Below are 112,952 nucleotides of genomic sequence, written 5' to 3'. Positions count from 1 at the left end.
GCCAAGTGATCACGGATTGGTAATGGGTCACATGGTACCTGGGCCAATAGGGGATTGCCTCTTACAGTCAGTAACCACCTGTTACTGACTCCACCCACTGCGCCCCAGGCTTTTACCACGTGGCACCTGGATCCACATTTCTTCTACACAGGCTCCTACCACCGGCACCTGTTACCGCTTGCTGCTCTGTATACATAGACAAGCTGATGCCACACCTCCTGGTTGGCATTGACTGGTTCCCCACACAGAGAGTATAACTCTCTTCTCAATCAGAAGAGTTCTCTCTCTCTCTCTCTCTCTCTCTCTCTCTCTCTCTCTCTAGGGCTCACAAGCACCAGTTTTTATCCCGTTCTTACACATAGCACAACGTGGGGGGGTGTTTCTGCCCTGTGGTCTTTTTAAACAATCAGGCTATCTCACAAAATATAAATAAATAGGATAACATTTCAAAACCGTTAAATAACTGGATAAAGCAATTTCCTGCTCTCTTTCATATATAAACCAAACCAGTTGCTTTCCCAAGCACAATCTGATTAACATATTCCCGTCTTTTTCACAAATGTAAATATAACTCAAATTTCAATTGCATCCTCACTTACAAATATCTAGACTAAGGGGAGCATCCAGTTAGCCGTGATATCACGATAAATGATCATAAATGCGATAATTCAGTATCTTATTAGCGGCGATAAGTTATCAGCAATAAGTTATCGCCGATACAGTAAGTCTCCATAGTTTATTGCAGATTTCTCTTCACCATAAGCTAAAACTGTTGGGATTTGGCTCAGAAGAATGACAACGTCACTTTTGGGGTCAAAAAATGCAAAGTGATGGAAATTGGGGTACAAGGTATGGGACAGGTATTTTGGGGTGCTTTATGAGTGGGACAAGTGTTTTTAGGCTTGCATGTGGGAGTAATCAGTCTGTTTCCACTATTTTTTTTAAAAGTCCCCTAAAATGACCAAAATATATACTTACACCTATTTTATATACCCCATATTTAATGAGAGCACTTATTTTGCAGAACAAAGTAGCTTTCTATCATTTGTCAGCATTTGTAAAAAAAAAAAAAAGGATATATTAGCCATTTGACACAATTTAGTGACACCAATAAGTTATATTATGGCCACTAATATACTTCTATAATGTATTCCGGTATTAGTTTAGCATTTTTGGAGGTACAGGCACATTTCCCGACTTTTCCTATGTTTTTGCCAGCCAGAATTATCGCGCGATTGGTGTTATCACCGATTTAGAAAAGGATAGGTGCAATAAACGGGAGCGCGCAGTCTGCGATAACCTTCAGGGAAGAAGGTGCGATAACATTAGCCGCGATCGCTAATTGGATACCCCCCTATAACCAGTTCGGCTTAATCAGAATCTTCACACCTTCTTAGGAACAACATGAAATTCTGAAACCCAACAATACTATCTTTTCACCTGTTTGTCTGTTTTACACAGAGACGCACAAGAATACTCCGCTGGACAGTATCTCAAAGAAACTGCTTGTCCAGAGATCCCTTGCAGGTGTCAGAGTCTTTAACATATCAAGTCCTATGTGAGAATGTCCCCAGAGCAATTAGTTTCCAAATGCCAAAGCCTTTTGGGAACAGTGGGGCATGTGTATTGAGCCTGGAGAAAGGGATAAAGAAGTGATAACGCACCAGCCGATCATTACGAATTTTAAAAATGACAGCTAGTAGCTGACTGGTTGGTGCGTTATCACCTTTATCCCTTGTTTATTCCTTCTCCAGGATTACTACATCTGCCCCAATATACCTTATACATTTCATATAAGTGCATGATCTATACATTTTAAACTACAACTGTGCCTAGAGCACTAAATACAACATGTTAAAACACATTGGGGTCGATTCAATTCAGCAACAGATGAATAGCGCCGGGAATTAGCTCCCGACGCTATTTAATTCAGCTAAAGTTAAGTCGGCGAATGGCCGTTCTCGCCGACTTAAAACAGGTAGTTTTGTCGGGAGAACGGTCATTCACCGACTTAACTACCCGGGCGATGCTGGTTCCCGACAGACTCAGCCTAGCGCCGGCTGCGCGGCAGCACTTTAGCACTTTTGTCGGTTTTCTTCTCTCACCCCCCCCCGGGGGTGAGAGAAGAATTCCCCGACAATTGCGGGTAACTAGTAGCTGAATTGAATAGCGTCGGGAGCTAATTCCCGGCGCTATTCATCTGTTGCCGAATTGAATCGACCCCATTGTTACCTATACATTTACAGTACATGCCACCTAGCGCCGATTCGTCCATTTAGATAATGGCGAATGCGCCACGAGTTTATCATGTGGGACGGGTCCCCGGCCACACCTAGGAATTGAGATTTTGCAGATTAGGGTTTGCTACAAAATGCGCTCCCAGCATCCATGACTTGGGTGCTACTGGCCAGGATTACACCAGATTAAAGGAAAAGGGATACAAATGACAAGAGATTAAACATAACGCCTCTGTGCCTTGAACAGGGCAGTATAAAATGGTCAGCTCTTCGTTTGGATTGAGTCCCAAGAGCTGACAATCATCCATAACATGGAGGAGGTTCGTTGAAAGGGACAGTGTTTATGCTAACATGGGGAGGAAAGCCTCGGGTGTGAATCATAATTCAGGCCCAGATTTATCAAGCCTTGGAGAGTGATAAATTGCACGGTGATAAAGCACCAGCCAATCAGCTCCTAACTGTCATTTTTCCAATACAGCCTGTGACATGGCAGTTAGGAGCTGATTGGCTGGTACTTTATCACCGTGCAATTTATCACTCTCCAAGGCTTGATAAATCTGGGCCTCACTCACAAAGAAGTCTGACATCTTTGAAGGGACATATTTTCCTTAAAAAGTGTACAGGTTTCTCTATATATACATCTAGCCATTACATGAATTCACTGAGCTAAACCTCCTTGCCCATTGGAGGAATGACGTGTGTTGCTAACCATCCTGCCTGGAAACCCTTCATGCAGGATATGGTCGTTAGGTCAACCACTGAAGGTTGACATGCATTAGGTTGATATGGTCAAAAGGTCGACCTGAGTTTTTCACTTTTTTTTCTTCATTTTTTGGATTTTTTCATACTTAACGATCCACGTGGACTACGATTGGAACGGTAACCTGTGCTGAGCGAGGCACCTTGCCTGAAGCGAAGCGAGCCATGCGACGGGACACATTGCACTAATTGGGGTTCCCTGTCACTTTACGAAGAAAACTACGCCAAAAAACAAAAACATGTCGACCTTTTGACCATGTCGACATATTGTCCCTGTCAACCTAATGCATGTCGACCTAAGTAGTTGTGTCTACCCAACGACCCATACCCTGTCTGGAAACCCTTCATGCATATATCCTAGAGCAGGGGTTCTCAAACTCGGTCCTCAGAACCCCACACAGTGCATGTTTTGCAGGTAACCCAGCAGGTGCACAGGTGCAGTCATTACTCACTGCCACATTTTAAAAGGTCCACAGGTGGAGCTAATTATTTCACTTGCGATTCTGTGAGGAGACCTGCAAAACATGACCTGTGTGGGGTCCTGAGGACCGAGTTTGAGAACCTGTGTCCTAGAGGTTAAATCGATTTGAAATCTATACCCCTTTTACACCTGCTTACGTGGGTCACAGCCAGGAGCTACCCGGCTGCAACCCGCGTCAGACCCCTTTCCTGCACCAGTCACCAACCCCAGTATATTGCCGGGTTGATGACGTTGCCTGTGACGCGGCGCTGGGAGATCACATGATCTCCCAGCGCCGCCCTTCCATACACTGTGGACGGGAGCCGGGGCTCATCGACCCGGCTTCTCTTTACACAGCACAGCTTGTCTGGTAGAACCCGTGTTCAACCCTGCAAGCTGCCCGAGTTGGAATACCGGGTCACTCGAGCCGGATTATCCCAACTGGGCCCATTCACACTGCACAGCAACACGGGTTATGCACGCTCCTGTGTAATAACCCATGTTATATGCTGGTTGGTGTAAAAGGGGTATTACAGAGGTGTTTGCTTAACACAGATACGTTAAGCTAATTACCTGGGGGGTAATTCAGATCTGATCGCTGGGCTGCGTTTTTTGCAGTCCTGCGCCGCCTACAGAGGGAGTGTATTTTCTCTATGTAAGTGTGCGATCCTATGTGTTAGCAGAGCTGCTAAAATTCAGTGTGTGCAGTCTCTGCGCATCCCAGCAATTACTCCTCCAGTGCGATTCAATCCTGCTGATCGGGGCCGGAGCTGACGTCAGACACCCTCCCTCAAAACGCTTGGGCACGCTTGCGGTTTTTTGGACACTCCCTGTAAACGGTCAGTGGCCACCCACGAACGGTCTCTTCCTATCAATCACCTTGCGAACGCCTGTGCGAATGGATCCTTCGCACCATCCCGTCACTGACTGGCAATGCCCATTGTAGCTGTCCGACGTGTCTGTGCATTGCGGTGCATACACATGTGCAATTTTGATCTGATTGCCCGCTGCGCGAAAACACACAGCAGCGATCAGGTCTGAATTACCCGCCAGACCCGCATCTCTTGAAATGGTTTACTGAATTTTCTTCCCCCCTGAGGTGTTTCTTGGCCACATTCCAAAAGCCATGGATCTGCTATAGACTTATATTGTGATATTTACTCCGGTTGGGCCTAGGGATGTCCAGTGACCATCGATGTTCAAATTCATCGATGGTATATGGCCAGTGTTGAATACTTTAGCCATTCATGGGGGAGAACCAGATGGTTTCTTGCCTTCGATGGTAAAGACCAAGCAAATTTTTTTTCCCCCTCTACATTGTGTCGGGACACAAAGGATAGCTCTGCCCCTGACACTCACGAAGCCCCGCCCCCAGTCACTAATTGGCTGGCAGCCCACTCCATGGTAAAAAAGGGATGACCATTGATGGATCCCTACCAAATGGTTTCATACCATTGATGTTAGCCATCAATGGTGACCATCAATGGATAACACATCAATGGCATCCCATTATAACAGAATCTGGAGTCACATTTATAAAGCATACTAAGGAGTGGTTCCAAGTCGGATTCTTGCGTCCTTTGCTGCAGACTCAGCTGCAACGTTATGCAAATGCAGATAGAAAGCCCTTCCCTAGTGTACAGCCGCACATCCCTATGTGCAAAGACTGAAACGGTCACAGTGTAGGTGGTGACATACCACTTTATCCCTATGTCAGGTGCAGCTTCTACATCTCACTATGGGCTCCTATGTGAACGGTTCAGTGTCTCTAATGCAACTGCTGCCAGTAACACTCCCATAAGTTGCAACCCTCCATGCATAATTTTATCCCCCACCCGTTACCTACTAGCCACCATCCAGTAACGACCCCGACATCTGATACCGTGCGTCCGTGGGGGGTTTGTGGATGTGAGGGTTCTATGTGCCATATGTAAGGCACAGCGCATATAATGTGGCCGGTATATAGGGTAATTGAAGATTAGATTGTTTCATAAGTCACCATCCAGCTGTCACACCACCCATTACACCAATATTTACCACTAATACTAATACTTAGACCCATTGTACTCACTAGATATAGCTGTCAGTCTCGAATCTATAATGGGTGCAGTGTGTGTTTCAGAAATGACCATCGATGATTCTAAATCATCGATGGTCATTGCAGGATGTGAAATATTTTTGCCATCAACGGGGGAGAACCAAATGGTCTCCCGTCATTGATGATATAGAACCATCCAATGTTTGTTTTTTTTCCTAGCAGTGCAGGGACACAGCATAGCTCCACCCTGACACCTGCAAAGTCCCACCCCCAGGCTGTGATTGGCCTATGGGCCAATCAGTAAAAGACCAGGGATGAGTGTTGGTGGTTAAAACCATTAATGGTCTACCATAGCATAGTTTATTACCATCGATGACCATCCATAGGTTTGTCATCAGTGGTAACCATCGATGGAGAGCACACTGATGGCAATCCTCAGGGGGGACCACACCACACCCTGCACCCATAGATTATACTCACCTCTCTGGAATCCTGCTGCAGATATCACCAGGAAAATGGCACTGTGGCCATATTCCCGGAGACCTATGTGAGTAGACTCTCAGCGAGAGAGATGGGGGCGGCCCGCAGCCCTACAGGCCCTTTCCTTTCTTAAACCGCCCCTGATATATAGAGCAATAGACTGACCTACTGTATATATCTATCTGAAGAAACATCCTGAGCGGAAGCTACTGTAATACATAATTGTGTAATTATATAGGTGACTAGAGGTAACTCTCTGTGCTGGTGCTTTTCTTTATTGCAAAGAAGCACTGTGCATCTTGTTTTTTGGGCCAGCAAGGCCACAGCTGGGAATATTAATAACATTATATTATATTCATCTCTTGTAATAAGGTTTTTTTTACTACCATGTTTGTAGCACCTACCTGTCATAGGTAAATGGTGCTGGTCTGAATTGGTACATAAATAAATTCTATTAGTATATAGAGAACTATTACTAATACTGGGGCTGAAAGGTAGAAGAAGCCCAGCCTTTCGGCTTTTTCGGCAAGGCGCCTAGAACGCAGCATCCGGCAGGCTGTCAGAGAGCGGAGCGCACTGCGCATGCGCAGAGTGGAACGCAGAAGCCGAAGACACAGGGTTGTGGAACGCAGAACCCGGAAAAGCCGTGGAACGCAGACCGGGATGTAAACGACAGAAGGATAACCACTTCCGGTCCAGGCCTGGCTAACACAAAAGGGAGTACAGAACGGCTGATGTGTCCCATTTATCCAGATAGATCTCTGTCATATGCTGGTGAGAGAGGGGGTTAACTCTTATTGCGGGAGTTATTGGTTTATTATGGTATATGATATACATGTTATATTATGGGAGGGTCTGTGCATGACATCAGTGGTATTATTGCAGATTATCTACATATATCACATCATAGGATGCTCTATTACTGTTATTGTACGTTATATACATGGTGCTTGTTAAATCCCATCATAAGAGGGTCTATTCCTGATATTGTTATTGGTGTATATTATATAGTGCATATTACAACACAGTGTGTAGGAGAGTCTATTCTTTATATCATTGTGTATTATATAAATATTGCATATATCACATTATAGGAGGGTCTTTTCCTGATATCATTGCTGCTGTATGTTATATAGTACACAATACATTTGATATCACATTATAGGAGATATATTTCTTAGCTTCGTGTTATTATTGCATATTGTATAAATATTATATTTTGTATCTATTATTATTGGAGGTCTGTGCCTAATATTTATATTCAATACATATATCACATTACAAAAGGGTCTATTCCTCCTATCACTGTTACTCTATATTTATATACATATAACATATTCTATCACATAGTATTATAATAATCTAGAATAATATTAGCAGTCTTCCTATTGTATATTATATTTCTATTATATATTATATTACTGCAAAGCTGATTTCTGTGTATTCTTTTTGTAATGTTCAGAAGTTTGCATGAGATGTATTAATTATAATTATTAACTTCATTATAAAAGTGATCGGTCTATTGTTTATTCCTGTTATGAGTGTAATCATGCTACGTTGTATTGTAAGAAATGGTTATATAGAGAGCAAATGGTGGTGATAGAGGGCCTGAGGGCCCGATTCAGACCTGATCGCAGCTGTTTTTTCGCACAGCGGGCGATCAGGTAATAACTGTGCATGCGTATGCACCGCAAAACGCGTCGGGGAAACAACATCATGCATCGCCGGCCAGCGACAGGCTGGTGCAAAAATTCTAATCTGGAAGAAGCCGTTTGGGGGTGGTAACTGGCCATTTTCTGGGAGTGTCAGGGAAAATGCAGGCGTGGCCCCAAAAGCGCTTTCAGGGAGGGTGTGTTATGTCCGCTCCAGCCCCGATCAGCCCGTTCTCATTGCACTGTAGGAGTAAGTCCTGGGCTGCACACACTGGTAAAAGTCATTCAATGGTGAGTGAGGTGTGAACGGATTTGTAGCTGTCCGCTGAAAATGGCTCTTACCTGATGGAGCTTGAGTGCTGCAAAGAGGAATGGGCGAAACTGTCCAAAAGATAGGTGTGCCAAGCTTGTGGCATCATATTGAAAAAGACTTGAGGCTGCAATTGTGTGTAGAATTTTGAGGTGAAAAAATGTATTTATTCCATTTTGGAGTAAGGCTGTAACATAGCAAATTGTGGAAAAAGTGAAGCCCTGTGATTACTTTCCAGATGCACTGTAATTGAATACCCCCCATAGAATCAATTTCTCCAATTTCAACCAAAGCCGACCTGGGCCAGATTAAGGATTGTGTGGGACCCCTCTGATAAAATGACCCCTTGCCTTGTCCACACCCCCCCTCCCCCCCCCCCCCAATATGTGCACAGTGCTCCACAGCGTACCCCCATGATCATGATCCTGCAGAAGCGCCAGAATGTTTTGTGGTTTTGTGTAGTAAAAGTTCATTTTGGTGCTCCTCTCTGCCTCTGTCATATTTTTTTTTGGGGGGAGCAAGCTGCTCCCACCCCCCCCAGGTCTGACACCTCTGCGCCTTCCCCCCCTTTCCATGCCTTCCCTTACCTCCCGTGCTTGGTGACCGGCCGGCTTGGACAATGGCTGCCGCTGCGCTGTATGCAGCCTGAGCAGCGGCAGGCATTGTCCCAGTTGCCCTGTCAGATCACCCTGCTGTGTGGAGGCCCCTGGATGACCACCCCTGTTGCCCCTCCCTTAATCTGGCTCTGTGGGCGACAGAAGAATTCTCATATGGCGTGACAGGACATACAAAGAGAAAGGAGACATTCATGAGGCAGTGGAGGTAGATGACCCTATCTGTGAATGTTTACCATTTATAAAGAGGGCTAGGAGACATTTAGAGGTGGGACAGTACAACACATCCTAGTGGACGGTTGAGGAAAGTTGCCAGTCTAGGAGGGTATATACTCCACTCAGTCAACAAGGACTAGATTTTACTGAGCCAACAGACAGGAAGGCTATGCTGGTGTGCAGTTGATTTCTCTACTGCAGGGATGGGGAACCTTCAGCCCTCCAGCTGTTGTTGAACTACACATATCAGCATGCCTTGCTACAGTTTTGCTATTTGGCGATGCTAAAACTTTTGCAGGACATGCTGGGATGTGTAGTTAAACAACAGCTGGAGGGCCGAAGGTTCCCCATCCCTGCTCTACTGAATAGCCATATATACAGACCTCTCTTCATTCAAACAGGAGAGCTGGCAACACAGATGACATATTGGTTGCTATCCAGGGACTTAAACGTAATATACAGTAATTTGGGATTCACAAATAATTGATAGACATTTCTTAGATCAGAATACCACCACTGGGTACAAGCAAAAAAATGTGGTGGTCAAAGTAACACCATCCTCCAGATTCAGTAGGATTTACAGGCAGCCGGGATGCCGGTCATCAATACACCAACAGCAGCATACCGGCCGCCAGTGTGGCAGCAGCAGGGTGAGCGGAAAGAGTCCCTTTGCGGGTTCGCTGCGGGCTTGGTGGCTCGCTGCACTCACCACAGGTTCTTTTCTCTTACGTCCTAGAGGATGCTGGGGACTCCGTAAGCACCATGGGGTATAGACGGGCTCCGCAGGAGACATGGGCACTATAAAGAACTTTTAGTATGGGTGTGCACTGGCTCCTCCCTCTATGCACCTCCTCCAGACCTCAGTTAGATTCTGTGCCCAGAGGAGACTGGGTGCATTACAGGGGGGCTCTCCTGAGTTTTATCTGATAAAAGAATTTTGTTAGGTTTTTTATTTTCAGGGAGCACTGCTGGCAACAGGCTCCCTGCATCGTGGGACTGAGGAGAGAGAAGCAGCCCTACTTAAGTGATAGGCTCTGCTTCTTAGGCTACTGGACACCATTAGCTCATGAGGGATCGGAAAGCAGGTCTCCCCCCGCCGTTCGTCCCAGAGCCGCGCCGCCGTCCTCCTAGCAGAGCCGGAAGATAGAAGCCGGGTGAGTATAAGAAGAAAGAAGACTTCAAAGGCGGCAGAAGACTTCAGATCTTCACTGAGGTAAGTGCGTGCCATTGCTCCCACACATTACACACACTGACAGGCACTGATGGGTGCAGGGCGCGGGGGGGGGGGCGCCCTGGGCAGCAATATAAACCTCTGGACTGGCATTTTTAATATATGGGCTGCGGAGGCAGTAGATATATACATACCCGCCATTATTTGTACATTTGAGCGGGACCGAAGCCCGCCGCTGGAGGGGGCGGAGCTTGGTCTCACAGCACTAACCAGCACCATTTTCTCCACAGTGATCTGCAGAGAAGCTGGCTCCCCGGACTCTCCCCTGCTGAACGGCGATACAGGGCTGAAAAAGAGGGGGGGGGGGCACATGTAGGCGCAGTGAGTGTATATCACAGTTAATATATATAAAAGCGCTTTATCTGGGAATTGGTTCCAGTGTCAGTTGGCGCTGGGTGTGTGCTGGCATACTCTCTCTCTGTCTCTCCATAGGGCCTTGTTGGGGAACTGTCCCCTTATAGATATATCCCTGTGTGTGTGTGGGGGTGTCGGTACGCGTGTGTCGGCATGTCTGAAGCGGAAGGCTCATCCAAGGAGGAGGTGGAGCAGATGATTGAGGTGTCTCCGTCGGCAACGCCGACTCATGATTGGTATGATATGTGGAATATTTTAAATGCAAATGTGACCTTATTACATAAGAGAATGGACAAAGCTGAGTCCAGGGAAACAACAGGGAGTCAATCCACGGATTTGACGGGGTCACAGGGCCCGGCAGGGTCTCAAAAGCGTCCCCTATCCCAAATAGCAGACACTGATACCGACACGGATTCTGACTCCAGTGTCGACTATGATGAGGCAAGGTTACACCCAAAGGTGGCCAAAAGTATTCATTATATGATTATGGCAATAAAAGATGTTTTGCATATCACAGATGACCCCTCTGTCCCTGACACGAGGGTGCGCATGTATAAGGAAAAGAAACCGGAGGTAACTTTTCCTCCATCTCATGAACTGAACGAATTATTTGAAAAAGCTTGGGAAACTCCAGACAAAAAACTGCAGATTCCCAAGAGGATCCTTATGGCGTATCCTTTCCCTGCAAAGGACAGGTTACGGTGGGAATCCTCGCCCAGGGTGGACAAGGCTTTAACGCGTCTGTCCAAGAAGGTGGCGCTACCGTCTCCAGACACCGCAACCCTCAAGGATCCTGCGGATCATAGACGGGAAACTACCTTAAAATCTATTTATACACATACGGGTGCTTTGCTCAGGTCGGCAATAGCATCGGCATGGGTTTGTAGCGCAGTTGCAGCGTGGACAGATACCTTATTAGCTGACATTGATACCCTGGACAAGGATACCATTTTACTGACTTTAGGTCACATTAAAGACGCAGTCTTATATATGAGAGACGCTCAAAGAGACGTGGGGCTGCTTGGTTCCAGAGCCAACGCCATGGCAGTTTCGGCGAGACGAGCTCTGTGGACCCGCCAATGGTCGGGTGATGCAGACTCAAAGAAGCATATGGAGGTTTTACCTTACAAGGGTGAAGTTTTGTTTGGGGATGGTCTCGCGGACCTGGTTTCCACAGCTACCGCGGGTAAATCTACGTTTTTGCCTTTTGTTTCCCCACAGCAAAAGAAAACTCCACAATATCAGATGCAGTCCTTTCGGTCGCATAAGTCCAGAAGAGGTCGGGGCTCCTCTTTCCTCACCAGAGGTAAGGGTAGAGGTAAGAGAACACCTGCTTCGGCTAGTTCCCAGGAGCAGAAGTCCTCCCGGGCTTCTGCTAAATCCACCGCATGACGCTGGGGCTCCAGTGAGGGAGTCCGCACCGGTGGGGGCACGTCTTCGACTCTTCAGCCAGGTCTGGGTTCGGTCAGGCGTGGATCCTTGGGCGTTGGAAATTGTATCCCAAGGTTACAAACTGGAGTTCGAAGCGGTGCCCCCTCGCCGATTTTTCAAGTCGGCCTTGCCAGCCTCTTCCTCGGAGAGGGAAGTAGTATTAGATGCAATTCAAAAGCTGGGTCAACAGCGAGTGATTGTCAAGGTTCCCCTGGTCCAACAGGGAAAAGGGTACTATTCAACCCTGTTCGTGGTCCCGAAGCCGGATGGTTCGGTCAGACCCATTTTAAATCTAAAATCCCTAAACCTGTACTTGAAAAAGTTCAAATTCAAGATGGAATGACTCCGGGCTGTGATATCCAGTCTGAAGGGAGGGGATTTTATGGTGTCGCTGGACGTGAAGGATGCCTACCTTCATGTCCCCATATTTCCTCCTCATCAGGAGTACCTGAGGTTCACGGTACAGGACTGTCATTATCAGTTTCAAACGTTGCCGTTTGGTCTTTCCACGGCCCCGAGGATTTTCACCAGAGTGATGGCAGAAATGATGGTGCTCCTGCGCAGGCAGGGAGTCACAATTATCCCGTACTTGGACGATCTTCTGATAAAGGCGAGATCAAGAGATCAATTGCTGAAAAGCGTGTCGCTCTCCCTGAGAGTGTTACAACAACACGGTTGGATTCTCAATCTGCCAAAGTCACAGTTGATTCCAACGACTCGACTATCATTCCTAGGCATGAATCTGGACACGGAACAGAAGAGGGTTTTTCTACCAATGGAAAAAGCCCAGGATCTCCAGAACATGGTCATAGACCTGCTAAAACCAAAAAGAGTGTCTGTTCATCAATGCACTCGAGTTCTGGGAAAAATGGTGGCAGCCTACGAGGCCATCCCCTTCGGCAGGTTCCATGCGAGGACGTTTCAGTGGGACCTTCTGGACAAGTGGTCAGGGTCCCATCTGCAACTACATAAAAAGATAAGCCTATCCCCCAGGGCCAGGTCGTCTCTTCTGTGGTGGCTGCAGAGTGCTCACCTTCTAGAGGGTCGCAGGTTCGGCATTCAAGACTGGATTCTGGTGACCACGGACGCGAGCCTCCGAGGATGGGAAGCAGTCACAAAAGGAAGATATTTTCAGGGACTATGGTCAAGCCAGGAGGCTTGTCTACACATCAACGTGCTGGAATTGAGGGCCATATACAACGGCCTACGACAAGCGGAGTATCTTCTTCGCGACCTACCGGTTCTGATTCAGTCCGACAACGTCACAGCCGTGGCTCATGTAAACCGCCAAGGCGGGACAAGGAGCAGAGTGGCAGTGGCGGAAGCCACCAGAATTCTGCGCTGGGCGGAAAATCACGTAAGCGTTCTGTCAGCGGTCTTCATACCGGGAGTGGACAACTGGGAAGCAGACTTCCTCAGCAGACACGATCTCCATCCAGGAGAGTGGGGACTTCATCAAGAGGTCTTTGCAGAGATAACAAGTCTTTGGTGACTTCCTCAAATAGACATGATGGCATCACGCCTCAACAAAAAGCTTCAGAGGTATTGTGCCAGGTCAAGGGACCCTCAGGCAGTAGCGGTAGACGCCCTAGTGACACCATGGGTGTTTCAGTCGGTCTATGTGTTCCCTCCTCTGCCTCTCATCTCAAAAGTGTTGAGAATCGTAAGACGAAAAAGAGTACAGACAATACTCGTTGTTCCAGATTGGCCTCGAAGGGCCTGGTATTCGGATCTTCAGGAGATGCTCACAGAAGATCCGTGGCCTCTTCCTCTCAAGGAAGACCTGTTGCAGCAGGGGCCTTGCATGTTCCAAGACTTACCGCGGTTGCGTTTGACGGCATGGCGGTTGAACGCCGAATCCTAGCTGAGAAAGGTATTCCGGAGGAAGTTATCCCTACTCTGATAAAGGCTAGGAAGGAGGTAACGGCGAAGCATTATCACCGTATCTGGAGGAAGTATGTATCTTGGTGTGAAACCAAGAATGCTCCTACGGAAGATTTCCATCTGGGCCGTTTTCTCCACTTTCTACAGACAGGAGTGGATATGGGCCTAAAGTTAGGGCCGAAATCTGTACCTTAATGGAGCCTATCTATATTCTTTCAGAAGGAATTGGCTTCTCTCCCAGAAGTCCAGACTTTTGAAAAGGGAGTGCTGCACATCCAGCCTCCTTTTGTGCCACCAGTGGCACCATGGGACCTTAACGTGGTGTTCCAGTTCCTTAAATTGCACTGGTTTGAACCCCTTCAAACGGTTGAATTAAAATTTCTCACCTGGAAGGTGGTCATGTTATTAGCCTTGGCATCTGCAAGGCGGGTGTCAGAGTTGGCGGCCTTGTCTCACAAGAGGCCCTACTTGATTTTTCATGTAGATAGAGCGGAATTGAGGACTCGTCCTCAATTTTTGCCTAAGGTGGTTTCTTTATTTCATATGAACCAACCTTGGATTCCATGTCCCTGTATGTAGTCAGGGCCTTAAAAATTTATGTAGCCAGGATGGCTAGGGTTAGGAAGACAGAGGCTCTGTTTGTCCTGTATGCAGCCAACAAGGTTGGCGCGCCTGCTTCTAAGCAGATTATTGCTCGCTGGATCTGTCACACGATTCAGCAGGCTCATTCTACGGCTGGATTGCCGTTACCAAATTCGGTAAAGGCCCATTCCACTAGGAAGTTGGGCTCTTCTTGGGCGGCTGCCCGAGGCGTCTCGGCATTACAGTTGTGCCGAGCAGCTACTTGGTCGGGTTCAAACACTTTTGCAAAATTCTACAAGTTTGATACCCTGGCTGATGAGGACCTCGCGTTTGCTCAATCAGTGCTGCAGAGTCATCCGCTCTCTCCCGCCCGGTTTGGAGCTTTGGTATAAACCCCATGGTCCTTACGGAGTCCCCAGCATCCTCTAGGACGTAAGAGAAAATAAGATTTTAAACCTACCGGTAAATCTTTTTCTCCTAGTCCGTAGAGGATGCTGGGCGCCCGTCCCAGTCGGACTAAATCTGCAAGACTTGTATATAGTTGTTGCTTACATAAGGGTTATGTTACAGTTGAGATCGGTCATTGACTGATGCTGTTTTTGTTCATACTGTTAACTGGTTGCGCATATTCCAGGTTATACGGTGTGGTTGGTGTGGGCTGGTATGAATCTTGCCCTTAGATTACAAAATCCTTTCCTCATATTGTCCATCTCCTCTGGGCACAGTTTCTCTAACTGAGGTCTGGAGGAGGGGCATAGAGGGAGGAGCCAGTGCACACCCATACTAAAAGTTCTTTATAGTGCCCATGTCTCCTGCGGAGCCCGTCTATACCCCAAGGTCCTTACGGAGTCCCCAGCATCCTCTACGGACTAGAGAAAAAGATTTACCGGTAGGTTTAAAATCTTATTTTCCCACTCTATGGCTGTCGTGGACACCCACTAGTGGGAATAGTCCTGCCGCGCCGGTTTTCCAGCTGTCGGCATTGCCAGCTGTCGGGATTCCGGCGCCCGGGATCCCAACAGGTGGCAAATTAAACGTATACCCATCCACCTACCTGGCTTGAGCCAAGATGCTTTATTAACATGCAGCTCTCAGTTTTGCACTAATATGATGCGTGTATCTTACCTCAGAAATTGGTACCTTAATACACATTTTGCCTTTGTGGTAATTCAGAGTTGATCGCAGCAGCAAATTTGTTAGTAGTTGGGCAAAACCATGGGGGTCATTCCGAGTTGGTCGCTCGTTATTTTTTTTCCGCAACGGAGCGATTAGTCGCTAATGCGCATGCGCAATGTCCGCAGTGCGACTGCGCCAAGTAAATTTGCTATGCAGTTAGGTATTTTACTCACGGCATTACGAGGTTTTTTTCTTCGTTCTGGTGATCGTAATGTGATTGACAGGAAGTGGGTGTTTCTGGGCGGAAACTGGCCGTTTTATGGGTGTGTGTGAAAAAACGCTACAGTTTCTGGGAAAAACGCGGGAGTGGCTGGAGAAGCGGAGGAGTGTCTGGGCGAACGCTGGGTGTGTTTGTGACGTCAAACCAGGAACGAAACTGACTGAACTGATCGCAGATGCCGAGTAAGTGTGAAGCTACTCAGAAACTGCTAAGAAGTGTCTATTCGCAATTCTGCTAATCTTTAGTTCGCAATTTTGATAAGCTAAGATTCACTCCCAGTAGGCGGCGGCTTAGCGTGTGCAAAGCTGGTAAAAGCAGCTTGCGAGCGAACAACTCGGAATGACCCCCCATGTGCACTGCAGGTGGGGCAGATATAACGTGTGCAGAGAGAGTTAGACTTGGGTGTGGTGTGTTCAAACTGAAATCTAAATTGCAGTGTAGAAATAAAGCAACCAGTATTTACCCTACACAGAAACAAAATAACCCACCCAAATCTAACTCTCACTGCAAATGTTATATCTGCCCCCCCTGCAGTGCACATGGTTTTGCCCAACTGCTAACAAATTTGCTGCTGCGATCAACTCTGAATTACCCCCTTTTCTCTATCGTCCTAAGTGGATGCTGGGGTTCCTGAAAGGACCATGGGGAATAGCGGCTCCGCAGGAGACAGGGCACAAAAAAGTAAAGCTTTACTAGGTCAGGTGGTGTGCACTGGCTCCTCCCCCTATGACCCTCCTCCAGACTCCAGTTAGATTTTGTGCCCGAACGAGAAGGGTGCAATCTAGGTGGCTCTCCTAAAGAGCTGCTTAGAGAAAGTTTAGTTTAGGTTTTTTTACTTTACAGTGAGTCCTGCTGGCAACAGGATCACTGCAACGAGGGACTTAGGGGAGAAGTAGTAAACTCACCTGCGTGCAGAGTGGATTTGCTGCTTGGCTACTGGACACCATTAGCTCCAGAGGGATCGAACACAGGCCCAGCCATGGAGTCCGGTCCCGGAGCCGCGCCGCCGACCCCCTTGCAGATGCTGAAGCGTGAAGAGGTCCAGAAACCGGCGGCTGAAGACTCCTCAGTCTTCATAAGGTAGCGCACAGCACTGCAGCTGTGCGCCATTTTCCTCTCAGCACACTTCACACGGCAGTCACTGAGGGTGCAGAGCGCTGGGGGGGGGCGCTCTGAGAGGCAAATAAAAACCTTATAAAAGGCTAAAAATACCTCACATATAGCCCACAGGGGCTATATGGAGATATTTAACCCCTGCCTGACTAAAATAATAGCGGGAGAAGAAACCGCCGAGAAAGGGGCGGGGCCTATCTCCTCAGCACACGGCGCCATTTTCTGTCACAGCTCCGCTGGTCAGGACGGCTCCCAGGTCTCTCCCCTGCACTGCACTACAGAAACAGGGTAAAACAGAGAGGGGGGGCACATTAATGGCTATATATTGTATATATTAAAGCAGCTATAAGGGAGCACTTAATTATAAGGCTATCCCTGTTATATATAGCGCTTTTTGGTGTGTGCTGGCAGACTCTCCCTCTGTCTCCCCAAAAGGGCTAGTGGGTCCTGTCTTCATTAGAGCATTCCCTGTGTGTTTGCTGTGTGTGTCGGTACGTGGTGTCGACATGTATGAGGACGATATTGGTGTGGAGGCGGAGCAATTGCCAAATATGCAGATGTCACCCCCCAGGGGGTCGACACCAGAATGGATGCCTTTATTTGTGGAATTACGTGATAGTTTATCTTCACTTAAACAGTCGGTTGAGGACATGAGGCGGCCGGACAATCAATTAATGCCTGTCCAGGCGCCTCAAACACCGTCAGGGGCTGTAAAACGCCCTTTGCCTCAGTCGGTCGACACAGACCCAGACACAGGCACTGATTCTAGTGACGACGGTGGAAATTCAAACGTATTTTCCAGTAGGGCCACACGTTATATGATTTTGGCAATGAAGGAGACGTTACATTTAGCTGATACTACAGATACCGTAAAACAGGGTATTATGTATGGTGTGAAAAAACTACCAACAGTTTTTCCTGAATCAGAAGAGTTAAATGACGTGTGTGATGAAGCGTGGGTTGCTCCTGATAGAAAGTTGATAATTTCAAAAAAAAAAATTATTGGCATTATACCCTTTCCCGCCAGAGGTTAGGGCGCGCTGGGAAACACCCCCTAAGGTGGACAAGGCGCTCACACGCTTATCTAAACAAGTGGCGTTACCCTCTCCTGAGACGGCCGCACTTAAGGATCCATCAGATAGGAGGATGGAAGTTATTCAAAAGAGTATATACACACATGCAGGTGTTATACTACGACCAGCTATAGCAACTGCCTGGATGTGCAGTGCTGGAGTAGTTTGGTCAGAATCCCTGATTGAAAATATTGATACCCTAGATAGGGACAAGGTTTTGCTGTCGTTAGAACAAATAAAGGATGCATTTATCTATATGCGTGATGCACAGAGAGATATCTGCACACTGGCATCTCGGGTGAGTGCTATGTCCATTTCAGCCAGAAGAGCCTTATGGACACGACAGTGGACAGGTGATGCGGATTCAAAACGTCATATGGAAGTTTTGCCGTATAAAGGGGAGGAGTTATTTGGAGTCGGTCTATCAGACTTGGTGGCCACGGCTACTGCCGGGAAATCCACCTTTTTACCTCAAGTCACTCCCCAACAGAAAAAGGCACCGACCTTTCAACCGCAGCCCTTTCGCTCCTACAAAAATAAGAGAGCAAAGGGCTTGTCGTACCTGCCACGAGGCAGAGGCAGAGGGAAGAGACACCAACAGGCAGCTCCTTCCCAGGAACAGAAGCCCTCCCCGGCTCCTGCAAAAACCTCAGCATGACGCTGGGGCCTCTCAAGCGGACTCGGGGACAGTGGGCGGCCGTCTCAAAAATTACAGCGCGCAGTGGGCTCACTCGCAGGTAGACCCCTGGATCCTGCAGATAATATCTCAGGGGTACAGGTTGGAATTAGAGACGGATCCTCCTCATCGTTTCCTGAAGTCTGCGTTACCAACCGTCTCGTCCGAAAGGGAGATGGTTTTGGACGCCATTCACAAGCTGTACTCTCAGCAGGTGATAGTCAAAGTACCCCTCTTACAACAAGGAAAGGGGTATTATTCCACTCTATTTGTGGTACCGAAGCCGGATGGCTCGGTAAGGCCTATTCTAAATCTAAAGTCCTTGAACATCTACATAAAAAAGTTCAAGTTCAAGATGGAGTCACTCAGAGCAGTGATAGCGAACCTGGAAGAAGGGGACTTTATGGTATCCTTGGACATCAAGGATGCGTATCTCCACGTTCCGATTTACCCCGCACAAGGGGTACCTCAGGTTCGTTGTTCAAAACTGTCACTATCAGTTTCAGACGCTGCCGTTCGGATTGTCCACGGCGCCTCGGGTCTTTACCAAGGTAATGGCCGAGATGATGATTCTTCTTCGAAGAAAAGGCGTATTAGTTATCCCATACTTGGACGATCTCCTGATAAGGGCAAGGTCCAGAGAACAGCTGGAGACAGGATTAGCACTATCTCAAGAGGTGCTAAGACAACACGGGTGGATTCTGAATATTCCAAAATCCCAATTAATCCCGACAACTCGTCTGCTGTTCCTAGGAATGATTCTGGACACGGTCCAGAAAAAGGTTTTCCTTCCCGAGGAAAAAGCCAAGGAGTTATCCGACCTGGTCAGGAACCTCCTAAAACCAGGAAAGGTGTCAGTACATCAATGCACAAGAGTCCTGGGAAAAATGGTGGCTTCTTACGAAGCAATTCCATTCGGCAGATTCCATGCAAGAATATTCCAAAGGGATCTGTTGGACAAATGGTCAGGGTCGCATCTGCAGATGCACCTGCGAATAACCCTGTCACCAAAGACAAGGGTGTCACTTTCTGTGGTGGTTGCAGAAGGCTCACCTATTAGAAGGCCGCAGATTCGGCATTCAGGATTGGATCCTGGTGACCACGGACGCCAGCCTGAGAGGCTGGGGAGCAGTCACACAAGGAAGAAACTTCCAGGGAGTATGGACGAGCCTGGAAAAGTCTCTTCACATAAACATTCTGGAACTAAGAGCAATCTACAATGCTCTAAGCCAGGCGGAACTTCTCCTGCAAGGGAAGCCGGGGTTGATTCAGTCGGACAACATCACGGCGGTCGCCCATGTAAACAGGCAGGGCGGCACAAGAAGCAGGAGTGCAATGGCAGAAGCTGCCAAGATTCTTCGCTGGGCGGAGAATCACGTGATAGCACTGTCAGCAGTGTTCATCCCGGGCGTGGACAACTGGGAAGCAGACTTCCTCAGCAGACACGATCTTCATCCGGGAGAGTGGGGTCTACATCCAGAGGTCTTCAACATGTTAATAGACCGTTGGGAAAGACCAATTGTAGACATGATGGCGTCTCGCCTCAACAAGAAACTGGACAAATATTGCGCCAGGTCAAGAGATCCACAGGCAATAGCTGTGGACGCACTGGTAACTCCTTGGGTGTACCAGTCAGTGTATGTGTTTCCTCCTCTGCCGCTCATACCAAAGGTATTGAAGATCATACGGCAAAGAAGAGTAAGAACAATACTAGTGGTTCCGGATTGGCCGAGAAGAACTTGGTACCCGGAACTTCAAGAGATGCTCACGGACGAACCGTGGCCTCTACCTCTGAGAAGGGACCTGCTACAGCAGGGTCCCTGTCTCTTTCAAGACTTACCGCGGCTGCGTTTGACGGCATGGCGGTTGAACGCCAGATCCTAAAAGGGAAAGGCATTCCAGAAGAAGTCATTCCTACCTTGATTAAGGCACGGAAGGAAGTCACCGTGAAACATTATCACCGCATTTGGCGAAAATATGTTGCGTGGTGCGAGGATCGGAGTGTTCCGACGGAGGAATTTCAACTGGGTCGTTTCCTACATTTCCTACAATCAGGATTGTCTATGGGTCTCAAATTGGGATCCATTAAGGTTCAAATTTCGGCCCTGTCAATATTCTTCCAAAAAGAATTGGCCTCTGTCCCTGAGGTCCAGACTTTTGTCAAAGGAGTACTGCATATACAGCCTCCTGTGGTGCCTCCGGTGGCACCGTGGGATCTAAATGTAGTTTTAGATTTCCTCAAATCCCATTGGTTTGAACCATTGAAAAAGGTGGATTTGAAATATCTCACATGGAAAGTGACTATGTTACTGGCCCTGGCTTCTGCCAGGAGAGTATCTGAATTGGCGGCTTTATCTTATAAAAGCCCTTATCTAATCTTCCATTCGGATAGGGCAGAACTGCGGACTCGTCCGCATTTTCTCCCTAAAGTGGTATCAGCATTTCATCTGAACCAACCTATTGTGGTGCCTGCGGTCACTAGCGACTTGGAGGACTCCAAGTTGTTGGACGTTGTCAGAGCTTTAAAAATATACATTTCAAGGACGGCTGGAGTCAGAAAATCTGACTCGCTGTTTATACTGTATGCACCCAACAAGTTGGGCGCACCTGCTTCTAAGCAGTCGATTGCTCGTTGGATTTGTAACACAATTCAACTTGCACATTCTGTGGCAGGCCTGCCACAGCCTAAAACTGTAAAAGCCCACTCCACAAGGAAGGTGGGCTCATCTTGGGCGGCTGCCCGAGGGGTCTCGGCATTACAACTCTGCCGAGCAGCTACGTGGTCGGGGGAGAACACGTTTGTAAAATTTTACAAATTTGATACCCTGGCAAAGGAGGACCTGGAGTTCTCTCATTCGGTGCTGCAGAGTCATCCGCACTCTCCCGCCCGTTTGGGAGCTTTGGTATAATCCCCATGGTCCTTTCAGGAACCCCAGCATCCACTTAGGACGATAGAGAAAATAAGAATTTACTTACCGATAATTCTATTTCTCGGAGTCCGTAGTGGATGCTGGGCGCCCATCCCAAGTGCGGATTATCTGCAATACTTGTACATAGTTATTGTTAACTAATTCGGGTTATTGTTAAGGAGCCATCTTTAAGAGGTCCTTTCTGTTATCATACTGTTAACTGGGTTTAGATCACAAGTTGTACGGTGTGATTGGTGTGGCTGGTATGAGTCTTACCCGGGATTCAAAATGCCTCCCTTATTGTGTATGCTCGTCCGGGCACAGTACCTAACTGGAGTCTGGAGGAGGGTCATAGGGGGAGGAGCCAGTGCACACCACCTGACCTAGTAAAGCTTTACTTTTTTGTGCCCTGTCTCCTGCGGAGCCGCTATTCCCCATGGTCCTTTCAGGAACCCCAGCATCCACTACGGACTCCGAGAAATAGAATTATCGGTAAGTAAATTCTTATTTATTATAATGTGTACACGGCGTGTTGGTGGTAGAAAGAAATACATTTATACAATACCGTATATACTCGAGTATAAGCCGACTTTTTCAGCACGTTTTTTTGTGCTGAAAAAGCCCCCTCGGCTTATACCCGAGTCAGTCTAAGGAGGGACACGGAGGGCACAGTGCGCGGCTCTCCTGTGTCCCTCCTGCGTCTCCGTCTCCGGCGGCGTGTGTGTTAAATGAACTGCCCGTACGTGAGCTCTGATTGGCTCACGAACCGGCACTTCATTTAACACATACACGCCGCCGGAGATGGAGACGCAGGAGGGACACAGGAGAGCCGTACGCTGTGCCCTCCGTGTCCCTCCTTCAGAAGACAACGCGGGAGCGATGGAGGGTAAGTACCCTTCCTGGCACTGTGGGACATATCAGGCACTGTGGGGCATATCTGACATATCTGGCAGCATGAGGGCACATCTGGCACTGTGGGGCATATCTGGCAGCATGAGGGCACATCTGGCACTGTGGGGCATATGTGACATATCTGGCAGCATGAGGGCACATCTGGCACTGTGGGGCATATCTGGCAGCATGAGGGCACATCTGGCACTGTGGGGTATATCTGACATATCTGGCAGCATGAGGGCACATCTGGCACTGTGGGGCATATCTGTCATATCTGGCAGCATGAGGGCATATCTGGCAGCATGAGGGCATATCTGGCACTGTGGGGCATATCTGGCAGCATGAGGGCACATCTGGCACTGTGGGGCATATCTGGCAGCATGAGGGCATATCTGGCACTGTGGGGCATATCTGGCAGCATGAGGGCACATCTGGCACTGTGGGGCATATCTGACATATCTGGCAACATGAGGGCACATCTGGCACTGTGGGGCATATCTGGCACTGTGGGGCATATCTGGCAGCATGAGGGCACATCTGGCACTGTGGGGCATATCTGACATATCTGGCAGCATGAGGGCACATCTGGCACTGTGGGGCATATCTGGCAGCATGAGGGCATATCTGGCACTGTGGGGCATATCTGGCAGCATGAGGGCACATCTGGCACTGTGGGGCATATCTGGCACTGTGGGGCATATCTGACATATCTGGCAGCATGAGGGCACATCTGGCACTGTGGGGCATATCTGGCAGCATGAGGGCACATCTGGCACTGTGGGGCGTATGTGACATATCTGGCAGCATGAGGGCACATCTGGCACTGTGGGGTATATCTGGCAGCATGAGGGCACATCTGGCACTGTGAGGCATATCTGGCAGCATGAGGGCATATCTGGCACTGTGGGGCATATCTGGCACTGTGGGGCATATCTGGCAGCATGAGGGCATATCTGGCACTGTGGGGCATATCTAGCAGCATGAGGGCATATCTGGCACTGTGGGGCATATCTGGCATTATGAGGGCATATCTGGCAGTATGAGGGCTGTGTACGGCTAGAGCTGCATTTCCCACCCTAGGCTTATACTTGAGTCAATGAGTTTTCCCAGGTTTTTGTGGAAAAATTAGGTGCCTCGGCTTATATTCGGGTCGACTTATACTCGAGTATATACGGTAAGTTATTTCTTCCCATACAGGGAAAGGTGGATCCAGCCACCGGTGTCATTACAGTATAATTCATGATCTGAGCTGTATATGGTATATTCTATGTACAATAGCACGAGAGATGGGTCTATTCCTGGTATCAGTGTAATGTTTATGTTATATACATAATACATATTAGAGTACCGTATAACTGGGATGTGTCTAATCCTTTATCAGTGTTATCACTGTATAATATATGGTCAAAGGTGGGGATTTATATATACTTTAAGTCATTTATGCATTACAAAAATCAGTGATACATCTATGAATGTTGTTAAGGTGACTTTTGTATGTTTTATAAATACATATTGTATGTATCTACATACCAGTATATAGTTTTGGATTGTGGGAGGAAACCCACGCAAGCACTGGGAGAATATACAAACTCCACATAGTTAGGGCCATGGTGGGAATCGAACCTATGACCCGAGTGCTGTGAGGCGGTAGTGCTAACCATTACACCATCCATACTGGCCAATATATATGCATTACATTTTTTTTTTTTTTTTTTTAAAGGCAGTGTCGGTCTGTTCTTGTTTATTTGGGCATTCATAGATGAGGAGTTGTACTAGTAAATCAAAAAGAAATTAAATATAGTTATGTAACTCCACCAACCCAGTAGCATGTTTCCCTTTGCCGTTACATAGTAGAGCCGTCTGAGAACCACACATTTGGGCTCCATGTAGTAGCTTCCAGCGGAAAAAGAATAGAATTCCGCACATAGGGCATATGCAATTACGGTCGAATTGCCGCAAATGTCAAAAAACGGGGCATTTTTGACAAAAAAAACCTGTCGAATTGGATTCGACAATGCAATACAGTACTTTTCGTCAAAAAACCTGCCGTTTCAGATTCGACTTTTTGCAATTCGACATTTTCAAAATTCGACATGTCTGCAATGGTAAAAATGCAGCTTTTCGACAAAAGTATATTCAATTGAAGAATGTTGATTCGACAACAGTGCTTTTCGACAGTCATTTCGTCAGTTTCAGTCCGCCTCATTTTGCTGTCGTGATCTAATAAAATTTTTTAAAAACATGTTTTTTTTTTGTGTTTTTTTGATTGCTAATAGAATATCTATTTGTATTAGAAGGGATTATCTACTTGGTTTGTCTATTTAGGAGCCACAAGTATTATTTAATATATTTTTTAAAATAATATTATTTTTTTTACTGACTAAAATAATATGGAGAGATCAGAGCATGTTTTTCAGTGGGAATGGGTTAAAAATCCTGAAAAAAAATGTGTGGGGTCTCCACTCCTAAGCGTAACCAGCCTCGGGCTCTTTGAGCCGGTCCTGATTGTAAAAATACGGGGGGGGAAATGACAGGGATTCCCCCGTATTTTAACAACCAGCACCGTGATCTGCGTCGGGTCCTGGTGTCAAAAATACGGGGGACAAAAGATGTAGGGGTCCCCCATATTTTTAACACCAGCACCGGGCTCCACTAGCTAGAGAGATAATGCCACAGCCGGGGGACACTTTTATACCGATCCCTGCGGCCGTGGCATTAAATCCCCAACTAGTCACTTCTGGCCGGGGTACCCTGGAGGAGTGGGGACCCCTTAAATCAAGGGGTCCCCCTCCCCTCCAGCCACCCAAGGGCCAGGGGTGAAGCCCGAGGCTGTCCCCCCAATCCAAGGGCGGCGGATGGGAGGCTGATAGCCAGGTGTCAGAAAAAAGAATATTGTTTTTTGTAGCAGAACTACAAGTCCCAGCAAGCCTCCCCTGCAAGCTGGTACTTGGAGAACCACAAGTACCAGCATGTGGGGGGGGAAACGGGTCCGCTGGTACCTGTAGTTCTACTACAAAAAAAATACCCAAATAAAAACAGTACACACACACCGTGACAGTATAACTTTATTACATACATGCACACCGACACACACATACTTACCTATGTTGACACGAGGCTCGGTCCCCTTCTCCACGTAGAATCCACGGGGTACCTTTAAATAAAATTATACTCACAACAATCCTGTGTAGATCGGTCCTCTTCAGAGTTTGTAATCCACGTACTTGGTAAAATAAGAAAATGCAAAACACGGACCACCCACTGAAAGGGGTCCCATGTTTACACATGGGACCCCTTTCCCCGACTGCCGGGACCCCCCGCCATTATTTTGGCTGGAGGGGGGGGGCCCTTGATTTAAGGGATCCCCACACCTCCAGGGTACCCCGGCCAGGGGTGACTAGTTAGGGATTTAATGCCACGGCCGCAGGGACCGGTATAAAAGTGTCCCCCGGCTGTGGCATTGTCTCTAGCTAGTGGAGCCCGGTGCTGGTGTTAAAAATATGGGGGACCCCTACGTCTTTTGTCCCCCGTATTTTTGGCACCAGGACCGGACGCAGAGCCCGGTGATGGTTGTTAAAATACGGGGGATCCCCTGTCATTTTCCCCCCCGTATTTTTACAACCAGGACTGGCTCAAAGAGCCCGAGGATGGTTATGCTTAGGAGGGGGGACCCCACGCAATTTTTTTCAGGGTTTTTTAAACACTTTTGTGCCGTCCATGAAGTCGAATCCAGGACGCACACTATCGTCAATTGGTCCGTTTTTCGACAGGGACTGTCGAATCCGTTTTTTATTGAATATGTTGAATTCAGGTCCCAGCGGGAGGGTGTGTGACTGTCGAATAAAAAAACATAGTCTTCCTAATGTCTGGTCTCACAGCCCTGTGAACACGCTTTCATACAGTGGACGTAGACCTAGTAGTGGAGAGCAGGTTATCGGAGGTCCACCATTGCAAGTGCTGGCCAAGCAGAGCTAAGTAGCAAAGGTACCCAGCTTACTGAGGACTCTTCACAATGACCATTGCAAGTCACAAGGCTGAGGAATACGTTGTTACAGGGATCACTTCATTGACTTTTATCTTTTATTTTCTCTAACGTCCTAAGTGGATGCTGGGGACTCCGTAAGGACCATGGGGAATAGCGGCTCCGCAGGAGACTGGGCACAAAGTAAAAAGCTTTAGGACTACCTGGTGTGCACTGGCTCCTCCCCCTATGACCCTCCTCCAAGCCTCAGTTAAGATTTTGTGCCCGAACGAGAAGAGTGCAATCTAGGTGGCTCTCCTGAGCTGCTTAGAGTAAAAGTTTAAATAGGTTTTTTTATTTTCAGTGAGACCTGCTGGCAACAGGCTCACTTCATCGAGGGACTAAGGGGAGAAGAAGCGAACTCACCTGCGTGCAGAGTGGATTGGGCTTCTTAGGCTACTGGACATTAGCTCCAGAGGGACGATCACAGGCCCAGCCATGGATGGGTCCCGGAGCCGCGCCGCCGTCCCCCTTACAGAGCCAGAAGACTGAAGACGTCCTGTCTTCATTAAGGTAGCGCACAGCACCGCAGCTGTGCGCCATTGCTCTCAGCACACTTCACACTCCGGTCACTGAGGGTGCAGGGCGCTGGGGGGGGCGCCCTGAGACGCAATAGAAATACCTTTTTTTGGCTAAAAATACATCACATATAGCTCCTGGGCTATATGGATGTATTTAACCCCTGCCTAAATTACAATAAAAAAGCGGGAGAAAGGCCGCCGAAAAGGGGGCGGAGCCTATCTCCTCAGCACACTGGCGCCATTTTTTCCTCACAGCTCCGTTGGAGGAAGGCTCCCTGACTCTCCCCTGCAGTCCTGCACTACAGAAACAGGGTAAAACAAGAGAGGGGGGGCATAAAATTGGCATATAAAGATATACAGCAGCTATATTAGGGAAAAACACTTATATAAGGTTATCCCTGTATATATATAGCGCTCTGGTGTGTGCTGGCAAACTCTCCCTCTGTCTCCCCAAAGGGCTAGTGGGGTCCTGTCCTCTATCAGAGCATTCCCTGTGTGTGTGCGGTGTGTCGGTACGTTGTGTCGACATGTATGAGGAGGAAAATGGTGTGGAGGCGGAGCAATTGCCTGTGTTAGTGATGTCACCCTCTAGGGAGTCGACACCTGACTGGATGATCTTATGGAAAGAATTACGTGATAGTGTCAGCACTTTACAAAAGTCTGTTGACGACATGAGACAGCCGGATAATCAGTTAATACAGGCGTCTCAAACACCGTCAGGGGCTCTAAAGCGCCCGTTACATCAGGTCGATACAGACACAGACACGGACACTGACTCCAGTGTCGACGGTGAAGAAACAAACGTATTTTCCAGTAGGGCTACACGTTACATGATCACGGCAATGAAGGAGGTTTTGAACATTTCTGATACTACAAGTACCACAAAAAAGGGTATTATGTGGGGTGTGAAAAAACTACCCGTAGTTTTTCCTGAATCAGATGAATTAAATGAGGTGTGTGATGAAGCGTGGGTTTTCCCCCGATAAAAAACTGCTAATTTCTAAAAAATTATTGGCATTATACCCTTTCCCGCCAGAGGTTAGGGCGCGCTGAGAAACACCTCCTAGGGTGGATAAGGCGCTCACACGCTTATCAAAACAAGTGGCGTTACCGTCTCCTGATACGGCCGCCCTCAAACCAGCTGATAGGAAGCTGGAAAATGTCCTAAAAAGTATATACACACATACTGGTATTATACTGCGACCAGCAATCGCCTCAGCCTGGATGTGCAGTGCTGGGATGGCTTGGTCGGATTCCCTGACTGAAAATATTGATACCCTGGACAGGGACAATATATTATTGACTATAGAGCGTTTAAAAGATGCGTTTCTATATATGCGAGATGCACAGAGGGATATTTGCACTCTGGCATCAAGAGTAAGTGCGATGTCCATTTCTGCCAGAAGAGGATTATGGACGCGACAGTGGTCAGGGGATGCGGATTCCAAACGGCATATGGAAGTATTGCCGTATAAAGGGGAGGAGTTATTTGGGGTCGGTCTATCGGACTTGGTGACCACGGCAACGGCCGGGAAATCCACCTTTCTACCCCAAGTCACCTCGCAGCAGAAAAAGATACCGTCTTTTCAGGCTCAGTCCTTTCGTCCCCATAAGGGCAAGCGGGCAAAAGGCCACTCATATGTGCCCCGGGGCAAAGGAAGGGGAAAAAGACTGCAGCAGACAGCCTCTTCCCACGAACAGAAGCCCTCCCCCGCTTCTGCCAAGTCCTCAGCATGACGCTGGGGCCTTACAAGCGGACTCAGGCACGGTGGGGGCCCGTCTCAAGATTTTCAGCGCGCAGTGGGCTCACTCGCAAGTGGACCCCTGGATCCTGCAGGTAGTATCTCAGGGGTACAAATTGGAATTCGAGACGTCTCCCCCTCGCCGGTTCCTGAAGTCTGCTTTACCAACGTCTCCCCCCGACAGGGAGGCGATATTGGAAGCCATTCACAAGCTGTATTCCCAGCAGGTGATAATCAAGGTACCCCTCCTACAACAGGGAAAGGGGTATTATTCCACGCTGTTTGTGGTACCGAAGCCGGACGGCTCGGTGAGACCCATTTTAAATCTGAAATCCTTGAACACTTACATAAAAAGGTTCAAGTTCAAGATGGAGTCACTCAGAGCAGTGATAGCGAACCTGGAAGAAGGGGACTATATGGTGTCTCTGGACATCAAGGATGCTTACCTCCATGTCCCAATTTGCCCTTCTCACCAAGGGTACCTCAGGTTTGTGGTACAGAACTGTCATTATCAGTTTCAGACGCTGCCGTTTGGATTGTCCACGGCACCCCAGGTCTTTACCAAGGTAATGGCCGAAATGATGATTCTTCTTCGAAGAAAAGACGTCTTAATTATCCCTTACTTAGACGATCTCCTGATAAGGGCAAGGTCCAGAGAACAGTTAGAGGTCGGAGTAGCACTATCTCAAATAGTACTACGACAGCACGGTTGGATTCTAAATATTCCAAAATCGCAGCTGATTCCGACGACACGTCTGCTGTTCCTAGGGATGATTCTGGACACAGTACAGAAAAAGGTGTTTCTCCCGGAGGAGAAAGCCAGGGAGTTATCCGACCTAGTCAGGAACCTCCTAAGACCAGGCCAGGTGTCAGTGCATCAATGCACAAAGGTCCTGGGAAAGATGGTGGCTTCTTACGAAGCGATTCCATTCGGCAGATTCCACGCAAGAACTTTTCAGTGGGATCTGCTGGACAAATGGTCCGGATCGCATCTTCAAATGCATCAGCGGATAACCCTGTCTCCAAGGACAAGGGTGTCTCTCCTGTGGTGGTTACAGAGTGCTCATCTCCTAGAGGGCCACAGATTCGGCATTCAGGATTGGGTCCTGGTGACCACGGATGCCAGCCTGAGAGGCTGGGGAGCAGTCACACAGGGAAGAAATTTCCAGGGCTTGTGGTCAAGCATGGAAACGTCACTTCACATAAATATCCTGGAACTAAGGGCCATTTACAATGCCCTAAGTCAGGCAAGGCCTCTGCTTCAGGGTCAGTCGGTGTTGATCCAGTCGGACAACATCACGGCAGTCGCCCACGTAAACAGACAGGGCGGCACAAGAAGCAGGAGGGCAATGACGGAAGTTGCAAGGATTATTCGCTGGGCGGAAAATCATGTGATAGCACTGTCAGCAGTGTTCATTCCGGGAGTGGACAACTGGGAAGCAGACTTCCTCAGCAGACACGATCTCCACCCGGGGGAGTGGGGACTTCACCCAGAAGTCTTCCACATGATTGTGAACCGTTGGGAAAAACCAAAGGTGGACATGATGGCGTCCCGCCTCAACAAAAAACTGGACAGATATTGCGCCAGGTCAAGGGACCCTCAGGCAATAGCTGTGGACGCTCTGGTAACACCGTGGGTGTACCGATCAGTGTATGTGTTCCCTCCTCTGCCTCTCATACCCAAAGTATTGAGAATCATAAGAAGGAGAGGAGTAAAGACTATACTCGTGGCTCCGGATTGGCCAAGAAGGACTTGGTACCCGGAACTTCAAGAGATGCTCACGGAAGACCCGTGGCCTCTACCTCTAAGAAAGGACCTGCTCCAGCAGGGACCATGTCTGTTTCAAGACTTACCGCGGCTGCGTTTGACGGCATGGCGGTTGAACGCCGGATCCTGAAGGAAAAAGGCATTCCGGATGAAGTCATCCCTACCCTGATCAAAGCCAGGAAGGATGTAACTGTGCAACATTATCACCGTATTTGGCGTAAATATGTTGCGTGGTGTGAGGCCAGGAAGGCCCCTACAGAGGAATTTCAACTGGGTCGTTTCCTGCATTTCCTGCAAACAGGACTGTCTATGGGCCTAAAATTAGGGTCCATTAAGGTTCAAATTTCGGCCCTGTCAATATTCTTCCAAAAAGAACTAGCTTCAGTTCCTGAAGTTCAGACGTTTGTCAAGGGGGTACTGCATATACAGCCTCCTTTTGTGCCTCCAGTGGCACCTTGGGATCTCAATGTAGTTTTGGGATTCCTAAAATCACATTGGTTTGAACCACTCACCACTGTGGACTTAAAATATCTCACATGGAAAGTGGTAATGATGTTAGCCCTGGCTTCAGCCAGGCGTGTATCAGAATTGGCGGCTTTATCCTATAAAAGCCCTTACCTAATTTTTCATACGGATAGGGCAGAATTGAGGACTCGGCCTCAATTTCTTCCTAAGGTGGTTTCAGCATTTCACTTAAACCAGCCTATTGTGGTGCCTGCGGCTACTAGGGACTTGGAGGATTCCAAGTTGCTAGACGTAGTCAGGGCCCTGAAAATATATGTTTCCAGGACGGCTGGAGTCAGAAAATCTGACTCGCTGTTTATCCTGTATGCACCCAACAAGCTGGGTGCTCCTGCTTCTAAGCAGACGATTGCTCGTTGGATTTGTAGTACAATTCAGCTTGCACATTCTGTGGCAGGCCTGCCACAGCCAAAATCTGTAAAAGCCCATTCCACACGGAAAGTGGGCTCATCTTGGGCGGCTGCCCGAGGGGTCTCGGCTTTACAACTTTGCCGAGCAGCTACTTGGTCAGGGGCAAACACGTTTGCTAAATTCTACAAATTTGATACCCTGGCTGAGGAGGAACTGGAGTTCTCTCATTCGGTGCTGCAGAGTCATCCGCACTCTCCCGCCCATTTGGGAGCTTTGGTATAATCCCCATGGTCCTTACGGAGTCCCCAGCATCCACTTAGGACGTTAGAGAAAATAAGAATTTACTTACCGATAATTCTATTTCTCATAGTCCGTAGTGGATGCTGGGCGCCCATCCCAAGTGCGGATTGTCTGCAATACTTGTACATAGTTATTGTTACAAAAATCGGGTTATTATTGTTGTGAGCCATCTTTTCAGAGGCTCCTTTGTTATCATGCTGTTAACTGGGTTCAGATCACAAGTTGTACGGTGTGATTGGTGTGGCTGGTATGAGTCTTACCCGGGATTCAAAATCCTTCCTTATTGTGTACGCTCGTCCGGGCACAGTATCCTAACTGAGGCTTGGAGGAGGGTCATAGGGGGAGGAGCCAGTGCACACCAGGTAGTCCTAAAGCTTTTTACTTTGTGCCCAGTCTCCTGTGGAGCCGCTATTCCCCATGGTCCTTACGGAGTCCCCAGCATCCACTACGGACTATGAGAAATAGAATTATCGGTAAGTAAATTCTTATTATTGCCATTTCTAGGCTTCAGCTAACCCACTACGTCTCCCATAGAGTAGTAGATCCATGCTGGTCTTATACTCTGGTATACCGAGAACCAATGCTTACATTTCTGTATGGCAAATTAATTATGACTGAAATATAAGGCCAAAAATTCATTGTCAGAGTTAAAAAAAAAAAAAAAAAAAAAAGTTTTATTTTTTGGATTGTGTTTCAGTGGGAAGGAATAACATTTCAGAGCTGTAATTTTGTTTGGGAATAGTTATATACGCAAAGATTTGCAAAACAAATTTTGAGTTATCTATCTAGTCTACTCTTTTATTAGAGCACTTTGAAATTGCTTGTTTCCGGGTTTTTTTTCAGGGGGACCTGATAAAAATTTTAAATTCACAGCGGACAAAGTATTCAATGAGGGGTATGACTTTTCTGAGCTGAGATATTGCATTTACCCAATATGTAAGCAACAGTGAAAAATGTCATACGCCATGATACATAAATGGCCGCCATCGTCATATGAAGCTAAATAAAATTAAAGTAATGGTGGTTTCTAACTACTAACTTACAGGGGTCATCACACACAAACAATTAAAATAACAAATAAAATAAAAAAATGGTCAAGCAACCAGGACTGGACCACTCCACATGGATTGACTCTTGTGTATTAGTCTGGTGACTGCTATAATGTATTCTATTTCTGGTTAAACAGTTGTTATGTAGGGGTATATAGGAAGGCGATATTACATTGAATGGGAGGGTAAGGGCAGCAGTATAGAACCAAGAAGTTAGTAGGTAAAGTTGTAGTACCTCTCTTAATGCTAACTGCTGCCTGGCTGTGATCTAGGCAGCATCTGCCCTTACTCATAAAGTCATCATCACCATGATACTTCTTCTGATGACCTTGTCTCCATTATACACCAGGGGGATAAAGGGCCTAGTTTAGGGACACTTGTAAGGCCATTCTGTCCTGTATCTCTGGCTCTATATAGGGCAGCGTTTGTTCCACCTCTGTTAGCGCCATAGACGAGGAGTATGCTATATTACAGTATGTCATCTTTCATTGGGTTGACATGGTTGTTATGTGAACATTGAATGTGTCGACATGCAGTACGTTGACACTGATGTAATGTCAACATTGTTGAAATGTCAGCAATAAGTTTTACTATGCTTTTATCCCTAACGCTAACCCAAGTGACATTTTTATAATTTCGTCATTTGAAATGTCGACATTCTGCCAATGTCGACGTTTTGCTGGTGTTGACACTTTAGTCATGTCAACCTTCTGATTGGTGACTTTGTGCCTACATATCATAGACGAGGAATACATAATACCTTAAAGAAGGGAACCAGTCACATGATAATGGGAAGTCAATAGTCCTTGGCCTCCAGTCCCATGTTGTGTTTTCCCCTTACGTGTTCTTGGGTAGCCAAATCTCAGGAGCACATAAAATGTAACGGGGACTTCTAGAATACGTTTGGTTTTACTCCAGACAGGCAGCTTTGGGTGAAGAAAATACCCTGTACAGTTAGAGTAGTGAATTAAAAAATGTTGCCCAGCTGGAGCTAATCTGCAGCTGTCGCCCTCCTTGTTCTTACTGCCATGTATTTGGAACCAATTTTGTACCTTTTAAGTGGTGCAGTCATTTGCTCTTCTGAGTAGGCCCCCCTCATGTTTGGCCCCTGTAACTTGAAAACTAAATGAGGTAGATGTAGGTTGGAGTGCATTTGTGCAATAGCATCCCTCCTGATATTTGTCTAGGTTTGTGGACATAACAACCTCGCACACACAAACCACAAAGGTGCCATGGTCTACTTTTTAGGGCATCTGGAAGACCAAGATGCCCTGGGGCTCGCAGTCAGGAGATGCCCCTCAACCATACAAACAACCCCTATTTGTACCAGATCACACTCCATTTAAATTCCATGCATAGGAATCATGTGACCGCAGAAGGCAAATGGTGTGTTTCCCTGCAGAATCGTGTTGGGGAACGAATGGTTATGCTATGCATTGGTAACAAAGCTGGTTGGTGCTCTTTAAACTTCTTCACTTCTTAATGTTGATGTTGCTCCATACACAGGAATGTATCGTTGGGAAGATGCCTGCCGTGTGTGACCACCCCATTCCATAACAGATGTCCCGCTATGTCTGGAGGTCTGACCAGGATCCGGAACCCAGTCTCTATCAATCCTGACCCATGAAGTGGAGTGGGAGCAATTAGTAGGACACAGGGGTCTGTACAAGGAGGTGATGGTGGAGAATCACCAGACCCTCACGTCACCGGGTAAGAGGAGATTTATTTCCTTCTTTTTACTTCTTTTTGAATTATTATTATTTATTTTAAAGCACTTTTCCTGTGAATTTGCTGCAGGTTAGTAACGAGTATAGCGATGCAGACAGAATGATACCGCGTTTCGTAGGTTAGTAGTAGTTTGATAGGAAAATGGGCGGTATAATGTAGTCTTCCTATCCTCACATGAAATTTCATCAGTGTCAAATATAAGATTGTAGTGACCTTTACATTGTTTTCCCAAAGACCCTTTATATAGTTAGCCCACTAGAATGCTTTTGAATCTGTCTCTTCTTTCACTCTCATTTGTTATATAGCATAATATAGTTAAAATAGAAACCTATATTTAAAAACCTTATAATTATGAAGTTATTTATATAGCACCAGCATATTCCATTGCACTTTATAATTGGGAACAAAACCATTATAAAACAGGTAATAACAGACAGACAAAGAGGTAAGGGCCATGCTCTCAATCTACGCTTCCATTTATTACAGCAATAAGTATATAATATTTGCCCATAAAAAAAAATAATTTATTTCAATCAGCCTTTTTCTAGCCCAACACAATCTGATTGCAGTATCTCCAGATATTACTTTCTGTCACAATGAAAATAAAGATACACTAAAGTCGGAATTATGCGATTATTACTTGTTTATACAGTTGTACTAGCTTTCAGCACAGAACACTCGCATTTAAATATTGTATTTTTTGTCTATTATAGAATTACACTTTTTTTTTTTTTTTAATGCTACTTTTTTCTGTTTATTTTCTTTGTATGTGCACACTGTTTTGTGTTGTTGAAACTTCTAGCCTTTAATACGTTGATTCTAATGGTGTGTACACACGGTGAGATAAATCTGTAAGATGTTGACTATATAGTCAAAATCTTATGAAAAGTTAGTGCATATCTCAAGGTGTTAGGCAGCTTGCGATACAAATTCGATCCCGATGCACGCTCCCGTCGGGTCAGTATCGTAAGGCTAGATAGACTGTGCAGGCAAGTCAATCTTGACTATCTAGTGTACAATCTAGTACAAAGTATAGTCAAAATTGGCACTTAGTCAAAATCAAACATAGTCAAAATCTGTAATATCTGGGCTTTGGGGGAGTTCAAGGGAAATCGCAGAGTCAAAATCGGACATAGCAAGGATCTCACCATGTGTACACACCTTAACATATAATTCCCTTACGTCTGGTAAATGCTGGTTTTCAGTAAAGATTTGTGGCTGGAGAAATTAAAAGTTAAGTTAAATAAAAAATAAAAAAAATATGTTGGGTAAGATTTTTAAATCATTCTAATTTAGAAAAAAATATTCCTGATGTTTTTTATCCTAATGAATGCCAGTCAAGAAGAAAATTAAAAGCACAGTAAGCTATTTGGTATGCAGTCAGGATCCCAGCAGTAAGATTACCGATGCCGGAATCCTGACACTATTCCGAATTCTGACACCGGCATCCCAAATAGGTAGACATCTTGACGTCTGAATCCCGACAGCCAAGATACTGAACGTCCTCACACCGCGCCTCTGAGGAAGTAAGCCGCAGGGGGATTAAGTTTAGGTTGTCTGGGGGAGGAATAGGGTTACGCAGCACCCCGGGAGGCTTAGGGTGTGGGAAGTGGGGGGGGGGGGTTAGGCTCCCCGCTCCGAGGGTTATGGTTAGGCTGCGGCCCTTGAGGGTTAGGTTTAGGAAGCAGGGACGGGAGGTTAGGTTGAACCACTGACGGGAAAGTTAGGGTTAGGCAGTAAGGGGGAGGTTAGGTTTTGGCCGCGCGTACGGAGGGTTAGGGGAGAGGGTATAGCACCCCTTACTCACCCCTGTCGGCTTTTGCGCAGTCGGGATCTTGACATTGGTATTTCAAACGTTGGGATCCCGCCCGCCAGCTTCCCATACTGATCCCAGCTATTTTACGTCTGCCTGGTTTCTGGTGCGGTTTTAGAACTATTAATAAGCTCCACCATTGTATGTCTCATATGTCCGTACAGAGGATTTAAGGCTGCTCACATAATTGTTTTTTAAATGTGTACGACTTGTAGGACTGTTCTGTAAACCAGTAATCCTGAGAAACTTGACCTGTTGTCTGGGTTAGTACGTGGCAGCTTTCAGTTTGCACTCATTACTCTTACCCTCCACCCTTAGGGGAGTATACAGAATGGCATAAGTCACCCGTATCGTCCTGATTATATATAATGCACGGATTAAGAAGTAATGGTTGGTTCGTGGCCAAACCCTTGCAGTGCAAAATTAGTAAAATTGTTCTGGTGTTGAAGGGGTTAAGGGTTTGTAGATGTTTTCACAAAACTTTTACCAAATCCGTTTTTCGGGTTTGCCTTTATATCATCAGGCATCTCTTCTGGTGGGCTCAGTATGATTTACCGACAGACACAATATCGACAGCTATTGACATACAGTCAGAATACCGACACAGTCAAAATACCAATATTCATTATGCCAACATGTCAAAATACCAACATGAGTTTTTTTGTGGGTGGGTTTGTGTCAGTGTCGACATGGACACACCGTCTAAGTGTACCGAATCCCCTCACATGGCTCGTTGCGCTCAGCACACTGTTATATTCCCCCTTCAGGTCCACTGGGATGTAAAGTATGAACAAGCCTGTTTTTGGCCAAAAATTCCTCTAAAACACATGTCAGCATTTTGACATGTCGGAATTTCAAATGTTAATATTCTGACTGTCCGCATTTTAAACATGTCGGCATAATGAATGTTGGTGTTTTGACCGTGTCGGTATTTTGACTGTCGGTCAATGGCTGTCTGGATTATGACCGTCGGTATTGTGTCCGTCGGTAAATCATACCCCTTCTGAGTTTTTGTGTAATACCCCTCAGTGAGCAGCATTGGTTGTGCAGCCTTGTTTTCATTCTTCTGTTACACGTGTTTGGCACAAACGTGCGGCACTGAAGACTGACAGGATTCCCCATACGACTTTGGGGGGAGATGTATCAAAGCTGAGAGAGATGAACCACCAACCGATCAGCTCCAAACTCATGTTACAGGCTGTGTTTTAAAAAAAATGACAGGAGCTGATTGGTTGGTGCTTTAGCTATGTCCACTTTGTCACTCTCCAACTTTTCATACATCTCCCCCTTGTTCTCTAAAAAGTCCAGGGTGTCTCTAGCACCACCCTTACATGGATCTGTAATAGTGATGACTGTTCCACTACAGTGGAAGTTCTAGCTTGTATCTTACTAACACTGGATGCTCCTACAGCATTAATACAGCTAATGTGGTTCATTAATACGGTGTCTACCTTAGCTGCTTCGCTGTCTGGCCCTGAATGTGTATAACTAGAACTGATATACAGTCAGGTCCATAAATATTGGGACATCGACACAATTCTCATATTTTGGGCTCTACACACCACCACAATGGCTTTGAAATGAAACAAACAAGATGTGCTTTAACTGCAGACTTTCCGCTTTAATTGGAGGGTATTTACATCCAAATCGGGTGAACGGTGTAAGAGTTATAACGGTTTATATATGTGCCTCACACTTTTTAAGGGACCAAAAGTAATGGGACAATCGACTCAAAAGCTTTTTCATGGACAGGAGTGGGCTATTACATCGTTATTTCATCATCAATTAAGCAGGTAAAAGGTCTGGAGTAGATTTGAGGTGTGACATTTGCATTTGGAATCTGTGCTGTCGACTCTCAATATGAGATCCAAAGAGCTGCCACTATCAGAGAAGCAAGCCATCATTAGGCTGAAAAATCAAAACAAACCCATCAGAGAGATAGCAAAAACATTAGGTGTGGCCAAATCAACTGTTTGGAACATTCTTCAAAAGAAAGAACGCACCAGAGAGCTCAGCAACACCAAAAGACCCCAGAAGACCACGGAAAACAACTGTGGTAGATGACAGAATAATTATTTCCCTTCTGAAGAAAAACCCCTTCACAACAATTGCCCAGATCAAGAACACTCTCCAGGAGGTAGGTGTATATGTGTCAAAGTCAACAATCAAGAGAAGACTTCACAAGAGTGAATATAGAGGGTTCACCACAAGATGTAAACCATTGGTGAGCCACAAAAACAGGAAGACCAGATTAGAGTTTGCCAAAATACATCTAAAAAAGCCTTTACAGTTCTGGAACAACATCCTATGAACAGATGAGACAAAGATCAACTTGTACCAGAGTGATGGGAAGAGAAGAGTATGGAAAAGGAAAGGAACTGCTCATGATCCAAAACACACCACCTCATCAGTGAAGCATGGTGGTAGTAGTGTCATGGTGTGGGCATGTATGGCTGCCAATGGAACTGGTTCTCTTGTATTTATTGATAATGTGACTGCTGACAAAAGCAGCAGGATGAATTCTGAAGTGTTTTGGGCAATATTATCTGCTCATATTCAGTCAAATGCTTCAGATCTCATTGGACGGCGCTTCACAGTGCAGATGGACAATGACTCGAAACATACTGCAAAAGCAACCAAAGAGAAGTCAGAAATATTACATACACATCACATACAAACTCCAAACAGATGGGTCTCTGTCCGTGCGTTTTGCGCATATACGGTAGCATACGCATTCACACAGACAAGTCACAAAGATATATTCAACACATATTTCATACAACACATAAATTGCACATGTCAAGCACCAGACATTATAATGTATTTATATAAGAGAGTAATCACATCAGATATATATGTATTATTGGAACGGAACAAGATAAACATGTCATGCTTGGTGTCAAAATGATCAGGGGAATGAGTGTGTTGGTCTGATAGCTGTGGTTAGATTGTATCACATTGCAACAGTTAGTTATGATTAAATGTATGAATATGAAGCCACAATTCTATGAGAACAAAAGACTTCCTGCATCTTCAAGGCTGGACGTTGCTTGCATATGAACTGACCAATAACACATCATGAATGAGAGATTTCCCTCCCCTGGACCAATAACAGAAGACTCACTCCCAGACATGTACTTCCCCCAACACACAGTATATAGGTATTTTCCCCTCACCCAAGAATTACTGTTTGCTGTTTTTCTGTTGCTGTTTTGTTGCTGTTGGGGCAGATTCAAAGATGGAGAAGACTGTGCATTGAGCAAATTGCGTAAAGAATGCTGGCTGTAATTGATCCTAATGTAGCTACAACTGCTTCTTGTGTAATTGTAACTCTGTAACCATATTTATATATATATTATAACTGAATGATATACTATACATATGTTATATTGTATGCAAACCCTTTTAATATCAAATATATACATCTCTGTGCGTTGGACCTCAGCATATGTGTGTGAGTATTTGTAAATGTGACCAACGCTCTACTTATATAAGTAATACTGGGGTGGCAGCAGTACGTGTGAGAGGTTAAACCCAGAAACCTCCAGTAATTAAAGTTCAAACAGGATTTACACAACTGCGCCTGCTTGCAAAATAAATTGTCAGTTTAAGTGAAAGAACCACGGAATAATATGTAGTATGAAAAAAACTGACGTTTATTTGTATATAAATAGTATAGGGTCAAAATTTTCATTTACCCAAATACATGAAAAAAATGATAGTGATAATCATGAAGTTAGGCAAAGAATGATGATAAAGAAAAATAAAAAATAAAAAAATGATATAAAAATAAAAAATAATGATAAAAAAATGTAATATAAAAATGAAAAATAGGAAGTGGAAATGAAAAAATTGGAAAAAATATGTCTAAGTCCCAAAATGTCTGGTGTGAGCAGAGTGTGGCGTCCCACCTCTTTTCCACCTTACTGTCGTTTTGTACTATCCGGTATCACAGTATAAATAATATTTCTGGATTAGCAGGAATGTTGAATTTCACAGTTGGTCACAGTATCGCTGTGGGGTACCCCAATCTGGACAGTGGTGGGATGAGGTGAGCAGGGTGAAGGTAAAATTAAATATCCCCGGACTCCCCGCTAACCTCCTCCGTCCTGTGCAGCAGGAGACGTCCGCAAACACAGACGTCTGCCAGTGTTCAAAACCGGAGGGACGCGGTCATGCCTCTGGGGGGAAGGTATCAACGACTTCTGGACCCACAAGGGGACTGTCCGCCTTGAACCTTCCCTCCTACGGGGTGTATTACCTTTTCTCCTGCGCTCGATCCCGTCACACACTTCCACTCCTTTCTTCTGTCTTCTCTCAGCCTGATGATCGGTGTTCCGCTCTCAGGTCTGTGTCCTCTCGGCCGTGCGGCTCCGTTTCTCCTCCACAGTGTCTCTTGCGAATTAGTTTGTTCCGTCCAGATATATTTTAAATACTGTTGTTTTCTATAGATGATATGGAGAGTGGTGATGCAATGCTCAGTTCCTTCTCCAACGCGTATCGACCCGTTTGGGTCTTCCTCAGGGAGTCCTTATTCACCATCTTAATTGAGGGCTTTTTATGCCCAAACTTGATTGTGTCATCCCAAAAGGGGGTGTGTCCATACTACCTCTGTATAAGCTAAATGGATACAATGTGTGTTTGGATTTGTCACATAGTAAAACAGGCTTGTATAAGAAAAACGATGATTGCTATTTGTGACTGTGTGCAAAAATAACTAATAATGTATATAACAAAATAAAATAAAATAGAATAAAATAAACATCTTGTATAATCTTCTTATGTTGATTCTGCAAATAATAAGTTTTAATACTGGAAATAAAATAATTTATTTTTTTCTTCTTCGTTTGTTTTAGAAATGATTGATTTAGCCGTATGTATACAGTCTAACACAAAACATTTTATATTTTTATGTTGATATATATTATCAATTTATCTACGGGAATAAATAAATGAAATATGTGTGTGAGTGCTTGTTTTCTCTTAAGAGATGTAGTGTTTGCGACGTACAGCGCACTTTTATCGTATATGGTAATAAGATGCGCCTTGCGTCCGCAGCATATATTAATGCTGGCATTTTAAATATTTATTAGAAATAATCTGAACTTCTCAGAGTTTTTTAAGGCAAATAAGTGGAATGTTATGCAATGGTCAAGTCAATCAGTTGACCTGAATCCGATTGAGCATGCATTTCACTTGATGAAGACAAAACTGAAGGGAAAATGCCCCAAGAACAAGCAGGAACTGAAGACATTTGCAGTAGAGGCCTGGCAGAGCATCCCCAGGGATGAAACCCAGCGTCTGGTGATGTCTATGCGTTCCAGACTTCAGGCTGTAATTAACTACAGAGGATTTGCAACAAAGTATTAAAAAGTGAAAGTTTGATTTAGGATTGTTTAGTTTGTCCTATTACTTTTGGTCCCTTTAAAAAGTGGAAGGCACATATAGAAACCGTTGTAATTCCTACACCGTTCACCTGATTTGATGTAAATAACCTCAAATTAAAGCGGAAAGTCTGCAGTTAAAGCACATCTTGTTTGTTTCATTTCAAATCCATTGTGGTGGTGTATAGAGCCCAAAATATGAGAATTGTGACGATGGACCTGACTGTATACTGTATTAGCGTCTCTATTCTATATAGCACCATGTTCTTGCTTTGATTTATGTGATTTGAAGCTATAATGTGTATGTATACGTTTATGTAACAGCATTATTATCCTCACTTGCAATAACCTTGTTATTAGTACCTATAGATTATAATAGCACCTTGTTCTGGTTTATGATCCATGTGATATAATCTATATTTACCTATACTCTTATCTTTACTAGTACAAGTTTTGCTTTGTTTCTCATTTGTGCCTCTAGATCATGGGTCTTTAACCTGTGGCCCTCCAGCTGCTGTGGAACTGCACATCCCAGCATTCCCTGCCACAGTTTTGCTATTAAGGCATGCAAAAACTGAGCAGGGCATGCTGGGATGTGTAGTTCCATAACAGCTGGAGGGCCACAGGTTGAAGACCCCTGCTCCAGATCAGGGATGGGGAACCTTTAGCCCTCCAGCTGTTGTTGAACTACACATAACCAGCATGCCTTGCTACAGTTTTGCAATTTGGCCATGCTAAAACTGTTGCAGGGCATGCTGGGATGTGTAGTTCAACAACAGCTGGAGGGCCGTAGGTTCCCCACCCTTGCTCTAGATCATATCCATGTTCCTGCTCTGTGACCCCAGGTCCTCTAATGATGCAGTGTCCTTATATCACCACTATTTTGTTATTTATTGTTAAATATGTAGATAAAAAGTCGACAATTCCCAAGTCATCCTAGATTATATAAGCGAGTATTCTCAGGTATCATTTTTAAGCTTCAGCCAGTAAAGAGCCTGCTGTTACTTTATCCTGGGAAGAGTCCTGAGTTCATTAATATCTGTATAATTAGCCATTGGCAGTGCATCCATCGTGGCGTATTATGGCTTTTTCCTAAACAACCACCCTGTCACTCTGTATTGTAGCCGTGATTAGCGTTAAAAGCAACAACGTACCGCTTCTAATTTCATTAGAATCCATTTTAGGATGATCTCGAACTAAATCCTATTAACTCTGAAAGGTAAATTATAACACTTTATAAATTATATTATACATGTCTGACTTAACACAAAAAAGGATTTACGGGTCTTATGCGCGCAAGTGCGCTAATTTGCCCTACCTATGCGCTTCACCGTCCTTGACAATGACACTGGAAATTCAATCTGCGCTTAGTTTTGCTAGCATGCCTGAAAATGTGCATTATGGAAAGAACTGTGCAGCACTTCAATGTCTAGCTTACCAACACTTTACTCCTTACTCAACACTTTAATACTTTACTCCTGCCACATTTAATTTAGACAATAGCATTGTTCCGCTACAATATTGCTTGTTAATTTTCATTGAAGTCTTAAATTATCAGTAGAGGGGACATCAGAACTGTCTTTATTACACGTGTGACTTTTTGCGTTTTTAAAGGTTTTTTATTGCATAGGTTAATGTGTGCTTAGAATTGTGCTCTCATAGATAAGGACAACTGAAAGTGCATCGCATTACTGGCCTTATTCAGAGATGGATGCAGTTGCTGCGTTTGCATGCGGCGGCTGTGTCCATGGGATCTGCGCACGCACAGCGGCCATAGTGTGCGTGCATGTCCCTTCACCTTGCATCACATCCTGGAAGTATGTGATCGCATGGTGATTGACAGGTGATGCAGAGTTAGGGGGGAGGAGATCAGGAAATGCAGGCATGTCATGGCTGTATTTGGGGCTGTCCTGTGACGTTGCCTACGTTTTCTGCATATGGAAACATGGCGGTGGTACCTATGCAGCCAGAGGTCAGCCTCTGTTCGATGCGTATCGTGGGGTGGCACCACACATGTTGGTTGGCCTTGCTCTGTGCTGGGCGGCCCCTGGCATGTGAGTATATGGTCTGCGACCAACTCTGAATAACACCCTAAGTGTATAGTGGAAGTCTTGAAATATGTTTGTCTTTTTTTTTTCTTTTCTTATTTTTTTTTTTATGACATTTCATTTGCAGTTTACAATCAAATCGATATAAAAAACTTATATAGACTACAACACAATATCACAAGATATTATAGAGCTGATATAATATTTTAAATGTGGGTTCTAGCGCTCTGCAAGATATGAAATAAATATATATATATATATATATATATATATATATATATATATATATATATATATATATAGGAAAGTGTCTGTTTAATAAGCAAAGTTCACACAATACCTTGTATCAATAATTAGTAGGTTCTAATACATTAAACAATAGAAAGTTCACACAATACAATGTATCATTATTCTGTGGGTTTCTTATAAATGAAACAAAATGTCAAATGGTATTGTGTGAACTTTGCTTATTAAACAGACACTTTCCCATATATATATATATATATATATATATATATATATATATATATATATATATATATAATTTCATTTCTTGCAGAGCGCTAGAACCCACATCCCTATTTAAAATATTATTGTATACAGGGCCGGGTTCCCTTGCCAGTGTCCAAGCTACACTCAAGACTATATGTTCTAACTAGCCCACATAGAAGCGCTCAGTCTCTGTATTTTTACACTGATATAATTTTTGATAGAAAAATAAAAATGGTAACCGAAGTGCCAAATTTTCTAAAGATTTTTCTCTTATGTCCTAGAGGATGCTGGGGTCCACATTAGTACCATGGGGTATAGACAGGTCCACCAGGAGCCATTGGCACTTTAAGAGTTTGAGAGTGTGGGCTGGGCTCCTACCAGACTCAGTTTAGAAAATGTGCCCGGAGGAGCCGGCACAGCTAGGGGAGCTCTCCAGAGCTTTTCTAGTAAAATGTTATTTTAGAAATTTTTATTTTACAGGGAGGCTGCTGGCAACAGCCTTCCCGCAGCGTGGGACTAAGGGGGGGAGTAGTGTCCGCCCTGCTAGGTCTGAGCCACTATCTCTGCTGACAGGACACTGAGCTCCTGAGGGGTCAGATCGTTCCTCGCCGCAGGGGATCGCTCGCCCCAGCAGCATGCCACCACCCCCTTACAGAGCTGAAGAATCGGTGGTGAGTGAGGCACCGACCCCCCCTAGCAAGCGGGGTGTCTGTGTGAAGATGGAGGCAGCAGGGCAGGAGCGCAGTATTAATTGCGCTCCGGAAGGCTCAGCGGTAAATGATGGGGCGCCCTGAGCCAGCGCCACACCCTACAATGGTCCAAAAGCCTGTCGGGGTCCCCGGATCTCAGCCAGCACTCAATCCTCAGGCCAGTATAATCCTATGAAGAGCGGGAAGACAGCGCCATTTTGGGGGTTGAGCTTCTCCTCAGAGCGGACCCAGCAGCGTTCAGAGCGATTTTCCTGCCTGCACAGCGCTGATCAGGAGAAACGGGTCCCTCCACAGCAACTCAAGCTATCTGTAAATGGTACCAGGGAGTTGTAGAGGGGGGGGGGGGGGGGGAGGCTGCAATACGACTGTGTATCCTATTAAGGTGCACAGTCAGCGCTGACAAGGGGTCTCCCTTTGGTTAGAAGCGCTGTGTGTGGGTTGGCTCCAATCTCTGTGTCTCTCTTGCCATTCTTGAGGGAGGAAACTCTGTCTGCCCTCGTGTGTGTGTGTGTGTGTGTGTGTGTGTGTGTGTGTGTGGAGTGTTTGGTGGTCTCCTTTAGCTATGTCCAGGGACACTGTGTCATATTCTGCGGAGGATATGTCCTCCCAGGATGAGCCCATTCCACGTAATCAGGATAGCACTGGTTTAGCACAGATACCAGCAAGGGAACCTGAGTGGTTTTCCTCTATCAAATCTTGGATTTCTTAGAATTCAGACAGGGTTTCAAGTAATGAATCTGCAATCCAGGTATTACAGAACTCTATGGCAGTATGGCCCGATTCTGGTACCTCAGGACGCTCCACTATATACCCCCCACAAACGTGCGCTTGTTCATGTCACGCAAGATGACACGGATACCGATTCTGACACCACAGACGGTCTTGGGGATGTGTTGCAGGGGTCTGCCTCTCTTGCAAAGGGGGTGCAATTGATGATAGAGGCTATCAGGGATGTGTTGAGGAGGCTTTTTTCACTGAAAATAAGAAAGCCTCTCTAACCTTCCCTGCGTCAAAGGAATTAAATGCTATATTTGAGAAAGCATGGGAAAACCCTGATAAAAAATTCCAGATCCCTAAAAGGGTCCAGGTGGCGTTCCCTTTCCCTGAGGATAAAAAAAAAAAAGGGGGGAAAACCCGCCAATTGTTGACGCATCTGTGTCCAGACTCTCAAAAAAGGTGGTTTTGCCTGTTCCGGGATCTACCGCCTTAAAGGAGCCGGCTGATCGCAAAATTGATAATACACTTAAATCAATGTACACCGCTTCGGGGGCCATATTACATCCCACTATTGCTAGTGCATGGATTGAAAAAGCTATAGTAAAGTGGTCAGGCACCTTACTTGAGGATTTGGATACGTTGGATAAGGGTGATGTTGAATTGTTTTTGCGTAACATTCACGATTTAGCAGGTTTTATTGTAGAATCCATGAAAGACCTGGGTTCCATGGCTGCGGGAATCTCTTCCATGTCTGTTTCAGCTCGTCGGGGACTGTGCCTGCGCCAGTGGTCGGCCGACGCGGAATCCAGGACAAGCGTGCAGTCGCTACCCTACACAGGTCAGGCTCTCTTTGGGGAAGCTTTGGACGCATGGATATCCACGGCTACAGAGGGTAAGTCTCCGTTTCTTCCCTCAGCTGCACCTGCTCCGAAGAAATCCTTTTCTTCATCAGCATCACAGTCCTTTCGGCCTAACAAGCCTAGAAAGGCCAAACCGTCCAATACCTTCTTTAGGGGAGGTTGAGTTAAATCCAGGAAACCTGCTGCCACAGGTTCCCAAGAACAAAAGCCTGTCGCATGACGGTGGAGCGCGTGGCCTGGAGGTGGGGCCAGTGGGAGCGAGACTCAGACAGTTCAGTCACGTCTGGTTATCGTTCGGCCTGGATCCCTGGGTGATAGATATTGGGTCCCAGGGATACAGGCTGGAATTTCAAAATCTCCCTCCTCACCGATTTTTCAAATCAGGCTTGCCAGTTCTACTGGCAGACAGAACTATCCTACAAGAGGCTGTCCAGAAGTTGGTGGAGGCACAGGTCATTGTGCCAGTTCCTCCTCATCTGCAAACCACAGGTTACTATTCGAACCTTTTCGTGGTACCGAAACCGGATGGTTCGGTCAGGCCTAAAATCACTGAACCCCTTTCTAAAGGAGTTCAAGTTCAAAATGGAGTCTCTCCGGGCGGTGATATCTGGTTTGGAAGAGGAAGAATTCCTGGTGTCTGGGATGTCCTGAAGCCAGCCCGGGTGTCGGTTCATCAATGCATTCGCCTTTTGGGAAAGATGGTGGCCTCTTACGAGGCTCTCCAGTACGGGAGGTTACATGCTTGGGCTTTCCAACTGGATCTCCTGGACAAGTGGTCATGATCTCATCTCCACATGCACCAGAGAATTCATCTGTCGCCAAAGGCCAGGATTTCAGTTGCCTCACCTTCTAGAGGGCCACAGGTTCGGGATTCAGGACTGGGTCCTTCTAACCACGGATGCGAGCCTCCGGGGCTGAGGCGCAGTCACTCAGGGGGAAACCTTCCAAGAAAGGTGGTCAAGTCTGGAGGCCGGCCTGCCGATCAACCTCCTGGAATTAAGAGCCGTCTACAATGGCCTTCTTCAGGCGGCCCATCTTCTAAAAAATCTGGCCATTCAAGTACAGTTGGACAATGTAACAACGGTGGTTTACATAGACCGACAGGGCGGAACGAAGAGCAGAGCTGCAATGGCAGAGGTAACAAGAATCATCCTCTGGGCGGAAAAGCACGCGTTGGCGCTGTCGGCAATCTTCATTCCAGGAGTGGACGACTGGGAAGCAGACTTCCTCAGCAGACACGATCTCCATCCAGGGGAGTGGGGTCTCCATCCGGAGGTGTTCAAGGAAATAACAGACTTTTGGGGGTTACCCCAAATAGACATGATGGCCTCTCGTCTCAACAAGAAGCTTCAACTCTATTGTTCCAGGTCGAGGGACCCACAAGCAGTGGCAGTGGACGCCCTGGTGTCTCCGTGGGTGTTCCATTCGGTGTACGTGTTTCCACCACTTCCACTCATTCCAAGAGTTCTAAAGCTCGTAAAGAGGACAAGAGTTCAAGTGATCCTCATTGCTCCAGACTGGCCAAGGCGGGCTTGGTATGCGGACCTTCTGAATCTGTTGCAGGAAGAGCCGAGGCCTCTTCCTCTTCGGGAGGATCTGCTACAGCAGGGGCCGTTCGCCTATCAAGACTTACCGTGGCTACGTTTGACGGCATGGAGTTGAGCGCCTGATACTTGCTCGGAAGGACATTCCGAAGATGGTCATTCCTACCCTGATACAGGCTAGGAAAGTAGTAACGTCTAAACATTACCATCGTATTTGGAAGAAATATGTCTCTTGGTGTGAATCCAAGAAATTTCCTGCAGAGTTTCAACTGGGACGTTTTCTCCTCTTCCTGCAAGCAGGTGTGGATATGGGCCTGCGGTTGGGATCTATGAAGGTCCAGATTTCGGCCCTGTCCATTTTCTTCCAGAAACAAAAGGTTCAGACCTTTTTGAAGGGAGTTCTGCACATCCAACCTCCCTTTGTACCACCTACGGCGCCTTGGGACATTAATGTGGTGTTGCAGTTTCTCCAGTCGGACTGGTTTGAGCCTGTACAGGAGGTTAAGGTCAAATTTCTTACATGGAAGGCTGTCACATTGTTGGCCTTAGCTTCTGCTAGACGTGTGTCAGAATTGGGGCTTTGTCCTATAAAAGCCCTTACTTGATCTTCCAAGAAGATAGAGCTGAGCTCAGAACACGTCAGCAGTTTCTTCCGAAGGTTGTGTCGGCATTCCATATCAACCAACCTATTGTGGTGCCAGTGGCTACTGACTCCTCAATTTCATCAAAGTCCTTGTATGTTGTGCGGGCTTTGAAAATCTATGTGAAGAGGACTGCTCGTCACAGGAAATCGGACTCTGTTTGTCCTGTATGATCCCAAGAAAATTGGGTGTCCTGCTACAATGCAGACTATATCTCGCTGGATTAGATTCACTATCCAGCATGCGTATTCTACGGCAGGATTGCCGTGTCCAAAATCTGTTAAAGCCCACTCTACTCGTACGGTGGGGTCTTCCTGGGTGGCTGTCCGGGGTGTCTCGGCGTTACAACTTTGCAGAGCGGCAACTTGGTCTGGGTCGAACACGTTTGCTAAGTTCTACAAGTTCAATACTTTGGCCACTGATGATCTAAAGTTCAGTCAATCAGTACTGCAGGAGCCTCCGCGCTCTCCCTCCCGTTCTGGGAGCTTTGGTACATCCCCATGGTACTAATGTGGACCCCAGCATCCTCTAGGACGTAAGAGAAAATAGGATTTTGGTTACCTACCGGTAAATCCTTTTCTTGTAGTCCGTAGAGGATGCTGGGCGCCCGCCCAGTGCTTAGTTTTCCTGCAACCGTTTTCTGGTTCAGTACAGCTTTGTTAGTTATGTACTGCATTGTTACTTGGTAAGTAATGTTTCAGCAGTTGCTGAGTTTTCAAGCTAGTTAGCTTGATGTGCCTTGTATGTGTGAGCTGGTATGAATCTCGCCACTATCTGTGTTTTAAATCCTTCTCTCGAAGATGTCCGTCTCCTCGGGCACAGTTTCTAGACTGAGTCTGGTAGGAGGGGCATAGAGGGAGGAGCCAGCCCACACTCTCAAACTCTTAAAGTGCCAATGGCTCCTTGTGGACCCGTCTATACCCCATGCTACTAATGTGGACCTCGGCATCCTCTACGGACTACGAGAAAAGGATTTACCGGCAGGTAACCAAAATCCTATTTTTTTCAAATAAAGAAAAAGATGAAAAGAGAGGACAAAAACCAAAATAAAGAAATGCGTCAGAAAAAGGAAAAAGAATGGGAGAAGAATTATACACTGATCTAACAAGAGGAGCTAAATGTAATAGCCTGCGAGATGCCGGAGGTGCTGCACCAGTATTTTTAAAGCGGCAATCATTTACAAGGCACAACCTGGTTTTGCCTTGTAAACTATTGCCGCTTTAAAAATACGGGCAGACTCTCTCAAAGTCCAGCACCTCCAGCATCTCACAGGCTATTACATTTAGCACATGGTCACCTATCAAAAGTGCCATTAGAAATTTGTGGCCATCAAACACAAGTCGAAAGAACCAAATTCTTTATGGAATGTCAAGACGGAGAGAGAAAGAAGACTCACAGGCATTACTAATTTCACCTACAAATGTATTTTAATCTGATTTAATTGCCGTTGCAGGTTCCATGTAGTTGAATCAAAGAAAACCTAATTGTTTTATCTCAAAGAGAAAGTTTGTGCTCTATGTGCAAAGCGGAGATATTTCCCTGCCAGAGCTTTGGGAGCTGGCATCCCCATTCATTACCATGAGAGCGCCTACCAGTGACCTCTCATTAGCGTCTGGCTCCCATCGGGAGAAGTTATGCAAAGTGTTGGTACAAGCTTGCCTACATGGATTGCAGAGGACCTTTCTCTAAGGGTGGTATCAGCAATAAATGGGCAAAAGAGGGTTCACGGGGAGCTTTATTTTAATAAAGTTTTCTATTAATTTGATATCTAAATCCTGTGTAGTCTCCAAGTCCCTGCATCCCTTACAATTTGGCATGGCACTGCTTGCTGGGACTTGTAGTGTATCTGTAAAGAAACAATATTAGTAATACTATAAAACAATTACCTCTTTACATATTACCCTATTCACATAAATCAGCTTAAATCAAATCAGTAAGGCATCTCCAGGTCCCCTGTTATAGCAACATACTTATTCCTTTGTAGTGTACAAGGGTCTTTGTTCCCGATTCACATTCCGCTGTGCCTAGAACAGCTGGCAGCTTTGTGCTGTGGATGGAGGAGCTGTGTGGCCGAGGGCCTCTCCTGCGTCTCTTATCTTTGTTTATTGAAATTTGCTGATTTAATTAGTTATCTGTGATTTTATTATCATTGTTCAGACTTCTTCTGATGTATTATATTTATTTGTAATTTTTTTTGTCAAATTAGGGGCTAATTTGTCAGCGAGTTTTATCATACGCAACGAGTTTTAAAAGTCGATGAGTATGAGAAATGGTGCTCCAGCCAATCTGCTTTCAACTGTCATTTTTCAAACACATGACAGTTGGGAGCTGATTGGCTGGAGCACCATTTATCATACGCAAAGGGCGGTATTCAAATCTTTTCACCCCTTTTCACATATGTTCTGTTTCTGCTGACGGGCGTGGTGTAATCATTTCAGCTCGCTACCCCATGCGGTAGCGTGGGCACCCAACCCATTACGCAGCTAAACCTGATTGGGTGCGATATGTGCAATAACAGGGATCAGTTTAGAAAGGAAATTGAGCGTGAGATATATCATTTGAATACCACCCAAAGAGATTTAAAACTTTTTCCGTATGATAAAACTTGTTGACAAATCAGCCCCTTAATTCCCTGCATTGTCTGCTTGTGCTATTGCTGTATTCTTAATAACTGCATCTCCGCACATGTCTGGTTTACCACTAGGGACACTTCCCTACAAGCCCTCCCCTACACAGGAAGGCCTTTAACTGTGGTTGGCCCAGCATCCGACAAAGGCATATGGTGGTTAAGGTATTACGGTAATGCCAACACCATCTCTGGACTCAGACCAGATTCTGCATAGATTTATTTATTTTAGGAATAGGTATTTTTACAGCGTGCACATACTTACGCAGTGCTTTACAGAGAATATTTCAGTCATTCACATCAGGACCTGTCCTAGTGGAGCTTACAATCCATATTCCCTAATACATGGATGCACACATACACCAGGGTGCTTTTTTTTGTCTGCAGCCAACTAACCTATCCGTATTATGGGTACGTATGAAAGAAAATCACACAAACACGAGGAGGACATACAAACTCCACACAAGAATTCAACTTCAGGGCAGTGAGGCAGCAAAGCTAACCACTACGCCAACCGTGCTGGGTTAAGATGTCATATACTCTTTTACAAAATCACCCAAACATTCTGTGGACAACAGACACAAGAAACAAATTAGTACATTCTATGTTCGTATACACTGGCAAGACCATAAAAAACAAGCGAAAAACTTTATAAACATCGTGATAATCTTTTCATACATTAAAAAAAGGGATGAACAGCACTAATGTGGTACCACAAATATTATCAACCGAACACTTAATTGCTCAATTGACAATAAAATTATAACATTTCATATTTATGAAATACTGATACAATATCATTAATAGTATAAATAAAAATATGAATAAATATAAATACGGATTGGTTAAGTTGCAGGCGCCACTATGCAATAGTCGATGAAGTCCGCCTCACGTATTTAGGAAGAGATGCACACAAGAAAATATGTATTAATGTGTATCTGCAGCTCAAGAAAATAAGAACAGTTGTGCCAGGCTCAAGCTGTGGGAACTACAGAAGAGTACAACTGGCATTGCTGATTCTAGGGAGGCCAATCCCGCCTCATTTTTCAAATCCCCAAATTGTGAATATCTTAATCCCGGAAATTGAATTGATCAATAAAAATTTATGGACCAGCCCCACAGGAAGAATATAAAACGTTCAAACCCCCCCCCCCCCCTCCCCCCCACACACACACACACACACACACACACACACACACACACACACACACCAACCACCGCCACCACAAGAATAAATGACACTGTCACACATTCACTTGACTTCAGAGTCCACTCAGGGCACTTACCGGCAGGCAGCAGCAGGTACAGACTAGTGACTCCCGTCCCTCCAGAGTCCGACTGTCTTCTCAAGTGTCACAGCAGCCAGTCAAAGAGTCAGGCCGCAGGTACCGCTCAGGACCTCCTCTTAACAAGCCTCTCGCCCACAGCAGACTCCACACAAACACACACACACACCATGCAGGCATTTGCAACTGCTAGAGTGGGGGTGGGGTGGGGGGTGGCGTGGGGCTGCACAGCGTGCCCGGCAGAAAACAATTGTGCTCATGCGCCACCTAATCCCACAAATCCCGGGATTGGAGGCGCCAGTCACAAGATTTAAATCTCAGCATTTTGGGGGCAAAATCCTGGGATCCCATCGATCCTGGGATTGGCCTCCCCAGCTGTTGTCAAGTTCGACTCTTCCTTTGGAGATCTACGAAGCCTCCTCGTGATGGCAGCTGCTGATGCAACTTCTGTGGACATGGGGGGAGATGACGAGTGGTCCTGGCTCTGTGGCTTGACCATGATGCCAAAGGATAACGCCAAGCGAAAAGGTCACCCGAATGACAGACATCCACAGCACAGAAGTGAAACCCGCAAAGGAGGAAGGATGTTCAATTGCTATAAATAATGGGACAGTCATGCCGCCATCAGGTGAGGGCTTTACACAGACTTTGTCATCTTTCATGTCGCCCCCTACCACCGTCTTTCTTCATTCCAGCTGTACCACACAAGTGGATTTTGCACAAAGATGCCAGCCACCAACGATAACTAATTATACTTCTGTCTTAAAGAAGCTACAGATGCATTGCCCACTAACTAGAGTCGCAGTGCAGCTGGAATACGTGTATACCACTACTGGGATCAACGGTCATTACTGTGCACCAACAGTGGCTGTGCCTATCCCGGAATGTAGGCGCCGGTATGTTGAGTATGTCAACGTGCTACTTGGAGCATTTTAAGCGGATTGGCATTACAGCTGTAAAAATGCTAGTAAAGCATTGTCCTGGCAGTCCGGGTAACTTGCTGTAAGTAGCATGATGACCTCGTCGGCATGCTAGCGCCTGCATTCCGGGATCGACACTGTCGACACAGTGACGGTCAGTCCCGCAACTACTTCCCATCCAAAGCTCATTTTGACAGCACTATCTCTACCCTCTGTTTCATTTCATTGCATGTTATTTTTTGTGATCCCTCCAATGCAATTTGCTGTATATTATTGTTGCACCATATGTATAACGCATCATACTGTGTCGTCAGCCAATCAGAAGTGGCTATATCTCGATCATTGCGTGTTGTTACACCAGCCCTTCTTCACTTTCAAGAGATACGCCTCCCAAATGGTTCACCTGCTGATAGCTCCACTTGTAATTGTGTCACAGTTATTCTGTGTCTATGCTTTTACTGTATTAAAGAAAGAAAATAAAAACTATATACAGATGTATTTTTATGCATTTATGATGTGCAGTATGGTACTGCATACATCTTCTATATAAAAGAATTAGGCTCATATCCAACAAAAGCTTTAACTTCTGCATAAACTGCTCTTTAGGAAATAAAGAACTGAGATCTGGGACTTTTGCAGTAATTCTCAACCGGCAGATCCGATCATATTCCTACGTAAATTTAATAAAGTCCTTACTAATTAGAGGATTGGTATGACCTCATCACACTATAAACATATATGGAGTAGGGTGAAATGTTTATAGATCCTGAAAAAACTGAATTGGAGAATGTTTTAAGGGGGTACACATGGAGCGATGTTCACTTAATTTCTAAGCAATCTGACCAGATTGCTTAGAAATTAAGAACACATCGCTCCGTGTGTGGGGTGCTGGCGACAGCGATGCGCGGTCCTGCCCGTCGATATCACCGACTCCAGATTTGGGTGAAATGACCGTCCCCACCCCCCATCCCTGACCTCCCCCCCTCGCTCAACACACATCGTGCTGAGCAGGGGGAAGATGTGTGCTGAGGTGAAAGATTAGGACTGCCTAGTGATGGGTAAGACTATAAACGCACAGATGGTGTAATGGGTAGCATTACTGCCTCACAACATTAAGGTCATGGGTTCAATTCCCACCCTCCATTTTAAATGTATGCTTTCATCCTTCAGTGCTGCCCTTTCCCTCGCTAAACAGTCATACTTCAAAATTGGCATCTCTACCCAGTTTTCCAACCCTCGGGGCCTCTTTGCCACTGTGAACTCCCTCCTCTGCCCACTACCACCTCCTCTCCCATCTCCATTGCCTTCTCTTGACTTTGACACTTATTTTGCATGCAAGATTGACTCCATACGTCAGGACATCACATCCCACCAGACCAGCAATTAGCCACCACCCATCCCTTGCCACCCCTCTCCTTCCCTCTCACAAACTCTGACATCTTTCTTCCATGTATGTGGTAAGGAAGTCATGGCCCTCATCCATTCCTCCTGCCCCCCACCACCTCCTCCCCACTTGACCCTATCCCCTTCCACCTCCTCCGCTACCTCTCTCCTTCTGCCTGTTCCCATCTTGCCCACCTTGTCAATCTCTCCCTCTCATCAGGCACTGTCCCCTCTGCCTTCAAGCATGCCTTCAAGTCTCCCCTATTCTTAAAAACCTACCCTTGATCCAAACACCCTCTGCAACTATCGACCCATCTCTTTCCTCCCTTTTGCCTCCAAACTCCTTGAACGTATTGTCTATAACCACCTCACTGCCTTTCTTTCCTCCCACTCACTGCTCTCTCCATTCCACTGAAACTGCCCTTACAAAAGTCTGCAATGACCTCCATGCAGTCAAATCTAAGGGCCACTACTCTGCTTATTCTTCTTGACCTCTATGCTGCTTTTGACACTGTGGACCACCCTCTCCTTCTGCAAATCCTTCATTCTCTTGGCTGCGTGATACTGCCCTCTCCTGGCTGTCCTCCTACCTCTGTGATCGTTTCTTCTCTGTTTCCTCTCATGACACCACCTCCCCCCCTACTCCCACTACTCCCACTAACTGTTGGTGTCCTCCAAGGTTCTGTTGGTCCTCTGCTTTTCTCTCTCTATATGTCTTCCTTTAGGTGAACTCATTAGTTCTTTTAACTTCCAATATCACCTCTATGCTGATGACACTCAAATCTACTTTTCCTCCCCTGATCTCTCCCCGGCATTCCTCCCTCGTACCGCCAACTGTCTCTCTGCTATCTCTTCCTGGATGTCCCAGCGCTTTCTTAAACTCAACATGTCCAAGACTGAGCTGATCATCTTCCCACCCTCCCGCACAACCTCACCTCCCACAATCTCATTATCCACTGATGACACGACTATCTCTTCTAGCCCCCAAATACGATGTCTTGGCGTAATCCTTGTCTCCTCCCTCTCCTTTAAACCACACACAACCTCCCTCAGCACCTCGATCAGACCCTTTCTCACCCAGGTTGCCACCAAGATCATTACCCACTCACTGATTATTTCCAGATGGGATTACTGTAATCTCCTCCTAACTGGCCTTCCTGACAATTACCTCTCTCCACTCCAATCTATTCTCAACGCTGCAGCCTAGCTCATCTTCCTCACCAAACACACTACATCCACCTCCCCTCTCCTACAAGCCCTTCACTGGCTTCCCTTCCCTTTCAGAATCCAATTTAAACGTCTCACACTCACAAAGTACTCACCCACTCCTCTCCCACTTACATCTCTGACCTCATCCCCCTTTACTCTCCCACCCGTCCTCTTTGCTGTGCTAATGCATTCCGACTCTCCTGTCTTCTGATTACTTCCTCCCACTCCTATCTCCAAGATTTTTCACGTGCTGCTTCTCACAATCCGGGTAATTAGTCACCACTTTTTACCTTCTAAGTGCCTCCTGAGACTGGCCCAGCATTCCAAGTCTGGATTCCACCTGCGCTGTCTGCGTGCAGCGCGCTGTACAACATTGCCTCAGTCTCCTCTCAGTGATCCCGGCAGCGTTGTCATGACAACTTCTCAGCAAGTTTTTTCTGTCACAGTGAATGGTGTCTCCTGCCCTCCGCGGCCGCCATTACTACAGATTCCCACATGTTAGTTCAAACAGACTTTCCCTCCAGAACCAGACATGGGGGCAGCCATGTTTGGATTCATCACATGTTACTTCACAGCCTATCTGCTGCGCTCTGGACTCTGCCTGATTGCTCAGCCAATACCTGCTTCCCAGCTGGTATAATATCCTGCATCAAGGCTGCCTAATCGTCAGTGCTTTGGTTGTCTTTCCCAGTGACACATGTATCTCCTGTCTGTAGTTGTCCCAGCTTGTGCTTGGAGGTATTCCAGCTCCTGTGACCTTGCTCCACTTAAAGAGATCCCGCACCAGTTTCCATCCTGCGGTGCTGCCTGACTTCAGCAGTGTTCCTACACTGTCCCCTGTGATCTGCAGTGATTCATCACCGGCTTTCAGCATTGTCCAGTATCGTTTCCAGCTGTGTTCCAGCATCACTCCTAATTATCATTGGTGTATCTACATCGCTCCCCGTAGGCTACAGTGATTCTTCACCGGCTTCCAGCTCTCAGCGACCTTCCAGTGTCGCTTCCAGCTTCCAACTTCCAGCGGTGCTCCTGTGTCACTTCAGCTCTCAGCGGTGTTCCTGCATCGCCTCCAAACTCTCAGTGGTGCTCCAGTATCGCTATCGGTTCCTTGCGGTTTTCCAGCATCGTTCCATCGGTCAGCTGTTTCTCAACATCGAACCACAGTTCACCATCTGTACTCAGCATCAGACTCTAACATCATCGGTGAGTTTTGCTACACCTTTCTGTCTGGACCGGTCCATCCAGCATCCCCGGCAGTTCTTCTCAACCTCTGTGCATCTATCTAAACTCCAGCTTTCAAATATCATCTGCTGGTCAGTACCTGTTCGTTCCCCTCTACAGTGGTTGCCGCAGTATCTTTCTACCACTGCGCTAAAGGAACTGTACTGTTTTCATTGCACAATCTACCGTTGAATTACCTGAACTGCCAATGTGTATATGAACTGTGTGATTAATAGACAGACTTTATTTTACCACGTTGTCTTCGTCACGCCTTCAGGCTTCGGTGCCTAATCCTCTGCAAGTCTAAGAACCCTATTTAACCATCCCGGTTCAGATACACACCTGCCGCTACGCCTGAGGCTTCACTAGGTCAGCCTCAGCCCTCAGTTGTGATACTGCTTACTCTGGAATTCCCTACCTCTCCTGTTCCGACACTCCACCTCTCTACAGAACTTCAAACGGGCTCTCATGACCCACTTCTTCACCAAACCCAGCCAAATCTCATCCTAACCCTCTGTTCCACGCTCTCGTCTACCCCATCTGTATCACCCATGTCTGTCTACCCCTCCCCTTTAGAATGTAAGCTCTCACGAGTAGGGCCCTCTTCCCTCATGTGCTTATCCTTTTCTTACTTTAATAATCCTCAACTGCCCAAATCTTGCAGTTCTCGGCCACCTTGATACTTATCTCAGTGTCGTCTAGTGATGTAGTTATGCTTAGTTACCCTGTACTTGTCCTATATTGTCTTCAACTGTAAGTCACTGTTTTCCTGTTTTGATTATGTGCATATGTAATTGAGCGCTGCGGAACCCTTGTGGTGCCATATAAATAAAGGATAATTATAATAATAATGGCCCTAACAATGCAAAAATATACTGGTAGTATAATTAGCTCCCAGCTAAAATCAAACGTGTGTGTGTGTGTGTGTGTGTGTGTGTGTGTACACATGTGGTTGGTAATATAGTTGGAAGCTCCACTACGGCAGGAACTGATGTGAATGGCTAAATATTCTCTGTGAAGCGCTGCAGAATATGTGTGCGCTATGGGGGTTATTCAGAGATGGTCGCAGATTTTGCTACCGCAGCAAAATCTGCAACCATACTACTCACATGCTGGGGGCCGCCCAGCATGTGTGGCACCGCCCCTTGATGCGATCGCAATTCAATTGTGATAGTATTGAATAGAGGATGCACCGCCGCCATGCATCCTGTCGAAGGAAACACAAGCAACATGTTTGGCTGGCCCCCCTCCCCTCTTCCAACACTGCATCGCGGCCCCCGGACACCCATCACCCATGCGGCTTCAAAGATCAGGTACAGTCAGTGCTGGTGTGATGCTACTCCGCTCAGGGTCACAGAGTATAATGTGGTGCGAGTATTCAGCAGGTAAGTAGGGTTAGATGGGGCTTTTCTCCCCATCTGCACACAGGTCCCACTTACATTAAAAACATCTCTCTGGATAGATGCACAGATTTTGTGTCTTAAACTAGTAATTACTTTACAATACTCGGGCACCTAAGTTGTCTGCAGCTACTTGGAGTTATATTTATTTGTCTGTGTGTTCATGTCCCATAGTGGACTGCAGTCTTGTCCTGTCCTTTTTTTTACTCTCCTAATCGATTACTTCATTCATATCCCTGGTGGCACATGTGTGTAAATTACACATTCTATAATAGAAACTATTCTCTCTCTGTATGGGATAAAATGAAAACACACCGGACAAAATAATACGGAATGTGGAAAGACAAGTGGTATAAGTTCAACGAAGCGGGACGTGAACATGCGTGTAGATGGTGACACTAAAACTATTGGATGGTCATTGTGAATGTCTGAGATATTGATACCGGGGGTAATTCCAAGTTGATCGCAGCAGGAAATTTTTTAGCAGTTGGGCAAAACCATGTGCACTGCAGGGGGAGGCAGATTTAACATGTGCAGAGAGAGTTAGGTTTGGGTGGGGTGTGTTCAATCTGCAATCTAATTTGCAGTGTAAAAATAAAGCAGCCAGTATTTACCCTGCACAGAAACAAAATAACCCACCCAAATCTTACTCTCTCTACACATGTTATATCTGCCTCCCCTGCAGTGTACATGGTTTTGCCCAATTGCTATCAAAAATCCTGCTGCGATCAACTTGGAATTACCCCCAATGAGAATTTGTTGAGATATTGTTTCTTTTTCAGGTGGAACCATCGGTCGTAAACGTGACGTGACTGAGTGGCAAAAGGGAGCCATTGGTTTTGGCCGAGAGCATGGCCATATGCCGGAGAAAGTGGCGACATTTGTTGGTGTGGCCTCGTAGACAGTGAGTAGTATCCATCTACAGTGGATGAAACATGGACATCAAGAATGTCAGCGGCGGAATAGTGGGCGAAATTCGATCATGACAAATCAGGACCGCAGGCATTTAGGGCGCCTAGCAACCACCAATCGGTTCCAAACGCGTCAGGAACTTCTCCAACAGTACAATGTCGGACCCAGCCTAAAAGTCCCAAAGTCCCAGATCTGGCGAATTGGAGGGTCACGTGAGATGTGGCACGTCAGTCTGGTGCACTGCAAACCAATCTAAGCCTTTTGGCTACTATTAAGCCGCAGAGATTCTTGGTGTCCATGCTTCTTCCACTGTAGATGGAAACTACTCACTGTCTTTGAGGGCACCACAGCAAACGTTGCCACCTCCTCCAGCCTATGGCCATGCTCTCAGTCACAAACAATGTCTCCCTTTGCCACTCAGTGATGTCATGTGTACGACCCATGGTTCCACCTAAATTCGCATTGTATCAATACCTCAGACATTCACAATGATCATCCAATAGTTTCGGTGTCCCCATCTACACGCATGTTCATGTCCCACGTCGTTGAACTTATACCACTTGTCTTTCCACGTTCCATATTATTTTGTTTAGTACACAAGCCGAAATTTAATCTGAGGAAAAAGTGTAAAATCATTATTAAGTCTTTATAAGAATCTATTTTTAATCTGCCTAATGAATTCTGAATATTTGTACAGTTCTGGGCACCTCACTATAAAAAAAAGATATTATGGAACTTGAAAGGGTTCAGAGGCGAGCCACCAAACTTATCAAGAGGTTAGAGCACTGGATTATGAGGAAAGGCTTACTAGGTTAGATATGTTTACACTCGAAAAGAGGAGGCTGAGAGGGGACATTCTTAATATTTATATATACATAAAGGGACACTACAAGGATCTATTGGGATTTATTTATCAAAAAATCACTATATCGGGACATGTGGACACCCTCTGAGGTTAGAGGAGAGAAAATGTCCTACCCAACAAAGGAATGGGTTCTTCACATTAGGGGCAGTAAAAATGTGGAATTCTCTGCCAGATAAGGTGGTAATGGTGGACTCAGTCAACATGTTTAAAAATGGATTAGATAAATTCCTAAATACTGAGAGATTAACCCAGCTTTACAAGACAAACATGACATGAGTGTTGGTGTTGCTGTGAGTGTATTTTCCTCACCCTTGCCGCTCTTAGACATGATAAATAAATCACACACCTGTACAGTGTTACTACACAATTTGTGACTGTAATCACTTTAAACTTTGTTAAAGTGACACACAATCCGACCCTACCTGCTTTGCGCCAGCATTGAGGATCAGAATAAAGAAAAAAACTGACAGAATTATAGTAAAGTCAGCAATCACACTAGCAATCAGTCACAGGTTATACATTAGTATAATAAGCAATATGAGCACATAAATAACTACAAACACATTTCAGGTATGTAGGAGAAACATATTACTGCATTACCTTATATAGGACTTTTAACTGTATTCAGTCACACAGCGAAAGAAAACAGCAGCAATAGTTTACCGACTCAAATGCATCAAGCAGTGCTGTAAGTAGGCATGGGTGAAACACCCCCCCCCCTCCCCCACACACACACACACGTAAAATATGGGCATTGTGCGCATTAGGCGTGCATAATTTTTTTAGAGGCGTGGCTTCATGGGGAAGGGGTGTAGCCAGAAAATAATACCAATTCATACTACGGTGCACAGTAGTCTTCATTAGTCAAATTACGCCGCATAGTAGCGCCACTAAACCAGGTAGAGCCCTTTTACATATTACAGCAGACAGCGCCCCCCTTTTTACACATTACGGCAGACAGCGTCCCCCTTTTTACACATTACGGCAGACAGCGTCCCCCTTTTTACACATTACAGCAGACAGAATAGAAAGACAGACAGATAGATAGATACTTACCATCTCACCCCTCTGGCTCAGACAGTCAGGCTCCTCGGTGCTGTCAGATCCCGGGCCGGGGAGAAGGAGGAGGAGGGAGGGGGACATGAGCCGTAGCAGCGCTAAGTAATTGGTAAAGGCGCCGCTGCAGCTGTTCCTCTGCTTCCGCATTGAATGCTGGGATGAGGGAAGTGCATCCCAGCATTCGCAGCAGCGCCGGCCAGCCAATTTGTAAGGAGAGGGACTGCTGCAGTGGCGCTGCTACCAATTACATAGCGCTGCTGCGGCTCCATTCCCCCTCCCTCCGGGTCCTCCTCTGACGCTGCTTCTCTCCTCTTCTCCTCCGGCAGCGCACACAGCACGGACGGCTTGTAATGAGTAAATTTGACTGGCACACACGTAGTTACGGCACTGGCATCAAGCACTTATCCAACTATTCGTACTCAAAGGTAGATAGAGACTTAGTGCTGTATTACCCGGCTCAGGAGAGTAGGATACAGGGAGACTTCACCGCGCTTCCAGGATCGATCAATACGTTAACAAACGCTGAGTGGATCCAGACGCTAATAGTGAACCTACAGTGAAAACAGACGCCCAAGTGAACACTGACGCACCAGTCACACAGCCGCCTATGCTGCGACTGGGTACTTTTATATACACAGCGTCTCAGACGGAAGCGGAAACTCAGTTCATGACGGGAAACTCTGAGGAAACTGGTCATGAACCGGGGGGAGGGACTCCCCACTGCTGACATCAACTCTAGGGATCGCGGCCTACTATCCCTGGAGCCTATGATCCCTAGGTCCTAGTGCTGGTGCATCCTAGGTGGCAGCCACATCAGCGACTGTTTGGTAGTCTTCTCCCAGGACAGTGCGGCTGTGTCCGTATTCCCCCTCTAAGTGAAACCGATGCCTTACCTTCTCCCCGTGCTCCGGCCACAGCCTGGTAATGTCTGCTGGACTTGCTAGTACATTTTACACAGATGCCGGCCGAAACAGCACTGTACACGTGGGTAAGTGTTGGCGCGACCCGGCTGGGAGTTGTTGGAGCAACTCTTTCTAAGGTACGTATAAGACGCTTTTTAGACAAGATCGCTCAAAAAAAATAGTATGTCTATAAAAATAAAATAAAAAAGCTTATGGCTGCTAAAAAACAGCAGCCCATTGACCTTGGTCTGGCGTCTGCCGCACCAAACAAAAAACTGATTTGCCTGAGCCAGTTGGCGGGGATATATGGACGGGCCCATTGCATGCTGGGAGGCCTGAAGCTTTGACAGTTTGGTGCAAAACCACTGTCTCGTCATCATATCCCAATGTTATCCTGTGGATAACCTGTGGACCCTGCAGGAGAAATCCAAGGATACAGCATTTAAAGGAAGATAATTTTAGGAAAGGTGTGACTTATAGCTTTCATTTAGACTTAAAAATATAACTTCATCTGGGCCATTATAGTTAAAATATAGTTATGTACAGATTAGTGTAAGAATTATAATACAGGTTGAAATCGATGGACATTTTGTCTGTTTTCAACTTCATTAACTATGTTACTATTAACTATGTTTGTGTTTGTAAATCTGGCGAACAGATCGCGCGTGTGTGTGTGTGTGTGTGTGTGTGTGTGTGTGTGTGTGTGTGTGTGACAGAGTCTTTACTGTATTATCAGTTATTATCTATTTAGAAAAAATATATATATTTTCCACCACACACATTTTTTAAAGCATCAGAGATGGTCAATGAAGGGTTTACCATCGATTGGTATCAACCATCAATTTATGTCTCTGCTGTTGGATGTGTCAAGCCAATCACAGGAGAAGGCAGGGATAAGTGGTGCAAAGTGAGAATGGGCAGGGCAAAGTGTTATGCCCTCTGCACCAAGATGGAAAAAAAAACATTGCTGTGTCTTTGCCACCTATGGTGGAGAACAATCGGACTTCTGCCAAAACCAGATACAGTTGTGTATCTTCTGCATAGCAGTGGTAGACCAGGCCATGGCGCCTGATTAGTTCACCCTGTGGTAGTATGTGTACTGCAAAAAGCGTGGGGGATAGTATAGAACCACTGATGACTATGAGTATACGCCAAATGAATCTCTGTGGTACAGCGATTCCCTGTGTGGTTTGTAGAAGCAAGCAATGACACTTGGACTTTGGGGGTAATTCAGACCTGATCATAGTAGCAAATTTGTTAGCAGTTGGGCAAAACCATGTACTTCAGGGGGGCAGATATAACATGTGCAGAGAGAGTTAGATTTGAGTGAGGTATGTTCAATCTGAAATCTAAATTGCAGTGTAAAAATAAAGCAGCCAGTATTTACCCTGCACAGAAACAAAATAACCCACCCAAATCTAAATTTCTCTGCACGAGTTATATCTGCCCCACCTGCAGTGCACATGGTTTTGCCCAACTGCTAACAAATTTGCTGCTACGATCAGGTCTGAATTACCCTCTTTAAGCACTTATGGCAAGACACTCTACCCTTGTTCTCTCCTCCTCTCACTAACCCTGTTATGCAGTGCTTAAAGTGGTCCTAGAGAGGTGGTGGAACTCACCCCCCTCCCCACGGTGCCCATGTAATAAAGGTATTGCGCGCGCCGTAGGAAAAGCAAAAAGGGGGTGTGGTCTCAAAAAGAAAGGGGCGTGGTCACACAATAGTAATAATGCCCACAGTAGTAGTACCCAAGTGGAAATTTTGAAGTGGGGGTATGGAAAAGTGAAGGGTGCAATTTTATGTGCGGGCGCACTCCTGACAAGGGGGCGTGGCCATGGAAAAGGGGGCGTGCCCTTCAGTGTAGTTTACCACACCATATACCCCTTGTACACATTATGCACCACAATAGTAGGACCCCTTTCACATTATACCTCACAGTATGAGCCGAAATTCACATTTATACCACACAGTATGAGCCACATTCATATTACACCACACAGTATGAGCCAAATTCACATTACACCACACAGTATGAGCCAAATTCACATTACACCACACAGTATGAGCCAAATTCACATTACACCACACAGTATGAGCCAAATTCACATTACACCACACAGTATGAGCCAAATTCACATTACACCACACGGTATGAGCCGAAATTCGCATTACACCACACAGTATGAGCCGAAATTCACATTATAGCACACGGTATGAGCCAAAATTCACATTATAGCACACGGTATGAGCCTAAATTCACATTATAGAGTGACAGGGAGAGTGACAGCAGGGACATGGAAAGTGACAGCAAGGGAATACAGTAGGGACTAGGGAGAGAGAAAGGCAGCAGGTTAGATTACCTGTTTAGCAGCGGCGGTGGTCTGCGGTGCTGTGGATGAGTAGGCTGTGGTAGGCGGCTGCAGTGGATCTGGAACCAGGCTGGCTTTATTATCCCTGCCGCCGCATCGAGCTCCTGTGACCACGGCGCTAATATTTCAAAACTGCTGCGGACCGGCAGCCAATCAGCGACAGATTTGAACTAGTAGCACCGCGGTCACGGGAGCTCGATGCAGCGGCAGGGATAATAAAGCCGGCCTGGTCCCAGATCCGCTGCAGCTGGGAGTCTGGAACCTGGACTCTGAGTGGTAATGCCCCAAGTAGTTTTGCCCTCGTGTAGTTTGCCCCATGTTGTTTAGCCCCCAGTGGTAATGCCCCCTGCAGTTGTGCCCCCAGTTGTTTAGCCCCTGTAGTTTAGCCCCCATGTAGTTTGCCAAAGTTAGTAATGTCCCCAGTAGTTTGCCCCCTTGTAGTTATACCCCCAGTAGTTTAGCTCCTGTAATTATGCCCCCTTGTAGTTTAGCCCCCAGTAGTAATGCTGCCAGTAGTTTGCCCCTTTGTAGCTTGCCCCCTTGTAGTAATGCCCCCAGTAGTTTGCCCCAGCAGTAAAGCCCCCCAGTAGTTTGCCCCCAGTACTAAAGCCCCTCTGTAGTTTGCCCCAGTAGTAAAGCCCCCCAGTAGTTTGCGCCTCTGTAGTTTGCCCCAGTAGTAAAGCCCCCCAGTAGTTTGCCCCTCTGTAGTTTGCCCCAGTAGTAAAGGCCCCCAGTAGTAAAAGCCACCCAGTAACTAGCCCCCAGTAGACACGCCGCTAGTGGTACACATATAGGAGGGAGGGGGGGGAGGAGCACCATACTTACCAAGCCCCGCTCCCCCGCAGCAGTCCTCTCTCGCCGCCCGCTCCTCGGCACTATGGGAGAGACGTCATGACGTCTCTCCTATAGCGCGCACTGACAGAGCCGGAAGCCGGAGCTCAGTACTGAGCTCCTGCCTCCGGCTGCCGCTGCGGAGAGGGAGACGGGCGCCCGCTGGTAACGCGATCTCAGCGGGCGCCCGGCATCTCCCTGCAGCGCCGCCCGGGACATCGGGTTAGGTGAGCCGGGGGAGGCGGAACTGCGTTCCGTCTCCTGGTGGAACAGACGGAACGCAGTTCCGCCCTGTTCCATCTCACTTTAACCCCTGCTGTTATGAGTGTGCCTTTGTTTCCCATCTCTTTTCAGCATCTCTACCATCTAGGTTCGCTAAGTGCTGATTTACATCCTAATTCCCCCCCCCCCCAGCATATGCCATTGTTAGTTTAGGGCTGGTCATCGACCATCAAAGGCTAGCCACCAATGTAAGATGGTTTTGCCATCGATGGCGGCGATCCAGTGGTTCTCCACCATTAATGATACAGAGGCCACAATGGGTTACTTTTCTCTAATGTCCTAGTGGATGCTGGGGACTCCGTAAGGACCATGGGGAATAGACGGGCTCCGCTGGAGACAGGGCACTTTAAGAAAGCTTTGGATTCTGGGTGTGCACTGGCTCCTCCCTCTATGTCCCTCCTCCAGACCTCAGTTAGAATCTGTGCCCGGACGAGCTGGGTGCTTTTTAGTGAGCTCTCCTGAGCTTGCTATAAGAAAGTATTTTCTTAGGTTTTTTATTTTCAGGGAGATCTGCTGGCAACAGACTCCCTGCATCGTGGGACTGAGGGGAGAGAAGCAACCCTACTCTCTGCAGATAGGTCTTGCTTCTTAGGCTACTGGACACCATTAGCTCCAGAGGGATCGTGCACAGGATCGCACCCTTGGTCGTCCGATCCCAGAGCCGCGCCGCCGTCCCCCTCGCAGAGCCAGAAGACGGAAGCCGGCGTCAGAAGCAAGAAGACTTCGAAATCGGCGGCAAAAGACTCCAGTCTTCATATGAGGTAGCGCACAGCACTGCAGCTGTGCGCCATTGCTCCCACATTGAACCCACACACTCTGGTCACTGTAGGGTGCAGGGCGCAGGGGGGGGTGCCCTGGGCAGTAATTAGGTACCTTTTGGCAAAAAAGCAGCATATATACAGTTGGGCACTGTATATATGCTTGAGCCCCGCCATTATTTTACACAAAGTCCTGGGACAGAAGCCCGCGGGGGCGGGGCTTCTTCCTAGGCACTCACCAGCGCCATGTTTTTTCTTCACAGCACCGCTGGGAGGAAGCTCCCCAGCCTCTCCCCTGCAGTTACACGGTAGAAGAGGGTAAAAAGAGGGGGGGGGGGGCACATAATTAGGCGCAGAAATCAATAAAACAGCAGCTACTGGGTTAACATTAAGTTACTGTGTTATTCCTGGGTTAATAGCGCTGGGGTGTGTGCTGGCATACTCTCTCTCTGTCTCTCCAAAGGGCCTTGTGGGCGAATTGTCTTCAGATGAGCATTCCCTGAGTGTGTGGTGTGTCGGTACACGTGTTTCGACATGTCTGAGGTAAAAGGCTCCCTTAAGGAGGAGATGGAGCAAATGTGTGTATGAGGATGTCTCCGTCGACAACGCCGATACCTGTTTGGATATGTGAAATTAAGTGCTAAGGTGAATTTATTGCACAAAAGATTAGAGAACAGACAGGAATCTACCCAGGTCTGTCCCTATGTCGCAGAGAGAATCTCTCAGTGATCACTATCCAAAATAATAGACACTGATACCGACACGGAGTCTTGCCTCCAGTGTCGACTAAGATAATGCAAAGTTACAGCCAAAATGGCAGAAATGTATTCAATATATGATTATTGTAATAAAAGATAATTTGCATATCGCTGATAACTCATCTGTCCCTGACACAAGGGTACACATGTTGAAGGGGAAGAAAGCTGAGGTAAATTTCCCTCCTCTCATGAGGAAAAAGAGCGGGAATCTCCATACAAGAGACTGCAGCTTCCCACAAAGAATTCTCAGGGATATCCTTTCCCTACTAGGGCCAGGATAGGATGAGAATCTTCCCCTAGGGTGCCACGTTTACCCAAAAAGGATAGCCCTGACTTAACAGCTATCCTCAGGGATCCTGCAGATAGCGTGCACATTCTGGTACACTACTCAGACCGGCGATTGTGTCGGCGCGGGTGTATAGCGCTCTAGCAGCGTGGGCAGGTACCTTATCAGCAGTGATTGAGACCATAGTGTGTGTGTGTGTGTGTGTGTGTGTGTGTGTGTGTGTGTGTATGTATGTATGTATATAGATATATATATATGTGTGTGTGTGTGTGTGTGTGTGTGTATATATATATATATATATATATGTATGTATAATGTATAATGTGTGTATATAAAAATATATATATTAAAGATGCCCAAAGAGACATTAGTCTACTGGGTTCTGGAGTCAACGCTCTGTCAATTTCTGCTTGACGTGTCCTGTAGTATATGCAATGGACAGATGAGGCCGAATTAATTGGCATATGGAGGGCTGAGGATTGTGTGGAGAAGGGATCTCGGACCTGGTCTCCACAGTTATAGCTGGTAATTCTGATATGTTGCCTTATATTCCTGCACAGCCTAGGAAAGCACAACATTTTCAAATGCAGCCTTTCAAGCACAATGAAGCAAGAAAGTCCGAGGTGCGTCCTTTCTTGCCAGAGGCAGGGGCAGAGGAAAGAAGCTGCACAACACAGCTAGTTCCCAGGAACAAAAGTCCTCACCGGCCTCTACAAAATCCACCGTAGGTCGCTGAGGCTCCACAGGCGGAGCTAGGCCTGATGGGGGCACGCCTTCGTTAGTTCAGCCACAAGTGGGTTCACTCCCTATTGGATCCCTGGGCAATAGAGGTGTCTCAGGGATACAAGCTGGACTTTGAGGAGATGCCCCCTCACTGACGGCCATGCCGGCTTTCCCCCATGAGAGGAAAACAGTGTTGACTGCAATTTACAAATTGTATTCTCAACAGGTGGTGGTCAAGGTTCCCCTCCTTCAACAAGGAGGGAGTTATTATTCGACCATGTTGTAGTCCCGAAACCAGACGGTTTGGTCAGACCCATATTAAATTTAAATTCCCTGAACATATACCTGAAAGGGTTCAAGTTCAAGATGGAATCGCTATGAGCGGTCATCGCAAGCCTGAAAGGGGGAGATTTTATGGTATCTCGGGACATACAGGATGCATACCTTCATGTCCACATTTATCCACCTCTTCAGGCGTACCTCAGATTTGCGGTACAGGATGGTCATTACCAATTTCAGATGAGAATCTTCACCAAGGTAATGGCGGAAATTATGGTGCTCCTGCGGAAGCAAGGTGTCACAAGTATCCCGTACTGGGACGATCTCCTCATAAAAGAGAGATCAAGAGGGGGGCGTGGCCTAGCTGGAGCTGCAGCAAGACGTGCTTTGGAGGAGCTCCTGCTTCTAAGATCTCCTCTGGCCATAACTATTTGGGGTAGCTGGAAAACTTCCCCCTCAACAACAGCCTACACTGCCCTGGGACCCCTAGGCGTGAGCTGCGGAGCCGGGAGGTCCGTTACTGGGCCTCTGCGGGTTGCGGCCTACGCCGGCCCCTGAATCCCCGGGCTCAATTTCTATAACACCCCGGCTGCGGGCCCGCGATCGGCGGAGGAAACACCGGCCCTTCCCTACACGCCCTCTGCTGAATACCTGGTCCCCTGGGCTCCGTGGACCAGCGCCTGCTGAGCGGACGAGTTCCCCCTGGCAACCGGGACGGAGAGCGCGGGAGCCGGAGGCGGCGGTGGGAGCCTGAAGGTGGGTGTGCGGCTGGCGGCGTCTGGGCGGCACCCGGCGCAGTGATCCCCAGAGCGGAGGCAGAGGCACAGCTGGCCCCCTGGACCCGGGCAGCGGCGGTGGGTGCCCAGTCAGAGAGCAGGGGTGAGATAGACACCTCATACATAAGAGGAGTCGGGTCTCCCCTGGGTCCCCCCCCTCCCCCCCCTGCTCCTAGGTGGTGGAGGAGAGGAAGGCCCCACTGAATATAAGGTGACCTGGCTGATTCCCCTGTACAGTTGTTATCCTGCACAGCTGTTCACAAAGCTGGACCCCTCTCCTCTTTACAAATTCTATGTACAGCCCCCCCCCTGCGGAGTACCTCTGTCCCCCAATTTATCACATTATATCACATCTCCTACTGCATTGTAGCTGGCTGCTGGCCTGGAGGCTCCATCTAGTGTTCATTCTGATATACTACACTCCCCCAGGAAGGGAGGCTCTGCTCACACATGATGGCTGCGATTTGATTTGATTACTACTTCTCCCTCCACCGTCCCGGCCCGGGATGTGCACCAATTGGTAACTCAACGTGTGGAACCCTCGCTCGCAACACTTGCACTTTTGACAGTTCCCCTAGATCATCCTGACTTCTGTTATGGCTCCCAAGCGTCAGAAAGCCTCCAAATCTGTATCACAAATATCATTCTTTAAATCTTCCCCTCAACCTCCTAAAAAAATGGGAGATAAACCTCAGATGAAGAAGGCAGACCCTTCACCTCCACCTCTTCCCTCCGACATATCTCCTCCGAGACAGCCCCCCCCATCCATGGAAGCTGTCAATGACTCTGATGCGTTAACAGTGGGTACAATGAAATTGCTCATGTCGCAATTTAAATCAGACATCGCTGCAGAGTTTCGCTCCGCCCTCCTGGCATGTCAGCAATCTGTCGACGAGATAGGTGAGCGTACCAACCATCTGGAAACGAAAATGGAGGAGGTGGTGGGGTCCCACAACCAATTATTGGATTCCCACGATGGCCTAGAGGATGAGGTGCATAAACTTAGAGATAAGATCGCAGATCTCGAGGACAGATCTAGACGAAGCAATATTAAACTACGAGGGGTCCCTGAGGAGATATCTAACAGTAGCCTTCATGATTTCGCTGTTAACCTGTTCGGTAAACTCCTACCGCAGGCCACATCGGCTGATCTCCTTATTGACAGGATCCACAGACTTCCTAAAGCCAGAGCAGCCCCGGCCCACGCTACAAGGGATGTTTTGATGAAAATGCACTATTTTCATATTAAAGAGGCAATCCTTAAAGCATCAAGACCATCATCAGATACAGCAAAGGCTCTTGGGGACATGCAACTGTTTGGAGACCTGTCTCAAACTACTCTCCTCAGACGCCGCTCCTTTCAACCCATTACACTGGCACTAAGGAAAGCCAACATCTCCTATCGCTGGGGATTTCCTGTCAAGCTTCTCATTGCACGTGAGGGTTCCACGATCGTGATTGATACTGTCGATGAAGGAATGAAACTCCTGAGCTCCTGGAACATTACGAGTCCATCCGGGGGAGATTCCTCCCCTCAGCGGAGACTCCAACAGGACTGGTCCACGGTGAAGTAGGAGTCAAGTCTAAGCGAGGGCTGACTCTCCATTTGTCGCATTTAAAGTATATATTACATTGATACATGTACCCCCTCATTTCACTTTCGAGGGTTAATGTTCTCTCCAGTTTTTTCTGTGTTCTGTTATATACATGTTCTCTAAGAGGTTTAAATTCTAGAGGAGGGTACGTGTGGCCAGGAACTACCTCTAAGATGAACCGGCCAATTCAAGATGTAATTTTGTCTCTCTCCTCCTCCTTCCTGTTATTGTTACCTATTTTGGTATATTACAACACGTAGATATAGCGATGCTGGGCTCCTGGCTTGGCTTCCCCCCCCCCCCCCCCCCCGGGGTCCCCCCTCCGTCCGCCGTGCCTCCATGGGCGGGTCCCGGGTGGGGGGGGGGGGCTCGGGGGGGGGCTGAGCCGGGGGTTCACACATATTCCTGGGCGGGGGTGGTGGATGGCTGTCATGCCGCCAACCCCCAACGGTTCTACACAGACGCCTGGTCAAGGCGTCTGGTTCTGGTCTCAAGGGAGACTAGTTATGTTCTTTGCTGTTTTTTATTTCTTGCGTTTTGTTTTTGTTATTTTTTTTCCTCCTGCTCCCAGTTCTGCAAGCCATTCTATGTTACCTTTATTGTCGAGTATGTTTTATTTACATCCTTTGATTAGCTTATGCTACGCAGTCCCTTTTCTTGACCCATGGTGAATGTTATCTCAATTAACGCTAAGGGGCTGAACTCTCCCCACAAGAGGAAACTGGCCCTCACTTATTTCGCTAAACAAAAAGCACATATTGCAGCTGTGCAAGAGACACACTTCCCAATTAATAATCCCCCGCGTTTCTCTAACCCTAAATACCCCCAATGCTATACGGCTAATGGCCCTGTTAAGAAGGCTGGGGTAGCTATTCTCATAGCCCATAACTGCCCGTTTGTGCTCTCGACCCAATACTCAGACCCAGATGGCAGATACCTAATACTAGTTGGACATTTGGAAAAAGTTGAGGTAACCATTGCCTGCTGCTACGCGCCTAACACCAAGCAGATTCCCTTTTGTAGAAAACTCTTTCAAGCCCTCCAGGAGAAATCCAGAGGAGCTGTTTTGCTTCTGGGCGATTTTAATATAGCCCCGGATCCTAGCATAGATAGATCCAACCCGCCTATAATTTTTCACCCGCTAAAACCCCACATATCAACCGGGCCCTTTAAAACTTTATTAGCTGAATACAACTGGTATGATGCCTGGCGAGTTAAGCATCCCACGACACGAGATTACACCTTCTATTCGCATGTACATAGATCATACTCCCGAATTGACATGGCAATTGTAGATGGACCAACGCTAGCCTCTATACGCAAGATTACCATCTTGCCAATGACTTGGTCGGACCATTCCCCTCTACTTTTGAACTGGGATGTCCTCTCATATAATGCCCCCCCGGGACCCTGGAGATTAGGCTCTCACCTTTTAAATAGGCCTGAGGGTCTACAGGCGGTACAGGCAGCCCTGGAACTATACTTATGCACTAATCAACCATCAGACACTTCCACGTTCACCCATTGGTGCGCGTTGAAAGCCGTGGTCCGAGGCTCAGCGATACAAATCGCGGCTAAATTGAAACGAAACTCACGCCAACAGCTTGCTTCCGCAGAGCAGGAGGTCGCCTCACTAGAAAAGGCCCATAAAAAAGACCCCTCAAACAAAACCACTTTTTCTAAGCTACTATCAGCTAGGGACAAAGTTAATTCCTTTGCGCTTGCTGAGGTCCATCGCAACATCCAGCGGCTTAATCAAACATATTACTCCCTTGGCAATAGAGCAGGTAGACTTCTTGCTCGCAAACTTCGTGGACGCAGAGCCCGGGAACGGATACAGGCAGTATATAACTCCAAGGGCACCAAAGTTATGGACCCCTCAGATATAGCCAACGCGTTCGCGGACTACTATTGCCAACTGTATAATTTAAAAAATGACCCTAATACTCCTCAACCCGAGCCTCTGGAAATTTCTGAGTTCCTCCAGACTCTTCCTCTCCCATCTTTGTCGAAACAAGACACTGAACTCATTAACTCACCATGGACTCTAGAGGAAATAGACACTGCTATTACCTCCCTTCCTCTAAATAAGGCCCCTGGCCCCGACGGGTTCCCGTCTAACTTCTATAAGCAATTTAATAAACTGCTCACCCCCACCTTATTGAGTGTGTTTCATGAAGCCTCCACCAATTCCTACTTCCCGAAAGAAATGCTAGAATCCCAAATTGTAACAATTCCGAAACCCGGTAAATCACCCACCTCGGTCCAAAACTATCGCCCCATAGCTTTGCTTAACGTTGATGTCAAACTTTTTGCGAAAATAATAGCAAACAGACTTGCTCCCCTTTTACCCGCCCTGGTCGACCCAGACCAGGTTGGGTTTGTAGTAGGTAGACAGGCTTCTGATAACACCAGGAGAGTGATTAATATCATTGAACACTGCCGACAAGCCGATCACCCTCTCTTACTCTTGTCACTCGATGCCGAAAAGGCATTCGACAGGCTCCATTGGATTTATATGCAGCACACGCTCCATAGGTTTGGCATTGGGGGTCGCTTTCTCAACTCTATTAGCCCTATATTCCTGTCCATCAGCTAGAGTGTTCACAAATGGGTGCCACTCTACGAGATTTGAAATTACTAATGGTACCAGACAGGGATGCCCCCTATCCCCGTTAATATTCGCTCTTGCGATTGAACCATTAGCGGAATGTATCAGAAGAGATAATCTAATCTTGGGTCCCCACGTAGGCGGGAAACAGCACAAGATAAGTCTCTTTGCAGATGACATTTTGCTCTGTCTCTTGAAACCGAGTTCCTCCTTGCCCCACCTACATGCTGTCCTTGACCGTTATGCTAAATTGTCATATTACAAGCTTAATACCGCTAAAACCGAAGCCCTCCCTTTGAACATAAATGCAGACGAAGTCCTCTCCTTGAAAACAAAGTATAAATACTCCTGGCAATCACTATCTCTTCGATACCTGGGAGTTCACCTCTCTAGGGAGGCAGATCTCCTGACATGTAACTTCGGCCCACTTCTCGCAGCGTTTAGGACACTCACCAAAGATTGGATGTTACAGGATGTCTCCTGGCTTGGGCGCGTGGCAGCGGCAAAAATGGTGCTTCTACCGAAGCTAATGTACCTTTTTAGAACTATCCCTCGCCCCCTCCCGAAGAGAATTTGTAACGATTTCAATAAGATCCTTTCCAACTACATCTGGGGGGGGAAAAAACCCAAAATAGCGAGATCCACCCTTTCAGCCCCTAAGGTCAAGGGAGGAGCAGCCTACCCTGATATAGAAAATTACCACAAAGCGTGCATTTTGAGCCACATCAGAGATTGGGTCAATGTGGATATAGTGAAACCATGGGTACTTATCGAACAGTCAACAGTGTCTCCATATTGCCTTGCAGATCTGTTATGGCTTCCAATGTCTGCTGTCCCTACGTCAGTTCATAAAAGTAAAGCGATCCAATGCACACTAAACGCCTGGCACACTCTCCTTTCACCTGAGGCTAAGCAGTCTCTCCCCTTCCTCCAGCTTTCATTAAAAACGATAACTCTTATGATCCCCAACCTGTCCCTATTCTCCTGGTCAGACCGGGGCCTACAGACGCTTCAGGATATTCACTCACAGGGTATGTTGGTCTCATTCACCCATTTACAAACTCATTTCCATATTCAGAAACAGGACTTCTATAAGTATCTCCAAATACGAAACTGGCTCTCCAGGTATCGCCCCAATCCCTCAGCCTCTAAATGTCTCCCCAAGATGCTCCCTCTCCTGGTCCGCACTAAACAGAGTCGAGGCAATGTCTCCAGATGGTATAATTACTTGATTTCAGAAATGACGACCCACACGTTTGGGTCCCAAAGTAGATGGGAGGCTGACCTGCCCAATGTTTTCACTGAAGAGATATGGTCGAGAATTTATCATTCATGCTTTAAAATTTCACGCTGTATGGGTCATTCAGAAATGTTTTTTAAACTAATTCACAGAGCATACCTCACCCCAGATCGGTTGCATAAGATATGGCCGGATGTTTCCCCCTACTGCTGGAGGGGATGTGGACAAACTGGGAACATTATACATGTGTTCTGGTCCTGCCCACTGCTACAACCCTTGTGGAAAGGAGTTTTCGCCTTGATCTCAGATGTGCTTGGATATACTGTCCCCTTAGATCCCCTTATAGCCCTATTTCACTACCCCCATCCACACGTAGCTGTCTCAGATACGTACTTGCTGGGACACATACTTATAGCTTCTAAAGCCTCCATAGCCCAGTTATGGAAATCAGCAAAATTACCTGACATTGTAGCCATTAAAAAGAAAATTCATAATCACCATGTTTTTGAAACATCAGGTAAACAATGGTCCCAGTCTGGCTCTCGTACTTTCGATGGCTGGTTGAAATGGGATGACTATATCAGAAGAAGTAACCCCCCCTGGGCTGGCATCCCACACCTTACCATGAATAATCTTATGTCACCCCCCTTATGTACATAAATTTTCTTAGCCAGAATTGAGTTTGACCACATAGACCTCAAGCCAGGATATCTCCCAACTTCCTATGGGTTCATGTGTCTCAATGAATAGGATATTCTCGACTGTAATATTTGCCACACAGATAGACATGTTGGCTTCCCCCCTCCCCCCCCCCCCCCCCTTCTCTCATTTTTTTTTTTTTCTCTTTCTGCTGATTTCTTTTTTCTTTTCTTTGCTTCTATGTTTAACCAATTTCTTTATAGAAATGATAGCTAATGCTTCGCTGTTTGATATCTGTATGTTCTTTCACTGTAACTGCTATTCATAAACTTCAATAAAAACTATTGTACAAAAAAAAAAGAGAGATCAAGAGAGCAGTTGCGGAACAGCGTATCACTTTCTCTGGAAGTGTTACGGCAGCGCGGCTGAATTCTAAATATTCCAAAGTCGCAGTTAGTTCCTATGGCTCATCTGCCTTTCCTAGACATGTTTCTAGACACAGACCAGAAAAGGGTTTACCTCCCGATAGAGAGAGCTCAGGAGCTCATTACACTGGTCAGGAACCTGTTAAAACCAAAACAGGTGTCAGTGCATCACCGCACTCGAGTTCTGGGAAAGATGGTGACATCCTGTGAGGCCATTCCCTTCGGCAGGTTCCATGCGAGGACCTTTCAATGGGACTTACTGGACCAGGGGTCCGGATCACATCTTCAGATACATTGGTTAATCACCCTATCCTCCAGGGCGTCTCTCCTGTGGTGGCTGCATAGGGCTCACCTTCTCGAGGGCCGCAGATTCGGCAGTCAGGACTGGATCCTGGTGACCACGGATGCAAGCCTCCGAGGGTGGGGAGCAGAGACACAGGGAAAAAAGTTCCAAGATCTGCGGGCAAGTCAGGTGGCTTGTCTTCACATCAACATCCTGGAACTGAGGGCTGTATACAGACGCCCTACATCAAGCGGAGACCCTGTTTCGCGACCAAACGGTTCTGATTCAGTCAGACAACATCACCGTAGTAGCTTATGTAAACCGTCAAGGCGGCACAAGGAGCAGAGTGATGATGGCGCAAGCCACCAAGATTCTTCGTCAGGCGTAGAATCACATAAGCGCACTGTCAGCAGTGTTCTTCCCGGGAGTGGACAACTGAGAAGTAGACTTCCTCAGCAGGCACGACCTCCACCCGGGAGAGTGGGGACTTCATCAAGAAGTCTTCACGCAGATTGTAAGTCGGTGGGGACTGCCACAGGTGGACATGATGGCGTCCCGCCTCAACAAAAAGCTACAGAAGTATTGCGCCAGGTTAAGAGACCCTCAGGCGATAGCTGTAGATGCTCTAGTAACACCGTGGGTGTTCCAGTCAGTTTATGTATTCCCTCCTCTTCCTCTCATACCCAAGGTGCTGAGAATTATAAGAAAAAGAGCAGTGAGAACAATACTCATTGTTCCGGATTGGCCAAGAAGAACTTGGTATCCAGATCTGCAAGAGATGCTCACAGAGGACCCATGGTCTCTGCCTCTAAGACAGGACTTGTTGCAACAGGGGCCCTGTCTGTTCCAAGACTTACCGCGGCTGCGTTTGACGGCATGGCGGTTGAACGCCGGATCGTAGTAGAAAAAGGCCTTCCGGATGAGGTCATTCCTACGCTGATAAAGGCTAGGAAGGACGTGACGGCTAAACATTATCACTGTATATGGATGGTGCAAATATGTTGCGTGGTGTGAGGCTAGGAAGGCCCCCACGGAGGAATTCCAGCTGGGCCGTTTCCTTCACTTCCTACAGTCGGGAGTGTCTTTGGGCCTAAAATTGGGTTCCATTAAGGTCCAGATTTCGGCCCTGTCTATTTCTTTCAAAAAGAACTGGCTTCGCTGCCTGAAGTTCAGACATTTGTAAAGGGAGTGCTGCATATTCAGCCACCTTTTGTGCCCCCAGTGGCACCTTGGGATCTTAACGTGGTGTTGAATTTCCTGAAGTGACATTGGTTTGAACCACTTAAAACCGTGGAGTTAAAATATCTCACGTGGAAGGTGGTCATGCTATTGGCCTTGGCTTCGGCGAGGCGTGTGTCAGAAATAGCGGCTTTGTCACATAAAAGCCCCTATCTGGGTTTCCATATGGACAGACCGGAATTAAGGACTCGTCCACAATTTCTGCCAAAAGTGGTGTCATCTTTTCATATGAACCAACCTATTGTGGTGCCTGTGGCTACTCGTGACTTGGAGGATTCCGAGTTACTAGATGTGGTCAGGGCTTTGAAGATTTAAGTAGCCAGAACGGCTAGGGTCAGGAAAACTGAGTCGCTGTTTATCGTGTATGCATCCAACAAGCTGGGTGCTCCTGCTTCAAAGCAAACGATTGCTCGCTGGATCTGTAACACGATTCAGCAGGCTCATTCTACGGCTGGATTGCCATTGCCAAAATCAGTAAAGGCCCATTCCACAAGGAAGGTGGGCTCTTCTTGGGCGGCTGCCCGAGGAGTCTCTGCATTACAGCTTTGCCGAGCAGCTAATTGGTCAGGTTCAAACACTTTTGCAAAGTTCTACAAGTTTGATACCCTGGCTGAAGAGGACCTTGTGTTTGCTCATTCGGTGCTGCAGAGTCATCCGCTCTCTCTCGCCCGTTTGGGAGCTTTGGTATAATCTCCATGGGCCTTACGGAGTCCCCAGCATCCACTAGGACGTTAGAGAAAATAAGATTTTACTTACCGGTAAATCTATTTCTCGTAGTCCGTAGTGGATGCTGGGCGCCCGTCCCAAGTGCAGACTTCTTCTGCAATACTTGTATATAGTTATTGCGTACATAAGGGTTATGTTATAGTTGCATCAGGGTTGATCTGATGATCTATTGTTTGTTCATACTGTTAACTGGGTAAGTTTATCACAAGTTATACGGTGTGATTGGTGTGGCTGGTATGAGTCTTGCCCTGGATTCCAAAATCCTTTCCTTGTACTGTCAGCTCTTCCGGGCACAGTTTCTCTAACTGAGGTCTGGAGGAGGGACATAGAGGGAGGAGCCAGTGCACACCCAGAATCCAAAGCTTTCTTAAGGTGCCCTGTCTCCTGCGGAGCCCGTCTATTCCCCATGGTCCTTATGGAGTCCCCAGCATCCACTACGGACTATGAGAAATAGATTTACCGGTAAGTAAAATCTTATTTTTACTATAAGGTGCCAGGACACAGCTAAGCCCCCCCTCCATATACGCCCATTAATCCCAACCCCCAGGCTCTGATTGACCTGCAGTCCAGCCAGTATTAAAACAGGGCTTATCATCTGTTGAAACCATCAATGGTTCCCCTGTAGATTGTTTTAAGCCATTTAGGTTAACTGCCAATGGTACCATCGATGGTGACCATCAGTGGTTTTTGAGGTGACGAGGAGCAAAGGAGCACTAGTACTAGATGGAGAAAATGAATGAAGACGACCCTTCCCAGTGGTTGCTTATAGCATAAGGGCAAAGGATTTAACAAGGAGGGTGAACTGGGGAGAGAGGGTAGGTAGGTGGTCAGGGGAGCCGAGTGATGAGTTATGAGGATGGCTCATAAGCTTTTATGAAAAGATGAGTCTTATGGATATACTATTGGATTATATTGAGTTAATTTGTACATTCTGGTATCCTAATTGCATATGTTAATACACTGTCATCAGTCTTAAAGCTAATATAGCATTATTCGCGTTCGAAAAGGGAGATCTTAATGTGTGTGTGTGTGTTATTTACAGGAAAGGAAATATAATGGCATTAACCCATTGCATACAGCACAATTAGGCAATGCCCAGCTCTGCCCTTGACGTGGCAAATTGCCAGTTACCCCATATCTGTTCCTCCGTAGGCCACACCTCTTGTAGTGACAAGAAATTTAGTCTGGCCCAGAAAAATCAGAACTGTTGGAGGGGAGTCTGTACACAGTTGATGATGCCATTGTGTTTGGCAAAATAATTGTTCAGCGAATCACTTCATTAGCGGCAAGTGGAATTACTGAGACAACCAACTTTGGCCAAATTAATCATAGTGAAGTGTATCGGTTATCACTGACGCAAAACATTTGGGTAACCTCAAGAATGTTGCTGGCATCCGTAGTTCACAGCAGAATCCTAGGCTGTATTCTTCTGAAGATGGTGTCTTACACAAAATGGCTGCCTTCACTGTAGGCGGCTGATGCATTTTGAATTGCTAGGGCTGCCGTTGATTGCTAAAACTATAGTAATGACCTAATGATTAGTAAAATTAAGATTGCATTGGCATTGTAAGCTCCTTTTTACTTTCAAAACCAGTGTGTAAATAACACTGGCATACAAAGTTAGTAGAATAACCTCTTTTATTCACTGCCTCCATTTAGCATCAATAAAAGTATTTGCTATAAAAATATGGCTTAGGTTTTTTTTTTTTTTTTTTTTTTTTTATAACACATAATAAGATGCCTACTAATTTTGCACTTTACACCATTTTAGCCCTACTCTACATTCTTAGGACATCCTCAGTCAGAGGACATCTCCATAGCAAAATTTAAATTAAGGACTGTCAAAAAAGCTTCCTTTGCCCCCACTCTGCTCTCGAAAAGCCTAGAGCAGGGGCCTCAGGAGGTGTCCTTAATCATGGCACCCCATGTAGAATGAGTGTTGTAAGTTCTTGTGAATGTTGTGTTATAATCAATTTAGACCACAGGTTTTCAACTTCGGTCCTCAGGACCGCACACACTTCATGTTTTCCAGGTCACCTGTGGACTTTTGAAATGTGACAGTTGGTGACACGCAGTGCATTTGCTGGGCGACCTGGAAACGTGAACTGTGTGAGGTTCCGAGGACCGAGTTTGAGAACCACTGATTTAGACCATTAGGATGAAAATCAGTGCGGGGTTATTGAAATGTAAAATCCGTGAAGGTCAACATCTCTGCTTCAAGTTTCCTGTGACCAGATACGATTTTTCATAGACTAATCATTAAGAATGTATGGCTTCAGTCTTGTAGAAGAAATACTTTAGGTGGACATACAGAGTACAGTTTGGTTTATCAAAGGCCACAGCTTGCTCGCAGGCTCTATAACAATGTAAAATACATTTTAAAATGCTCATTTAATTTTCTATTCTGGAAAACAAGTGAGGCATTTTCCTTTCCCCTTTTTCCCTGCCACATGTTTGGAATCCTCATTGGGGCTGGAAAATGTAAATGCCCATGTAAAATTCCAATTATCAGGCCCATTGCCATTGACGGCTAGCATGGAGCAGTTTGGTCTTCCTTATTTGTGGCCAAATTACGAGCTACAATTTTTTATTAATTTCAACGTTATGGATAAACCAGGAGGAATCTAAAAGGTATTGAACTGGAAAAGTTCCGGGGTGGACAAATATACAGCATTTGAGTGTTTTCTACATAGACTGTAGAGAAAGGTGATTATTAAATTTGAAAAAAAATAACCAACTGGAAGTGACTACAAAGAAGAGAATTTGCTGATTTTGAATATTCCCTTGAAACGAAGTCATGGATGAAGAGGAGTCACAAGGACACAAGGTGACCAGAAGTCGAAGAAGACCCAAGAAAACATCTGCGAACAGTGGAGTCTAAATAAGAAGCGACTGGATGCTAATGCCCAATGTAGCTTGTGGGTCAAAGTACTTTTTCATGTGGAAGCATGTAGGGTAACACAGGTTAAAAGACCGTTTAAAAGTACACTATGTTGACAAAAGTGATTGGACGCTGACAGCAAATAGATCAATGAGATTTTATTGATGTCAGTACTTTGAAGGTCCACCCCATGCAGTAATTAATGCAGACACCCTTATTAGCAAGCTGTCCACAAGTTCCTTGACAACAGCAGACGGTATGGTTTGCCATTCTGCCTTAAGTATAGTGACCAACTGTGACACTGAAGAAGGTCGAGTCAGCCTAGAACGCACCTGTCTCTCCAGTTCGTCCCAGAGGTTCCCACTGGGGATCTCACTGGGGTTAATATCTGGACTCTGAGATGGCCAGTACATCCGGGTTACTGAATCTTCTGTATACAAGTCCAGCATCGCCCTGGAAACATGACCTCACAAAGACTACGATGATCGCCTTTTCAAACTCGGTTAGCTCCTTCCGGCAAGCCATTTTGTTAGCAGATGATCTAATTGGTGCCCCTCTACCCATTTTCTATATTCATGAACACGTGTCTGCTGCACACCATTTCCCTTGCATGGGTCCAATCACTTTTACATAGTGTAATAAGTTTTTCTAAAGTGCATTCTACTAAACCCATACTGGAAAGCTACTTGTTGAAGGAGACAAGGACACTGGACATTTTTTAAACGTTATACCTTGGTAAGGTCGAATGGTTTGGTACAGGAGGCGCAATGTCCTTTGTGTCTGTTTCTTTTTACATCAGATTAAAGTGTGAGCTTCGTGAGCATTTTGTGGCACGGCCACTGTCATTTCACTAATTTATGTACCTAATATGTCACGATTGCTTTTTTTAGTATTTAGCGCTATTAGTATTTTACTACTGTGTATTTAAGTGTGCTGTTGTAAACTATGCTTTTTCCGTCAATAAAACAAGGAGCGAGAGGCAAGCCTCACTGACATCTGAAAAAAATTCTAAGTATAAAGACCTTCAAAGTAAAACCTTTATTTTTTAGACCCGTTTTGGGAGTTAAGATTCAGGGAAATGCCGTCTGTAAACGATAAGTACTTACTTTGTATTTCTCTCTAACAGGTCTTTGAGAGGCTGGGCATGATCTGGAGGATTCAGTACCCAAACTTCTACATCCAACTGTTTAAGTGAAGACTAAACCTTTTGTACGCCAAGGAAATAACACAAAAACATGAGCGCCTGTTTGAAACACACGATGGGGGAGCCAACTTCACATGAGGAGTTAAGTGTCCTAAATATCACCACACCCATGATGAATATAGAGTGTAGTTCAGAATATCATGTTAAAGAGGAGTCTGTGTCGTGTGAAAGGGTGGACCCCACAGACACTGACATTGATACACCCACTGATCATCCACAGTATACATCTACTCATATTAAGGCGGAGTCCGTCTCATGTGATGGAGAAGACCTCACAGACACTGGCATGTATACACCCACAGGTCATACACAGTATACATCTACTTTTATTAAGGAAGAGTCCAGCTCAGTTGAAAGAGGAAACCCCGCAGTCACTGACATTGATACACCCACAGATCATCCACATTATACATCTACTCATATTAAGGAGGAACCAGTCTCCTGTGGTGAAGGAAACCTCATAGACGCTGACAAATATACACCCACATATCAGGTACAATATACATCGACTCATATTAAGGAGGAATCAGTCTTGTGTAATGACATCACAGTCACCGATAGTCACACATCCACAAATCATACTTTGACTCCTAGTAAGGAAGAATTGGTACCTTGCAAAAAATTAAGTCTCTTGGACACGGACATCTATTCTTTTACAGTTACTGGAGAGTATATTGAGGGTGTTGGTAAACCCCCAATAAAAAACAAGCCCCCGGTAGACAAATCTGCTTTGTCATCTCTCCAGACCATGTACACTTGCCCTGTTTGTAAGAGGAGTTTCAATAATCATGGCAATCTCGTAAGACACCGAGAGACGCACAAAGGGAAGACGATGACATGCCCAGAGTGTGGGGCTGACTTCTGCAATAAAACTGATCTCTCAGCGCACGTACGAACCCACAGAGCGTGCAGAAGTTTGTACTGCCCCGTATGTGATAAAATGTTCAGTAGCTACTCTCATCTGGTCATCCATCAAAGAATTCATACCGGCGAGAAGCCATTCGCGTGTTCCGATTGCCATAAACGGTTTTCCAATAAATCAAACCTTGCGGAACACATGAGGGTTCACACCGGGTCGAAGCAGTTCTGTTGCACGGTTTGTAGAAAGTCTTACGCACGAAAGGATAATCTCATTAGTCACCAGAGGATTCATCAGGGAGACGTAATCTTCACATGCTCCCATTGTGGAAGGTGTTTTGTCGATGAACACAAATTTATTCGACACCAGAAATTTCATACATTGGGGAAGCAATTCTGCTGTGCCCTTTGTGGGAAGTGTTTCACCCATAAAGCCATGCTCCTTCGACACGAACGGACTCACGTAGACGAGAAACCTTTCACTTGCTCAAAATGTGATAAATGTTTCCTGAGGCAAGGTGAGCTGGTCAAGCATCAGAGAACTCACACCGGCGAGAAGCCTTTTGTCTGTGCCGAATGTGGGAAATGTTTTAGCACCGGGTCAGGCCTTATCAACCACAAGCAAATCCACACCACGGAAAAGCCCTTTGCATGTTCCCAGTGTGGCAATAGCTTCAAGCAGAAAAACAACCTCATTAGACATCAGAGAGTCCACATGGTAAAGAAGCCTTATACCTGTTCTGAGTGCGGTAAAGGGTTCACTACAAAGTCAAACTTTAATATACATCAGAGAATTCACACGATTAGGAGGCAACTTTCCTGCCCTGAATGCGGTAAACATTTCCCTTACAAAAGTAAATTAAAAGAACATCTGCAAAGTCACTCCGATGACGCTCAGTGACTGCTAAACTTGAAAAAATCTTCGACTTGTTTATACCGTCTATATGTTATTAGTCTAAGAAAACATGAGTAAATTTTTCTTTTTGATTGTTTGGGTGGCATTTAGTTTAATCACTTCCTCTGCTCTTTTTTTAGTCCACCTTACCATGGTCCTATGATTTTGTTGTTATAGTTACATGTAATTCTAGAAGGTCAAAGATATGTATTGCATTCTAATAAATTTCCATATTTATCAATGTAGACCAGTTTGAGTTGATTCCTTTCAATCGTGAAAATGTTGCGGAACATCTTCTGTGACACACTGTGGTATATTTACTAAGCTCCCGATTTTGACCGAGATGCCGTTTTTTCTTCAAAGTGTCATGTCGGGAATTTACTAAGCAAAAATCTCGGCAGTGATGAGGGCATTCGTAATATTTTGGAAGTCCTCGGAAAAAAACACGAATCAATACACCATCGGTCAAATACGCCTGCAATTTGGTAGAAATCGTGAATTTACTAAAAAGCGCAAATCACAAACACTGCCGACAATAGCCAAACACTGCCGTGCTGAAATACAATTCGTGAAAAAGTGTTAAAAAAAAAGCAGACCTGCTTTTTTTCCCCGTGTTTGGATAGGCATGCACGGATCCATGAGATCCGTGCATGTTTATCAGTGGGAAGGGGATGGGAAAGTGTTTATTTTTTGGAAAAAAATTGCGTGGGGTCCCCCCTCCTAAGCAAAACCAGCCTCGGGCTCTTTGAGCCAGTCCTGGTTGCAAAAATATGGGGGGAAAAATGATAGAGGTTCCCCCATATTTAAACAACCAGCACCGGGCTCTGCGCCTGGTCCTGGTTCCAAAAATGCGGGGGACAAAAAGCGTAGGGGTCCCCCGTATTTCTGAAACCAGCACCGGGCTCCACTAGCCAGATACATAATGCCACAGCCGGGGGACACTTTTATATAGCTCCCTACGGCCCTGGCATTACATAACCAACTAGTTACCCCTGGCCGGGGTACCCTGGAGGAGTGGGGACCCCTTCAATCAAGGGGTTCCCCCCCCCTCCAGCCACCCAAGGGCCAGGGGTGAAGCCCGAGGCTGTCCCCCCCCATCCATGGGCTGCGGATGGGAGGCTGATAGCCGTTGTGTAAAAAAATGAATATTGTTTTTAGTAGCAGTACTGCAAGTCACAGCAAGCCTCCCCCGCAAGCTGGTACTTGGAGAACCACAAGTACCAGCATGTGGAGGAAAACCGGGCCCGCTGGTACCTGTAATACTACTACTAAAAAAATACCCCAATAAAAACATAAGACACACACCTTGAAAGTATAACTTTAATACATACATACACACCTCCATATACACATACTTACCTTATGTTCACACGAGGGTCGGTCCTCTTCTCCATGTAGAATCCATGGTGTACCTGTGGAAAAAATTATACTCACATACTCCAGTGTAGAAGCCTCTTGTAATCCATTTGTAATCCAGGTACTTGTCAAAATAAAAAAACGGACACCCGACCTCGCACTGAAAGGGGCCCCATGTTTTCACATGGGACCCCTTTCCTTGAATGCCAGAAACCCCCTCTGACTTATGTCTAAGAGGGTTTCTTCAGCCAATCAGGGAGCGCCACGTTGTGGCACCCTCCTGATTGGCTGTGTGCTCCTGTACTGTATGACAGGCGGCACACGGCAGTGTTACAATGTAGCGCCTATGCGCTCCATTGTAACCAATGGTGGGAACTTTGTGGTCAGCGGTGAGGTTACTTTCGGTCACCCGCTGACCACAAAGTTCCCACCATTGGTTACAATGGAGCGCATAGGCGCTACATTGTAACACTGCCGTGTGCCGCCTGTCACTCAGTACAGGAGCACACAGCCGATCAGGAGGATGCCACAACGTGGCATTCCCTGATTGGCTGATGGAACCCACTTAGACATAAGTCAGAGGGGGTTCCTGGCATTCGGGGAAAGGGGTCCCATGTGAAAACATGGGGCCCCTTTCAGTGCGAGGTCGGGTGTCCGTTTTTTTATTTTGACAAGTACCTGGATTACAACTGGATTACAAGAGGCTTCTACACTGGAGTATGTGAGTATAATTTTTTCCACAGGTACACCATGGATTCTACATGGAGAAGAGGACCGACCCTCGTGTGAACATAAGGTAAGTATGTGTATATGGAGGTGTGTATGTATGTATTAAAGTTATACTTTCAAGGTGTGTGTCTTATGTTTTTATTGGGGTATTTTTTTAGTAGTAGTATTACAGGTACCAGCGGGCCCGGTTTTCCTCCGCATGCTGGTACTTGTGGTTCTCCAAGTACCAGCTTGCGGGGGAGGCTTGCTGGGACTTGTAGTACTGCTACTAAAAACAATATTCATTTTTTTACACAACGGCTATCAGCCTCCCATCCGCAGCCCATGGATGGGGGGGGACAGCCTCGGGCTTCACCCCCGGTCCTTGGGTGGCTGGAGAGGGGAGACCCCTTAATTGAAGGGGTCCCCACTCCTCCAGGGTACCCCGGCCAGGGGTGACTAGTTGGTTATGTAATGCCAGGGCCGCCGGGAGCTATAGAAAAGTGTCCCCCGGCTGTGGCATTATGTATCTGGCTAGTGGAGCCCGGTGCTGGTTTCAGAAATACGGGGGACCCCTACGCTTTTTGTCCCCCGTATTTTTGGAACCAGGACCAGGCGCAGAGCCCGGTGCTGGCTGTTTAAATATGGGGGAACCTCTATCATTTTTTCCCCCCCCATATTTTTGCAACCAGGACCGGCTCAAAGAGCCCGAGGCTGGTTTTGCTTAGGAGGGGGGACCCCACGCATTTTTTTTTTTTTTTTAATTTAACACTGATTTTTTTTTTTTTTTTAAAGTGCACAATGAAGCCCAGCACGGATCTCTCAGATCCGGCCGAGATTCATTGTATTAAAGTCGGCAGTGTTTTACAAGTCACTCACGTAAAACACTGCCTAAAAAACGAATGACATCGGTAAAACCGAAAATGCAGAATACGGCAGCTTAGTAAATTAGTCGTACTAAATTCAAAAAGTTGCATATTTACACTTTCGATGTCATTCGTGATTGAACTTTGACCTCAAACGGAAAATTACGAATCTTAGTAAATTTACCCCACTGAGAGCACAATGCAGCTGCACGTGTGACTGAAATACACTTTAAACCTTAGCAGGAAGGAGACACGACACTAATTATATTTAAGATGTTGGGATCCGACCCACCAACATATAATTGCTGAAAGGGGGTTACAACAGATATACAATAACAGAAAAGAGACTACAATCAATGGTACATACGTTTGGTTTCGCCAGCGCCACACGGTCCGGTGCTCAGTCAATCAAGCAAGATGACCTTTAGAGAGAGATGAATGACCGGCTTGGCAGCTTGGCTTTTATACAGTTGGTCAAAACACAATACAATATAAACTGTAACCTCTTCATCTATAGGACAAAGGGCTAGTCATTTACAGTACAGGAGGGGTCATAGGTTGGTTTGAATAGGTGGGCGATGTCTGGTCCACGTGTGCTTGCAGTTGGTCTCCACTGGGTTCCCGCCGAATATCAGAGTACAGTAAACACAGTATAATATTAATATCCTGTTCCTGCGCATAATTATGCGCAGGAGCGTGCTATCTTCTGCAAACTGCTACCGGAATGTTGCCCTTAAAATACCCTACAGTTGGATACCAAACACCACCTCACAACCTAATGCTGCCCCCTCATATCCTGCAAAGGTGAATCCCTTTGTTGTTGTACCTTTTAAACAAGTATAACTTGCTGGTGTGGTGCGTGTGGACTTTGGCCCTCATTCCGAGTTGTTCGCTCGTAAGTTTTTTTCGCAACGCAGCGATTAGTCGCAAACTGCGCATGCGCAACGTTCGCAGTGCGCCTGCGCCAAGTAAATTAGCTAAAAAGTTTGGTATTCTACTCACGGCTTAACGAAGAAATGTCATCGTTCTGGTGATCGGAGTGTGATTGACAGGAAGTGGGTGTTTCTGGGCGGAAACTGGCCGTTTTATGGGTGTGTGCGAAAAAACGCAGCCGTTTCTGGGAAAAACGCGGGAGTGTCTGAAGAAACGGGGGAGTGTCTGGGCGAACGCTGGGTGTGTTTGTGACGTCAAACCAGGAACGAAACTGACTGAACTGATCGCAGTGGCAGAGTAAGTCTCGAGCTACTCATAAACTGCAAAGAAATTTCTATTCGCAATTCTGCTAATCTTTCGTTCGCAATTCTGCAAAGCTAAGATTCACTCCCAGTAGGCGGCGGCTTAGCGTGTGCAAAGCTGCTAAAAGCAGCTAGCGAGCGAACAACTCGGAATGAGGGCCTTTGTGTACATTGTGCACTATGGGGGTCATTCCGAGTTGTTCGCTCGTTATTTTTTTCCCCGCAACGGAGCGATTAGTCGCTAATGCGCATGCGCAATGTCCGCAGTGCGACTGCGCCAAGTAAATTTGCTATGCAGTTAGGTATTTTACTCACGGCATTACGAGGTTTTTTCTTCGTTCTGGTGATCGTTATGTGATTGACAGGACGTGGGTGTTTCTGGGCGGAAACTGGCCGTTTTATGGGTGTGTGTGAAAAAACGCTACCGTTTCTGGGAAAAACGCGGGAGTGGCTGGAGAAACGGAGGAGTGTCTGGGCGAACGCTGGGTGTGTTTGTGACGTCAAACCAGGAACGACACTGACTGAACTGATCGCAGATGCCGAGTAAGTCTGAAGGTACTCAGAAACTGCTAAGAAGTGTCTATTCGCAATTCTGCTAATCTTTCGTTCGCAATTTTGATAAGCTAAGATTCACTCCCAGTAGGCGGCGGCTTAGCGTGTGCAAAGCTGCTAAAAGCAGCTTGGAGCGAACAACTCGGAATGACCCCCTATGTGGATTAAATATGAGATATGTCTTTGTGGCTTGTCCATGTGAATACAAATGCTACCGTAATTACTCATACCACACGCTAATACGAAGGACCGCGTGAGCGGTCATACGCAACTTGTGAATATGCGCACACACGGCAGAACAAGTACGCGCACGGAGGCCATCTGTGTGGAGTTTGTACGTGATGTGTGTACTGTAATATTTTCCGACTTCGACAAAGCAATCAAACAGTAAGTTAAACCTTACTAATACAGACTTCATTGCAACATATTTCTTGCATTTCTCAAGTGTTTGTTTAGTGAACTTGTTAACGCACTCACTGTTTGGGAGAATTATTTTGTTTGCCTTCTGTGCCCATTTGAATTTTCTTTTGATTCCCATGAAGGTCATTTCAAGCTATGAGATCTGGTAATGCAAGAAATATATACGTTATGGTAAGAACTTACCGTTGATAACGGTGTTTCTCCTATGGCCACAGGTTCCACAGGATAACAATGGGATATGATGGAGCGACAGCGGATTGGCACCAAATGATCAAAAGTTTTCTGGCCTCCCAGCATGCAACGGGCCCGTCCATATATCCCGCCCACTGGCTCAGGCAAATCAGTTGTATTCCAAAGCACAAGGCAGGAGCATCATGTAGAGACCTAATCAGGCGAGAAGAACACACATGCACACCCTTCCATACAAGAAGGAAGAGGTTAGTGAGTAGATCCTCAAATCGGGTGCGTCAGGATGGGATCCCTGTGGAACCTGTGGACTTAGGAGAAATACCGTTATCAACGGTAAGTTCTTACCATAACGTATATTTCTCTGGCAGGGTCCACAGGTTATCCACAGGATAACAATGGGATTTCCCAAAGCAATTTAGTGGTGGGGATGCTCCTGATTGGACAGGAGAACCTTACGCCCGAATTCAGCGTCATGAGAGGCAAAAGTATCCAAGGCATAATGTCTAATGAATGTGTTAATGGAAGACCATGTGGCTGCCTTACATATCTGTTCTGCTGAAGCACCATGTTGTGCTGCCCATGAAGGACCTACCTTATGAGTAGAGTGAGCAGAGACATTAGCCGGAACAGGGAGATCAGCTTGAGAATATGCTTCTGAAATCGTCATTCGAAGCCATCTTGCCAGCGTCTGTTTAGTAGCAGGCCATCCTCTCTTGAGAAATCCGTAGAGAATGAAGAGAGAATCTGTCTTTCTGATGGCACTGGTACGATCCTCGTAGATCCATAATGCCCGGACTACGTCCAGCGACGCATCTCCCACAGAAAGTCCCGATACATGAAAAGCCGGGACTACAATTTCTTCATTAAGGTGGAATTTAGACACCACCTTTGGATGATACCCAGACCTAGTTCTGTGAACTGCTTTATCTGGATAAAAAATCAGAAATGGGGAACGACATGACAGCGCTCCTAAATCTGATACTCTTCCAGCTGATGCCATAGTCAGTAGTAAGAATACTTTTGCTGTCAACCATTTAAGATTCACCTTGTTAAGTGGTTCAAATGGGGCAACTTGAAGTGCTTTCAGGACTAAACATAAGTCACACAGTACTGCAGACGGAACAAAGGGAGGTTGAATGTGCAGCATACCCTGGAAAAAAGTATGCACATCCTGTAAATTGGCAATTTGCTTTTGGAACCAAACAGTCAATGCCGATACCTGCACTCTCAAGGAAGCCACCTTCAAACCTTTATCCATTCCTACCTGAAGGAATGCTAGGACCCTGGAAACTCTAAAAGATTTCGGGTCCATACCCCCTTCACTGCACCAATGAATATATGCCTGCCATATTCGGTGATAAATGCGAGCTGAGGAGGGTTTCCTTGCTCTGAACATTGTTTGAATTACCTGTTCAGAGAATCCTCTTGACTTTAGGATAGAGGTTTCAAGAGCCACGCCGTCAAAGACAGTCGATCCAGATGTCTGTGATAACAGGGACCCTGCATCAGTAGATCTGGACGTTGAGGGAGCAGAAGTGGAGCATCCATCGACATTCTCTGCAGATCTGTGTACCATTCTCTGGGCCAAGCTGGAGCTATTAGAATCACAGCACCCTTTGCTTGCTTTATTTTCCTCACCACCCTGGGTAACAGGGTGATCGGAGGAAACAGATTAGCCAGATGAAAGTCCCATCTCACCGACAAGGCGTCCACAAAGATCGCTCCAGGATCCTTTGTTCTTGACCTGTATGCGAGCACTTTGTTGTTCAGGCGGGATGCCATGAGATCTATCTCTGGCAACCCCCATTTGTCTACTAGAGTCTGAAAGACCTTGGGTGTAGAGCCCATTCGCTTGGTTGAATGGTGTGTCGACTGAGAAAGTCCGCTTCCCAGTTTAGGACTTCGGTACGAATACTGCGGACAAGGCTGGAAGATGGAGTTCTGCCCACTTTAGTATGTGACTTACCTCCTTCATTGCTTTTTGGCTACGAGATCCGCCTTGATGGTTGAGGTACGCTACTGCCGTTGCATTGTCTGAGTGGATCTGGACTGGTTTTCCTTGCAGAGTGTCCTTTGCCTGAATCAATGCCATGTATATGGCCCGAAGTTCCAACAGGTTTATTGGCAGGCAACTTTCTTCTGTGGTCCATTGTCCCTGAAACCATAACCTTCCGGACACTGCTCCCCAGCCCTGCAGACTGGCATCTGTTGTCAGGATCTCCCAATCTGATATCAAAAGGGGTCTCCCCTTGTCTAGATGGGATGTCTGTAGCCACCAGGCTAATAACTTTCTTACCTTTACTGGAAGTACCATAGTCTGTTTCTTTATTGTCTGATGTACTCCATTCCATCTGGCCAGAATCAGACGCTGCAGGAGTCTTGAGTGGAATTATACATACTCCACCATGTAGAATGTTGACACCATCAAACCCATCACTCGCATTGCTGCGTGAATGGATACCTTTTGACTGCGTAACAAGTCCTGAATCTTTGACTGTACCTTGGATATCTTGTTCCAAGGTAAAAATACTTTCTGCAGACCTGAATCCAGTGCAGCCCCCAAGTGAGTCATCCGTTGTGAGGGCACCAGAGATGATTTTGGCCACTTTATGAGCCACCCATGTCTCTGCAGACATGTTATTGTCTGCTGGAGATGGCACAGGAGCAATTCCTGTGATTGTGCCAGGATTAAAAGGTCGTCGAGGTATGGAAAAATTCTTATCCCCTGCTTGCGGAGATAAGCTGCCATAACCACCATAATCTTGGTAAATACTCTGGGGGATGTGGCTAACCCAAAGGGTAGGGCCTGGAACTGAAAATGCTGCTGGAGGATGGCAAACCTGAGATAACACTGATGGGACAGTACTATAGGAACATGTAGGTAAGCATCCTGAATATCCAGGGATACCATATAATCCCCTGGTTCCATGGCCAAAACTATGGAGCGTAACGTCTCCATGTGGAACCTCGGTACCCAAATATATTTGTTTAGCATTTTGAGATTGAGAATGGGCCGAAATGACCCATATGGCTTCTTAACCAAAAACAGGATGGAGTTAAAACCCTGTCCTCGTCGTGCAGGGGGTACTGAAATGACAACTCCTGACTAACTGCTTCTTGCAAAGCCCTGGCCTTTGTCTCTACCCGAGACGGGCTGGTGCAGAAGAACCTTCGAGGAGGATGCTTCTTGAAGGGAAAAACGTAACCTAGAGATACCGCTTCTTGCACCCAGCCATCTGTTGTAGACTGTTGCCAGATCTGTGCAAACTGAAGAAGTTGGCCCCCTACCCTGGGGTACCCCAGGAGAAGGCCCGCACCATCAGGCTGTTGGCTTATCTTCTGGTTTGGAAGCGGGCCCTTTGGTAACCCAATGCTTTTATGACTTACCAAACTTACTGTATTGGGGCTGCTTACGATCACTTTTTCCCTTTGCTTTTCCTTGAGACCGTAAGGGCCGGAAAACCGGACCCCTAGGTTTGGGGTTATATGTGGAAGGAAACTTGACCTTCTTGGAGTCTGCTTCTGACTCCAGAATATCTGTCAATTCTTTACCAAACAGAATATTTCCAGAAAAGGGCAAAGATTCCAAAACCTTCTTAGATTCTGAATCAGCTTTCCACGTACATAACCAAACTGCTCTGCGAGCAGCGATTGTTGAGGCTGATGCCCTAGAAGCAATAGTACCCATATCTAATGCAGCTTCTTCCAAGAAAACTGCAGCCTGTTTAATATGAGCTATATAGGATTTTTGCCACTGCCTTTGCCATCCAAGCTGAAGCCATGGCTGGCCATATGACTGCTCCAGACAGGGAAAATATGGCTTTTAGAAAATCATCCACTTTCCTATCTGTGACATCATTTAATGATGTTGACGGCAAAGGCAATATAGATTTTCGCACTAGTCGAATCACATGCGTATCTACTTTAGGAGCCACCTCTCTTTTTAAACAGTCCCCGGCTGGAAAAGGAGAATTGGAATACCATTTTTTAGGAATTCTGTGTTTTTATTGGATGCTGGCCAAGCCTCTTCCATGATTTCTGTCAGCTGGTCTGACCCTGGAAACTCAGTCTTAACTGTTTTAAGACGTTTAAATACAGGTGCCTTGGTTTTTAACACAGGCTCTGCTACATCTTCTAAGGATAGAATGGCCTTCATTGCTCTAATTAATTCAACTATATCCACTGAGCTGAGATCTTCTTCCTCCTCTTAGTATGTCGAAGTAGAGTAAACTGAGCTTTCATCTTCCGGTGAATCGTCATGTGTAGCCTGTGAAGGTGAAGATTTACTTACCATCGGTTTATCAGCTTGTTTAATTTGAGAAGCTGCTGAGGAAAATTATATACCGTAGGTAAGGAGCTGCATGTATGGGTACCAGTGGCGTAACTACTGCCCCCGCAGCCCTCGCGGTGGCTTGGGGGCGCAGGGCTGCGGGGGCGCCGCCACTGATTTAGCGCAGATTGACAATCTGCTGTCTCCTCCCCCTCCGCTGCTGTGATGGAGGGACACGGAGGCACAGTGCGCGCCTCTCCTGTGTCCCCCCTGGGTCTCCGGCGGGTCTAATAAATGAAGTGCCGTTCGTGAGCTCTGATTGGCTCACGAACCGCCACTTCCTTTAACAGACCCACCGGAGACGCAGGAGGGACACAGGAGAGGCGCGCGCTGTGCCTCCGTGTCCCTCCATCACAAAACAGCGGGGGAGGGAGGAGACAGCAGATTGACATGCGGACGCTGGCACTGGGGGAGCATATTCGGCACAGGGGGAGGGGGAGCACTTCAGGGGGCATATGTGTCACTGGGGGGGGGGGTATATGTGTACCTGACACATGGGGGGCTATATTTGGCACTGGGAGCATGTGAGTACCTGGCACTGTGGGGGAATATCTGGCACTGAGGGCATATGTGGCACTGTGGGGGTATATGTATACCTGACACATGGGGTGGGGGGGCTATATTTGGCACTGGGGGCATGTGAGTACCTGGCACTGTGGGGGAATATCTGGCACTGGGGGCATATGTGGCACTGGGGGGGGGGGGTATATGTGTACCTGGCACATGGGGGGGCTATATTTGGCACTGGGGCATGTGAGTACCTGGCACTGTGGGGGAATATCTGGCACTGGGAGCACAGCCCTAGCAACAAGCACTACCCCCTAGCAACGAGCATGACACCCAGTACATGAAACCCCTGGCAATGAGCATGAGACCCTGAGCATGAAAACCCCTGGCACCGTGCATGGAACCAAGAGCATGAAACCCCTGGCAACGAGCAGGTAATTTAAAAGTAATTAGAAGCCTTACTGTAGGACTTAATGTGTAATGGGCATTACGGTGTGTGGCATAATGTATCACGGACATTGCGATGTGTGTCATAATGTGTCACAGGCATTACAGTGTGTGGCATACTATATCACGGGCATTGTATGTGGTAAAATGTCTCAGGGGCATGCAGTGTGGCATAATGTATAACGGGCATTGCGATGTGTGGCGTAGGATATAATGGACATTGCGATATGTGTCACAGGCATTACGGTGTATGGTATAATATATCACGGGCATTGTGATATGTGGTATAATGTCTCAGGGTCATTGCAGTGTGTGGCATAATGTATCACGGACATTGCGGTGTGTGTCATAATGTGTCAGGCATTACGGTGTGTTGTATACTATATCGCGGGCATTGTGGTATGTGGTATGATGTCTCAGGGTCATTGCGGTGTGTGTCATAATGTGTCACAGACATTGTTTGTGCTATAATGTATCAGGGGCATTGCAGTGTGTAGCATAATGTATAACGGGCATTGCGATTCCTGTCATAATGTGTCACAGGCATTACGGTGTGTGGCATAATGTGTCGGGGGCATTACGGTGTGTGCATATTGTGTCATGTGCATTATTGTGTGCGGCATAATGTCTAAGGGCCATTGCAGTATGTGGTATAATGTATACTGGGCATTACTATAAGGAGGAAAAATGACAAATAATGTAAGGGGCATGAATCAGGATTATTTTTCTTTCCTGTGGTGGCTAACGTCTGGGCGTGCAGGTTGCAAAACTGGGGTATAAGGTAGTCTTTTCCTGCAATGCCACGCCTCTTTATGCGAAGCCACGCCCATTTCAATGAAGCCACACCCCTTTTTTGCCGCGTGCACATGTTTGTCCCTTTACTAGTGCCAGTTATGGGGGATGGTGGGGGGGGGCGCCGAAGAATTTTTTGGCTTGGGGGAGAAAAATTTCTAGTTACGCCACTGATGGGTACCCCATTCCTGGTACCGAAGCTGTAGGAATTATCCATTCAGCTATCCTGGACAAAGTCTGTGCAAACATAGCCCAAGATGGATCCATCTGTACCTGCCGTTGTACAGGGATCTGCCTTGTATTCTGCTGAAAAGCAAAACAATTTGCACATAAGCCATCCTGAACCAGATCCTGAGAGGATAATACAGTTTTGCAAGACTAACATGATATAAGTGTTTGTGTTACTGTAAGTGTACCTTCGTCACCTTTGCCGCTCTTAGACATGATAAATAATCAACACTTTCACAGTGTACTACACAATTTGTTACTGTAATCACTTTAACCTTCTAAAGTGATATCAATCTGACCCTACCCATGCACCAGCATTGAGAATCAGAAGAAACAACTGACAAACATATATTAAAGTCCGCAATCACACTAGCAGTCAGTCACGTTATATATTAGTCATATGAGCATATCATCAACTACAAACACTTTTTTAAGTATGTAGGCGAACATTTACTGAATCATGTATAAACAGATCTAGGCCCTCATTCCGAGTTGATCGGTCGCAAGGCGAATTTAGCAGAGTTACACACGCTAAGCCTACGCCTACTGGGAGTGTATCTTAGCTTCTTAAAATTGCGACCGATGTAATCGCAATATTGCGATTACAAACTACTTTGCAGTTTCTGAGTAACTTCAACCTTACTCTGCCTGCGCGATCAGTTCAGTGCTTGTCGTTCCTGGTTTGACGTCACAAACACACCCAGCGTTCGCTCAGACACTCCCCCGTTTCTCCAGCCACTCCTGCGTTTTTTCCGGAAACGGTAGCGTTTTCAACCACACGCCCATAAAACGCCGTGTTTCCGCCCAGTAACACCCATTTCCTGTCAATCACATTACGATCGCCGGAGCGATGAAAAAGCCGTGAGTAAAAATACTATCTTCATTGTTAAATTACTTGGCGCAGTCGCAGTGCGAATATTGCGCATGCGTACTAAGCGGATTTTCATTGCGATGCGATGAAAAATACCGAGCGAACGACTCGGAATGAGGGCCCTAATGTATTCAGACGCAATGCAAAGAAAACCACAGTAAATGTACACAGACTCATATGCAATAGTCACTTATCTTAACTATTCATACTGAAAAAGTAGATAGAAATTTAGTGCTGTATATCCCGTACTCAGTAGAGTGGGATACAGGGAGACTCACCTCGCTTCCAAGATCGATCAATACGTTAGCGAATGCTGAGTGGATACAGACGCTACTAGTGTACACTGCCGCTCCAGGCACCTATAGTGAACACAGACGCTTAGTGAACACAGATGCACCGGTCATACAGCCGCCTATGCTGCGACCGGGTCTCCTCATGGTAGCATTCAGTGAACACAGACGCAATGATCACACAGCCGTCTATGCTGCGACTAGGTCTCTCGTGGTAGCGCTCAGTGAACACCGACGCAGTGGCCTGCTGTGACCGAGTCCCCTCGTGATAGCGTCTGAGACGGAAGCAAGGAATCAGTTCATGGCGGGAGACTTGGCGGAAACTGGTCATGAACCGGGGGGGAGGGGTGACCAGGAGAGCATCTGACTCACCCTGCTGACATCAACCCTAGGGATCGCGGCCTCATGCTATTCCTGGTATCTAAGATCCCTAAGGCCTAGCGCTGGTACACCTGCGGTGGCAGCTGCGTCAGCTACTGTTTGGTAGTCTTCTCCCAATACAGTGCGGCTGTGTCCTTATTCCATCTACTAAGTGGAAACCGATGCCTTACATTCTCTCCGTGCTCCGGCCACAGCCTGGTAATGTTTGCTGGACCTGCTAGTATATCTGACACAGACGCCCGCCGAAACAGCACTGTACTTATGGGTAAGCGTTGTCGCGACCCGGCAGAGAGTTGTTGGAGTGACTCTTTCTAGGCGTCTAAGACGCTGTTTAGAAAGATCACTCAAAAACTTGTAAGACTATTAAAAATATCATAAGAAAGCTTAGGACTGCTAAAAAACTTGCAGCCCTCTGACTATGGTCCGGCTCCTGCCGCACCAAACAAAAAACTGATTTGCCTGAGCCAGTGGGCGGGATATATCGATGGGCCTGTTGCATCATGGGAGACCAGAAAGCTTTTGATCGTTTGGTGCCAATCCGCTGTCGCTCCATCATATCCCATTGTTATCCTGTGGATAACCTGTGGACCCTGCCGGAGAAAAACACTGCATTTATAAATTAAATGGTAGTGAGCAGGGGCAAATTCTTACTGGGTAAGTGTAGTACCATTTGGGCTAATTTTTCCACTTTGCGCGGTTCAATTGATGTCATTATAACTTGTAGTACAATCAGAATATGGCCCATGCTGAGTCTTTATTAAGGTGATCTAGTGTCATCTTCCAATTGCTTTGTTTGACCATATACTCCACTGTGCATGATCTGAACCATTATTAAACACTAAACATTTAAGATGTGGGAGTGTTATAATACAAATATATTGTATAGGGGTTCCTGTCCATGGGTTAACCATGACAGTGAATACCTTTGAAATGTACTCATATCCATGTTCAAAACCTATATTTAGTATATCCACTTCGGTGACACTCCTGGCCACCATCATACAGTATAAATTGAAAAGGTTGGCTTTGCTCCACTTCAGTTCTAGAGGCACGATAGCAATGTTTACTGCCACTCTAAGTATATAAGAGGAGTCCAGAAAACCTTTTAAAAGGGCACACATTATCCCATAATGACAACATGAAAAAAAAAATTGTGCTCAGGTGCATCCTGTTTCCAACAATCATCCTTGAAATATTCCTACAGCTTAATTGGAGTCCACCTGTGGTCAAGTCAGTTGATTGGACATGATTTGGAAAGGCACACACCTGTCTATATAAGGCCCCACACGTGACAGTGTATGTATGAGCACAAACCAAGCATGAAGTCAAAGGAATTGTCTGTAGACCTCTGAGACAGGATTGTCTCGAGGCACAAATCTGGAGAAGGGTACAGAAAAATATCTGCTGCTTTGAAGGTCCCAATGAGCACAGTGGCCTCCATCATCCGTAAATGGAAGAAGTTCTGAACCACCAGGACTCTTCTTAGAGCTGGCCGGCCGCCTAAACTGAGCGATAGGGGGAGAAGGGCCCTAGTCAGGGAGGTGACCAAGAACTCGATGGTCACTCTGTCAGAGCTACAGCGTTCCTCTGTGGAGAGAGGAAAACTTTCCAGAAGGACATCCATCTCTGCAGCAATCCACCAATCAGGCCTGTATGGTACATTGGCCAGACAAAAGCCACTTCTTCTTAGTAAAAAGCACATGGCAGCCTGCCTGGAGTTTGACAAAATGCACCCGAAGGACTCTCAGACCATGAGAAACAAAATTCTCTGGTCTGATGAGACAAAGACAAAGATTGAACTCCCTACAGTGAAGCATGGTAGGTGGCAGCATCATGCTGTGGGGATGTTTTTTAGCGGCAGGAACTGGGAGACTAGTCAGGATACAAGGAAAGACGAATGCAGCAATGTACAGAGACATCCTGGATGAAAACCTGCTCCAGAGCGCTCTTGACCTCAGACTGGGGCAACGGTTCATCTTTCAGCAGGACAACGACCCTAAGCACACAGCCAAGATATCAAAGGAGTGGCTTCAGGACAACTCTGTGAATGTCCTTGAGTGGCCCAGCCAGAGTCCAGACTTCAATCTCCAGAGATGTTCAATCTGATTGAACATCTCTGGAGAGATCTGAAAATGGTTGTGCACCTACGCTACCCATCCAACCTGATGGAGCTTGAGAGGTGCTGCAAAGAGGAATGGGCAAAACTGCCCAAAGATAGGTGTACCAAGCTTGTGGCATCATATTCAAAGAGACTTGACTATATATATTCAAAAAGACTTTATATATATATATATATATATATATATATATTAATCTGGACTGTAAGGATACCTTGAGTACAAAGTCTGAAAACCACTGGTATGGAGAGTTCTACTACATTTTATCTAAAGATTGAATCATTTTATGAAGGATTCCAAATTATCTGATTTATCCAAATAGGAGTATATCACCACTACAGAGGAAAATACCATTTCATACAGTATCACTACAATTATTCCCAAACACAGGATTTTCAGGGAGACATTACCATTATCTCTGCAGTAATGCACTATACTAACATCTTGCGTTGGTACAATAAAAGTATTTGTCTGGAAGTACCTGCTCTATATTTGCTGTTTGGCGCAAGTTTTAAAAACGGTCATATGTGCTTTATAATTTTTGCTGTATAATGTTTTTTTTTTGTGCCATTATACCCTTCAATTGTGCAAGGCAGCTGATTAGCTGGCGATTAATCTCAGTCATACAGTTTAATGGTGTGAGTGTTTAATCCAGGATATCTGGGCCAACTATGCAGGAAATGCAAGATCAATCGCAATTTATTTCCCAACAATTGAGAATGAAAACCGCTAATGCCGCCCTGGTAATTAGGCAAGTACAATCCATAATTGTTGAATTTGAGAAACTTTGTTGAGAGGTCAGTCAAGTTTTAATTTCTACCTATGTCCGTATTGATTATTTTAAGTCATTTGTGAATTTATAAGTGAAATTTTATCAAAACATCTATATATTATCTCTGATATAGGACAACAGACAAATTATAATGTTATTAATGTACTTTGGGCCTGATTCAAACCTGATCGCTGTTGTGCGAATTCGCAAGGCGGCCGATTATCGATTGACTGCGCATGCACGAGGCCACACTGCGAAAGAATACGATGATTATTATTTTTTTTCTCGCTAGGCAGGAAGTGGACGTTTGACAGGAAGTGGACGTTTGGGGGTGGTAACTGCCCGTTTTCTGGGAGTGTCAAGAAAAACGCAGGCGTTTGCAAGCGTTTTCAGGGAGCATTTTTTCAGCTCTAGCCCAATCTGTCTGTTTCTATCAGACTGTAGGAGTAAATCCTGGGCTATGCATAGACTGGAAAAACATTAGATGGTGAGTGAGTTGCGAACGGATTTGCAGCTGACCGGCGTTTGCACCTTTTCGCACGGCGTATGCAGACTTGCACAGGGGGAATTTCACTCTGACTGGGCAGCGAGTCTGATCACAAACCTGCAAACTCGCAGAGGAGAGATTAGGTCTGAATTAGGTCCTCTGTTCCTTTCAAGTGGCCATTTTGAATAATTGTCGTGATTTCTTTTTTTTAACAGATCTTTCAAATAACTTAAATGGAAAACTGGGCAGCTCTCCTATTACTTTGGCTCATGCTAATTAAAATTATAGGTTAAGTAAACCTACTCAAGAAAAAATATACTCAACAAATCATAAACTTGACCTGTCAAATGTTGTGAAAAATATTACAGAAGACTGCCTCACGCAAAGGAAGGAATCTTACAGGCAACAACCATTGTATATATACTCAAGTTAAAGAAGACTCAGTCTTGTGTAAAGGAGGAAACCTCACAGGAACTGACATGTATACACCAATATATCATGAACAAAATACATCTAGTCATATTAAGGAGGAATCAGCCTCATGTGAGGGAGGAGACCTCACAGACGCTGACATGTATACAACCACAGGTCATACACAGTATACATCTACTCATATTATGGAGGAACCTGTCTCATGTGATGGAGGAGACCTCACACACACTGATATGTATACACCCACATATCATACACAGTATACATCTACTCATAGTAAGGAGGAACCTGTCTCATGTGATGGAGGAGACCTCGCACACACTGACATGTATACACCCACAGGTCATACACAGTATACATCTACTCATATTAAGGTGGAATCAGTCTCATCTGAAAGAGGAAGCACCACAGACACTGAGAATTATACTCCCATAGATCATATACAGTATACATCTACTGAGATTAAGGAGGAATCAGTCTCATGTAATGGAGGAGACCTTACAGACATCAACATTTATACACCCACAGATCATACGCAGTATACATCTACTCCTATTAAGGACGAACTAACCTCACATGAAGGAGGAAACCTCGCAGGCACTGACATTAATACACAATATCCATCTACTCATATTAAGGTGGAATCTGTCTCGTGTGATGGAGGAAATTTCATAGTAAATGACATTTATGCCTTTACATTTACTGGGGAATATATTGAAGGGAGTGGAAATGTTCAAGAAATAATGAAGCCCCCACAATTAGCGCAAGGAAGCAAGTATATTAAATTCACAGCTCCATCTTCTCAAAGCGTTAAGACAATGTACACATGCCCAGTCTGCCAGAGAAGTTTCAATAACCACGGGAATCTTGTGAAACATCGGGAAGCCCACAAAGGAAAAAAGCCGACTTGTTCAATTTGCTGGGAACAGTTCTTGTCCCAGTCAGACCTGTTGGTCCATCAGATCCAGTCCCACAAAATCGACAAATCCACACGAGATCCTCCGAAAGCAAGAAAATCAACTTGTTCAAAGTGTGGAGCACAGTTCTCTTTCAAGAGTGACCTGTTGGCTCACCGAAAAGTGCACAAAATTGATAAATACCTTTACTGTTCCGAATGCAACAAGCAGTTTTCCTGCAACTCCCAACTGGTAATTCATCGGAGAATCCACACCGGGGAAAAACCCTTTGCGTGTCCTAAGTGCGGGAAGCAATTCTCCAATAAATCAAACCTTGCAGAACATATGAGAGTTCACATGGGATCTAAACCTTTTCCTTGCTCAGACTGTGGGAAGTGTTTTTCTAGGAAGGACAACCTTATAAGCCACCAGCAGAAGCATGCGGGGGACAAAACATTGACATGCTCTGACTGTGGGAGGTGGTTCGTTAATCACCACAAATTTGTGAAGCACCAGAAGTTTTGCGCGTTGGAGAAGCCATTCTCTTGCCCCGACTGTGGCAAAAGTTTTACCCACAATGCATTTCTTCTCAGGCACCAGCGATGCCACGTGGATGAAAAGCCTTACATCTGTTCCGACTGTGGGAAGTGTTTCATTCGGCATGGAGAACTTGTGAAGCATCTAAGAATACACACCGGAGAGAAGCCATTCATATGCTCCGATTGTGGCAAGCACTTTAGCACGGGTTCCGGTCTTATAAACCACCGAAAAATCCACGCCACTGAGAAGCCATTTGAATGTTCCCAGTGTGGCTGCAGTTTCAAGCAGAAAAACCATCTGATCATCCACCAGAGGGTTCACACAGGAGAAAAACCTTATACTTGTGCCGACTGCAATAAAGGATTTACTACTAAGTCAAACTTCAACATACATCGGAAGATTCACACAGTCAGAAGGCAGCTTTCATGCCCCAAATGCGCTAAGCACTTTCCCTATAAAAGTCAGCTAAAAAAACATTTAAAAATCCATGAAGGTAATATATCTGACGATGCTCAGTAGTGACCAAATATAGGCAAGATACTCATAGAAATAATGAACAGTGACAGCTATATTGGGGGGTCCTGCAGGGAGTCTGTCTTCCTGCAGCCTCAGCTCTCCTGTTCCATTTGGGGATTACTGTAGCATGCTGACAGATCTTAGTGGGTATAGGCAGTGGCTGAAGTACTGATTTTGCAGACGCTACAGCATCTGTAGGCACTCCGTCACGGCTGAGCCGGTATTGGCTGCCCATCTCCAACAGCAGTGGATCCGCAACTGCACAGTGGTCATTCGTTATGTTGGGAGGTTTCCAGCTAGGAACCCTAAGAACAATATCTCATACAGAAGTCATGCTGTATAAAGGAAAAAGGAGTAGATTAAAGAATGACATTTCATGGTGGGGGGGAGGGTAGAATCTACATATCGTTTTGTATTTTCTTCATAATGAAAAAAAATGTAAAATAGGTGTTTAATGCATTTGCCTGTAAAATATGGACTTTGTTTTCTATTAATAATACAATGTAACTGCACACTATAGATTTGATTTTAGTAATATCAACACTATTGTGCTTGGGTAACGGCAATAAAACTTTATTATATATGTGTGTGTATATATGCTCCATCAGGTCCTTGTCAAATGGTTTTGGAGCTGGCAATAAAGGTAAGGGCCGTACTTACATGGTATGTAAGGTTGTTTGAACAGACAGCTTTTTAGTTTTATGGGGGTGTTTTCTACAAAGTTATATTTCTATTGGAAGTGCTACAAATTAGCCAAGAACTCAATAAGTAAAATCCCCAAAGTACAGTCCTGTGCGTCTAAACTGCACTGGGGGATGGGAGGGGGGGGGGGGGGGGGGAGAGAGAAGAGAGGCTGTGACCAGTAGATAGGTAGCCAGTGTGAGCTGGGGAGGGGATGGGGCCTCTTTCCAGCTCTCACTATGCTTGTGCAAGATCATGAGAAAGGCGCTCATCAAATATTCGTTGTGGTAAGAACTTACCGTTGATAACGTTATTTCTCCTAAATCCACAGGATAACATTGGGATATGATGACGAGACAGCGGATTTGCACCAAACGGTCAAAGCTTTCAGCCTCCCAGCATGCAACAGGTCCATCCATATATCTCCACCTCTTGGCTCAGGCAAATCAGTTGTTTTTCCAAAGCTCAAGGCAGGAGCATCATAGAGAGCCCTAATCAGGCGAGAAGAACACACATGCACACACTTCCATACAATAAGAAGAGGTTAGTGAGTGAAAGGACCCTCAAATCAGATGAATCAGGGTGGGATCCCTGTGGATCCTGTGGACTTAGGAGAAATAACGTTATCAACGGTAAGTTCTTATCATAATGAATATTTCTCTGGCAGGGTCCACAGGTTATCCACAGGATAATAATAAGATTTTAAACCTACCGGTAAATCTTTTTCTCCTAGTCCGTAGAAGATGCTGGGGACTCCGTAAGGACCATGGGGTATAGATGGGCTCCGCAGGAGACATGAGCACTCTAAAGACTTTAGATGGGTGTGCACTGGCTCCTCCCTCTATGCCCCTCCTCCAGACCTCAGTTAAAGAACTGTGCCCAGAAGAGATGGACAGTACGAGGAAAGGATTTTGTTAATCTAAGGGCAAGATACATACCAGCCCACACCATCCACACCGTACAACATGGAATATACGAAACCAGTTAACAGTATGAACAAAACAGCATCAGCCAAAGACTGATCTAAACTGTAATATATGTAAACAATAACTATATACAAGCCTTGCAGAAATTAGTCCGCACTGGGACGGGCACACAGCATCCTCTACGGACTAGGAGAAAAAGATTTACCAGTAGGTTTAAAATCTTATTTTCTCTTACATCCTAGAGGATGCTGGGGACTCCGTAAGGACCATGGGGATTATACCAAAGCTCCAGACCGAGCGGGAGAGTGCGGATGACTCTGCAGCACCGATTGAGCAAACATGAGGTCCTCCTCAGCCAGGGTATCAAACTTGTAGAATTTTGCAAAAGTGTTTGAACCCGACCAAGTAGCTGCTCGGCAAAGCTGTAATGCCGAGACACCTCGGGCAGCCGCCCAAGAACAGCCCACCTTCCTAGTGGAATGGGCCTTTACCGAATTAGGTAACGGCAATCCAGCCGTAGAATGAGCCTGCTGAATCGTGTTACAGATCCAGCGAGCAATAGTCTGCTTAGAAGCAGGAGCGCCAACTTTATTGGCCGCGTACAGGACAAACAGTGCCTCTGTTTTCCGAACTCGAGCCGTCCTGGCTACATAAATTTTTATGGCCCTGACCACATCAAGGGACTTGGAATCCTCCAAGTCACCCGTAGCCACAGGCACCACAATAGGTTGGTTCATATGAAACTACCTTAGGTAGAAATTGAGGACGAGTTCTCAACTCTGCTCGATCCACATGGAAAATCAGATAGGGGCTCTTGTGAGACAAAGCCGCCAATTCGGACACCCGCCTTGCAGATGCCAAGGCCAGCAACATGACCACTTTCCAAGTGAGAAATTTTTATTCAACCGTTTGAAGAGGTTCAAACCAGTGTGATTTAAGGAAATGTAAAACCACGTAAAGGTCCTATGGTGGCACTGGGAGCACAAAAGGAGGCTGGATGTGCAGCACTCCCTTTACAAAAGTCTGGACTTATGGGAGAGAAGCCAATTCCTTCTGAAAGAATATTGATAGGGCCGAAATCTGCACCTTAATGGAGCCTAACTTTAGGCCCATATCCACTCCTGTCTGTAGAAAATGGAGAAAACGGCCCAGGTGGAAATCTTCTGTAGGAGCATTCTTGGCTTCACACCAAGATACATATTTCCTCCAGATACGGTGATAATGTTTCGCCGTCACCTCCTTCCTAGATTTTATCAGAGTAGGGATGACTTCCCCCGGAATACCTTTCCTAGCTAGGATTTGGTGTTCAACCGCCATGCCGTCAAACGTAACCGCGGTAAGTCTTGGAACACGCAGGGCCCCTGCTGCAACAGGTCCTCCCTGGGAGGAAGAGGCCATGGATCTTCTGTGAGCATTTCCTGAAGATCTGAATACCAGGCCCTTCGAGGCCAATCCGGAACAATGAGTATTGTCTGTACTCTTTTTCGTTGTATGATTCTCAATATTTTTGAGATGAGCGGAAAAGGAGGGAACACATAGACCGACTGAAACACCCATGGTGTCACCAGGGCGTCCACCGCTACTGCCTGAGGGTCCCTTGACCTGGCACAATATCTCCGAAGCTTTTTGTTGAGGCTTGACGCCATCATGTCTATTTGAGGAAGTCCCCAATGACTTGTTATCTCTGCAAAAACTTCTTGATGAAGACCCCACCCTCCTGGATGGAGATCGTGCCTGCTGAGGAAGTCTGCTTCCCAGTTGTCCACTCCCGGAATGAAGACTGCTGACAGAGCGCTTACATGATTTTCCGCCCAGCGAAGAATCCTGGTGGCTTCCGCCATTGCCACTCTGCTCCTTGTCCCGCCTTGGCCGTTTACATGAGCCACGGCTGTGACGTTGTCTGATTGAATCAGAACGGGTAGGTCGCGAAGAAGATTCTCCGCTTGCCCTTAATTCCAGCACATTGATGTGTAGACAAGCCTCCTCGCTTGACCATAGTCCCTGAAAATTTCTTCCTTGTGTGACTGCTCCCCATCCTCGGAGGCTCGCGTCCGTGGTCACTAGAACCCAATCTTGAATGCCGAACCTGCGACCCTCTAGAAGGTGAGCACTCTGCAGCCACCACAGGAGAGACACCCTGGCCCTGGGGGACAGGCTTATTTTCTGATGTATTTGTAGATGGGACCCCGACCACTTGTCCAGAAGGTCCCACTGAAACGTCCTCGCATGGAACCTGCCGAAGGGGATGGCCTCCTAGGCCGCCACCATTTTTCCCAGTACACGGGTGCATTGATGAACTGACACTCTTTTTGGTTTTTAGCAGGTCTCTGACCATATTCTGGATTTCCTGTGCTCCGTTGGGAGAAAAACGCTCTTCTTTTCCGTATCCAGAATCATGCCTAAAAATGATAGCCGAGTCGTCGGAACCAATTGCGACTTTGGTAGATTTAGAATCCAGCCGTGTTGCTGCAGCACCCTCAGGGAGAGCGACACGCTTTTCAGCAATTGATCTCTCGATCTCGCTTTTATCAGGAGATCGTCCAAGTATGGGATAATTGTGACTCCTTGCCTGCGCAGGAGCACCATCATTTCCGCCATTACCTTGGTGAAAATCCTCGGGCCGTGGAAAGCCCAAATGGCAACGTCTGAAACTGGCAATGACAGTCCTGTACAGCGAATCTCAGGTACGCCTGATGAGGGGGATAAATTAGGACATGAAGGTATGCATCCTTTATGTCTAGTGATACCATAAAATCCGCCCCTTCCAGGCTGGAGATCACTGCCCGGAGAGATTCCATCTTGAATTTGAACTTTTTCAAATACAGGTTCAGGGATTTTAGATTCAGAATGGGTCTGACCGAGCCATCCGGCTTCGGGACCACAAATAGGGTTGAATAGTACCCTTTACCCTGTTGCATCAGGGGAACCTTGATAATCTCAGGTACGCCTGATGAGGGGGATAAATTAGGACATGAAGGTATGCATCCTTTATGTCTAGTGATACCATAAAATCCGCCCCTTCCAGGCTGGAGATCACTGCCCGGAGAGATTCCATCTTGAATTTGAACTTTTTCAAATACAGGTTCAGGGATTTTAGATTCAGAATGGGTCTGACCGAGCCATCCGGCTTCGGGACCACAAATAGGGTTGAATAGTACCCTTTACCCTGTTGCATCAGGGGAACCTTGATAATCACTTGTTGTTGACACAGCTTTTGTATGGCAGCTGAAACTATTTCCCTCTCTAGGGGAGAAGCTGGCAAAGCCGATTTGAAAAATCGGCGAGGAGGCACCTCTTCGAATTCCAGTTTGTAGCCTTGGGATACAATTTCGATCGCCCAAGGATCCACATCCGACTGAACCCAGATCTGGCTGAAGAGTCGAAGACGTGCCCCCACCGGCGCGGACTCCCTTAGTGGAGCCCCAGCGTCATGCGGTGGGTTTTGTAGAAGCCGGGGAGGACTTTTGTTCCTGGGAACTAGCCGTAGCAGGCATTCTTTTCCCTCTACCCTTACCCTGGCGAGGAAGGAAGAGCCCCGACCCCTTCTGGACTTATGCGACCGAAAGGACTGCATTTGATATTGAGGTGTTTTCTTTTGCTGTGGGGGAACATAAGGCAAAAAAGAAGACTTACCCGCGGTAGCTGTGGAAACCAGGTCCGTGAGGCCCTCCCCAAATAAAACCTCACCCTTGTAAGGTAAAACTTCCATATGTCTCTTTGAATCGGCATCACCCGTCCATTGGCGGGTCCACAGGGACCGCCTAGCAGAAATTGTCATGGCATTGGCTCTTGAACCCAACAGCCCAATGTCTCTCGCAGCCTCTCTCATATATAACGCTGCGTCTTTAATGTGACCCAAGGTCAATAAAATGCTATCCTTATCTAGGGTGTCAATGTCAGATGACAAGTTATCTGCCCATGCTGCAATTGCGCTACCCACCCATTTATGTGTATAAATCGATTTCAAGGTAGTTTCCTGTCTGCGATCAGCAGGATCCTTGAGGGCTGCCGTGTCTGGAGACGGTAGCGCCACCTTTTTGGACAAGCGCGTCAAAGCCTTGTCCACCGTGGGCGAGGATTCCCACAGTAACCTGTCCTGTGAGGGAAGGATACGCCATAATAATTCTCTTGGGAATCTGCAGTTTCTTGTCTGGAGTTTCCCAAGCTTTTTCAAATAAGGCGTTCAGCTCATGAGATGGGGAAACGTTACCTCAGGTTTCTTTTCCTTAAACATGCAGACTCTCGTGTCAGGCACAGAGGGGTCCTCTGTGATATGCAAAACATCTTTTATAGCCATAATCATATAATGAATACTCTTGGCCACCCATGGGTGTAAACGTGCATCATCATAGTCGACACTGGAGTCAGAATCCGTGTCGGTATTAGTGTCTGCTACCTGGGAAAGGGGACGTTTTTGAGGCCCCGAAGGGCCCTGTGACACAGTCAAAGCCATGGATTTACTCCCTGGGTTTTCCCTGGACTCTGCTTTGTCCAATCTCTTATGTAATAAAGTCACATTTGCATTTAAAACATTCCACATATCCAACCAATCAGGCGTCGGCGGCGCCGACGGAAACGCCACAATCATCTGCTCCACCTCCTCCCTAGACGAGCCTTCCGCTTCAGACATGTCGACACACGTACCAACACCCCCACACACTGGGATAAATAAATATAGGGACAGTCCCCCAATAAGGCTCTTTGGAGAGACAGAGAGAGAGTATGCCAGCACACACCCAGCGCCACTGGACACTGGAACAGAATCCCAGTCTGGACAGCGCTTTTATAGATCAAATATACACTCACTGCGCCAATTAAATGTGCCCCCCCCCCTTGTTTTTGCCCTCTGTACTTGCTCAGCATGGTAGAGTCCGGGGAGCAGCTTCTCTGCAGCGTGCTGTGGAGAAAATGGCGCTGGTTAGTGCTGGAGGATCAAGCTCCGCCCCCTCAACGGCGGGCTTCGGTCCCGCTCAAATTCTTTATACTGGCGGGGTTTTTTTTAATATACTGCCTCCGCAGTTTATAATATGTCAGCCAGTGTCCCTTGAGGTTATTCTTGCTGCCCAGGGCACCCCCCCTGCGCCCTGCACCCGTACAGTGCCGTCAGTGTGTGTGAATGTGGGAGCAATGGCACGCAGCGTTACCACGCTGCGCGGTACCTCAGTGAAGATCTGAAGTCTTCTGCCGCCTGTGATGTCTTCTTTCTTCTTATACTCACCCGGCTTCAATCTACCGGCTCTGTGAGGGGGACGGCTGCGCGGCTCCGGGACGAACAGCGAGGATGAGACCTGTGGTCCGACCCTCTGGAGCTAATGGTGTCCAGTAGCCTAAGAAGCAGAGCCTATCAGTTAAGTAGGTCTGCTTCTCTCCCCTCAGTCCCACCATGCAGGGAGCCTGTTGCCAGCAGTGCTCCCTGAAAATAAAAAACCTAACAAAAGTCTTTTCAGAGAAACTCAGTAGAGCTTCCCTGCAGTGCATCCAGTCTCCTCTGGGCACAGGATCTAACTGAGGTCTGGAGGAGGGGTATAGAGGGAGGAGCCAGTGCACACCCATCTAAAATCTTTAGAGTGCCCATGTCTCCTGCGGAGCCCGTCTATACCCCATGGTCCTTATGGAGTCCCCAGCATCCTCTAGGACGTAAGAGAAATTGGGATTTCCCAAAGCAATTTAGTGGTGGGGACGCTCCTGACTGGACAGGAGAATCCTTCGCCCGAATTCAGCATCCTGAGAGGCAAAGGTATCAAAGGCATAATGTCTAATGAATGTGTTAATGGAAGACCATGGGGCTGCCTTTCATATCTGTTCTGCTGAGGCACCACGTTGTGCTGCCCATGATGGACTCACCTTACGTGTAGAGTGAGCAGAGACATTAGCCGGAACAGGGAGATCAGCTTGAGAATATACTTCTGAAATCGTCATTCGAAGCCACCTCGCCAGTGTCTGTTTATCAGCAGGCCATCCTCTCTTGTGAAATCCATAGAGAATGAGAGAGTATCTGTCTTTCTGATGGCACTGGTACAATCCATATAGATCCTTAAGGCACGGACTATGTCCAAAGATGCATCACCTGTAGAAAGGTCCGGCCCCTGAAAGGGCGGGACTACAATTTCTTCGTTAAGGTGGAATTTAGACACCACCTTAGGAAGTACCCAGATTTGGTTCTAAGAACCGCTCTATCTGGATAAGAAATTCAGAAATGGAGGCCAACATAACAATGCCCCTAAATCTGAAACTCTTCTAGCTGTAGCAATGGCCAGTACAAAGAGAACTTTTGCTGTCAACCATTTAAGATCCACTCTTTTAAGTGGTTCAAATGGGGAAACCTGAAGGGCCTTTAGAACTAAACTTAAGTCCCAAGGCACTATAGGTGGAACAAAAAGAGGTTGAATGCGCAGCATTCCCTGAAAAAAAGTGTGTACATCCTGTAGGTTAGCAATTTTTTGTTTAAACCATACAGTCAATGCTGACACCTGTACTCTCAAAGAAGCCATCCGTAAACCTTTATCCATTCCTGTCTGAAATAATGTTAAGACTCTGGAAATTCTAAAAGACCTAGGGTCAACATTCCGATCATTGCACCATTGAATATAGGTTTGCCATATTCTGTGATAAATGTGAGCTGAGGATGGTTTCCTTGCTCTGAGCATTGTTTGAATTACCTGTTGTGAGAATCCTCTTGCCTTCAGGATGGAAGTCTCAAGAGCCACGCCGTCAAAGACAGTCGATCCAGGTGTTTGTGATAACAAGGACCTTGAGACAGTAGATCTAGACGTTGAGGGAGTAGGAATGGAGCATCCATCGACATTCTCTGCAGATCTGTGTACCAATGTCTTCTGGGCCAAGCCAGAGCTATTAGTATCACGGCACCCCTTCCTTGTTTTGCCTTTCACGTCATCCTGGGTTTTAGTGCGATTGGTGGAAACACATAGGCCAGATGAAAGTCCCATCTCACTGACAGGGCACCCAGAAAGATCGCTTTGAGAGCCTTTGTTCTTGACCCGTCTGCAGGGACTTTGTTGTTCTGACGGGATGCCATGAGATCTATCTCTGGTAACCCCCACTTGTCTACCAGGGTTTGGAAGACCTCGGGGTGTAAAGCCCATTCATTTGCATGAATAGCGTGTCGACTGAGAAAATCCGCTTCCCAGTTTAGGACTCCCAGAACGAAGATGATGAAGTTCTGCCCACTTTAACGCGCGACTTACCGCTATCATTGCTTTCTATTGCTTTCTGGCTGCGAGTTTCTCCTTGATGGTTGAGGTATGCTACTGCTGTTGCATTGTCTGAGCGGATCTGAACTGGTTTACCCTGAAGAATGTCCATCGCTTGTATCAGTGCCATGTATATGGCCCGAAGCTCCAATTTATTTATTGTCAGGCAACTTTCTTCCTCAGTCCACTGCCCCTGGAAACAACTCCTTCCTGACACTGCTCCCCAGCCCTGAAGGCTGGCATCCGTTGTCAGAATTTCCCAATCCAAAAGGGTCTCCCTTTGTCCAGATGGGATGTCTGTAGCCAAAAGGCTAATTACCTCCTTACTTCCAGAGTAAACCCATAGTCTGCATTTTTATTGTCTGATGAAAACCATTTGGCAAGTATCAGACGCAGAGGCCTCGAGTGAAAATGAGTATACTCCATCATGTTGAATGTTGACACCATCAATCCCATCACACGCATTGCTGCGTGAATGGATACCTTTCGACTGCGTAGCAGCTCCTGAATCCTTGACTGAACTTTGGAAATTTTGTTCAGAGGCAAGGTTACTCTCTGAAGCCTCGAATCCAATACAACCCCCAAATGAGTCATCCGTTGTGACGGAACCAGACACGACTTTCCCCAATTTATGAGCCAACCGTGTTTCTGCAGACAAGCTATTGTCTGTTGCAGATGACCGAGAAGCAATTCCTGAGACTGGCTTAATAGGTCGTCGAGGTATGGAAAAATTCTTATCCCCTGCTGGCGGAGATAAGCTGTCATTACCACCATAATCTTGGTGAATACTCTGGGGGCTGTGGCCAATCCAAATGGAAGGGCCTGGAACTGAAAATGCTGTTGGAGGATAGTAAACTTGAGATAGCGCTGATGGGACAGTGCTATAGGAACATGTAGGTAAGCATTCTGAATATCCAGGGATACCATAAAATCCCCTGGCTCCATGGCCAAAATGATGGAACATAAAGTCTCCATATGAAACTGAGGCACCCAAATTTACTTGTTCAGCAATTTGAGATTGAGTATGGGCCGGAATGACCCATTTGGCTTCTGAACTAAAAACAGGTTGGGATAAAAACCTGCCTCTTGCAAAGCCCTCACCTTTGTTTCCACTGAAGACGAGCTGGTACAAAAAAACCTTTGAGGAGGGTGTTTCATGAAAGCAAATGCATAACCGTGAGATACCACTTCTTGCACCCAGGCATCTGTGGTAGACTGCTGCCAGATCTGTGCAAATGGA

The 112,952-nt window shown here is 46.3% G+C and overlaps 1 protein-coding gene across 3 annotated transcripts; it reads left to right on the top strand.

Moving 5' to 3' along the window:
* The first annotated feature begins 6,623 nt into the window (after positions 1 to 6,623).
* On the top strand, positions 6,624 to 103,453 carry LOC135054762 (gastrula zinc finger protein XlCGF57.1-like). 3 transcript variants are annotated; one of them, XM_063958082.1, is made up of 4 exons: positions 6,627 to 6,748; positions 34,090 to 34,293; positions 82,132 to 82,290; positions 100,726 to 103,453. In XM_063958082.1, the coding sequence occupies exon 4, from the start codon at positions 100,990 to 100,992 to the stop codon at positions 102,895 to 102,897; it is 1,908 nt and encodes a 635-aa protein (XP_063814152.1). In that variant the 5' UTR covers positions 6,627 to 6,748; positions 34,090 to 34,293; positions 82,132 to 82,290; positions 100,726 to 100,989; the 3' UTR covers positions 102,898 to 103,453. The 3 variants fall into 3 exon arrangements, with proteins under 3 accessions (XP_063814153.1, XP_063814152.1, XP_063814154.1); XM_063958083.1 differs by lacking the exon at positions 82,132 to 82,290 and having other exon boundaries at positions 6,624 to 6,748; XM_063958084.1 differs by lacking the exon at positions 100,726 to 103,453 and having other exon boundaries at positions 6,644 to 6,748; positions 82,132 to 84,170.
* Positions 103,454 to 112,952: the final 9,499 nt, after the last annotated feature.

Source organism: Pseudophryne corroboree, chromosome 3 (assembly GCF_028390025.1).
Source record: "Pseudophryne corroboree isolate aPseCor3 chromosome 3, aPseCor3.hap2, whole genome shotgun sequence".
In the NCBI taxonomy this organism is placed as follows: domain Eukaryota; kingdom Metazoa; phylum Chordata; class Amphibia; order Anura; family Myobatrachidae; genus Pseudophryne; species Pseudophryne corroboree.
This window is presented reverse-complemented; position numbering and strand designations above follow the sequence as displayed.

What these genes read in the sequence shown, in the direction of transcription:
- LOC135054762 (XM_063958083.1), top strand. Translation starts at nt 100,990, where the DNA reads ATGTATACACCAATATATCATGAACAAAATACATCTAGTCATATTAAG.